The sequence below is a fragment of the Labrus mixtus genome, chromosome 4, assembly GCF_963584025.1.
Source record: "Labrus mixtus chromosome 4, fLabMix1.1, whole genome shotgun sequence".
Taxonomy (NCBI): Eukaryota; Metazoa; Chordata; class Actinopteri; order Labriformes; family Labridae; genus Labrus; species Labrus mixtus.
In genome coordinates, this window is record NC_083615.1 from 10,381,394 (window position 1) to 10,490,179 (window position 108,786).

General features: G+C 40.6%; 4 protein-coding genes across 6 annotated transcripts; 3 read left to right on the plus strand and 1 right to left on the minus strand.

The window, feature by feature from the left end:
- The first annotated feature begins 6,172 nt into the window (after positions 1-6,172).
- On the plus strand, positions 6,173-9,713 carry LOC132972750 (uncharacterized). Of its 2 annotated transcripts, none has more exons than XM_061035810.1 (7): positions 6,173-6,393; positions 6,559-6,651; positions 6,745-7,059; positions 7,196-7,483; positions 8,581-8,862; positions 8,980-9,079; positions 9,230-9,713. In XM_061035810.1, exons 1-7 carry the CDS (start codon positions 6,390-6,392, stop codon positions 9,336-9,338), a joined length of 1,191 nt encoding a protein of 396 aa, XP_060891793.1. In that variant the 5' UTR covers positions 6,173-6,389; the 3' UTR covers positions 9,339-9,713. The 2 variants fall into 2 exon arrangements, with proteins under 2 accessions (XP_060891793.1, XP_060891794.1); XM_061035811.1 differs by having other exon boundaries at positions 6,748-7,059.
- A 25,818-nt stretch (positions 9,714-35,531) lies between these two features.
- Positions 35,532-42,749, plus strand: irak4 (interleukin-1 receptor-associated kinase 4). The gene is made up of 11 exons (XM_061035812.1): positions 35,532-35,903; positions 36,155-36,300; positions 37,201-37,371; positions 37,884-38,044; positions 38,127-38,191; positions 39,160-39,274; positions 39,370-39,479; positions 40,075-40,261; positions 40,874-40,936; positions 41,221-41,385; positions 42,417-42,749. The coding sequence occupies exons 1-11, from the start codon at positions 35,743-35,745 to the stop codon at positions 42,477-42,479; spliced, it is 1,407 nt and encodes a 468-aa protein (XP_060891795.1). The 5' UTR covers positions 35,532-35,742; the 3' UTR covers positions 42,480-42,749.
- Position 42,750: 1 nt separating this feature from the next.
- On the minus strand, positions 42,751-55,438 carry twf1a (twinfilin actin-binding protein 1a). Its single transcript, XM_061035813.1, has 9 exons — positions 55,309-55,438; positions 53,692-53,772; positions 53,366-53,544; positions 52,102-52,197; positions 51,784-51,888; positions 47,025-47,150; positions 44,895-45,045; positions 44,635-44,756; positions 42,751-43,997 (listed from the first exon to the last, which is right to left on the minus strand). Exons 1-9 carry the CDS (start codon positions 55,331-55,333, stop codon positions 43,830-43,832), a joined length of 1,053 nt encoding a protein of 350 aa, XP_060891796.1. The 5' UTR covers positions 55,334-55,438; the 3' UTR covers positions 42,751-43,829.
- A 2,184-nt stretch (positions 55,439-57,622) lies between these two features.
- Positions 57,623-106,127, plus strand: tmem117 (transmembrane protein 117). Of its 2 annotated transcripts, none has more exons than XM_061035815.1 (8): positions 57,623-58,058; positions 59,889-60,196; positions 77,712-77,844; positions 90,216-90,315; positions 94,682-94,779; positions 97,346-97,505; positions 100,533-100,662; positions 102,603-106,127. In XM_061035815.1, exons 2-8 carry the CDS (start codon positions 59,917-59,919, stop codon positions 103,265-103,267), a joined length of 1,566 nt encoding a protein of 521 aa, XP_060891798.1. In that variant the 5' UTR covers positions 57,623-58,058; positions 59,889-59,916; the 3' UTR covers positions 103,268-106,127. The 2 variants fall into 2 exon arrangements, with proteins under 2 accessions (XP_060891798.1, XP_060891797.1); XM_061035814.1 differs by lacking the exon at positions 57,623-58,058 and adding an exon at positions 58,601-59,140.
- The last annotated feature ends 2,659 nt before the right edge of the window (positions 106,128-108,786 follow it).

The window sequence follows — 108,786 nt, forward strand, 5'->3', positions numbered from 1 at the left end:
TGTCAACCTCCTTCCTGCTCCCATTGAGTGAGGCATTGTCTGTCTTAGCCCTGCAGACAGCTGTTAGACAATGTCAAAGCAGCACTCTCTCACCACTCTCCAGAGCACCGTCCCATTGATGAATCATCATATTGTGGCAAAATAAAAAAGAGGTTGACAGAAAACAAGAAGATTCATGTTTGCTGTAAAAAAAGAAAACAATGAGCGTTTTGATTTTACATTGTGAGGGCTGTAGTGAAGAGAGTTGTGTAAATAAATGATGAGGTCTTGCTGCTTTCACAGATCACAGATCTTGTATTTTGACTTCCTCTCTTCATGGCAGAGTTACCGTTTATTATCGTACTGCTGAGGTCATTACATTTCAAGCAAAAGCTTGAGGAGTGACATATCTAAGAAGGCCTGTACAAGGGCATTATCAGTTACACTCTACAAGACAGAACAGTGTAGTTTGAGTACTAAGGAAGGAACAAGTGAAACATGCATGGGAACATAGATAAACTTATCATCTAGTCCTAAATAACTCCTCATTTCAGGACAGTATGATATTAAGTAAACTGAGAACACACATTGAAATGTTGGACATGTTTAATAAAAGATTATGTAATATTTAGATCCAAGAAATCTCAAGATCTACATGTTTGTCAGTTTCTTTATGAGTTCTTCTTGGCTGCTTTTCTTTTTCTGGTCAACTGACAAACGCATGTTCCAAAGTATTGTTGCTTTGGTTTTGATGTGATTGTTACTAAACTCTGGAAAATATATCTACATGTCTTCACCTTTACTTAGAAGTCTGACTTGACAGTAGGCAAGGCAAGGCAAGTTTATTTATATAGCACATTTCAACAACAAGGCAATTCAGAGTGCTTCACACAAGACATCAAAAGCATCATGACAGAGGAAAGAAAAGAAACATTAAAATAGAACATTTAAAAAAAATTTAAAAATTAAAAAAACAGTAAACGATGTTTTGCTGAGACTTGAATGAATGTGACAAGCACAAGTTCCAAGGTATTGTTGCTTTGGTTTCGACGTGGTTGTTACTAAACTCTGGAAAATACATCTACATTTCTTCACCTTTACTTAGAAGTCTGACTTGACAGTAAACGGTGTTTTGCTGAGACTTGAATGAATGTTAAATCTTGTGCATTTTGTCCAGAGAAAAGCAAGCAGAAATACCAGAAGCCAAACAGTCTACTTGATCCTGCCTGGGTTTTGCACTCTGAATGGGCACAAACTGTGTAATCTACTGTCTGTGGATTTTTCATATTGAAATGTAACTCAAAATACTGCAGTTACTGACTGATAGAAACCTAGGGCAAGGAGAAAAAAACAAAAACTTGTTGGGGGCAATTTAGTTTTAACCAGTGTTTAGTTTCCAAATTCATTTCTACGCACAGATTATGTAAAAAATAATGCAGAAAAATTAAGAATCTGTAGGTTAATACTAAATTATGAGTGTCCGTGTTTGGTATTTGGTATTCCATTTGCAGTCTAAGTATAGTTATCCATTATCGATTTTGCAGGCTTTGGTTATATACAGGAAAACCGCCCATGTACGATACGATACACTTTATTGTCCCCTTGGTGAAATTTGTCTTGGACTCAAAATGCTCCCAAAGATTCAGTTGCTTCCACTTGAATCAATAAATAAAATCAATAGAAAAACCACACCCGCACATAAACAAAAAGGCACATACCAATACAGAACAACACAACAGATATAGTAAATTACCCATATTGCACAACCAGTACAGAAAGCAGCACTTGAGTCCTGTGAAAGCCAAAGAAGCAGAACAAACCTGCTGTATTGGATCACATTAGACTCACAGACTATTTGGAAAATGGAAGTACATTTTCCTGCTTTGGTCATTAATGGTGGGTAGCACCCAGCTTAAAGGTGCATTTCCTCTTACAACACTCTTTTGAGTCCCCACCCACCAGTTGAGATGGACTTGGAGTATTTTCTACCATTTAAAAACAGTGTCACACTGGCTAACCACAGAGGTGTTAAATGGCCTCCTTTTGGCTCTCTTTTTCCGTGTCTTGCCAGCCAAGATTTACACCATATGTGAGCTCAGTCTCTCAATAATAGGTTTAACCTTGGAAGTAACAGCCTATTTTCCAAATATGCACCATTACAAATGTCATTATATTTACTTTGTGACTCCTCAGCTGACCCCCCCAATGGCCAAACACTTCCTTGGCTCTGTTTTCCATACCAAGAATTGTATATATTTCCACTCCTAATAGGGACCACAGGGATTCAGACTTGAGAGGTAAAGTACAGAATGGCCATACCGTGTGTAAGTTTTAGGTGAAGGTTGTGAAGAGGAAAGGTTTGGTGTCATAAAGACCACATTTAATACATCACATGATTGTATCAATTACACTGAAATACGTAGGCAAATAAAATATTCAGACGAAGTGAGATCATGTTTAATGCTACAACTGGCTTTTAAAAAGATCAACAGGAGGGGTGTCATAACCTTGAAAAAGCCATCACTCTCATAAACGCTACAGAGTGGACGATGATCTAAACAAGCTATGCAAAGATTGCAGCAAACGAGAATCCACTGATAACACGTCGCCTGCTACACAAGTCGTGTTACCATCTTTGTGTGATTAAGTTTCACTCAGAAATGTATTTCCTCACTGCAGTTGTCTGCACGCAATACATGCATCCATCCCTGTGATAGAAATAGTGGGTGCTGATTTCTTCTGACGTTTTTCTCACATTCCTCACCAGCAAGTGCTGATTTTTCCCCCATGAAGAATGCATGTGTCTTAACCAACAGTTGGAAATAGGTTTAAAAAAAAAATGTGCATGGCAATTCTCACTCAATGAAATTGATGCAGGCAGGGGTATGAATAATATAGGTCAGCTATTCTAATTGTTTGGGTTCACAAGAGTAAATTTTGCCATCAGATGCCTGGAACTTCCTGGCCGTAACATCCATTAATCTGTCCCCTGCTATGTTTCCATACATCAATTAAATGTAATCTCAAAGCAAAATCAGAAGGCAAAATGCTGTCCATTTCATTCTGCAGGGCTTTGCATTTCTTGTGTCACATACTGGACTAATCCGGTTGTGATAAGTGGCACAGGCGATGCCAGAGACAGCTGCCTAGTATTTTGGATATTAACAGCCATGAACTTTAAGCGGGGAGTGACTCATGAGATTTGATGACAGTCCAGTAGGGGGTCCTTGGATCTGTCTTCTGGTCCACTTTTAGTATAGTATACCCACAACACTGTGGAGACTGAACTATTCATGTGAGGTCATGGGTAAGGCTTGCCCTGGTCTAAGTCCATTTTTCTGTTTTATAAATTATATTACTGACTAGTGATGAATATATGTTTAACAAATACTGTATAGCTCTTTTTAAGTAGTGAGTGGTTTAAGAAATTTTGAATTTGAAATTCAGTGATAAGCTACTTTGCATTTACTCATCAGAGTATACTTTACCTGAATATATCAACATGTTGGCATTTGACTTGTTTTCTCTTTCTTGGAGTTAAATGAAGGGTTGTACATTTTGTCCCTCTCTGTTTAGTAGTCAGTCTGATTTGGGTCTGGGTTTTGTTATGTTGGTCCAGGAAACATGGATGGTGGTTAGCTTCTAAACAATGAGTAAAAAAAGCTAATTCCAAACTCTTTTTTAGCATGTTGCATTTTTTGAACTGCTTTGTTAACAGCTTTGTTCAGTGTTTGAACCCTGAAGTTTCTTAGTGAGTGTGACTTTGACACTCTGAGAGTAGCATACACAAGCTGTTCATTTAGTTTTGTTGGCTTTGTCCAGGAGCTATGGGTGCGGGGAGGGTGTCAGTAAGGAAATAATTAAAAAAAAGAATAACTTGCTTTTGTTGCGAGCACATAGCAAGCTGAACAGAATAGATCGAACCGGACAGGAAACTTACAGAGCATCCAGTCAATTTAAAAAAATAATAATCCAATGATAGCTGACATGACAGCTCCAAAAAAGTGAAGCCAAAATATTTAGCGCTCCCCCTGCTGACTAGCTGCAGTATTGGTCATAAACTCCTCCTCCTCTCTGTTAACAGATATGATATCGGTCAAGTTATAAAATCCAAATGCATCCAAACACACTATTTTGTGTTCAACTCATCTTCTTCTAAAACGGAACCATGATTGACAGCTCTGTTGGCGAATGCGGCTCCTGCGGCGCTGTGTGCACCAGATGAGCAGAGTTACCCTGCCCCATTAGCAGCCTACTCACATGAGGTTTGGCATCAACTACTGTGAGGGTCAGTTTTCATCTCTTCAAAACCTTAGTCTTCATGCAGATCACTTTTTTCTATATATACTCATTGAGGTTTGCATTTAGCCATAGATGCTCAGAAACATCATATAATGTAACAATTGCCCTTTGATTTCCATGAGTTTGAAGAGAAATTAAATAAATACAGGATAAGTGATTAATCCCCACAGACTCAACCGGGACAACTGCTGCACTATTTGTGACCAGCAACCAAATATAACAGCAAGGTTACATAGGGTCGGAAATAGATAACACAAGCCAATGAGAGGTTGGTGTGTGAGGGATCACTATTGTAGATACCTATAAGAAAAGCTTCACTGGAGAAAACTGGGGCTAACTGGGTCAGGCTGGTATTCAGGACACAGATTAATGGTTTTAGAATGAAATAGAGATTCTCAATTCAAACTAGCTTAATCTGGGCCTAGAAAGCATGATTACTTTATTTTAAGGTCACATGTTACGCAAAACACACTTCACCATGTTTTTCTAACACTAATATGTGTCTCTAGCCTGTCAACAAACCCTTAATTAGGAGAAAAGTCCATCCTCTCCGTCTTTTGCCTGCTCCACTTTTCAGAAAATGTGTGCTCAAACAGGCTGTTTGGAGATTTACCCTCTATGACATCACAAAGGGCAGTAACCCCTGGCCCCAGGTGGGTGACACCCCCACAGCTAGGTGTGTGTTCTGCCCTCTGAGTCTGCCTTTCCAATGTAAATAATGCGGCATGGTGCCAGAAAGCCCAAGCCGCCCAAGACCTTCCAGAGAGGGGCGTGGTCAGACACAGCTCATTTGCATTTAAAGCTACAGACACAGAAACCGCCTGTTCTGAGCAGGGCTGAAATACAGGGGTTTATAGGCGTGATAAAATACAGGATCAGAGTGTATTTTGTGCAAGGAACTTCAAAGACATGTTTTGGAGAGCTCTGAGACTTATTTGAACTTGTTGAAAAGGGGTAAAATATGTGACTGAGTACATTTTTACAGCATCTAACTTGCAAACTAAAAAGTTTTTCACGAACCAGATGAGATAATATCCAGTTTCAGCCCCATGACTTCAGCATGTGACTCAGAAAATTAGGATGTATCAAGAAAAAGGAAGCAAGTTTTTATAAAAGTGACATAGTTGGAGAAGTTACCAAGATTGCTGGGGGCAGAAAGAAGAATTTTCCATGTCTTGCATTAAATGCTACCACAATGGTTCAAGCTTCTTGGGTCCATCTTAACAGCTTAAAGGGATGAAGGAATATTTGTTATGTGAGAAACTAGCAATACAATGTGTCATTTTGTAGAATTCCCCTTAAGTTATTGCAAAATACTTCTTTTGTTTTTGGAGTACCTTATTTCCAGAATCCACAGATACAAAGCAAGCTCAAATACTACAAAACAGGATAATTATGAACTAAAAAATGGAATGAAAAATTAAACATGTATATTCCCCTTTGTTGAGTTTCAGTCCATGAAATGATTAAGATGTCAAAGCTGTCTCCGTATTATAAAATGTTAGTCCTACATCTAGCCAACTGACCTTATATCCTTTAATGATGTATCATTTCAATGTAATCATATTCAGATTATTGATTTAATTCTCCTCTTCTGAAGGTATTTCTTCTCAAATTATTTAGTGTAAAATTGGCTTTGACTTTGACATTGTTCCTCAGTTTTAGCTGCAGTATTCATGACGTCCATATTGTTATAAATTATATACATGGTCAAAGATTTTGTGTAACGTACAGTTTTTTCAGAAAGAATGTAGTAGTCAGGCAGGAATAGAGGCAGTCATTTTATTTACACCAGCCTCTCTAAAAGTCTATTTGTCATCATTTTGTGTGAGTGTACATATGTTGAAGGAACCACATAAAAACATTTCCTGCTAAAAACCCACTTCCTATTTCAGCACTGAAAAAAATGTAAGCTGGGCAGAGCAGCAGAAGATTTGTCAGTCAGATATTTATATATTTGCGAGCTTTTTGTTCCGGATTTAATAAAAAGAAAATAAGCTGCAAACTGCAAAACAAACTCACTAACATTTTATTTTAATGTGAGTTCTTTACTGCGAGTACTGGACATTGATGACCAAACAGGAACTAACAGCAGTGGCAGTAGATTGATGGGTGAGTCTGTGAATGGTAGACACTTATACCAATACTTAATATAATAGTTCACAAGTATGTTTAAACATTATGAGTGTAAGGAGTTAAAATGTGGGGAAAGTGGGGGACATATAAAGTGGTTGAGTTATTTAAAGGAATACTTCACATTGATACATTTTCTTTCAGGTTTTCCCCAAAACACAACGATGGCTTTGATCCACTCTGTGATTCTCTTCCTCTTTATGAACTTCAGACATTGCCAGCTTCAATGTGTCAAAGGTTTGGCTGTTTATTCATTTACAATAAATGTAAATAAATGTATCCCTCACTGAAATGATTTTGCACATTTGAATAATTTGGTTTTCTTATTAGAAGCTCTAAATGACAGAGAGTTTTCTATCAACGTGACAACACACATTCAAGTGGAATCTGGTGACTGCATTAGGATCCCCTATGAAATCAAAATGCCAGAAAACAAAGTGAAGGTGCCTCATCAAAGGATTTGGTTCAGAGGAGATCAACAAAATGCAGTTTCTTCGACAGCTGTTAGAAATACAGAAGCAGTGACAGAAGACCTCCTCATGCTAGGGGCTCTGCCACGTGGAGAGTATGAGTACGGCATCAAACTGGAATGGGACTGTAATCAGACGTACATTTTCCCAACACGGGTTCGTGTCTCTGTTTCTGGTGAGTTATAAATCTCAGGGTTCAATTTTGTTGAATGTTTTTTTTTACTAATATGTAAGAAGTAAAAAGAAAAAAAGATACCAGGCCAGATTGAATAATACAAAATGATCATGAATCTTAATTGTGTTTATTTCAGCTTTGACCCGAAAACCAGACTTGTTGGTTCCTATTATCGAGGAAGGACAGCCTGCGACACTGAGCTGTTTTGCTCCTCGTTTATGTTATGCCAACGCAATAACCAACTGGAAGCTGACAGGGACCGGTGGAACAAATCTACCAATGCGTCCAAAATATTTTGATTGGAATGATAGAGGGTCACTTACACTCAGACCCAAAGCCTATCACCACAACCTCAACATCACATGTGTGGCAGAGTATGAAAACAACATTGTTGCTGAGAAAACTGTCACCTTAAATGTGAAATGTAAGTGTGAAGCAAGGTTTGTTTTGAAAAATTAACACCTGACACGATCATCACAACTGGGTTTGACGTCAGAAGCATTGCGTGTATGTTGACATTTTACTGACAGGGGACACACTATCTGTGGTCACAACGCCCAGTTCACTCTGTGCTCTGGTGAAAAGCTGCACTAATGTGATATCTGATGGATTTCATGGAAAATTAGAACTGAGTATTTGTTTTGTGCACATGCCCACATCACAATCGCAATGGCTAAACCAGCCCTTTAAGTGATTTTGAATGCACTTAAAGGCTTTATATGCGATTTTTCACACTTAAATATAATATAAATCAAGTATCTCCTCTGAAAATAACTATGTGAGTCATGACTGTATACAATGGGTTTAACACCCGAGTCCCACTGTCTGTGATGTTTTTTTCTGTTTGTTTACATAGCCGGCCCGACGGCTGACTCCTCCCCTCGAGTATAAAAGTTGTTTAATTGAGGGACTAGAGAAAAGAAGAATAACATACTGTACTCACTGCTTAACTGCGTTTCTAGATCACGCTCATTTAGGGTAAATGTACATGCAGTGTGAAGATACGAGCATAATAAAGATCGCTAGCATTAGCATGCTAACCCACAATGCACCGTGAGTTGTTTTGGTTTCATGCTGGTGCTCAAGGGCGACATCTGCTGGATCAAAAAATCACATATAGAGCCTTTAAAGTTCCAATTTCTTATTTTATTTTTAATTCCACTGAGTTATATGAAATAGTTTGATGCACATATACCTGATAATTGAAGTAGCTAAGAGGGAGATATCTTGCTTCCTCCTTATCTCTTATCTCTTTGATTGGGGGGATATACTGTATTTCTACAGATGCACTGTATATAATGTGTTAAATATATGGTTCTGATCTTAAATTGACAGAAGACTCCTCAAATACAAGAGAAAGTGTGCAAGGGTTTTTTGTACAATGACAAGAATCAGTTCACAACTTGAGTTCATTTCACAGAAAGTCATCTGAACACTTCTGTAGGTTAACAAGCTGTACCCAAATGATAACAATGAATGAACTTTTCAGTGCTTTCTTTCTCCCCTTCTCTTTTCTTTTAGTTACTCCTAGAATTTTGGGTGCTTCCCAGTGCACGGTCAAAGGAAAGCAACTAGTCTGTGAGTGCATCAGCTGGGGGAATCCCATGTCACCCATCACCTGGCCTTTGGCGGCCTCTCTCACAGACTTCTCTGTTAGCAGTTACAGCACTGCCAAAACAGTGAACAGCATCATCACCATACCTGCTGCTGACTACAACAGCACCAAGGTCCAATGCATCAGCAGCAATGAACTGGGTCAAGTGGCGATTGGAATTCCAATTCAAAACACAGGGAACTTGAATTGTGAGTTGTCAGTCCGATCTGCTCAGTGTATGCTGCAAATATATCTCTTATTTAATTAGACTTTTAGATCGATTCTTTTGGTTGATTTTTTTTTTTTTTAAACATTAATGTCCGTAGCTAATCAGAGGCAGACATCTACTTCAATCCTTCTCTGGATAACAGCTGTGTCTGCATGTCTGAACCTGGTCTTCATCACCAGCCTCGGCATTTGCATATGGTAAACAAATGCCCAGAATTAGCAACCAACTAAACAAATAATTCCTTTTTATGTTTGTCATCTTAGGAAGACAAAATAATACAAATGATTCATGTCACATATCCAAACCAATTTAAGCTCATCAAATTGTTTTTGTTTTTTACTTTGCAGGGGCAAAAGGTCACAAAAGAAAGTCGGTGAAGAGATGAAAACCTACGCTTCCCTGAACAGGGATCAAGTTGAACCAGAGTACAGTGTTATTCCTCCTCGACTCACATAAAAAGAACTCTATCGTACATGTGTTAGCCTTTTGCTTACTAGGCATTGTTTAGGTTTTACAGAACAACTGGGTAAGAAAATTTTTGTTTTTTAATATACACATTGATGTAATTAGTATTTAAGTGTAATTGTATGTAACATACATAGCCTATATATATTTTTTTTCTGATAGTAGCAACCATATCATATCACACACATATTTTGGTTGAAGCACTTTAAGCTGTAAATGAAATCAGACCCTGGAGACTAAACACTTAAGGGTTAGACACAGTTGTGTGTCTTTTTAGTAAATATTGTATATGTCCACTCAGTGCTTAATTTCACACCCGGAATTACTTGTATTCTGCTTCTCGCCTTTCTTACAATAAATTACTACTATGAAATAATTTAAAGCAGCAATTTGTGACTCTGACACGTAGCGTTTAAAATGAGTACTGCAGTCCAATTTTTTGAAAACATATAAGAGAGCTGGTCGTGGAGCTTATTAGAAGAATGTCGGGTAGAATGAGTTATATTTGAACCAGTTCATTTGCCTGCGTCCATGGCTGCAACACCTGTTGGCAGAGGTGTAGTGGTGTCTAAAGAAGTGGGTATACTCTTAATTTCCCCCCCCCCAGGTGTTTTTTTATGATCCCTGTTCAGCAGAGGATAAATTGTGTCATGTAAGACTACTGTTGTATAATGGAGCACCCCACTGAATATTGTAAGTCAATCAATGGAATCAGAGGGGATTTGAAAGTGGGTATACTCTATGGAGACTGTAAAATAAGTCGTTATACTCTGTATACCGGCAGTACACCACTGCCTGTTAGTTTGCGGTTTACCACCTCCATGGACAGTATAGGTCCCCAATTTGGGAACCCCTTAATGGTATCAATCATTTGAAAACTGTTTAATTTGAACATGGCCCTAGCTTTTCAAGTATAACTCATCGTGGGGAAAGTAAGTAAACTATTAAATAAGACTTTCCTTTGTGACTTTTTAAGGTAATGTTTGGCGATAAAGAATAAAATGATTATTTTTGTACGTTAACAAAGAGCTGTGTTTTTCTCTAATGTGACTTTTCAGAAATAAATGTAATTTTATCTAACTGAAAAATATGCAGATTTTTCTTGAAGCCATTTTACAGTCTAGAGGAATTTGTCATTGTCATTGCAGTCACGTCAAAGCGGTTGAACTTGCATTCATTAGAGATCGTTTCTTATCTTGCGGTGAAAGAGTTAAAACTGAGGCATGATACAAATTGGATGTGTGAACTTGTGAATAACATCCTGTCAGATAACAGAGCACCAGGACTGTGCACAAATAAGTGTAAGCGGCTGTGGTTCAACAAAAACAGCTGGACAGTGAGTACAACATAATTCAGCCCTGCACCTCCTGTTCAGATTAAAGTTGTTTAATTGCTCATTCATTGGAAAAGCACCAACTACAGGAGCTTAAAATGTTTTACTACACACTAGTATAATTGGTGTTGCTTCTCGTGCCTTATTGTCTCTGAAGACGCTGACAACAACATCCATTTACTACCATTAATCCACAAACATGTAAAATATGATCCTCATGATTAGGTGAAAACTAAAGCGTACATCCTTAATCTACAGCTTGTGTAAAATAATAATTGGTGGTCAAATTGTCAACTACAACACAAGGTGATTTAACACTGCTCTATTCTTGGTTTAAATGATCTCTATTTAAGGATAACTAAAGCAGGAGTAAAAACAAATTCATCATTCATCTCTAAGGGATGTAATCTATCGAGGAGAACGCTCTGCAGACACCAGACAGCCCTCTGCTCCTCCTCACCCCCCTTAACCAACCTTTGAAAACGATACACCATACTGTACTTTACGGAGGACTTTACATCTACTTGGAGCTGGTGTAAGATTTAACTCGTGCCTACATTGAAACTAACAGCTGTTGCAACACCTTATATATAAGTAGTGCGTAAACTCTGTCCAAAACTATAAATGACATTCAAACTATAGGCGACATTTCAATTTACACATAGCTGGTGCAACCCGGTACTGGATTAAAGAAGGGTACCAGTTGTTTATGAGGCATGGCAGATCATCTGTAGGCTTTAACAGTGTCAGTCTGTGTAAAGAGGGCTCATCCTTTTACACACCCACTGAGCTCACTGCTCTTCCACACTCTCACAAAAGATGCTTCAGCTTTTCGCCTCATTTCATTCCCTTACAGCCGGATTAGGGCTATGAAGCACAATGGTGTTGTTTGTACCCACACACACACACACACACACACACACACACACACACACACACACACACACACACACACACACACACACACACAAATACACAGGTTTTGGAAAACAGCTTTTTGGCTTTCCTGTTGAGTGTCAGACTAGAAGACTACACATGCTTACTGTGTTGAATGTGACGCTCAACCAACGGTCAATTAGCTTCGTTTAGCTTAAAGACAACAAAATGACTGACCTATCCCGGTTAAATTCAGCCCTGAAGTTAATATCTGACATTGAAACAATTAAGAATGTATTTGATGTATAGTTAGTATAGTAACATGGACGTGAGCTCCTGTGAGGACCTTGTTTTGTGGTGATTTTGGCGCCCCCTGTGGACAAAGCAGTACCCCTCATCTCTTTGCTGATCTTGTCCTGTAAATTTGATATCAATGATTTCTGATGAAAATATCTCCTCCTGTTTTCTTTTAAAAGTCAATCATATCCCTCTCTGTGAATAGTCCCTTTGAAAATGTAAACAAAGGTTGTTTCTGCAGCATGCCGTAACAGGCATTGCAGAATTCGTAACAAGCATTACAAATAACTATGGAAATGATCAGTGTTGTCACTGATGGTCTTTTTTTGCTTCATTAAGTCACAAAGATAAAGTTAGAAATTCTTTGCTTTAAAGATAAATACACTCACATACACACTGTGTTCAATCTGCTTGAGCTCACTCTGTCAAAGAAGTGTGCAAAGGTGTCCCCTGATGAGGTCCTGGTTCTCCGACAGTGAAAGATGGCAGCTCAGGGAACTCTCAGCCGCAGATAACCAGGCCGCAGAGATACAGGGGCTTCTAAAATTAGTGTTGTCAGACTGCTCCCAGATAAGAAAGCTTAAGATTTCACACAGTATACTGGTGGTCACTTTGTTCAAGTTTCAGTTCTGCTGTGTGGGTACAGCGAGTGTCTGCAAGAGCGTGAGACACAACATAATGTGAGAACAAACTGCTAGAGGGTTTCAACTTTAAACTACAACACAAAGCATGCACAAGACAGCGTGCACACACATGAACGCTTCATTTACGCTTCAGACAGTACATGTCGTTAAGACATTTAAAAACTCAATGTCGCTTGCCCCATTGGCAGATTTTTTTTTATTACTAGCAATGCATGCCTTAATTTTTGCTTTTTATATTTTGAAATAAGTTTTTTTTTTTAAATCTGCACTTATCAAGTGAATGTGTTTAAAATAAGTGTAATGAGATATTTTAAAACTAGAAATAATACAAAAACACTTGTTCCTTTAGCCACCTGAATCAGCAGCTCAAAGACTGTTGAAGTGTGACCTTCTTTCAGTTTCCTCTCCTGAGACTACCTGCAGCCAGGAGGTAACAGGTACGACACCTGTAATCGCCTGTCCACCCTGACAGTATCATAAGATCAACATAGACATCCAATCTCTGTATTGTATTTATTCTTATTATCTCGACGTGTCTCTTTGTCTGTGTTTGTGCTTTTTTTGTGTGTGGGTTCGGTTTATGTTCAGTGCAACAAAGACAAACGTGACGGATCACGATTGTTTGAAGCAACTCCCAGTTTCCACAAATCTGAACCCTCAATTCTCAATGCGTTCATTTAGAGTTAAAATTGGATCAAGTGATGCCATGCTTTCTGAAACAGATAGGATTTTGCAAAAAAAAAACACACACAGAGATATGAATGTGAAACAAATGGGCCAAAGGAAGTAAATTCACATTTTTGTAATAAGAAACTCTGGTCCCTTTTATTGGACAAATGGTCCTGATCACAAAAACTTGATCCGAAACAGACACTGGGAGATTCAAAGTTGAAATGAAAACATGTTATGATGGTAAATCCATCACTCATAACAACCTGTGATAGGCCACACTGGTCTGCAGTATGAATGAGCTGTGACCTTCCACAAGTTCAGGGCATCAGGGACTCACAAGAAAAAAGTTCACGTCCTCTTTCCTCCTCACCACCTCCATCCAGAGAGAGGAAGAAAAAAAAAACTAAGAGGCCTGTCTCAGAGGCCTGTTTCAAATCCAAACCTGTGTAAATCCTGTGGCATGAGTCCATGACGCAGTCCTGGGGAGGTGGATAGTGTTTGGGGGATTAACCCCAGCCCAGGTGGTCTTCATTTAGGCCCCTACCCCCATCAAGTGGCTGTGAACTGCTGTAAGAGCTCAGCACGTGGTCATCACAGCTTCCACCGAGCACTGATCTCCCATCAATCCTCCTCGGCTCTACTTTTTATACTCCTTTCAGCAGCATCAAGCTGAGCATTGCAGCTAATAAAACCCTGTCGAACGTTTATTAAGGATGATCAAGTCTTTTTTTCCATCACAAAATATCAGATTTTTACAACAAATGTAGAATGATTGATGGAGAAAAGAAAAGCTGAAGAAGGGGGAAACATAAGTAGTGGCATGTAAACTGACTAGCAAGAGCATTATGTAGATACAAAGAGTACACCAAACAAGGAAAAGGAGTCATTAAAGAAAAGGCAAAGTCAAGACAGGAAGGGGAAAAAAAAGAACTGAAAGGTCAATCATGATGACAGGATTGATAATGATGAACTGGAGACTGAAGAGAACACACAGGGCAAGCTCATCCAAATATTGCCCTCCTCTGTACATTTCCCCCCGCTAAATGAGCGTTTCGTGTATTGTCCCTCTCCTTGTTAGAATGTAAAGTTGTGTAAACAGGTCTTAATGGCAGGGAAGCTGCTGAAGATCTGAGGGAACCTCTGATCAAAGGCATCTTTACATGGAGCCGGTGTCTGCACTCTCTCTCTCTCTCTCTCTCTCTCTCTCTCTCTCTCTTTCTCTGTCTCTCTCTCTCTGTCTGTATAGGTGTGTGTGAATGTGTGTGTGTTTTGGTTGAGTCCCACCAATGTGATGACAGACATAGCTCTGTCTGGTGATCCCTGTTGGATTTTGACAGTGTCTCTTTGCACAACACAAAACAGTGAAACGCACGCTGCACCTGCACACATGCAGTGTGTAAAATGAAGTGTAAAAAGAAGATCTAATGGTTACATTTAAAAGAAACACTACACCACAGATCAATAGGGACGGACAAATTGCTCTGCTTCAGCGAACTGGACAAGTGGCATGTGACTGATGGACAAATTCTCAGGTAGAGGCTTTGTGAGTTAAAGACACCTTTATCCCCGACACCTCTTGAGCAAACAAAGGCACGGAGAGAAAAGAAAGAGGGAGGGTGACAGAGAGAAAAGCTGAGGGGGTTGAGTTCAAGACAGCTTCCCTACTCAGAAAAGAGCTGCCCTTTGAAAATCCCCTTTAACAAAAAGAAACGGGGCAAAGTAAATGTCTTTCCAGGAAGTCCAAACTCTGGAGCGTTTGTGCCGATTATTGTTCGAGGTGACATTGCATGAGAGCTCTTTTGGCTGGGCGGCTTCCATGCAGTCCAATCCAGAGGTAAATGGACCACCCATTAGCCTTGCCTGAAGAAATGCCTATTCAGTCTCGGAGCCTATTCACAGACCTGCCTGTCTCTCTGGGCTCGCTCCTGGCTGGGGATTGGGGGGAGTGGCAGGGTTCCTAAAAGCAGAGATCTGGGGAATGAAGTTTGGTTGCCGAGGGCTGCTGAACGGGCTACAGCAAGCCAGAGTCGAAGGGGGTCCCCTGCTGCGGGAGAGCAGGGCTTTGATTTGCCACTCAGCTCCACAGCCATGTCCCCGAACAATCGACAGCTAAAACCCCAGGGGACAAGCTTGGTGAGAGGAAAGGTTAGCAGTAGGGTGGGCCCATGTTGTGCATGGTGGTGACAGTGACATTGACAATGATGGGGGGACAATGTGGCAGCAAGCAGCTGTGTGGGAGGTGACAGTGGGGTGAGGAAAGAGGTTGAGTCTCGAGGGGCTCTGCTAACAGACTCCTTGGACTGGAGTGTTGGATTGAAAGAGGCAGGTTTCACTTGTGGGCCAGACTTTACTTGTGCAGTTGAAAACTGGGTAACCATGGAGAATCTGTGTTGAAATTCTGGTGAATTGGAAAGGTTTAAGCTCTCTTTGCGTTCTTCAGGCTTCGGTACACCCTGTGCAAAATGCAGGAATCAAAAACCTAGGCTATTTTTGAGGCCGAACATGCAGTAGTGAATGTTTCCTGCTGGGATAATAGTCAATGTTAATGTCTGACTCTGTCGTTGTCTGTCATATAAGTTCTATAAGGTCGAAGGGCAGCCTTGAAAAAGCCCTCATGCCTCCGGCAGATGGGATTGGGCCCACCTGGAGTAAGCCTCACGTGTCTGCTTTGTATTACAGTTTCTAGCATCTGACAATGTGGCTCACATTAGGGGAAGCTGCATTTGAGAACAGACATTTGATGCAGATAGTGCGTGTTGGGAATGACCAAATTACTTGGCAATTCATCAGTTACAGCAACCTCCTCAAGAGCGACGTCACATAGACCCCCTTACTGTTTTATTTGACCTCTCAATAAGTTGTGTTTCCTGTGCCTCTCTTTCTAGATTGGAGCTAAAATTAGTGAAATGTAGTTGAGCAAAACGTTAAAGTATATCAACATGTCCCTGGGCAGGAAATACATTTCCTGCCTAAAAGGATATTTTGAAGTACAGATTTATTCTGACCTATATCTGCAAATGCTCATATTGTTTGACTTTGATGGTGGCATATGCACTCATTGACCTACAATAGATACACACCTGCACAAAGGTAGTGCAACACAAATATAGAATACAGGCTTAGTAACATTCTCATGAAGAACTTAATAATTACATGTAAGTTGCAGCAAAAAAAAGATGCCACAGAGAAGTTCTGAGATTTTGAGTGTTACCTCACAGACCTGCAGGGTCAGCAAGTGCTTGTAGGCGTCTATACCACTACATGCCAACCCAGCAGAAAAACTGTGTTTTAAAATAGCCAGTCTCATCCTAGAAGAGACTCCCTGCACAGAACACCTCCCTTCTCCTTGAGCTTGATGGGGCCCAGAGAAGGAACCCCGCAGAATGCTGATAACTCCCCCCACCATTCACCGGCGCTCTGGTTCATATTTTTGTGGAGGTCCATTGACTTTCTCCTTTTCAGTCTCCCTTTAATCCCTGGGTCTGTGTCCTCAGTGGCTCTCTACAGAGGGGCTATTATTCAGGACCTTATTACTGCGCCCCTCGCGGCTTATCTCCTTCCTGGTGACAGTCTTTTCAAGCCTCTCCCTAATGACCTGGGGAAGCTCACATGCTCAACTTCCCAGGGCTGCGGGGCCCCGCTGATGTCAGAGGGGGTGGCCCCCACGCAGGGGCTCCTGGTTCTGCCAATGAAAAAGAGAGGCACGAAAAGGTCCTGCCACAGCCACCGGTGCATCACACATTCACACTTTTCGTGCATCTGATGCCTCCTTCTTCTCGCTGTGCAGGTGGAAAAGAAAAAAAAACGTGCTGAGCGTGCAGTAGGACTTCTCCAAGGAGCTCAGAGAAACTTGGCCATATTTGTTTTGATTACAATTAGCTTTGACGCACTTCTTCAGATGTTGTCATCTTTGATATGGACTTGGAAGATGTACCATTGTTTTTGGTTTTGTCTGCCGTGATGACAGAATGAAATAAGGTTTTGCTGCATCAAATAACGTTTCAAGTGTAGAAGAAGCAGAAAACTTCAAGCAAAATGAAACAATAAAGGGATGCGGTTTCATTAGTTAAAAGTTCCAAACCTCATGTTGATCTTCCAGAGTGGTCTGCTGGCACACGCTGTGACACATTCTGTATCCTTAAGCCTTTATTAAAAGTCGGCTATAGCCAACCATTCGTCTTTGTCAAGACAAGTGAGGGGATTGAATTGCATTTACATGAGTGAAAGCTTTTCATTCCACTTACATGGAAATACTTGTCCCACTAAATCAAAAGAATGGATCCCCAGACGGGACCTCTGTTTCTATTCAATCATACTAGCGTGCCTCCAACTCCCCTCAATGTGCTGAAAACGCTGCATTACAGCATACAGCAAATATCATGCATATAGGGGCTTTTGACGCACAGACAACTCCAGCTGTTTGCAGCTTAGCTTGCTCATTCACATGCAATTTCAAATAACATGAATGCTATAGGGATCAGTGAGTAGGAATGAACTCTCTTTACGGTGACTGTCAGTGTCCTACTGGTGCACCCTCTAATTATCCTCCCCATCTCCCAGCTAAACCCTGTGGTGTCTTTGGAGAGATTCAAAAAGGACATGGCTGTCTATTATACTTGAATCTAAGATTGGGCCCACAGGGTACAATAAGCTGACTACAATTCAGTCATTAGAGCAGACACACTGCTGTCTGCTGTATTCAGAGATCATGGGAAATGTGACACAGGTGCCTTCCTTCTTTCTCACATGGCATACAGGCCTGCCGCCCTGAGGCCAGGGGGAACGACGGTGCTTAGTGTTTGTGTCTCTGAACCATAAACTACTTAAGACTTTGAGAAAACATGTTGAACTGGTCCAATTAAGAAAGTAATGACTTTAGTGAGGCTATTTACTGCCCAAAAATCTGGAGACATGCAGGGTAAGCCCTGGAGGAGGTCATGTAAACCCTCTGCTTGGGCCTGCTTTCGCCCGCCTCCTTGTTCTCTTACATCCTATATCACCATCTGGTCCATCTTTAGAGCTGTGAAGAATTGCACTGCATCCTGAATGTTTGACCTTTAAACGATATATAAAAAGAGGGAGATACTGATTTAATAAATGTGTATCCTGTTCTGGTTGTTTCGGTCATCATACCACTAAATTCAACGAGGCAAAAATACGTAAAAAAAAAAGTCAAAAGACTACTGTAAAAAGTTTACTGGAAACAATTTGCACGCACTGTTTTATTTGAAAGGATTATTGTGGACTTTTGGCTGCACTAACTCTGTGAAAAGCATTTTATATAATCCTGCAAAGGCTGTTTGTCTATTCACAACCTTTCTGATAATCTGACTGCTCGTGCTTCTTGCACTGTGGGCCTGAAATGGAGCAATATCGTTTTTCTTTTCATATCTCAGCAGTTACTTTGGTGCGTGCGCTCTTACCATGACCCTCAAAACGTCTGCCCAAACTGTGAAAATTATACCAAAGTTGCTGTTATTAATAAATCATATCTCCACGATGTCAACCTTTCTCCCTTTTCACCGTCTGAAGTGTTCTTGTCTGTGTAACTTGTTGACTCTGAAAAGCCTTTTGGAGCAGAGCCACTGATGCCCTTTAACCCTTCACTTTGTGTTTTTTTGGAAGTGCTTTTAGGAAAGCCTAAACCCACTTTTAATTACCCCAAAACACTCTCCCGCCCCCGTCTTCACCAACAAGGTTACTGAGGGGACAAAGAATGCACAGGCACAGAGGTGAAGTCAAACAGCAAATGCACCGAGAACTGAAAGGAAAGCAAAGAAGTTTAAACCTAATCAGGAGAGACTCACACCCAAAAGCTTAACAAAGCATCTCTGCACTGAAGAAAAGAGAAGGAATACACACATAGCGCTTAACGGGCAATCGAATCTGGTAGATAGAGTGATAGAGTCTTTGTAGTCCTGCAGAAAAAAAGGGCCTTCCCTTTGGAGCGTGTAAGTGTCCCATTTTTGTAAATGCTTTTACATCAGTGCTGTGCATCAGAGGTTGCATTAATGAGACTTTCATGAATGTAAAAAGCCAGTGACCTATTTTCTAGTCTTACTTCCAGTATTTACAATGACAGTTATTTAATGACATGACTGCCCTTGAAATAGTATTGTTTTACATAGAAAGATCAAGGAAATTATCCATCTTATATGAGCGTGTGCATAAAGAGGTTGTTTTTTTTCCTGATGCTATCATTCTTCTACATTAATCTTTGCTCGTATCTAAGTCAATGTATATATATGCAAAGATCTGTTTTCTGTAAACAGGAAACATCTTAGAACTGATGATAAATCAAAGTGAGATACAGCTGTGTTGTCCTAATCCTGACAAGTCAGCACTATATCCTGAGATCAGACACACAGTCATTCTGTCCCCTGGGACCGACTTAATCCCTGTGGTTACGGATCCTGACAACTCAGTTGAGCTAAAAAAGACCTGGAGTTTATGTTTCTGCATGGTAACAACTGGCATCAAAGGGAAACTTGGGGGAAAAGGGGGCTCTGATAATAATGGAAAGTGTTTTGACATCCAGGTTTAAGTAATTTTTGGATTTAGATAAGAGGGGAATTCCATCCGATGTGAGGTAAAACAAACAAAACAGAAGATTGCAAATTATTCCACCAACAGCAGAAGTCCCACTGTAGCCTCGGGGCAGGTGTAGCACATGACATCATGGGTGTAATCACACATGGAACAATGGAAAAATGCATGTTGGTACAGTGCTGTAGAGCCTTGTAGCCTCCCTGGGTCAGCATCAGGGCACAAGATTTTACTGCACAGAAGAAAAGTACAACTCTATACTTAAATAGATTTTTAATCCAATTAAATTGAGAATATTGAGCGTGAAGAGAAAAGCTTAAGTGAGTAAACTGAATCTATTTTTAAGTAAATTAAAATGCAGCCGCAAATGTCTCTGGTCCTGACACCGAACTAACTGTGACTCAACTTGTTCCACATCCTCTCCGTCTGTGTTTCTCTAATTAGAAATGTTACAACAAAATGTAACATATAATCATGGTCGAGGAGGTACTGCTCTTTTTTCCAGATGCAGGTGGAGACAAATACAAATTCTATTAAACCACACTCTGGGTTTGAACATGCAGACACAGAGGCTGCATTCATAGATGTCAGCAAAAACCAGTAATTGTGAGAATTACAAGATGTTGATATAGGACTACTGCATTGTGTTCAACTTTGTATTTAACCTTCTGATCTTCTTACCAATGAACAGAGTACCAAGAAGAACCCCCAACCCTCCCCCTTCAGACTCAGACATATATGTTTTATTTTAATGGTAACCACTTTTATATCCTGATCTTGTACTGATATCACTTTATAAATGACAACACAGCAAACATGTCAACTAAAAGTTGCTAGTCACCACATTCCAGCAGACATAAAGAAACACAAGCTTTCATCCTGACTTGTGTTTTAGGTCCCATGGACGATAGAAGTCTTGTTTTTCACTCTGCTTTAGCTCTCTCCGAAATAAATATCTTAGTGCTCCATCATGTTCATTAGCTGATCTTAAAATGTGTTTGCTTGCTGTGTGGATTAGGCTAGGTGCATTTGAGTGGGCTTATCAGATTTCTTTCTGGTGAAAACACTCCCCTACTGCATTTAAAATGATCCTGATGAGAGCTGTAAGAGAAATACAATCTACAAAGTGGCAGACTGAAACACTAAAACATTAAGCTTAGTGGAACTATCAAAGTAGGGTTTCTCCCGACTAGAAAGCCCTTATATAACTTTTTAAAACATTGTAAGTATAAGAATACTGATACAACAGCTCTAACTGTTTCCTAGAAGCTTTTAAAAACATGTTTGTGAATGATCAAAAAAGTAGCCTTAGTCTTGCTGTATTGTTCAGCTTAGGGCTAAAACAGCTGAGAGATGTGAGGTTTGGTCTGTGTTTTTTTTTTTTTGATGGTTTTTGTAGATCTGGATGACCTAAAACAGAGGACTATTAAGTGCACACCCTGCCCTATGACCTTGTGTTTACCGCCTAAAAGGACATTAGAGGTAATGACACCTCTTAAGACGTCAATAGAAACCGCTGCTCTGTTACCCACTGACATTATTACTCACATACCAAACAGCCCTCAAACTCATCCCCATTCACCTCGCTTCAGAAACACAAAGACGGTAAACATGCTTCCATCACACTAAAAATATATGACCCATAAAAACCATGAAGAGTGAGTTTGTCTCTCTTAAGGCAACTGCCTGAAACTCCTCAATTTGTCTTCTTTATCCCTAAGGACCTGTGTTATGGGAAGAATATAGCTTTACAACTGCCAGTACGCATTCTCCAGTTTAGTGGTGCACATCAACCACTTAACCAAATATGTTTCCTAACATAGCTGTAGATTGTAAGATTTACTTTTCCCAACACAACATTTCATAATTTCTTAACTGACTGTTTGTTAATCGTCAAATTAGATTGTTGTTTCTGTTGACAAACTGATGGTTGACCATTCTTAGAAGGTGCGTTGGTATGTTCACTTTTTACATGTTGTGTTTTTAGCTGTTATAGAACAATAACAGAATATTTGTTCCTCAAGTTTCAGAGACAAACAGCTTTTCTACTTTGAGGTAGGCTACTTAAGTTTCATGAATTGCTAACCCTTAAAGACGGCAAAGTCTCATTGTCCATTGAATTCTACAGATTACGCTGAAAGACAAAGAGACTTAGTATGCGAGATGTACATCTACTTATTTCAATAGACATATTGTAAATCCCGGTGCCTAGAGTAAATCCCAAAAAAAAATCTGCTGGGTTGTCTGCTTTACTGTACTTCAAATGTTAGCATGTCTGGCTCACTAGCTAGCTAAAAGTAGTGATTTTATAAGGGTAACATTTTATCTCCAAGGCCAAGAAACAGATTTTAAACTGGTGTCAACATTTTTTAGCGAGAAACTAATTGTTAGAAAAAGCCCCATTCAAAAGTGACTGATTTGCTGTGTAGTGGCCCATAGGCTACCCTGGTTTTTTGGGTAAATAGTGGACGCCAATTAGCATTTGAAATAATAAGTTCGACACATCACGTCTCTGTCATTTACATGTCTTCTTAATGCACCACCAACCTGAAGAAGCTAGCTGCAGATTTAGACTCAGCACTTTGGTTTGACTTAATGTAGCTATATATCATGTACATATTCAAGGCCTTTTTTCATGGCTATCTTGCTTGAAACAAGACAACTTTTCTGCTCAATAAGCCTTGACGAGCTAGCTAGCCAAAGCTAACCTGCAATTTCCGCTAACTCCAGCTGTCATTTAACACAGCAATGAACCTGCATGAAACACCAAGTTTATTACCTTTTTATCCATTGTTTAAAATATTACAATTTCAACAATCTACAATCAACCACAAGTCTTACTGGAAAAATATATGTGCAGAACTTTTACTGAAAGCTTGTCAGGCCGAGACAGTTAAGAAGAGGGCAGCGATGTTTAGCCAACGCCAATTATCTTAGTAGACCAGGAGGTTTTCCTCAGACCTATAGCCAGATCTGACTCTGCCGCCTTCGCCTGCTCCTCTTTTCAGAGATAAGTTAAGTAGATGACCAGTGCACTACAGAGAGCAAACAGTGTTATCCAGCCCCCTCCCCAGACATGGCGGCATGCGTCCATGATAGGATCTGTACTCTATCAATGACAGACAGGGTGTGGCGGGGCCGATTCGAGGGGTTTTGCAGTGTGTCCTACATGTGTGTATGTCTTGATGGATGTGAAGCAGTTTGCATTGGATGGGGGAGGAGACCTGGACAAATACTCCAAGGTGAGCTGTCAGGAATGGTATGGAAATGACTGGCCATAACCTCAGTTCACCTTTACTTTGGAGTTTTTGTGAATGGGACCAGTGTCGCTCTTTGAGAGCGCATGTTGAAACAACTCCTGCAATTAACTGGAAAACCCCTTACCACTGACTTTTTTTATAAAAACCCTTTTAAGTCTTGTTGTCATAACATGTAATTGAACAGTTTATGTAATTAAATATTCGTAAATTACATTATTTGTTTACAGTAGCTTCCCTAGACACTAAATTGAGATTTTGAAGAGTTGAATGTCATTGCTGTTGGAGTTTTGTATTCGTTATTTATCAAACAAATATTAAGTGGCATGTAGAAGCAAATACAATCGTGTTGACGGATAAAGAGCAGAGAAGATTTAGGGGACATTTTGGAGATAAAAATACAAATCAAATGAATACATTTTAATAGTTATGGTATTGGTAACGGAGGTTGGCAATGTGGAATTGACACCCAATGGAGTTGCATTCAAAAGGAGAAAAAAAGATGTAGAGAATAAGAATGAAAAAAACTATAAAACTACAAGATATTTTTAAGATCTCTAAAAGAAGTAAGATGTAAGACTGTGCTTCTCTGGACCTCTCGACGCCAACTCACACAACTATAGTCATCAGTCATAATCAGTACACTTAAATTATCATAACTGTTCTTTTTATTGCTAAAATTGTTCATGTTTCTGATATTATATTCACATCTACTATTAGTCTGTATTATCTGTTGTCACTTTTGTTGCTGTATGTCTTTATCCATCTCTCTTTCCACCTCTCCCTCTATCCCACTTTCTTGTTCCAATAGGTCACACCTATTGGAACAAGCTGCCCACCAATGATCTGCTTCACCTCAGGGATTCTGCCTGTTTAAAGGAAGTATCTCACTGACACTGCTTCTAACTGCTGGCTCTTTTGAGTTTTCAATAATGGGTCTCTATACATAATTTAATAAACACTGTCTTGACGTGTTTATGTGAAGTGTCATGAGATAAATTTCTTCTGTGATAAACACATTCAAAATTTAATTCAGCTGTCCTAAAAATGTGATTGCTATCTCATCACTGCTACTATCAATTCACCCACCAAAGCAAATGATTTAGTGATCTCTGTATTGTTAAAGTCATTTGAAGACCAGTCTTTTCTGTCAGGATTTTTCTCTCAAGCAGCTATTGTTGTAATGATAATCCCTGACCTGTAATCTGTAGGACCGAACAGTGCCATAGTTTGTACTTGCAGCTCCCTCCGTGGACTCGCGCTGACACTCGTATTCAGCGAGCACTTCTGCCTCGGCGTTTGATCTACTCTTCAATTACACCATGTAGCAATCATCTCCACATCCCAAAGATGGTGATTGAAGTTAAAAGGATTCACACTGATAATTTACCGACACACTCGGCTATGTTAGACAGCCACGTTTTGGGAAAGCTGAGTTTTAAGGGAGTTTACGTCTTTGTCAGTTTTGGTCCTTTAATCTATAATTGTAGATGTTTATTTTTCCATGGATCCCATGCCCTACAGTAGTACTTGTGCTTGCCTACACACTGTACCAAACAGTGCACACTACTATACTGTGTGTTTTGGTTTATGATGACACCCTCAGATATACATGACAGCTAAGTACTCGGAAATGGGGCCCCTGTTCTGAACATCCACATACCTTCCTTTATGTGACAGGTTTTTCCAAAGGTGCAAAGGTGAGACATGAGTGACTTAAACTCTATTGAAAAGTCAGACCTCTTCTTGAAGGAAACAAGAGAGTTTAACAAACAGACACCTATAACACAGGACGGGATTAGCACCTTCGTGGGTGTTGCATGAGGATTATGAAACGTGATCATTCTAGTGTTTCCACTGTTCAACTATAAAGGTTAAGTCTATTTTATTACTACAAAGGTAGTATTTTAGGTGAAGAAATGGTTTCATTTTTGGGGCTAAATTGTTGAGATTGGGCGCCGTGACTTTCCTTGAAACTTTTTTTGCCCAGTTGTCAGGGATATTTAGATTGTCAGTTGTCAGATACTCTGCAGCCCCAGGTCTGACCCCTAGGAAGCCCACATTACAAAAGAAAATAAATACTACAAACTTTCCAAGGCCCACTTTCGATAGGGACAGAATCAAGCATCTCATAAATCACTGAAAAACATCTTAATGTCTGATACTACAGACTCACTGTATGCTCATGATGGGGGGCCGCAACAACAAAAGAGGCATTTATTGCCTTAACCTCTTACACACATGGCACATCCTGTCCACCATTGTTGTGCTGTTTAATCCATAGACTAAATCTGTTGTGGATGTGCTCAATCCTCCATATCATCCACGTTCTCCATTATTCTCAGCTCTTCTTATTTATAGTCCACTAAACATTACCACCAACAGTCCTCACTATGGATAAAGGATAAATCCATGGATTAGGATGAGTCAGCATTTTCAGTGCTTTGTAAGAGCTAGCCGGGCGTAAACTCCAAGTATAATCAGTGTACAAGACAAAACAGCTTTGGTTTTAGAGTTTGGGAAGGGATGAATCACATGATAAAGACTCACAATCTTGGAAATAATAAATGGAAACTCAATGTTTGTGCTCCTGAGGGAAGATTAAGATGTCTTGTTTGCACGCACAGAGAAAACAATTTGGAGCGGCTGAAGGAGCTGTGTCTTGGATATTAATATTATGTATCTCTGATTATGATGGATTAAGCGAGTTTCAACAGAAACTAAGTGAAATGGAGCATGTTATTGACATGTCTGGATAATTTCCACATAAATCATCAAAACACTCTTTTGTATTTGTGTCAGATATTAATCCAGTCACTGGGGCAGGACTCAGACAAACCGTTCCCAAAAGGTGATTCTGTAAAACAATGTATCAACCTTTTTTTTTTTTCTTTCTTTACTTTTGTCAGCGTAGCAATACAACTCAATCCATCAACATGTCCAATGGGTTTTCAAGAAACAGTAAAAAGAAATAAGGTGTAGAATTGTTTAATAGTTTGAAGAATAAACCACCTGTGGCGGTCTTTGTCATGAGAGCAGAGAAAGTTCTCAAGGCCTCACAGCTGACGTCTAGACCTTCTTTGAAGTCCCAGAGGAGCTCATTGTGAGAGATGGGAGCAACCACTCCAATACGCCTAAGGTTATTTATCCAACCAAAGACTGGTATTTTCAAGAGTATTACAGGATGACAATGCAAGGGAAAACGCCTAAGAAAGAGAGATCAAAAAAACTTAAACAAATTAGGAATTTGTAAACCATTAAAAAAAAATCTACTTTTGTGTGTCGGGGCTCCGGCAGATTAGTGTCCAGGCCCACCTGGGGTTTAGACCCTCTTCACATCCTTAAACTTCCCAAAAAAGTTCCTTGGCATTCCTGTTGGACGGCACAAGAAAGAATGGAACGAGCAGAGACCAACTCAGATGTCAGTGACTTGGCCTATGACCTCCCACTGGCTGTGGGCAGCCAATCAGATACTGCCATTCTCAAAAAGGAAACCAATCAGTGTTTGTCTTTGAATAGAAACATTCATTAATTATAAGCCTATTTGTTTTCTTCCACTCATCCCTGTACTAAGGATGTACATGGTTTTGAATGTTAGGGGAATGTTAGCATTAGCAGCACATGTGTCTCTGGTCTCTTTGTGCCTGTGAAGCTATGGATTAGCACAGACGAGCGTTGGATTACAGGGTCCCTGCCGGGATGTCAAAGGGCCACGCTGGCTCCTTTCACCTCCGCCCTCAGTAGAGCAAAGCATCAGTGGCAGGGGTTACCTACCATCAATGATTTGCTTCAAGAAGATCAGAAGGCCTTTTCAGCATTCAGGGTCCCTATTGACCTGCAGCAGCAGCATGAATTACGCCCCAGTTATATCTTGGCAAGCCCACACAAAAGGATCCCCCGTGGAAATCTGGATCCAAACAATGGACTTAAAAGGCTAGACGAGAACCAACGAGTGCAGTTTAGAGCTCTGACCACAGGGAAGTGAGGCATTGTGTACAAACAATACAAAGAGACAGCCCTTGCTATGGCACAGATTCAACTCTTTAGCACAAAGACCAAAACTTAAAAAGAGTAACTACCAAAAACTTTAAGACAAATGTTGATTAGAGTGCAGAACTTGGGTTAACTTGGGTTAATTTTGGTTTGTGTCAATTATGGCATCCTCCTGTGGACTAAGTGGGACCTCTGATCTCTTTGCTGACCTTGTCCTGCACAAGTGTAAGTTGAGTTTTGCTGACAAAGAAACTCATCCTGCTGTATTTTAACAATCAAATGTATCACTCACGTTGACTGTTTGCTGCTGAATGTCACCGAAGTCAGTGTCTTCAGCGTGATCTCTCCGTCTGACACCTATACGCTGCTGCAGCATGTGCAGACATTAAAAATTACTAAATTTAAATAAGCAACCTTCTGTCAAATGGTCTTGTTTGTGCTGTAAGCTTTTAAAGAGACATCAGTATTAATATCAGTCTGTTTTTTTAACCAGATAAAACTCATTATAGGAGTTTAATATGAAAAAGCACACATAACTGAAGGGAAAACCAATACCTGGTTAAAAGATGTCAACTACAATCCAAAGTACCATTCATTACAATTTACACTTTTTTTAACAACTGTGTAGGCATTTGGATAAAATCTAAAGACAATTTCAAAATGGAATAGCTGACACAAAAACTGTTGAACATTAGGGTGTAAGTATTAATCGTGGTCATGCAACAGGCCAATGCTGGACAGCCTGGACAGATTGCTCTTTAACTTACAAAAAAACCTCATATCTGAATGTGAATTGTTCCATAACACATCAACTTGACAAAACAGTTCATCAAATGGAAATCTTGCTTTCACCTAAAGTATAACATGACTTACTCAATTGCAATCCACTGGAACCTCCAAACAAAAGGAAGCACTAAAAACTTAAACGGAATATTTGGTAAATCATTTCTCAATAACTGAGTTGAACAGGTTTAACTGGAGAAAAAAATTATTAGACCGAACCCATGACTTGTTTGTAGAGAAAGGCTTGAAGACCATTTCTGGGCGCATACCGTTTCCATCCATAAAGTCGTCCATCATTACAACTCCACTCTTAGTTTCCAACTCAATGTCTGATTTTTTTATGATACGTGCACTGGCCCATGTGTCCTAATACACAACGCCCTACAATCACCACAGCTGTCTGATTTTATACACCTCTAGACTTGATACATTTTCAAAACCAGTAGAATAGGGTCTGCATCTGTAATTGAGCAGCAGTACGGCCTTGAGGAGCTTGCAGCCAGCCAAACTGAAAGTGGAAACAGATTACTAAAAGGCTTCAGTTGTGGATTTTGACTGACACTCTGGTTTGTAGCACATGTTATGTTATAACCAGAGCTATGTCATCATCCAAGTGAAGTCACAGGCTGTGAAAGAGCCCTGCTTTTAATTTCCAGTCCAAGTATTTCATGTCTTTATCAAGTCAAAGGAGAAAACAGGAGTAAGTGTGTGGTTTCCAATCAATTGAATCAACTCTGTTTTAATATGAAATCTTTAAGAATGAATAAGGACATGCTCATATAAAAGTGGAGTAAATATGTACCTATGGTGTGTGTCTACAGTACGTGTCTTGCTGTGTTAAATTCAGGTGCTTGCGTGCATACCTTTGCATTGCATGACTCATGGCTTTTTGCCAGATGTCCCAGAATACACCCGGATAACAAGGAGTCTTCAAGCAGAGGAGATCTTTTTTTTTTTTTTCTCATGCTGGTGCGCTCGGCTGGACAGATCATTTTGGGATTGTAGCCAGAGATTTTTGAGGGAATATGAGAGGGCAACCTCCTGCAATCAGGCAGTGTCGGTGACCAGTCGAGTGCAACGCAACGGCGAGCTGCCACTCAAGATGCCGCCAGATCTTCCTTTAGAAGTCGACTCCTGATGAGCTGTTACTGTGTGTGTATTTTTTTTTGCAAAGGCCCAGGGGAAAGACTAGACAAGTAACCAGCTGCAACAGATATTTTTGCTGGATGTGCCAACCCACAGGAGAGGAATAAGGAGGCAATTAGAAAAATGTTCAAAAGTAAGTGCTTTAAAACATCAAAATAACTTGACAGGGGTCATATCTGCTCACTTCATTTTTAACATCTGTACAATTTGTTTTCTATAAATGTCCCCTGCACCTTTTTTGGGGGGGGGGTGATTGCATGTTTTATCCATACTCAGTTGACTGCATGTTTGAGCATGTGTTAATGTTGACCACATTGGCCAATAATAAGAAGTTGCAAGCCACTACTGCCCTCTATATGTTGCATTTATAACTGCAGTCTCTTTTAAACCCAATCAGCAAACCTTACATGCTGCAGTGTTGTGGGGCTCTCAGCGTAAATGCAGCAATAAATGTTCTGAATTCATTGCAATGGAACACATTTCTAAATAAAAGATAATGAAATGCTGCTCAGAGGGGGGTGTATTTTGAGAAATGCATGAAACTGGCTCAACAGTGTTCCCGTTTAAAGGAAGACTCCCTGCAGTGAGCTCTCAATGTCCGTTGGTATCACACAGCTAAAGGCCCTGTATGGACAGGCAGTGGGCATGCAGACATACATTGAAGCTCTTCTATTGGGCCGTGATGCTGTGCCCATACCCCCTGTTGCTCCTCTCTGTCCCCCCAAGCGGGTCCTCCCATTCATTTGGCTCATTTGAATTCCAACATGGGAGACCTCTGATGAGCCGGGTGAACTGTTACACTACCCGACAAGACTGCTAATTAATCACAAGAGACTGTACACATCGCCTCTGTTGTGTTGACTTGTGATCATAAATCTGCCAGTTTGCACCTAATGAGTTGGATGCACCTGTCTGCAGCCAGTAATCACCCACAGCCAGGCATGCAGACATACATCAGAGGGTGTTTGCTTTGCCTGGGCCATTAGTTTAAAGTAGTATGCACAGAGAAGAGACGATAATAAGCAGTAAAAAAAACAAAATCAGTTTATGGAAGAGTGGTTTAAGCAAACAACAGCTTTACCCCAGTTTGTGCTTAATGGTTAATCATCACAGTTGATTCAAGGATCTAAGTGTACTTTTTTTATTAAACCTTGCCTGTTAACTTTTACAATGTGGTCATTTATTTTACTAGTTTAAAGCACGCTGTGTTAACATCTTAAAGAGATTCAATTAAAGGTTACATCTGTTTCTGAGAGATAAATGTGTTGCTGTTATTAAAAAAAACCCGGGAAGTTGTTCAAAGATAAAAAAAAAAACAATTCTGGATGTTTTCCAAAATCCTGAATGAACTGAAAAAATGTCAGCTGCTGAAAAAAAAAAAAAATTTCAACCTATGTCTTAAATTAAGTCAGATTTCTTAGTCAATAGCCTTTATAGTTACATATTTATATATCAAATTTAACATATCCAATCTGGAATTGGAGAACACTACCACATTTTGAATGGCTGTTTAATTGAAAAATATGCATAATTGGGGCGCATTGGCCTAGTGGTTAGTGTGCACGCCCCATGTATGGAGGCTATGGTCCTCCAAGCAGGTGACCCAGGATCGAATCCCACCTGTGGCTCCTTTCCTGCATGTCATTCCCTACTCTCTCTCTCCCTGATTTCCGACTCTATCCACTGTCCTATCTCTCCATTAAAGGCACAAAAAGAAAAAAATATATATATATATGCATTGTTATCTACATTTTCATGCATAAGAAATATGTATCTATATGTTTTTTGTCTTTTCTTTTTTTTCTTAACTTGTTGTATGTTGTATTTTTTTCATTGGTATGTGCATCTCTGTTTACCTGTGGATTGTCCTTTGCTTCTATTGTTTTGTATATAAATATTGATATAACTGTGGAAGCAGCTAAATTTGTTCCGTTCTGTATCGCATCGCAACGTAATGTATTGTATCTTATTGTATCGTACCTTATTTTAAGCTGTCTCATCTTATCTTACCTTTAGTATTGTATTGTATCAAATATGTAAAACCTGATACTTGGCAGCTAGAAAAAAACAGAAAGAATCAGTATCCTTGGATGACCTTAGTTTTTGAAAGACTGCCAGAAAACCCGACTCAGCTCTGTACATGAAAATAAATCAGATAGATTAAATCCCAAACAACCTACCAATCGCCCCTCCTGTGCCGTGTACCAGCTCCTTGTTTAACCATGATGGAGGTTTCCTAGACCTCATATGACTTCCTCTGATCACTTCCTCCACCTGCAGAGTTTTCTCCCTGGTGATTTAAGCCACTCTGGCACTTCTCCCGCCTCTGCCCTTGTTCCTAAACAGCAGGGGGGGGGGACTCTCTTTCTCCTCTCCCTCGCAATCTTCCTCCCTCCATCACTTCTTTCATTTCTGTCTTTCCTCTTCTCTCTTTTTCTCTTTGTGCCTTCTAATGGTTTAACTTTTTCTGCTCTTTTTCTCTTTCTCTCACTGCCTCCTTCAAAGCAGCTCCCTCCGTCTCCCAGATCACCACAGGAGAGCTCGCAGTTTGGCCTCGCTCCCTGTCTCTCTGCGTGTGAACTGTGTGCGCGCTGTTTGGATTCTACCGCCGAGGTAAGAGGAAGCATGCAGGAGACGATAAGTAACATCAAAGAAATCACCTCTTCACAGATGTGAGGGTTATCCCACAGCAGCTGATGCAGTGACACACACACACACACACACAGTATTTATCTGAGTGTGACAGCTTGTGGTTGCAGTTCCCCATCAAATATAGAGCTGCTTTGAAGGTCCATCAGGCTCCATAAATATGACAAATATTACACCCAGCTGCTCATATACCCTGTGGCAAGTGTTTACACCCCGATGTATCACACATACACACACTCTGAAATAAGGCACACACTACAACAAAGGGGCCGATACATGCAAATGCACTCATACCTACAATTACATGAATCAAACACACATGAAAAGGAATATGTTTAAAGATAAACAACCACTGACGGGCACCCATTAAACTCATAAATTCAGGATTATGTGTTGGTGGAAGAGGGTACCAAAACTTCAGGAATAAGGAGGACACACACTCCACCACAATTGCACTAATGGCTCCAATTTTGCCGTTCCATACAAAATAGCTTGATTGCAGTTTGTTTACACATGTGGTGAAGACTCCTTTTCATGTAATTCAAACCATGTGCACGCATTATCAGAAGATATAAAAAGTACATTAGGGGGGAGTTTATGAGTCACTACAGCGTAACAAATGAGGCTTTATAATGAAGAGGTACATGCATTGGTGTTAGCATACGTAGCCTGTAAACACAATAAACAGGCCCGAGTGTTTATTAGCTTAGATCTTGGCTCGTATGTTGTTTCACAAGCATAAACTGAAATGATGCTCAGCTGTGAAATTCATACAAAAGTCGACTTTCTTCGTAGGGACTCATCAAGATTTTACCCAGAATCAAATATGACACGCAGGATTGTTTTTGCAGGTTTTATGAGCAGCTTGTTGATGCTCCATTATTGACAGCCATGTGCTTTTGGTCAGTTTCCACAAACTTACTGCTTGCCATGAAAGAATCAACAATGAAAAACATAACAATATTATTGACATGTCTTTGTTTTTAATTAAAATTCCTTTGAACTCAAAAAATGTGTTTTTCTTTCTTTTCTGTTAAAATGTTCTTTAAAAAAATGTCTGACTTTAATTATACTGACATGTAGGCCTATCTTTGCAAAGTTTGTCAATTTAGAGATGTTTTTTTTATTTTTCAGAAGGGGGAGGCATGCACTTGATGGGTTCATAATATGCAATAGTACGGACAAACTTGAAAACCCATAGTTCAAATGAGAGAAGTCTTGTCATTTAAGCTAACAATGAGCATTAGCATAGTGAAAGTTTCAACAGTGTATACCTACATTATAGAGTGTGCAGTTTCTGGATATAAATCTTTATTCAACAATCTACAAAAACAGTAACCAACAACTGTCCCTTTGTAACAGATAGCAGACCAACATCTACGAGTGCGTCAACAACAGGGTACAAGCTAACAAGCTAACAAACAACAGAAACAGAGAGGCTAACGTTAGGTCTGTTAGTGGCTCATTTTGGTTTAGATTCCTAATCTTAGTCTTGGTCTAATTCATCAAAAGGGAACTTAAAAAACTGACGTTGTGTTTCCCTCATTTTTTTTTACTTTTTCAGTTTTCTTTGGCGCTTTTAAATTGAGTTTAAGCTATGTTTTTGAAGAGCTAAATGCCGTAAGCTATGGTAGTGTAAGGAAGTTTGACCGTTGTGACCCAAATTATATTTTTATGCAAAAAGCAAAATAAGAACTTAAAAGTTTGTGTTTTGTGGATCATCGTTATCATGCTAGCTGTGATGCTTTATCAATGACAGTCAGCCTACTACTTTTGAACAGATTCAAATATCTCTGCACGACAACATGAGGCTATAAGAAGTGTTGTCATGACTGGCATGTCGCCTGAGTCTTTATGATTTTGTTCATGCCCTGAATTCTTGTCAGCATCATCCTCAATAGAATTGACCCCTTAATTCCTGCAAAACTAACGACATCCAATCAGCTGCAGCTAGCACGCTATCACATCAACACAGGTTAGGAAACATAATAAACACTATACCTGCTAAACATTAGCATGTTAGCATTATCTCTGTGCTTTGATGAGCTTCATGGTAGAATGCAAACATAAACATTCATCTTAAGCTGTGTTTATGTACAGCCTCACAGATCCACTGGCTTGGCTGTAGACTCTTTCTGTCTGCTTTGTTTTAATTTCAGCTGTGATTTCACTCAAATAAAATGTATTGTCATGCACAGTATTTATGTAATATGTTCTTTCAGACACTCACATGTGCCTCTCCCTTCACCCAAACAGCTAGACAGCCCAACCCTTTGGGTCCACATGGAACTCATAACGATTCAACACACACAATGTAACTCTAATACACCACAAACAGATCAAGTTTAAGTAGTGCAAATTAAAAAAATGTAATCCAAGGACTGGAGAGAAAACGCTTCCATTTGTTTGCTTACTTGCCATCAGTATTTGGCACAGGACGGTGAGATGAAGTTGTTCATTCAAGGCAACTTGTTTCTGGAAGGAGGAGAGATATAACACCGAGTAGTTTTTCTCCCGTGATGTGTTTTGTGTACTGTTCCAGTATGGTTTTAGATTAGCCAAATGACCTTATCAGCAGGTAAACATACAGCGTTGTTCATTTCTTACCTGCTTATTTTCAGCCAATGATACGTCTCATGAATCCACATCCATGGGGTGTAAAGACAGATCAAGATTGGCAGACTGAAAGAGAGAAAAGGAGTAAGGTATAGAATCAAACTGTTGACTGAAGTTACATAATAAAACAAGGCAGAATACAACTGTTGTAAAATTAACATTTTAGCTTAATTATATATAATCCTTTATTCTATTAAATCAGATGGTTTCTAAAAACAGCCCAGGACAGTGTGTCTGTATGGAGCACAGAAGCAGTGGTAGTCCTTTTTCAAAGTGTCATCAAAGAGGTTTTCATGTACATGCAGACAGGTATGAAGTGGTCTTAAAAACAACTTTTAACTCTGTATATGTGTACCTGTTGCATTGTACCTTCCCAAAAAAAACGTAATTAATATAGTTTTGAAAAGAAAATTCTACCCAAGTAATGTACTTATGTAGAATTTGAGGAACTGTATTCAAATATTTGATCACTTTATAAAATACAGTGCATTGTGATAGGGTTATGTGTGCATAATAATAATCTAATAATGCAGAGTAAACGGCATGCCCTCAAAGACGGTCAAGACTTAACATTCAAGTTCATCATGCAAGAAAACAAAATACAAAGCATCTCCCTGAGCAGCAAAGTGCAAATGCATAAGAATAGTGTATTTATAGATTTTATAAAAAAAAAAAAAACATTATTTACAGAGTAAAAAACTGTATAATCAGACTCAATGAGACACAAAAACAAATTGTACTGAAAAAGCTAGAAAATCAAATCTAACATATGAAGTGGCTTAAAATGTTGACACAAAGTTTAAAGTACAGAGGTTGTTATCTGCATTTCACTGACCAGTGTCACATATCTGCAGCTGATCTGGCTCATTGACCTGTAGTGCAACGTTGGTCACATCATTCAGTTTCATGATTTACTTTTGGACACTTTCACCCACTTTAAGCCATCTTTAATGTTGCATCTTTAACATCTCAGTATTTCCCCCAAGACTGAAAACAAGGATTATCATCTTTAGTCAGTGTGGCACTGTAGTGGTGTGGCCCTTTTGTGAATACCTTTTTTTCCTCTATTAAAAATAGACTGGCATTTTTCGATTAAGACTTTACTATATACACACAATTCAATGTCAAATTTGTCTGAAAGAGATTTCTCTTTTTTTGTCCACTAGAGGGCACCGTTACACTACAAGCATGGAGGCAATGAGGATCCCTGTCTCTCTCTTTATTTCTGCTTTTCAAGCTTATTCTGTAACGTAAATATAGACCTAAACCCAAAAAATAGTTCCGTGAATATACTTCTCTCTTTTCGACAACAAAAAGCAACTTTTACACTATTTCAACTCGCAGGCTATTTCCGCATTGAAGGTGGAGACTTTACAGTGGGTGTGTTGTGTTTAGGAAGTTGCTCAATCTCGGAAAAGACACATATTACTGCACTGTTTACAGTCCGTTTTCTACTCTTCTGCTTTTATGGGTGCACTCAGTGGAGGTGAGGACAATAATCAACCAAAGCAGCCCTGTGGTTTGTAGTCTACATCATGTCGGTATGACTGTCAGATAAAGGCGAGTCAGTACGTTCACTTACAATGAACAATTCAGTAACTTCCTGTACTTACATCCGCAACCTCAGCTATAGTTTACGTCTCAAGGTGTCAGACTTTCTGGACCCTCAAAACAGGTGGAAAGATGTTATTATTTCAATACGGAAGCCGAGTGGGGAGTTTCGATATTCCCAGCTTCATGTGAAGTACGTAAATAGGCTATCCATCTATCTATCTATCTATCTGTCTGTCTGTCTGTTTGTCTGTCTGTCTATCTATCTGTCTGTCTGTCTGCATGTCTGTATGTCTGTCTGTCTATCTATCTGTCTCTCTATCTGTCTGTCTGCATGTCTGTCTGTCTGTCTGTCTGTCTATCTATCTGTCTGTCTGTCTGTCTGTCTGTCTGTCTGTCTGTCTATCTAATCTATGATAATATAATATAATCTGTGATTTCCAGGAGATTTGAAGGCCTCATACTTCAGGGTAAAAGTCCAACAATGGAGCTGCTGGCTGACTGGGGAACCACCAACAGTACAGTGGGTGAACTTGTGGACATCCTGAAGAGTAACAAGTTACTGGCTGCTGCTTGTCTGTTACTACCTGGTATGATTTGTATATATTAAACATATATATTATGGGCTTAAAACTCAACTAACAATACAATCAATGATGATGGTCTGTGTTATTGCCTCATAACTTCACTTTGTCTATGTCATATGAGATGCAAAACGATGGTAGCAAAGAGTACTTAGTAACAAAAACGTGACCCCGGGCAGCAAATTAAAAAAATTCAAGAGATTTTATGTCATACTATGTACAAAGTATCAGTGGAAGGTTGCCCCAGGAAGACCTTAATGTAAGTACAAAAAAATGCAAAAGGTAGCTTTAAACAACACACACATTAACACTTTTCTCAAAATATACAAAAGTGTAAATTACATTTAAACTGTAATGCATTGTTCAAAAAGTCAATAGGCCAAAAATGGCACGTTATTTAAATGCAGTTAGAGCAAGGTTTAGTCAAATGTAGACTGCATAAAGGAATGTCCATCAGTGTGTTGTTCTTAAATCTAAAAGCTTCATAAATGCCATAAATTATTCAAAATAATTGAATCAAATAGAATACAGTGTTTAAAGAGTGACTCTTGAGTCTTTAATATGGGATTACCTGATGTCATACAATAGTACCACACACGACAAATGACTTGCGGACAAATGACATTCATGACCAAAGTATAATCCAATAATGCCGCACAACACACTTTGCCTTTTATAAACAGAAATGTAAATCAGAATGATTTCTATGTAACACTATCTTGTGTTTGCATGTAGTCTAGTTAATGAGATGTAGAACAAATTTCCAACTTGTGAAATCTTTTGAATAACTTCACACGAAAAAATGTAATTTCTTTCTTAAGAAATGAAGACCATGCTTTTCCCTCATGTACCATATATTAACAAAATAACTTGTTTTGATGTTTTTTTTTTCTTCTTTCTGTCCAGACACGGTTGACGACTCAGTCCCCATAGTGACACAGCCGGCTTCTGGATCTGTACAAACATACAGCTCCCGTCCTACCAGAGTACTGGAAGAGAGAGATCCACAGCCACCACCTGTCACCTCTGTGCTGCAAACACAGACTCTACTGGAGAACTCCGATCCAGACCAACCAGGTGAATATATCATAGTTCAGTCATTTGGAGAGAGAGGGTAGAATGAGGAGGATGGAGTTTTCTAGACTGGTTTGGGTCACATGAGTGTTAGAAAACCATGATAAAGTGTATTTTGCATAATATATGACCTTTTATGACATTGCTGAATACTTTAACAATATATCACTTTGACTAAACTACTACTACTAGGTTTTTTTTCTGTAAAATCATAATGAAGGAAATTAGATTGTACTGTAGCTGTCTGTACTGAACTGTAAGACTTTAAGGTTAAAACATTTCCCTATGATTGTTCGTGAAGTTATGATGTCATGTTCCAAAAAACTTTAAATAGTTTACATTTTGACAGCATGTGAGTAAATGTAATATACAGACATTTTGATTTCCACAGAGGAGCATTGTACAAGGATGCTGCTTTATATGAAAAGTGATTTTATAGAATTTGGCCAGCAGGTGGCAGAAACTAAAACCCTTTCACATGACAAGTACCTGTGCTGTCTCCCCTCTTTCATTAGGTTTGTCTAGTTTCTTGTACAATGAGCTGATGACCATCACAGGTAACTTCGATGATCGCCCTATATCAGACGGCGGCAGCAGACTGGGAGAGGGAGGTTTTGGCACAGTATACAAAGGTCTCCTGAATGACAAGCCTGTAGCAGTTAAAAAACTCAATCCAGTGAGTGAAAATATGTTCATGTCAATCGTAGTACACGTTTATCAAGCTTGTGACTCACAGCACAGAATGTGGTCTCTTTCAGATGGAGGACGTCTCCATCGATGAGCTGCGGGTTCAGTTCGAACAGGAGATCCAAACTCTGAGAGCGTATGTGTCGTCGTTTGTCTTGATCCTTGTTAATCTGCCTGCTTTTGAGTGACTCACAACCACTTCATAAAAGTCATAAAAAACTGTCATTAGTTTTTTGCAGTCCCATCTGTTTTTTTAAGGACGACTCTTCCATCGAAGTGATCAAACTTAAGAGAGTGAGCGCATTCAAGGAGTCTTTGTTAAAGCGGTCTGTAACTGCAGATTTTTAGATTATCTTTTTGTGCAACAATGAAGCACTCGAGGGGATTTCTGTGTGGGGATTTATCAAGAGGACTAAACATTGTTTACAGGATTACAGGATTAGTTTGAGATTTTGTTTGAAACAAAAACTTGTCCATCGGTTTCAAGCAAGACAAAAACAGTTACAATCAATTCTTCTATCTGAAGAAGAAAAGATTTGAATTCATTCCCCCCAAAAATGCACCATGAAATTCAGTGTAACTTTTGACAGATATTGGCTTCTGTTCAACACAACTTTGGAGGGTAACAGCTAGCCTAGCATTGCCTTATGTACACAAGGTGAAAGGTCTGTCTACCTGTAGGCTACTACTGAAGTTTGAAGTTTTTTGCAGTGACTTCACAAATTAAGTGTTAGTTAATTGTTTTGCTGGTGACAGAGTGTGTGAGCTTTCTTATGCTAAGCTTAGCTACCATCACCTAGCTGTAATTTCTATCTGTTATTTTGAAAAGCCTCCCATGGACAGGTGTTGCTAATTAGCATTTTGCTAAAAAAAACAGTAAGAGCAGTGCATCTGGGAATTGTGCATGGTTAAACGTTAAAGCACCAATGTTACTGTATTGTCCATGTCAAATAAACAAATAAATAACTTCATTTAGCTCACAGTCATCAGAGTGGTTTTCATCTTCTCTGTGAGTTTCCCCAGCTCCACCAAGATTGGTTAACATTATGATTTATATACTTATAAAAATACAGATCTGGTTTGATGAGACTGTCTCTTCTACAGGTTGAAACATGACAACTTAGTCGACATGGTCGGATTTTCCTGTGATGGACAACACCCGTGTTTGGTGTATGCCCTCATGGCCAATGGCTCTTTGCTAGATCGACTAGCTTGCTTGGTAAAAACCAACACTTGCCCTACATTCTATCTTTTAAAATGTACTACTTTTCCTGTCACAAAATGCATTTATTCCTATGCTTGTTGTTCTTCTAGGATGAAAGCCCTCCACTGTCCTGGCTGCAGAGGTGCACAGTCGCTGAAGGGACAGCAAGAGGCTTGGAGTATCTGCACAACAACCATCATGTCCACAGAGATGTGAAAAGGTAAATAGAGGAGGCACGTTTGTCATTTTATGAACGCACCGAAAATGATCTACTCTTAAAGGAAAAGTTTTGCATTTTGGAGAATACGCTTGTTCACTTATTTTGCTGAGAGTCTGAGGGAAAAAATTGAACCCACTCTTAGAACCCATTAACATGTAATCACATCATGCATCTTCTGCAGATCAGATAGATGTGATCTCAAAAAGCTCTCAGGACAGAGTAAGTGCAGCCAAGAAGGATTCGAGATGGATTGAAATAAGATTTCTCAAACCATCTCTCAAACATGATAGATACAAATGAAGCTAGAGCAAAGGAAGACTGATGTTGTTGTTGTCCGTTGTAGTTTTGATCTTCTGCTTTTGGACTGGAAAAAATGTTTGTCAGTGAGCATTAGAGGGACTTTGTGGATGTTGTTAGCTCCGAGCAGAGCCAGGCTAAATAAATGTTGCTGCTTCGCTCTCCTCTGACTTTCAGGAAGAAAGTGAATGTGAGATTATTCCCCAAAATGTGCGACTGTTCCTTTGACATTTGTTGCGAGCTCTCAATTTGTGAATCAGAAAGGCCTTTCTCACGACATTTAATTTCTTCCCGTTAGTGCAAATATCCTGTTGGATGAAAAACTAGTGGCAAAGATCTCCGACTTTGGGCTGACGAGAGCATCCCCGAAGCGCACGTCGACAACCATGATGACGGAGAGGATCGTGGGTACCCGTGCATACATGGCACCCGAGGCTCTGAGAGGCGAGATCACGGCAAAATCAGACGTCTTCAGCTTTGGAGTGGTAGGCTCTCTGCAGACACGCACATCTAGAGACATGCACTCACACTCACACACACACACACACACACACACACACACACACACACACACACACACACACACACACACACACACACATAGGGGTATAATGTCAGGAAGGAGAAAGTGCGGCGGTAATGCGAAATATTGACCCCGACTCAGCAGTTTACTTGAGTGCAAGGTTCTCCTAAAGTACTGACACGTACATAATTGCGGGATGCAAACATTAGTGTATAGATTTCTCCCCATTTGTGAAACTAGAGCTCTGTTTTATGTATCAACTGTCATTATTCCCTGCAACAAAAAAAAATCTGAATCAGTTAAGGGTGCACAGCTGCATTGTGTCAGTCTCTATAAATGTCAAACGTATTATCCCATGTATGACATTGGACGAATGATTGACAGGGTCAGCAGCACTGTATGAAGCTGCCCGTCCTTCCTTACAGCTCAGTATGTACAGGTTATATGTGTGTTATAGGACAGCTGTGGAAACACTACAGCGTCTGTAATCCTGCCGGGCTCATGGATGGGTAATAAAGGTTTTCTGTCTACCTTAAAGCCACGTGATTAACCCCACATTCTCTGCTATCTACAGGTGTTGTTGGAAATATTGTCTGGACTCCCGCCAGCCGCTGAAAACCGTGAGCCACAGTTCCTGGTAAGCTGCACAAAAGCGGCTTTGACTGCAGGATCTATCAAGCATCAGTTTACGATTACAGCTTATTACAGACTTAGCGTTTAATTAAGTAAGGCGCGTGTTATCAGCTAGTAGTCATTAGGGAGTAATTAAGACAGGTTTCTTGTTGTGCTGATCAGTGTTCACATGGTTTTATATGCGGTATATAAATCCAAATTTGGAGGTCATGGCAAATAAAAATGCACCCTCAAAATCAAGTTCCTCCAGTATGACACAAGCACTTATCAATATAAACACTCCCACAGATGGAGATAAGGTACGACATAGACGATGAAGACGAGGATCTGACCTTGGAGGACTTCCTGGACAAAAAGATGGGCGACTGGGAGCTGAGCCAGGCGGAGAGTATGTACTCTTTGGCCTGTAACTGTCTCCTCGAGAGGAAAAACAGACGGCCCGTCATCAAGCAGGTACAGTCAGAGGAGACAGGTATCAAGATTTATAGTTTGAGCCGACTGTGCCGGAGTCATCATGCTCGTGTGATGAGCTCCAGGAGCAGCAATGAAAACTAACAACCTCCATTCAAAACGACAGAAATAACGACGTCGGAGTCAGTCTATTAAGATCTCTGATCTGACTGCCATATCCTGTGGCTCTGAACTACATCCCATTGAATTGTTCTGGATGCCTCAACTTTATTTATTTATTGATTTCAACAGGAATAAAGGGGGGTTCTGTCCTTCCTCCTTACGCCCTTTTCAAACAGAAAGATGTTTTAAAATACTGACAGTATGCTGTTAGAGCTGTTTGTTGTGCTTGCCTATAAACAGCATTTAATTTTGAATTTCTAAGATGATCAAAATAAATCAATAAAAGGGGGGGGGGGGGGGAGAGGCATATAAAATTAAACATGAGTATAAAGTGCACTCATTTTCATCTGCAGATTTGATGCATAAGTAAGAATTCAACTTGTAATAGACTAAAGAGTCAGTCTGGCCTATATGGTGTTTTAGTTTTGGGGGGATTAATGTCAGTTTATGAAACAGAGGTATATTTGATTACGTATATCAGGCTTTAGCTTCACAGACAATACCTTTTAATGGGAGCAATTCAGCTGTTTTAGTTTTTCAAATTGATTTTTTTTTTTCACACAGACAGATTCCTTCTCAGAAATCTTTTCCTTTAGTAGATATGTTTCATGCACCTGAGGAATCTGGTTCTCTAATGAAGCACTAAAGTAAAAGACATCTTGCCTTCAAGTTATGTTATTTGAGCTTGTGTTGTTATGTGAGGTTAGGTTATGTCTCGCACACATTCATCCATATTGAAGCCAGTAGATTCTCCCCAAGCTTTACTGAATGTGGCAGAGGCAGGGACACAATGAAATCATCAAAGTTAGGCGTGAATCAAACTATGATCAACTGGAGACAAATAACTATAATGTTTGATATGCTTCAGCTTGTATGCCTGTGTCTGATGTACAGCGTTACCTTCTCCACAGGTCCTGATGGAGGTGAAAGGAGTGGTCAAAAACATTTCACTGGATCATAAGGTCCAGAAGTGAAACAAGAGACGAGAAGACAAAAGATTTCTGAGCCTGCTGAAGTAACAGTGCACCTGCTTCTCACCAGAGGAGAATGAGAAATCAATGTTGCTTGTTTACCATGACTGACAAATACGTATTTTTTTTCCATGAATATTGTCTTTTAAATGATTCAGTATATTTTTTATAAGAGCGTATGTATTCTTGTTTTGTCTTTTCATGTCTTGCAGAGGTTGGAAACAATCATCCTCACCGGTTTGTGACGACAAAAGAATAAAATTCATGACAACACTTCTGATTTAAATATTTTATTTTCTTCTTTAAAAGAAAGATTTGTAAGAAAACAAATAAGACTGAACATGATTCTTTTTTTTTTCTATTATACTGACACTATGAATAGAAAGGGCTTTTCCCTTTAACCATGAGGTGAGCTTAGTAGTTTGTCTAATATTAATCAGTAGAACAGTGGATGTGGCAACATATCATCAAGGATCTTTTTGAGTATTCCCTTTCCTCTCAGGTTGACTCGGCCTCCCCCGTGGTGTGGGAACCCGGCAACGTGTGAGGAGCTTCCTCTCAGTGAAATATGAGATGTATTGATGTAATATTTCTGGAAGCCCCGGTTCTTTCCGCTATGATCCTCACCGACACCGAACAATCACCAGAACAGACTGTTTCTTAATCATAGAGCATCACACAGCTACAATATGTACATTTACAGCACTTGCATAGAAAAATAAGTTTCTCAGCAGATGATTTGTTTTCATGTAAACCACAGTTATATCAAAAAAGAAGTCAATTTGTCCAATATAAAATGCACTGTTAAAATGAATCAATAGACACAAGTGGGGTCATTCTATGTTTTCTTTTCGGCTTTGGAGCACCTCATTGTGCAAACAGTAGGAGACCAATCTGGAACACATTAGACACAGAAACATTAATTGACACAGACTTAAGGAATGCAGGTTAAGAACTGGAGGATGTGAACTCAAAATGGGTTTTTTTTTTCTTTCATATTGGCGCAAGTTCACATTTCTGGCAACAATGTAAAAACTCAAGGTTGACTTTTTTTTTTTTTTTCTCTCTTCCCGAGCCGATTTGAATCCCTGTTAATTCATTATGGTGACTGTGCTAAACACACATTAATACGCTTCCATTTGGCAAGCTACAAATGGAGACTCTGCCGTGTGTCATTGCTCAGTTGTCCTTGGCGTGCATAGTTGGATCTCTAGGTGAACTTTGCGGGAATTTTGAGTGTTGTCTTATTCTTTTAAACAAGCGTGACAATATGATCCCCCCCCCCCATCACAGGAATGCTCCACTGTGGAACGTGCTCGGAGTGGAGGTGGTGGCCTGGCTGCTGAGGTCTGTTTAATCTTCCTCCTCTCCCTCTGCGGGTGGTCGGGTGAGGCGGCGGTATCCCCTCTTCCCCGCGGGCCCTTTGGGCTTGGCGAAGGCCTGCTTGTGTGCATGCTGCTTGGGATGCACCTCCTCATACAGGAAATCACTGGTCAGCTCGTCCCCGTCGTCGATCTCCAACTGCGACACAGACACACAAAAAGGCTCCATCTTTAACAAACCTGATTTCACATTCTGTATGATCCATACTGCACACATCACCTCATGCACTCACGTATCAGAATACATTCCCAATCAACTGTCTGCCTCAGCTTCAACAGGTTGGAATGGTCTTTGATTATTTCACATTAGAGTTTTTTTTTATTGTCTGTGTTTACTCAGATTACATAGAGCAATGATACGCTGAAAACAAGTAAAGCGAAGATTGACTGTTAGTGTTGCGTGTGTTTTGTTTTCCGTCGTGCCTCTTTCACTCCCAGAATGAAAGCGTGTCTTGTACAGCAATACAAGATGAGGTAAAATAGCCTTCGTTGATCCACCACAGGAGAAATCAACTTGTCATGGCAGCTCACAAAAAAAACAAACACGATATTTTCAGGCATTTTTTTGGTCCAGTGTACGTAAACGAAGCCAGCATACGGTGCAGCTCTTTATAAAAGGGATCTCTTGCTTGTTTTATTTGACCATCAGTTCAAAATAAAAGGGATAATGTTGCAGCTCTCAAACAAACAACAGTCTTCTGAATAGATTACACCTCATGATTGTATATGTAAAACGTGTTTTTTTTTTTGTGTGTGTTACTTTTGCAGTGTCGTACCTTTTTCTCAATCTCAATCTGGAGATTTCTTTCCACCATGTCGACCAGGGGATTTTTGCAACTGGAATACAGCATCCTCTCTTTGATGCTACACTTGTACCCGGGCATAGAATAAATGAAGACTGTGCAGTGGGGAGAAGAAAACAAAAAAAAAAAACAATGAGAGGAGCGGACACAGAGCAACATGGAGAAAAAGGAGCAGTGTAGAATAATAGCGGGTGTGTCTAATGCTTTAACATAAGTTGAGAGAAAGTGTTCACCTGTGGACTCCAAGTAGTCGCCTTCATGGGAATGTTTGTAGAGGAAGAAGTGGTAACGTGGTGATACTTTGGAGATTCTCAACGGCAGGTCTTTCAACTCTGTTGGCTCAGTGTTGCACAGCCGAATCAGCTCCTGTTCAGCGTCCACTTCCTGTTGAAGGGAGAAAATAAATGTATCTCAAGGTTGGTGGAACGAGGAATCCCTGCTTGAATTCTAGACCGACTGCTGTAATATTTTCTAAGATATGAATCCTGCATAGTCCTTAGAGCAAAGCAGGATATTGACTTTTTCCCTGACTATTATTCTTACTAAACCTCTTCGTCTAGACCTTCTGTCTATAGTATCTCTTTTTCTTTGCCTTGTCTGTTCTTGGTGGAGAGTTTAGAATGATGAACTATACGATCATGTAAGTATTGTTGGTGTATCTTGTTTTAGTGTTGTAGTCAAGACATTTAGGGATCAGGACCGAGACAAGACCAAGACATTTAGGGCACAGTCACACTGGCCATCCATACCGTGCCCAAGCACGCTTCAACGCTAAAGTCCAGTTCGTTTGACCAGTGTGACCGTTCCGTATCGTGCTCAGGCACGGTACACTTCCTTGGCTTTGGCACACTTCGGAGAGGTGTGCTTCGGCACGGTACACTTCATGCACGAGCACAAGCACGCGGGTACACAATGCTGACAGCCTTCATTATGGAGAAATCCAGAGTTTCATGGCTGTGTCTGACTAAAATTACACAATATAAGACACAAAGTAGCTGTCATGTTCTCTGTGTTGTTCCCTGATGTGAGGGCGTCCGCGCGGACTCGGCCGCGCATCTATTTTATTTTTTAATTTATTTATGGCTGTGTCTGATTAAAATGGCTTAAAATGAGCTGTAAAGTCAGTAAAGTCGCTGTCATGCTCTGTGTTGTTCTCTGATGTGCAGACGCGGACTCGACTGCGCGTCTCTCTCTCTCTCTCATCCGCCTGTTTGTAAACATGTGTTGTATTAAGACGTTATGTACAAGAGGTAATCGTGCTTAGGCACGGATAGTCCTGTGTAGTGTGACCGCGGGCCGTGCCGGCCAGCATGGGAATGGCGCAGCGGGGGGGGGGGGGGGGGGGGGGGGGGGGGCAATCATGCTTGGGTACAGCATGGTACAGATGACCAGTGTGACCACGCCCTTAGGGATCAGGACAGAGACAAGACCAAGACATTTGGGGATTAAGGATCGAGTCCAAGTCAAGACAAAGACCATAAATATCACTGAAAAATCATCATCTTGTGTGCCGAGGGGCGTGTCACTAACTTAGACCATAACACCGGGAAGGTTTTGGACATCACAGAAGAATAAAAATCTTATTATGAATGAAGTTATTTGTTCTTTTAGAAAGGGGGATTTGTCCAGGCCTGTTAGTGGTGGTCTTGATTTAAAATCTGGAGTCCGCCCAGTCTGAGACCGAGACAACGGGAGTAAAAATGCTTTCTATTCTGAGACGAGACCTACAAAAGACTGGTCCAGAGACTAGTCTTGAGACCACAACAGAGTACCACAACACTGTTGTTTATCTTCACCTGAGTCTGTTTACAATGAGCTCGAGGCAGGATACTCTTAGGTACAATCAAAATGTTACTTCCAACATAAAAATTAATCTGTGAGGAGAGTGAATGACGAGCGTCTCCCTCTCAGGTGCGTCTGAGTGAAACATTTGCTGTTCTGCTGCTCAGCAGATTAATAGAACTAAACACGCCGCTTCCTTACAGCTTTTAGGATCACAAACGAAAAAGGAACCGAGACAAAGCTGCAGCAGTGGCACAAATACGCCTTTGTACTTCGCACAGATGTGATCTTGTGACACTGACCCTTTGAATTTCAATGAGAGGAACAAAGGCTTTTTGGGCAAAAAGAGTGACTCATTGTGTTTGTGTGCCAACAACAACCCCCCCCCCCCACACACCCACACACCCACACACCCACACACACACACACACACACACACACACACACACACACACACACACACACACACACACACCTCTCTCTCAGAACAATGTACAGAGACAAACAAGAATTTGCTTGTTCCCAGTATTGATCTACCAAAGGGTCACCTGCTCTCTAATGATTGCCTGTTAAAGACTCACCAGTTGTACGTAGTTGTGTTTTCCGTCCCTATAGCGTTGGAGTGCTGCGACAGCGTCTTTATGGATGGGGAAAGCCACTCCCTGCAGAGTCGCGTGTTTGGTGTCCACACCGATGTCTGTCTGCACCTGAACACACAAACACACAAAATTAACAACGTCGCACTTCAGCTTTTTGTTGGCAAGCCGTGGTTACAATGGCCGTCTAAATTAGAGCAAATATAGTCATGTTAATGAGGGCACTAATAGGGACAATTGGAGCTTTATTATTATAATAGGTCGTCCGTTTTTATTAAAAAAATAAGACCTTATTTAAAAGCAACATGAATGCAAAAACTTCGAAAAAGACAGGGTGTTAGTTTGTGATTTGCAACACGGTCTTATTGTGCTCAAAGTACGTATGAGTCTACATACACAAACACAGGAATCCAGATGACACATGACCACATGATGTTGACCTGCTCGTAAGTAACATTATGGAATCATACAGAGAAGCACAAGTTAAAGAGGAAAAAAAAGGTTTCTCCATCACCTCTTTCCACTGCTTCAGGTCACATTTATTTCATTGCCTTAAAACAACCTGTTCTTGTTTTTGATTTCTGTTTGTTTATAACTTTCAGTTGGCCAAAGGACAAAGTGCGCTATTGTTGCTCTTAATACTGTTGTTCTCCATTTTTGAACCAGGTCTTGTTCAACAGCCGAGAGAGCTTGGGGGGGGGGGGGGGGGGGGGTTGGGAGAGCACTCTGTATTTGTGTAACTACCGGTATGTGTTTTAGGGCCCGACAAATATGGGATTTTTGGGGCCGATATCAATATTAGGGAGAAGAAAAATCTGATAACGATATATCGGCCGATATCTTTCTTCTTCTATCTATGTTTGATCTGTAGAGATAGAAAGACATACATTTTAAGACCACATTTATTACGTTTATCCCTCAAACACAGTTATCAAATACTCGTGGAAAAGATGTACAGTACAACATAGACAAGACGGGCACTCGACTGAAAAGTAAGTCACCGCTTTACACTCCGTAGAGTGATAATGCTTGTTGTAATCCATATGGCACCCTGCTGGTGAAAGCCAGAAAGAGAACTGCTAGTGTAATTCAACAATACTCACGTTAAATGCTATTTGACTGGTAAATAAATCGAGTAATATCGGCTCATATCTGCGTTAAAATTATCCGATACTGCTAGTCATTTGATTTGCTAATATCGGCTGATATCATCGGCTGGCTGATAAATCAGTCGAGCTCTAGTATGTCTGTCTGATAAGTGATGCTGTTTTGTATGCTTGTGTATATGCTTGTATGAGATGATACGTCTCAGGGGGCGATCCTTTAATAAATTCCAAATCAATACATTCAATTTCCAAATCAATTTCTGTTCGGTTATTAAATTCAATCATACGTTTAAACACTGAGGAACACACACAGGTTCCCACTACTTACTTTGGTGCCTTTAAGTCTTGTGTATGAGTGAGATAGAATAATTATGCTTCTTCCTGTTGATCAGAAAGTCTGAATGTTTACAAGAGCAACAAGCAGCTCGCATTCTGGGGCACTCGATGATTACATATGAGCGGCTCGTATTGGAAGTGACAAAGCTCCTGTACGTAATCACACATAAAACGAGAAATGCTGAGGAGGGATTACACTGATGGATTGCGTCTATTTTTAGAGCCCCTGTTCCCACAAAATGAAATGCCGTGCAAACCGATGGAGCCTCCGACGTAGCTACCTCGCACACACACAGAAAAAAAAAAGGATTGCGGCTCTTTTATCCATCTGCTTAGTAAAAAAAAAGGCCGGCAGTCTACAAGGCACAGCAATGATAAATATTTTAAAGCCTCTTTTTTTCCTCCCCATCTAGGCTGTACAGATTAATGGTATATTATCTTCCTTCAACAGCTGGTCAAGAGGGACCAGCACAAAACTGCAGCTTCTAATTGAGCATACTCTAAAGAGGGACTGCACTGCTCACAGCACGCCCATATATGGTAAGAAAGACAGTTCTTGTTTATGTTGCAAACTGAAAGAGCAGCGATTAGATCATGTTGTTTCTCAATAAAGAAGAGCCGTTCATTCAGGTTCTTTCGAGGGCTGGATCTCGATTCCCACCAATATCAGGGACTTGCACAATCCTCAGTATTTATTTCAAACAAAACTTCAACATGACTCAGGACAAACCAATGATGTAATCACTGATTCATTAAACCTTTGTATGGAACCGTCTTCCAACATCAAGAGAAGGTCACATCCGTTTTATTTTTAGGTTACTGACTCTGAAATCTGTTTGTAATTGCTTTGTAATTGTTTGTATTATAATGCATGCTTCTTCTTTTTTTCAGATCTTTTCTTCCCTCGGGCCACAGATGTGAATTCGCTTTATAACTAACTCTGGCCCAACAGATTCAAAATCCAAAGTCTTGATTGTCACTGAGCAAAAACAATGAAACAGGGAAGCCTCCTCATGAGCTATGCAGGGCAAAAAAAGATACAAACAGTATTCATACACATAGCAGTTTTAACAGATGAACGGTATTACAGGGTAACTAGAGCCCGACTGATTTATCAGCCAGCGGATAACATCGGCCGATATAACATACCCAGTGACTATCGGTATTAGGGGTGCAAACGAGTACTCGGGTACCCGATTAAATAATAATCGGTTACAAAAAAATTTAATCAATAATCGTTTTGTAGTCCACATTTTTGTAAATGTTTCTTGTTGCATTGTGGGTTCTAGGATAGGCCTAATTCAAAACAGAAAAAAAGGAGCACGAGCGCAAAAAGAAAATAGATGACAAACAAAGCGCTGATGAAGGCTCTGTGCTGAAACGCGTCCGTTTTTGATCCGTACGCTGCTACCCTAACAAAAATATCCCTTTAATTAACCCCCCTATGAATTCGCAATGAACAAAAAGTCCCAAACAAACGAAATATGCCATATGATCTACGGAAGTTCAGTTCAAATTGTCTTTTTAGTCCACAGAAAAAGAAGGACTTTCACTTTGCGATTACCGCTTTACTCCGCTAAACCAATGACGTTTGATCATCCAGGACAGAGCAGCATAACTAGATGTTTTCCTATATTTTGGAATTTTAGATGATTATTCTTTTAATAACTACAAAAAGGAACAACCTTATAGGGAGAAATGGCTCATAGTGGACGGACGAGCGAGATTGAGCGAGTGTCATTACGCACAGAGGAGAAAGATGAAACAGACAGACACTTCACCTGTTCTATTGTAACTTCATTTACCAGAGTAAAGTGTACTCTACACTGCAGACTGTAGTCTTTGTTAACACAATGTTGCTGTCAAAACAGCTTCAACGTGCGATGAGTGTGAATTGATGTCTGCACGTCCGCTCACCACACTCACTGCTCTAATTATAATGAAGTGTTAAAGCGGTCATAACACGTCTGTGTGAATTTTTATTTGAGGTTTGCTGTGTGTTGAAGTGAGAAATGTCATATTTGAATGTTAATACAAAGGCCTCTTACTAACAATTATTAAAATCCCGAAGATTCAAATTAATCAATAGATACAGTCGGCATCGCGTCATAGTTGGGGGCGGGGCCTCCCGTGGGGGAAAAGAATCACAGAAAAAAAAAAGAACTACAAAACGACTACTCGAGTACTCGCTTTAACAATGGGAAGAGTAATCGATTTGAGAAAGTTTTGCATTTCTGCACCCCTAATCGGTATCGGCTAATTTTATTGCAGATATTCGCCGAAACTACTCGATTTATTCACCAGACAAATAGCGTTTCATTTGAGTATGGTTGTATTGAACTAGCAGTTCTCTTTATGGCTGTCACCAGCAGCTTACGACATGGATTACAACAAGAATCATCACCCTCCTTCCCACAAGTGTTTGATAACTGCATTTTAGGGATCAACCCAATAAATGTGTCTATATCCATCTCTAAAGGTCAAACATAGGGCCCTTTAACCAACTAACTCAAACAAAATTGCAAAAGTGCAAGGCCTCTGTCAAATGAACGAAACGAGGTGAAATCTGAAAGTTAAACTTCACCGAGCAAAGAGTAAAAACAGCAGCTGTTAAATGACCCACAGCCGAAAAGCCTTCCACAACAGCAGCATAAACGCAGCTGACGTACTCATCCTAACACTGCAAATAACAAAAACACAACAGTGCACCTCACCTGTGCTCTATGCAGGAACTCTACCAAGGACTTTAATCTGTATCTCACATGTGCTTGAAACTTAAAAAGACCTGGACCCCAACAAGGAGCTCTTCTTTAAACATTCCGCTGCCCCGGCTTCATGGGGTTTTTGACTTTAAATAACTTTTATGGAGCTATGGGTGTGAGCTGTGCAAGCCTTATACATCCGTCTGTGCCAACATCCTGCTGTTCTAATGCATCAGCATCTTTGCAGAGTGTTGATACTGCCAGGCAAGCATATGCAGACTTGCACCGTTGCTGACCTTGTGCTGTTTGGAAGGATGCATCGCTGGCCTTCATTGATACTCAACGCAGTTCTGCAGGGATTTAAATCTCACATACAGGAGGTGTGATGAGGAGGAATACTGCTGAGAGCGGAAATAAGCTAGTTTCTCTTCCTCAACCGCAGCCACAACTGTCAGGATGACGTAGTGAAACAGACAACAAGCCCACATCTTTGTCAAAGTGAAGTGCATTATATCCTCTAAGCTGGACTCAAACTGAAAGGATGATTAAGAAATGTGTGTGTGTGCGTGTGTGTGTGTGTGTGTGTGTGTGTGCGTGTACCTCATTCAGTTTAATCTGCCTCAGTTCCTCCTCTGCAGCAGTGAGAGGTAGGGGAGCAGCCAGCGAGGTCAGATGTTTCCTGTATCCGCTGAGAGTCAACTCCTCCTGGGGGCCCAAAAGAAAAAGAAGCACAATGCCACATCATACAGCAAAAAGACTGACTCACGGATACATCACTGCTAATTTCAGTCGCCATTTAAGGAAAACGAATAAAGCTAGACTTGTTTTACGCCGACTTCGGGAAGGTTTTAAACCCAAGCCTCAACGCTTCACGGAGCGTCACACGTCACCTTCAAGTGTCGCTGCAAGGGGACTAACCTTTGCGGTAGCGAAGATCTCGTCCTTGATGTGTCCGCCTCCGAACTCTTTCTTCAGTGTGGCTCTAGTAGCAGCGTATAACATCTTATGTCGCACCTGTTGAGGAGAAGAGTGAAAGTTTTAAGGATCTTTCTGTTGAGAAAACGTGTTATGATGCATGAGAAAGTTGCAGCTTCTGACCTGTAGTATTATTTATTCTTGTGTTTTTCAACCGTTTTATTTAGAGAAATATACAAAGACTACAGGATGCAAAAAGAGCTATGCACATGTGCATTGTGTATTTATTCAGTCTCAATCCCCAAAAACACAATGACTGTATCAGTCAGGGCTAACAAAAGGGACCAATTCTATGATTTCTCACTCAAAAATGTTTTATAAAATCATTTTAAACCAGGATTTTTTTCATCAATATTTTGTAAATCAAATAACGAATAAGACCTAGACAAGAAAATATAGTTCCTAAGTATGACTAGTACTGAAAACTCGCCCTAAAAAAAAAAGAGTGATTTCAGGCTCTACAAATGAACTTGACTTGTCATGCCTCTTCAGAGAAATCAAAACACACTCACACCACTTTAGTCAGGGCAGCATGAACATGTGTTGCTTGTGAAACTGTTTTGCCTCGTCCAGACAAGCCTCAACGTGCACAGTACTTCCAGCCACAGGGCAGGAATGTTCAGCTCATGTCTCGCAGAAAGGGAAATTTGGGTTCAATTCCACCATGCACTTAAAGAAGTGCTACAAATATCCTGCACCGGCACTTCAATGTGGCACCGGCCTCTCCTTGTAACATTCCTCTCCCCACTGCTATACAATCAACATTTGTGTGTCTACTAGTCATGTTTATTTAAAATCACGGTGACTCTGTTCCATGGAGTGGTTCATCGAGTTTGAGTGGAACAAAGTGACTCAGGTGACACTGGACAAGTTTAAAACAAAGCAAATGCAAAAACACACATTTGCATTACAGGGAACCAGCGCAGGAAGAGAAACTCGTATCAACAAAAAGCCCTGAGAGGGGTGGACTCTAATTTAGAGATTGGATGTTTAGACTAAGCACCAGGTTATACCGCAGCAACATAATATCCCCATGTTTAGATTTCAAGAGGTCTGGTCCACATTCAGCCACATTTTCAACAAGGCCTACTGCCTTGATGTGGTGACCCCACCCATTGGATACTCTAGCCAGAAGAGAGGAGTACACATGCCTCGTAGCAGTATGGAAAGCTAGTCATTAAATCTGGTCTGGGCTTGGTTTCCTTACAGATGAGTGGTCTGGTGACCAGGCCAGGAAGATCCACTCGTAGCCCTGGTTGTTAGTGGAGTCCAGCCGGTACAGAATATAGCAGGGCATGTCTTCCTCAAGGAGGGCCAGCACTAAGCTATCATACTCCTGGTCCCACGTCTTTGATGCTTTCCTGGTGGAGCCTAGGGTCAGCTGCTCTGGAAAGCAGATGTGTGCAAGAAAAAAAACACGTCAGCCGTGTTTGGATTTCTTGTAACAGACAGTTTGTTCAAAGTAACGAAACGTTTTCTTTGCAGGAGAATCTGCAAAGAAAAACAAAAAAAAAAAACGCAGGACTGACTTACCATCCTCAATCACGATCTTTAGGGCTCGATATTGGTGCCCACTCTTGGCACTGGCGAAGATATCCTTCACATCGTTTCCCGCTGAGGAGAGACAGAGAGAGGGGTCAAGTCTTCAGCTTTATTAAACACACACTTGCTAACGTGGCCTTTTTTTAGCCCTGGATTGCACGTTTCCATCTAAAGGCAAGGGCATTTTATTTATACCCCAGCCCATTTCAAACTCAAAAGGCTTCACTTCACTAAATACACGGGCGTTCGCACATTAATATGAAGTATCTACGAGATCTGTGAGTCAGAATCAAATCTGAAACAAACAGATGTCAACACATGATATCAGGATTACAAAACGATCTTCTCATATAGATAGTGTTGATACATAACGCAGTACAAAGTAGTACTCATTTTTGCACATAAACTCCTTAGCAAAGCAAAAAACTATACTTTCTGTCTTTTTTCATGATATTCAGAAGGTCATTAGGCGTCATTTGGGAACACCTATGCAGTGCAGAGAGGATTAAGTACCGACCGCTGTTGACCTGAAACACAGTCGCAATAAAAGAAGTCTCCAATCAGCATCCACACAAAAGGTCTTAAAGGTTTAAGCTGGAATGACTCTGCTGTTTTCCTAATGCCCCTGCCAGAAAATGGGAACGGGTCCAACTCCAGAGACCTAGTCGTAAGAGTGTCAGCGGAGAACGATTGCTTGTTTTAGAAAAATCAAGCAGGGCCGAAGTCATAAAACAATTACGAGTTCACTTTTAATAATAAACTTGTCATGCAGTATTTGCACAGGGTTTCTGTGTGGTCAAAACAATCGAACACAGTCTAACAAAGGGATTCACTTTAAGGCATGATTAAGTCATCTACAGAAAGGTTCTTCATGAAGAAATGGAGGTATGCTTTACTAATAGCAGCCACATACTTTTTGAGTTTTGAGGGACACAACATTTTCAGTCTGTTGAAGAATCAGCAGGTTAAAACAAAAACACACGTACATTACAAAGACGCAACTGATCCTGCATTCAAATGTCAGACACTTTAAATAAAACAACCCTGAAGAGGAACAAAAGTGACATTCACAGTGTCTGTCTATTATTAACACGTCTAAATGTGCAGACGGACTGTTCAGACTCCTGCGGTGCTGCTGCCATATACAAGAGGACTGAAGTGATTTATTATCATTACAAAGTGCAGGTTAAGTCAGTGCTATTCACATGTTTATGGGAGCAGCGGCTGCTCTGCCAGGCCAGCAGTGAGTTTAAATGAAGGCGTCGCCCATCCATTCAAAACTAACGTTACCGGGTTTTAAGCTTTCTGCAGACAAGCTACTAAAATAAAAGGCTTTTTTGTATTACTGCGGAAATAAAGCATAGTGGAACTGTGATTCACGTAGCCCAACAATCTGTCTAAAAGCTCAGGGATTATGATTCACAGTACCTAAAAGTGCTCAAACAGGGCACCATCGGTCACACACATCACGGAAGCCTCAGAGCTAGCTAGGAGTGGCTAGCTAACTTGACGCTCCTGCAGGTTCGTAACGCCAACACGGGAACACGCCGCACACGTAAAGGAAAACATTCACGAAGAGAAACGATCAAAGCAGAGAAACGCGTCTACCTTGAATGCCCGTTTGATGTGACATTGTGTCTTCGTCGGATGGCAGGGCTGATGCAGCTGATCGGGCGAAACCAGGGCAGAGAAACAGGAAGTGGACTACACCGACGAGAGCACGCCCCCGAGACCGACGTCATCACTACAAAGTCACGTGGTGTTTTCTTTATTATTTCCTCTTATCTTATTATTTACGTTACTGCAAATTATGGAAGCCCATTTCCGCCAGTTAAAAAAATAAAAATGAAAATAATAAAGTCATAATTATGAGATAAAAAGTCGAAATTATGAGATAAAAAGTCATAATAATGAGATAAAAAGTCATAATGAGATAAAAAAAAGTCAAAATTATGAGATATAAAGTCAAAATTATGAGATATAAAGTCGAAATTATGAGATATAAAGTTGAAATTATGAGACTTTATTATTTTCATTTTTATTTTTTTTACTGGCGGAAATGGGCTTCCATAGCAAATACTAATTAAAGCTTAGCAGAAATGTAGACGGTGGGGGGGGAAATGTTTAAAGCTATAATAAAAATCGGAAAAATAACAGTTCAATCAAAACCACCAAAGTATTTCAATACCTTCATGAACAAGGTATTTACTTATAAATAGTATAGTACATATTTACTTTGTATTTAATATTATATTGTTTTTTAGATTTGCTAACATTGTGTTTTTTACTCATATTGTGTGTTTGGATAACTTGGCTGCTGTAACGCCACAATTTCCCAGTTTGGGATCAATAAAGTAATTCTATTCTATTCTATTGAACTTGTAATTTTGGCTGAACCCAGTTCGAGCAGGTAAAAGCTCTAGATATGCAGCAAATCATCCGTATCAGGCAAGACCAGCAAGTGAATTCATGTCTGCTGAGAATGTAACAGTGTTAGATACCCAATCCAAGTACCTATTTAAATACAATTTTTATTTTCAGTTCTTAGTGATTGATGTAATTGCTCTTTATTTCTTTCTTTTTTTTCCTTATCTTATAGGCCTTCTTTTAGGCTATTTGATATTTCAATGTCTTTGATCCTCAATGTGATGTTTTTGCTTTTTAATTTATAGGCTACTTGTTCATTTTTTAACTCTGAAAAGCACTTGTGTATTTGAATGTCGAAACACTTAAATGCTGATGTGCAACGACAATAATGCACTAAAGTAAAATGCATTTGAGTTATGGGAACTTTTTTTGAATGATATTGTTTTAGTATCAAATGTTTTTAAATGTGTTGTCATGTGTGATCACTGACAGGTCTCCTTTGTCGCTATGTATCAGCTAAACAAAATATAGCAGGCTGGATCCTTATTAAGCTTTAACATAGGCTCTGTTCGTGCACGATTACAAGTCGTGTAATCTCCATCTTCATATTTGATATAGGTCCTTGATCTGTCATAACGGGGAGATTTCTGCCTCTCTTGGCAGCAGATCTCAGTTGTCGTGAAATCCTGTAACATCTGGAAGCCACCGGGCTTCCTGTCCCTCCTACTCCTCGTTTAATAAATAAATAAATGAATAAATAGATTTTACAGCAGCAGAATCATCCAGTCACCAGAGGGAATCTCTGTGTCGTGTAAAAGCAGACACAACTACGGTCACACCGGAAGCAGCAGGAACTCGTCTTTAACATAAAGGTTGATTTTGTTCAAATCATATAACACGGAATATGATATAATATAAATAATAAGATATAATTATGCACTGAAACGTATTAGTCATAGATTATGTGGATTAGGCTACATATGAAGGAAATAATTTAACATCATACTTTCAAAGCACCTGTCATTATAAATACTTCAGTGAGCATAAAACACATTAAAAACCAATCCCAATAGGCTACTCCTCCTATTTATAGTTTAGTAAAACAGTAGGGATTGAGAGAGATTGAGAGAGAGAGAGAGAGAGAGAGAGAGAGAGAGAGAGAGAGAAGCCTATTCAGATTCCTCTGTTATACAGATAAAGGTCTTAAAACCTTCGTATTTATTATTATTATTATTTTTTGTACTTTATTTTCCAAAAGTAAATCACCAATGTAACAAAACGAAAAGACATACGTAAAGCATACTATAAAAACAAAAACAAAACAATCAAACAAACCAGTAACATCAAAACACCAGTCCAAATTCATATGTCATGGGTATGTAAACCATCCCACTTAAAAAAAAAAATAACATTAGTATATAAATAAGCAACAACAAATAAAACAAACAAACAAACAAACAAACACACAAGACAAAACAAAACCTTCGTATTTACAAGTTTTATTGAGAAAAGTCAGACCGGAAATCAATTGTTACCGACTCTACCTTGACGCTTATGAATGAACCAAATGAACGTGTTTGGCTACATTGCGTTGCGCGTTTGCTATGCGTGCTGTGTGGACTCATCCATCTCCATCAGCTCTCCAGCAGCAGCAGCAGCAGCAGCAGCATCAGTGTCCCGTCCACAGCCCAGAAACTACACTGTCCCTCCGGCGGGAACCCGCTGACGAAGCACCGCCCGGCTGACCTAGCCCACCCGGCGCATGGACGCTCCAGCACAATGGCAGAGGATTTGGGGGTGCCTCTGTTGTGTATCGACAACAGGTCGCATGGATAATTCCTCCACAATCCTCCGGTATCATCTCTTGTTTGGGATGAATAGAGAGCCGCTGTCGACTTGATGTGGCAGGAGAGCCGTGCAGGAGCGGGGCTGCTCGTCCTGGCTGTCGACTGAGGGGGTTGGGGGGGTGGTGGAGAAACGGCGTGGAGCAGGTGCGTTGATGGGTGCTGTTTCACCAAATAATACCGAGGTGCAGCCAGGTAGGTCGTGCGCGACTCTCAGCCGTCCCAGATATCACTGGGCGCATCGACATTTAAGTTGTGTAATCGGATAGTTCCAGTCAAGCATGCTGTGTTATCTCCGAGATGCGTGGGGTCGGTGCTGTGACATTTGGCGTCATAACTGTCGTGACATTAGGGGGGGGGGGAGGATGTGTGTGTGTGTGTGTGTGTGTGTGGTCACACACTGCTCTTATCATGGTGGTCCATTCAGAAGATGAAACTAGTAGGGCCATGCAATGCATTACTGACCATTGTGGTATAGTTTTGATAGTAGAGGCCAGACATTGAGTGTGTCCAAATATGGCAGATTATGTAGATTCAAGTAGTGTTCAGTTCACTTGAATCATAATACAGTCCACTTGCATGTTCCACGCTGTATATTTGAGACTAGTGTTTTCATGTTTTTTGTTGGATTTCCTATGGGTGGTCTGGCTGTGGGAGTCACTGGGATTACAGCACCTGCACAAATTGGGGGCAGGTCCCCTGTCATTCAGCAAGACTGAATGGTTAGAAAGGAACAAAGACATACAACTAATCCTGCATTTTACCTCCTTTTAATAATGGCACCATCACTAGCTTAGCATCCAGTCAAGGTGGAAAATAATGGTAAGCAAACGTGATGATGCTGGTGAAATTCAACACCCATGTGGGGGGTTTTTTTTTCTCGACTGTGGCCGCTCTATTCCTGAGTCTGATTTCCCACTGAGGGGTTATTTTAGGAAACTGTGTCACATTGGGGAACTGGTTTGGGAAGTTCAGTCCAGCAAAGTCAGAACAGTTACAGCAAAGGAGTTCAGGCTGAGTGGAGCTCATGGATGAATGAATCTAGTCTGGGTTTTTTTTTTTTTTTTTTTTAAAAAGACAGAGGGACGGACTGTCGGGAAGTTACTCAAGCGCTGCTTTTCAGGTGTTTCCAGGCAAAGTGTCAACGCAATGCTGCCACATTTCTGAGAGGGGAGCACAGGACAGAGAGGCTGTGAGGAAAAGACTTTGAATAGTCAGCACTTATCAAGGTATGACAACAACACATCGGCTAGTTTCACTGACTGAAGACGAATCTTTAAAGCTTAAACTTGAGTGTTTTGGAGGGCAGCTTCTCGTTTCATTTTTTTGCACAGTTACACCTAAACTCTCCTCTAGTTTTGCATGTTTTCTTGCAGATATTTTTTTTGTGTGCTGTTGCAACACAGATCAAGCCCTCTCTTGCCATGTTTGTGTGGTTATCTAAGAGCTGATGGGGAAAAGCCATTTTAGGGCTTACATGTCTCGGTGTATTATTGTCACTTATTTAGGCTAGACACTAACAACTCAGCTTGTTTCACACACTGATGAAGAACTAAGTCCATGAATCTTAAACATCTGTCTTTTGAAGAGCTGCTTCTTGATAAGGCTTAGTGAGCCACGCTCTACCTTAATTCTTCTCCGGTTTGACCTCTTTCTTGCAGATGTTGTTTGGTTTGTTGGCGTCACTAACGGGACACATCAAGACCTCTCTCGTCATGCTTCCGTGATGATCTTAGCGTCTCAGCGCTTTGGTATCTCTGTAGGTGTATTTCTGGCACTGCCGCTGAATGATCCCAGTTGTCTGAATTTAGCATAATCCCACCCGTTACCAAACCTCAGTTATATTCCTATCACTAATCTCAGCATGAGGGAAGCTTTTACTCTAATCTGCCCTGCTGATATACGAGTAATGTAATCTGACTGAAGGAAGCACTTTGACTCTCTCTCTCTCTCTCTCTCTCTCTCTCTGACTCCCAGGTGTCGTGTGGCCGGGGGGCTCAGCAGGATGGAAATACACACCTGTTTTCGGTACTATTTCCAGCACCCGTGGTCGCGTCTCATCGTGGCCTACCTCGTCACCTTCTTCAACTTCCTCATCTTCGCGGAGGACCCCATCTCTCACAGTCAGACAGAGGCCCACATGATTGTAGTTGGCAACTGCTTCTCCTTCCTGTTCAACAAGTACCCCGGCCTCGGATGGAACATCCTGAAAGTAGTGTGCTGGATCCTCGCCATCATCTTTGGCCTGCTAGCCGGGAAGTTTATATTCCACCGCCAGCTATTTGGTAAGTCATGCGCACAGTAATAGAGAGGAATGTGCAGAGTAATGGCTGCTGCTGAGGGGAGGGGAACTCTTCATCCTGATGTATTTTAGTTTTGGCTGTTCATCAGAGAAAAACACGTCACATTCATACTCCACCTTTTTAAAAAAAAAATAGTTTATCATGAAAAAATGATCAAGCTGTAACAGTCAGCTGCTATCTTTCCATGTATTCTCCAGGATCAAACCTTCTGGTTAAATGAATCTTTTTATCAAACCTGGGTCAATATTTGCAAATCGTTCAACCAAAACCTTTAAGAATTTAGTCACAGATACTGGGAAATGTAGTCTTTCTCAGAAATGACTCATAGATGCTTAAAATTGATATAAAAGGACTTTGTTTCAAATCTTTCTAACTCAGAAATCACTCGTTTTTTTGTATCTCAACTTGCAGGCAGCCCCAAGAAAGCATAAAATGTTATCTGCATCATAATCTAGGTGTTTCACTTCGACCCGTACTGCAATTAAAGGACGTTTGAGACAACTTTACATATCTTGCACAACCCCGTCTTAATTTTCCAAAAAGCTTTAAAAAAATCACAAATGTATTAGTACTCACTAAGACCTAAAAAAACAACCGTTGAAGTGGTTTGATAAAGGCCGCCATCCATTTATGTGGGTCAGTTTTAGAGTAACAGTTCTGTGCGTGCTGACTAATAAGAACACTTAAACAAAGATTAAGATAATGAATGATAGTGCAACTAAAAATACTTGCATCCATGACGGTTCTGTGGTTGAAATTGATGCCCTCAAAAGAGCTCTTGAAGGCAGGATGAGTTATAGTTAAGATCTTTTATTTAGAAATGCAAAGATCTGTGTATTGTCTGCAGAGAAAACCAACATTTAGCCAACAAGTTCATCATTCGGTAAACGGTAAATGGACTTGTTTAGCTCTTTAATAATCTGCTGAACAATCACTACATTTCACACTTACCAATAAACGGTTTACACCACATTCACGCACTGATGGCTGAGGCTGCTGCTATATGCAAAGTACCCAACTGTTCCTTTCCCACGCCGCTGGTGAAGCAGGGGGAGAAACTCGGGCTTCAGTGTCTCGCTCAAGGGCACTTTTACATGTGACTGCAGCAGCTGGGTTTCAAACCCCCCCCCAACACCCGGTTGAGAATGGGCTTACACTACCACTAAGCCACAGCCGCCAATTATGTAGCTTTTCTGTTTCTATGATGAGGAACCACCTCCCAACGCCATCAATTACCCTGTTTTTTAAAATCTATTCTTGAAAACCTTCTGATTATTACACATTCATTTGAAGGCTAAACTAGTATCTTTACTAACGCTTCCTGTTTGTGTACATCATATGGACACTTCTTTTTTTTTTTTAAGATTTATTTTTTGGCTTTTTCTGCCTTTAATGGAGAGATAGGACAGTGGATAGAATCGGAAATCAGGGAGAGAGAGAGAGAGGGAAATGACATGCAGGAAAGGAGCCACACCCTGGATTCGAACCCGGGCTGCCCGCTTGAAAGACTACAGCCTCCATACATGGGGCGTGCGCACTAACCACAGCGCCACCAGCGTCCCATCATATTTACACTTCTGACCTGAGAGTTCTGGGGTTTTCCCAGTCATGACTTCTATTAGCTCTGAAACACAACATCCATCCTGCTACATGTTTTTTTTTAGTAATTATTATCTCACTTCCATCCCCTCTCACACCTCCATGAGATATTTCCTCTTCTGTTTCACCCACTCGCCATCTTTCTCACCTCTTCTTTCCACCTGTCTCTCTTCGCTCTCTTGACAGCCCGACTCTTTCCAGTACTCTCTCCTCTCATAAGGCTGTGACTCCAATCTCATCAGCCCTTCATTTGTTTATACTGTGCAGCAGTTCACTGCCTTTTTTTTTTTTTTTTATATTCAACTCACGCATTTCATTTCCTACTCACTTCACAACTCACTTAGCCCTGGATATGATTGGCCACCCTGGCTTATCTCCTTGGGATGAACCATTAATGACTGTAATTGGAGGGCACAGAAAGAGAGAGGGAGCTGGAGAAGGGGGGGGGGGGTTGATTTTGAGCGATCATCTCCTCAGAGCATAAATAGAAAGAGTGCACGATGATATAATAATTTTTGCAAATATAGAATCCTCACTTAGAGGGGAAGTAGAAAATAGCCTAACGGATCGAGTTTTTCCTCTGTGGATACCAGCTGTTCTGTTTTTCTCAAGTTACAATCGTTTCATTCAATGTTTCCTTAATTAGGATATGTGACAAAGTCTATCTTCCTCTCGGCCAGGAACCCACAGAGGTGACTTGATACTGCATACTTATACTTGGAAGATACTTGGGGATCTCTAAGACGGAAATAACAAAGTCAAACTGAAAAAACGCTGATATAAATACATTTCTATCTTCTTTTGTTATGTATAAATATTGGCCCTTTCCCATCATACAATGTACAGGAAAACAACCTACATTTTCAGCATCATGAGAGTTTAGGTTGTAACATTGTGTCATCCACCAGACAGTGTGTTCTACAGGAACACTAATCAATGACGATGAATGTAAACTGTAAGAGTTGGTTTACCCAGCTTGGACAATCTTTGTGTTGTAAGTGCTGTTTGTTTGAGAGACCTGTTGGGCTGGAAATCGGGCACCTACATGACCCCTTCTTCTGGTTGGCTCGTTCTTAAAGTCCCTCGAGCTTTTGCTGAACTCGGTTAAAACGGCATTTTCTTTTGATGCCCCAGTTTCATGGCACGCCCTCCAGCAAACTCTAAAGATGAGAGCTCTTCCCTCTCTTGCAGAGCTTAAGAATTGGATTTCTAATTGTAACTGTTTGTAATGGAGCTCAGTGCTTTTTGTAATTGGTTTAATGTGTGGTTGTTGTTTTTGCTTGTTTTACTGTGCGTGTAATCTCGACGGCATTGGAAATGAGGGAAACCTTAACGTCCTTTCTAGAATGAATAAAGGTTTGATTGATTGGTTGGTTGAGTTTAGAAGACAAGCTGAGAGTCAGGTGACCACTTTGATACCACACTAGTACTTGTGTGTTAAATACGACTTTACAAACAGGAAGTGGTTTGCTTAGCTTAGCATAAATGCTGGGAGAGGTGGAGAAATGCTAGCCAGACTACAGCATGGTAGCGTTTCCTGAATTGACTTAAAAAACTTTGTGTCTTATTTCTCTACTCAGCGCAGAAGTGTGGAAACAACAGACTCTGGTGTGATTGTGAATTAGCTGCAGGCAGCGACTTGTCGATGACTCTCCTGATTGGCTGGCTACATCATTAGGGCAACGAAAGTAACCGACAGAAAGCTAATATGAGCAAGGTTAATTATTACAATCATGAGAATGATATTAATATTCTCATCTAGATATTGGCAACATAATGGAGATGTGATTGTTCTCTCTGCCCTCCAGGATCTTTGCCTCCACTAATGTACAAGAAGGAGAAATTGAATTGTAATAGCGTTTTCTTTTTGGACATCATGTCCCTTTCCAGGATGAAAGCCTGGATAATCTGATAAACATGGTGATTCGAGGGACTACTTGTAGAAAGTGGTTCAGATGACAACTTTTTATCGTATGTGGATTATCCAAAGGAACAGGGATGCTGTTCCTGGAAAGATAAGTTGTAATGCAGAAATCCCTGAGTAAATTTTAGGTTTAGGTTAACTGTGTTTATGTTTTTGTACACCAGTTTCACTCCAAATTTTTCACAAACAGACAGCTCCCCTGGCATTTTCTTATTTGCATGAGTCATAAATAGTAAATAAAAAAAGCTCTCTCCATGCCCACTGTACTGTATGTGGATCAGGGTCTATACGTTTTAGGGTAAAGAAGACAAATATAGTACTGCTCATCATTCCAGGTAATATGCTTCAACAAGCCTCACATGGTTTGTGTGTTTTGTAATTGTTAGGCAGTGACATGTGTTTAGTGTATGTGTGGGTGAAAAGGCCCCGTCTGTGTTAGAGAGGGGAAAAAAAGGTTGATGTGGAGAGCTGGGGAGGCTCAATGTGTCCTGAACAACATTTCAGTAAAGCGGTTATGTAATCACGACCCAGGTAGGGCATAAGAGCTCTGCGATAGAAGCAGGCCCACTGTAAAATGTATCATGTCACACAGGCCCACATGGCCCACCTACTGCACATCATAACGTCTGCACTAAAAACCCCCTGCTGCTGATCTGAGGCCGCTCTGTGATATGTGGGCGTGCAGTGGGAACACTTCTGGATACAAACACAGTCCATGCAAAGGTTCAAGTACCTGAACAAAAAAAAAAAAAAAAAAAAAGATGTTGTTGGTCAGTGTTGTCTGCAGTAACATTTGAGAATGTCTTTTCTGACGCTATTCTGATATATTATTATATGTTGCATAACTTGAATCCTTTTTAAGCTTAGGCCGTCTGCAGCGAAGCTTAAATCAGTTTGTCACAAACCTGGAACAAACACCGTGTGTGAAAGCTAGAACATTAGCCGTGTCGTTTGTCATTTATGATGGCCTAGAAAATCAGAACATTTGACAGTAATTACACCTCATCCTCCCTCTAGGGCTTTAATGTTTTCATTTGTTTGCCACAATATGAGATTTCCCCCCCTCAGAAACCCACACAAACATTAATCCAGTTGTCGCTTAACAGTTTGCTTTGCTCTCCGTTTCTGTTCTCCACTCATGTTCCTGTTGAGAGTGGTCAGAAGGTGCACACTGCATTGTTCTCTGTTAGCCTCAGATGGAGAGAGAGGAAAAAAAAGAAATCGGAATAAACCCTGGGTGATGAATAGCTTGTGACAGATTATGTGATTTAAGACTACATTTGAGGTTCAAGAAACAACCTATGCTGTTCTATTCAGCCTCTCAAGGCTATGTGTGCTCTCTAATGGAGTGGGCGCTAGCCAATGACTTCTGGTCATTCAGAGGACGACTGGCTGTCGTTATGCATTTGTATTAAATGTTAGGTCACGCAGGGTTTGTGAGTTGTCTATTCCATTTTAAGATGGGTTTCACATTTCTTTTGATTAATGCACCTTTTTAAATTTTGAGAAAAGATTTGTGACCGAGTACTTTGCTGTAGCCTGCAGCTTATCTCACTTAGATATATGAACTTACCAAAAATAATTAGAAAAGTTGTTTTATTGTGAAACTTTACTGAAAGTGAAATACAAAAACAATTTGATTCCTCATAGGCATCATAGCAAAATGTCCTATGGTATTTTTTGTTTTTTTAATTAATAGACTCTTTAATTTGGCTTTATTTGAGTCTGAAAATTGGCTTTAAAACAAATAGATTTTTCAAAACAAAAGCTCCCTCTTTCTCTCACACATGCATATACAAAGGTCACACAGACTCCAAGACTAAACGACAGAGATAGATTTAAAAAAAAAAAAAAGTCATAGATTCAAGCTGGCACATGTCAGTCTGTTGTTATGTCTTGAGGAAGTGACAGCAACAGATGCTTTAACTTGACATGAGATCAACCAGATAAGAGCTCATACAAGTCGAATGATGTGGAAAGATAAGATGTAACATCTAATCCGAGGTTGAGTCCATTCTCCTATCAGACCTTTTAAATATTGAGCTACTTCTAGCTAATTCTACTGTCAGGAGATGGTGTCTTTGATTATTTAAAGACCTAATAATGAAACTTATCCGGACACTTCTGAAAGGTTATAAATCATCTTTTTTTAGAAGACACATGAACTCACATATGAAGAAGAATCTCTGGACATACAATAATGAAGAGATGTCAGAGTGAGGGGGCTGCACTCGGAAGAGCACTTGGGGTTTGGTGCCTTGCTCAAGGGGCGCCTTGGCAGAGCCCTGCACGTGAACAAACACCTCTTCAGCAACCAGTCCCAAATTCCATAATTTGGTTCATACTTAGACTTAAACTGGTGGCGACCCTCTGGTTCCCATCCCAAGTCCCCAAAACACTGTACTACTGCGGCCTCCAACAATAGCACTTGATAAAATATTAGTTTAACAAAAGCAAAAACAAAGACACTAATGTGGGGAACAAATAAGAATCCAGGCCTAAATCCCATGTCAAAAGACACTTTAAAAAAACGTTAATATTTCATTTTTTTGTATATTGAAAGAAAACAAAAGGAAAATATGTTATGTGGTGAAAGTTAAGTGGTGCTTCTGTATTTATTTTAACATTTGAAAAAAGCTAACTGATTGCTAATTTTAGCGTCACAATTAATGGACAGATATGAATATGAAGACATAAAGGTATCATTTATCTAAGTATTGGCAAGAAAGTAAATAAGAACTTTCCTCCTAAATGACTTTACTATTCCTCCCCATTCAAATATTATAAAAATAAAGCAATAATACATTTGTTTTTGTTTTCATAAGATTTGTTTTGACATTTTTGCTAATGGGAGACTTTGATTAAATACTGTGGTGGTGATGCCGTGCTGTCTCTAGTGATCTCTGAGTGTGTCCATGGAGATTAACTGATGATCTTTCAGCACAGAATTGATCCGTCAGGTTTTCTAAAAATAACAGATTTAGAGTGAATTATATAATATCACACACCTCACGACTTGTTTTTCTCTGTTCAGTGGTGCAGCAGAACAGAGCCTCAGCAACTAAAGCTTCACAGCATGCCTCTACCTTTTGCAGTAAATCACCATCTCACAGCAAAATCTGTGTTAAAAAAAAAAAAAAAAGTGACTTAGCTCGTGTTGCCTCGGACGGACATTACCATAATATATTCACCTGTATCTCTCTCCCAGGCTTTGACACTTCTAAAAGGTAACTGAAAGGGTAATTCAGAGTCATGTGGAGCGGCGTCCTAACTGGATTAAATCCTGCTTTGCATAATATCACCGACACTTACATTCAATCAAACTCTGAACGCTCATCTCCGCTCAGATGATTTATTTGACGCTTCAGAAAAGTGTGAAGAGACCAAGAGAAGGTGACAGAAATGAAAATGGAAAACCTGTTTCTGTTAAACACAGAGCTGTGTGTGTGTGTGTGTGTGTGTGTGTGTGTGTGTGTGTGTGTGTGTGTGTGTGTGTGTGTGTGTGTGTGTGTGTGTGTGTGTGTGTGTGTGTGTGTGTGTGTGTGTGTGTGTGTGTGTGTGTGTGTGTGTGTGTGTGTGTGTGTGTGTGTGTGTGTGTGTGTGTGTGTGTGTGTGTGTGTGTGTGTGTGTGTGTGTGTGTGTGTGTGTGTGTGTGTGTGTGTGTGTGTGTGTGTGTGTGTGTGTGTGTGTGTGTGTGTGTGTGTGTGTGTGTGTGTGTGTGTGTGTGTGTGTGTGTGTGTGTGTGTGTGTGTGTGTGTGTGTGTGTGTGTGTGTGTGTGTGTGTGTGTGTGTGTGTGTGTGTGTGTGTGTGTGTGTGTGTGTGTGTGTGTGTGTGTGTGTGTGTGTGTGTGTCTAGTTGGAGTCCCTGCCTTTTGTCCTGTTTCCCCAAACTTGATGATTGTACCCTGCAGGATGCCATCTGGGTTCTGTCATATGTTGTTACTGTGCCACGCAAAGGCTGAGATGGCTTATGTACAGCTCTGTGTGGCTGCGGGTCAACGTGGAGTCACTGTGTGTGTGTGTGTGTGTGTGTAGAGGACTGTATGGGTGGGTGGGTGGAAGGAGAGCGACTCTGCTTAGCTCTTGTGTGTGCATGGCTGCAGGCTTTTTTGTTGTCAGTCTGTGTGTCTCTGAGATAATGTGTCACTGTCGAGAGTAAATTAAAGCTCTATCTCTTCATGCTAGTGTCAAATTAATTAGTCGTTTCATTTATCATCGGGCAATTATTACAGCAACAGTTATGATAATGTTCTGATCGTTTGAGTCATTGATCAAGCAAAAAGAAAAAAAAAAGCGGCTGCTTGTAACGGCTTCTCTGTTTCTGTTAAATATCTTTGTGATTAAGATATGCTCTGGTTTCCAAATGCTAGTTTGACAAAGACATCTCAAAATCTGTCTAGTCTCTCATCTCTGGCAGCATGGGTTGTCGTCTCAATACCAGAATTCTAAGCTTTAATGCGATTGTCGCTTTTGCCGGTGATGGTCTTGTTTTTACTTGTAAAGGTCATGTAGAGACATCAGTGTTACTTTCACTCTGTTTTTTAAAAAGTTAAAACCTCCACCAGGAGCTTTAAAGAGTAAGGAAGCAATTGTCGATCAGTTCAACACTGGCTGATGTTTTTATTCTATTTTGATAATTTATCATTGAGTCTCTGAATTTGTGAAAGTTCAGGTGAGAATGCAAAAAAGATGACAGAAGAAAGACAGAGGGAGATTTTTTTCTTTTTGTTGGTTTTGAACGTTGTGGGCAAAATGAGTGTTTTTACAAGAACCGAAAAAAAATCAGGAAGCTCACATTAATGTAGCATTAACTCATTTCAGAGTTAAAATGAGGGATGCTTTCTCGTCTGTCTATAGGTCAGAATGTTGAGTTAGGTGTTTTTATTTTAGCATTGTAAAGTGTCGCTGGTAACCAACAGACAGCACTGTGACCCGGGCTGATCTAAACGTCTTATCTGCATATTTCAGCCTCATCAATATTCAGCCTTCACCGGCCTCATGCTGCCCTGTAGAGCTATTTTATGTTTTACACTCTCCTTCAGTTCAGGCCGGTCTGTATTAGCTGGCCTTTGAGGTTCGCCCCCTTCATCTGTGAATTATGTATGATGGCTCTGGAGTCAGAGCACCGCTGTGCCCCTGCAGCCTGGAATTTTGACTCTCCTTTTTTGCACGAGGCTGCAGTCCCAGGGATGTGGATGTGTTCGATTCGTGCCTCGTGCTGTGTGCGTTTATGTGTGGTTTTATTAATCTCTGGGAAAGAGAGGAAATTGAAACTTTATTCACAAGGTGTCAAAGAAGTAGACTCATTTCTGTTGGTGCTTCCTGTCTGCTAGATGAGTAAGTAGGAACATTGATGCTGTCTGACATGTTCACCAAATGAAAAAGATGATGATGCATCAAAAGTTCTGCTTCACTTCTGTTGTCATGTGAATAAGAAGCCAGCTTTTGAAATGTTGCAAAAGGAATAGGTATTTGGCACATATCCGTCAACTAGTTGGTATGGATTGGAAAACATAGCAAGTGTTCTGTGTGCAGCGTTTTATCTTTCCATTTGGTCCCTCTTTTTTCCAAAACACGGGGTCACATTTCTGTAACCCCTGCTCAGTTTTCAGTGTCACATCAGCATTATTGATGTTCTTTCTTTGTGGCATGAGCTCTCTGTACCTGTGCTTACAGTCCAGGCTTAAACACAATCGTGTTTGCCCAGCTGACAGGGAGACAAAGACACTGCAATTATGATGAGAGCTAGAAAAAAAAAAAGGAAACCAGCCGAAATGAAGCTGCTTGTTTACCTAAGATATATGACGCCTTTGGTCTGGAGCCAGGCTATAAATAACAAAATATAAAAAGATCTGACAGGCCTCTTTCTGAGCAGATACAGCGGTACGATGGCCCTGTAGCCAGCTCTCTCTGTGTCTCGGCTTTACTGGCCGCAGTCTCCCTGAAGAGGGAGTTCTGTTGTCACTGCCTCAGCGCTGATTTATTATCCGGACACTTAGTTACAGAGGAATTCAGCTCTGGGGAGGCTTGTGGCCGTAGTCATGGCTATTCCCCAAACCCCTGTGTTGATGCAGCAGTCCAGTAAATGTGTGATAAATGGGGATGCAAGTGAGTATGTAGCTAAGATCCTGACTGAGCTAACGCTAAGGCTCACTGCACCCTGAGTTTGTCTTTGAGGGAGAATGTTCAGGATCCCTAAGGAGGGCAGGAGTGTTGTTCTGTTGCTTTAAAACAGGAGAGCTGCTAATTGAAGCCTAAAATAGTTTAAAAACAGTGAGGCTGACTTTTAAATAGCATAAAATGTGTTTGAATTGAAGACCGAAAGCAGTGATTGAGATCGTAAGATGCATAATGTCTCTATAACCATTATGCATACAAGTTTCATTTCCTGTCTGACCCACTATAAGTCATTGATGTGTTTTTTTAAGCCTTGTGCTCAGGTGTTATTGTTATCATCTAATTTTGATTATTTTTCCTCATCTCTCATTTAACATTAAAGCGCATTGTTGTTAGAAAAGGATCAAATCAACAGGGCAGTGTTTGTTCCTCGAACATGGGGATCAGGGGAGTAACAGTATAATGAAATCTAATAATGAAAGTGGTAATGCCGTATCCACAAGGGCAAAGGTAAATCGAGTCTGTTCATGAGGTTGTCTCAACAGAAATATTATGTTATTGCTTTTTAAGGAAACACAGAGACAATCAGACCCGGCAGGAACATTCAGCTCGGCCTGTTTTAAAAGTTCTTGACCGATAAGAAAAACATTTTTGCAGTTATGAAACGATATGGGTCTCTTTCACCAGCAGCAGTGGCAGGAAGTGTCCATTGGATTGATGAAGAAAAGGTCGATATATTTCCTAAGAAATTGGCTGACAATTTCCCTGAAGAAGTTGAGTTCCATCTTACGTCTGCACTTCACATAAGACAGGTAGATGCTCCTGATTGTTCAGGCTATTAACTTTCTTTTAAGCTGTCTATAATGTCATTTTCTCACTCCAGCTCCCGCAGAGCCTCGGTAGGCTTTTTACAACTGTTTTGATAGACGTCGTAGAAGTACACTGACTTTTTAATTAACCTCAACGTGGAGGAAAAGATGGCGGGCCTCCTGAGACAAAAATGGCTTTTTAAAATGTTCCGAATATTTCTCTCAATTAACCTGAACTGTCACATAGGGACCGTTTGAAAAGTACAGTTCCTGTGACTCGACAGGCAAGTTGTCAGTCACAGAAAATTATGCAAAGTTCAGTCGTGAAAACTCTGAAGAAATTGTCCTTAAATTACTCAGTTCTCGTACAAAACAAGGCGGCTATTCAGGTATTCTCAGCTATTCTTGTATTTTAGTTAAAAAATTATACACGACATAGCCTGACCGATTTTGTTGACCAGCCGATAATATTGGCCGATCTGTTAGTATTTCCAGTAATTATGGGTATTGGCAGATTTGAACGCCGATATTTGACTGGATATACTAGATAATCTAGATTTATTCAGCAGTCAAATAGCGTTTTATTTGAGTACCATTGTATTACACTAGCTGTGCTATATGGATTACAACAAGCATTATCAATCATTATTAAGCCTGTATGATGCTCGTACATGCACAGTTACTCCAGTTCAGGGACCATCTTGTCTTCATTATATCATTTGTGTGTGTTTGATCAACACAATTAAAGTGTATATCTATATCTAGAAAGATAACGGCCAATATATCGCTGTCTGATATTTTTTTTATACCTAATAATCGATATCGGTCCCAAAAATCCAATATCGTTCAGGTTATGTAGAAGCAGGTCTTGAAAAGATCTGCCACGTCTTTAAACCATGTGTTTTCTGAGATTTCAGCTCGATGAAACGCTATAGTCTATATTTTATGAGACTCTATATTTTAGGAGTTAAATGACCTCAAGAACAATGTCTCTAAAAGTCCATATATCGTCTCTGCCTGGAAGTCTGTGCTCTCAGACTGTGCTCAGAGTAAGATGTGTTCGCTGTCTCTCTCTCTCTCTCTCTCTCTCTCTCTCTCAGGGCCTCTCTGTATTTACAGCAGCTGTCTCTATCGCCTCTGAGCATCAGGGAAGTAAAAGCGTGACAGTCTGACTCTGCAGTGAACAATGAAGCATAGATGATAGTTGATTTATTGCTTCCAACATGTCAGTCTCTGTTTGCACTTAATCAGATTTAATACATTCATGTTGTTCAGGTGAGCGTAACCTAACAATTTACTCTCTGCACATTAAAGCGAACATCACGTCTTACCTGTCAGCTGATTTGATATCCCTTTTTTGTAATAAAGATAAAATAACAAATAATTTTTTGTCCAAAACACTAAACCACATGAAATAATTTTAAAAAAGTACAAGGATACAATAAAATCATTATTCTGAGAGGTTGTAGCTTATCAGAACAGCAGCTTTCCAACTGAAAGCCAACATGATGAAAGGGGAACCCTTAAAGCCATTTCCTCTGCCACAAAAGAGACAATTTACTACAAGTCAGCGTGGTCCTTTCTTTGGAGGACCCCCAGTTTATGACAGTATCTTTTCAGGGTCCTGATTCTTATGACAATGTGATGCTGATGTGCCAAAAGATGAAGTATTTCACTTATTTGCGAAAACTATACTAAAGTATATCTTCACAAGATGCTCCACGGTCCTCATTTTCAGACCGGCTGCTGCTGCTCTTCTGATATAGCTATATACTAAAATAATGACTTTATTCTAAAAAATGTATGACTTTATTCTCGTAAATTTTAAGGCTTTAATCTTGTTAATGTATGACTTTATTCTTAATCTTAATGTGACCCTAAAACTCGTTTGTAGGATAATATTCAGTGTATAAAATATTGGTATTATTCTCAAGACATGAATTTAGAAAAGCTTATTGCAGTTTGTAAGTTCATTATTGCATCATACATTATTCTTATTTTTTTGCTAAATATTGATGTCCTTTTTTTATTATTTCAATTAACATTAGAAGTGAAGGTAAAAAAGGTGAAAGTGAAGCTTCAGGTTATCTTGACTTTGAGCCGTGTCAGTTGGAGAGTGTGAGCATGATGAATGAGTTGTTTGATCACATCTCAGGTCCCCTTCAATCCTCCTCCACCAGCTGTGAGCTTCTCATCCATCAGAGACTGTATGTGCTCCCCCATACCTTTGTCCCCTATGTTTGTGTGTGTGTGTTTGTGTGTGGGCGCATGTGTATATAATACAGTTAAACAAAACTGGCCTCACAAAAACTGAGATCCATAATTGGCTTTCACGTGCAGCAGGTGTGAGTGTTGAATGCTATTCGCTCGGCTAGTTTTTACGGTAACATCTGTGTGTCTGGCTCCGGTGCGTCAGTGTGTCCTGAGAGTGGATTAGGTCTATAAATCTGGACACCCATAACATGAGCACTTCGCTAAATTATACACGCAATCTTATTATCTTTTTTAATGAAGGGAGCATCACAAGGGGACTCATAACACCGGCCGTTTGAAGCTCCTTGATTGCCTGAGTGAGAATCGGGCAATTAAAAAATCTCTTTCAAAGAGATTTGTTGCTGGTCCATGGTACCATAGGCAGATCACTGCATGGGCAACCTGGGCAAGTGTCCAGGGCGCTGCAAGTACTCAGGGCCCAGCAAATGGGAGTCTTGCCCTAAGATTTATTATTTTATATATTTTTTATGTATTTTTGCTTTTTGTGGTTTTTCAGGGAAGGGACAGTCAACGAGACATTCCATCATTTAGCTATGTTCTGTGAAGATCCCAGACAGGCTTGTAGTTTTATTAAACAATAAATGACAGTATTTAAAAGGAATACGTGCTGTGTGGTTGTGAGTTGCCCTGTGCTATTGTGCAACTAAACTCTGCTTGGAGAGGACTAACTCAGTCCGTTCTGTACGTAGTGATCGAAAGGCTAGTTTGTGACCAGGGTCTGTGGTTATGATAAACCCTCCATGCATGGTGCACGTGTCTTAAAGTAAGGCAGTTCAAAGGTTTCTATCACTGGGTTATGTTGTGCTTGGTCATGAAAAATTTACAGCGTAAGCCTGTACTGTATGTGTGTCATACCTGTGGACTTAGTGGAAAAAAGAAAGATGAATCCTGTTAGATGCTTGAAAGGTTGAAGCCAGCCTCTCTGCAGGAGGCTTAGTGTCGACTAATACCTGAATACACTCTTGTCATACTGCACAGCAGATAATACAACAACAAATTTACAAACTTGTTTTTTAAGTTGTAGTGGAAATATTGCGTTAAACTTACACAATTTGAAACATAACAGTTATGAGACGTTGCACAAAATGCAGACAAAGACTTAAAATGTGATATTATCTTGATACAAATGAATCAAAAAGAGATAATTTAACCCCATTACACAGCGTTAGCCAGTTGTCTACAAAATAAGCACTTAATGGATTCTTCCCAAAGACTGAGAATCGATAGGGGACGCTCCAAATATGATCTTTTTTTTTTTTTGAGATGGAGCTTTATGGTGTTAGCAAACTTTATTAATATAAGAATATAGTCATTTGGTTGTAGAATAGGATTCTGTGTTCTAATGTCTTCTAGTCAGCTCTCTCTGGTGTGTTTCAGTTTCTCACCACTAGATGGAGACACAACCATGTGTTTCAGTTTCATTTTCAACCAGGTGGTGATCTCATCCCATCCCATGCAGGACATTATAAATAGCATCAGAGGAATAGAACTGTCACAACTCACAGTCAGTATTCAAAATGACAGAGTTGGATTGATCTGAGGTTTTGTGTTTGTTATGAAGGTGGGTGAAATAAATAAAAAAAATGCATTACATTTGTCTTCCTCTGTCTCCTTTCTGTTTCTCTTTATTTTTTTATTCTGAGCCTTTGCCTCATCATGTGTGTTCTTGTTGTTGTTCTTGTTGTTGTGGCTGCTCCCTGCCAGGCTGAGCCTCGCAGCAGACAGCGCTCATGAATCACCCTTATCGGGGTCTTCTACTGTCAGGAGGTGCAGTGACTCAAACGGCTTGGCTGAACAGTCCTGAATCACCACCCTAGTTAAAAATCCTGCCTGTACAGGCTTGGGAGAGGACGGGCTGTGCTCGCTGGCGCGGCGTGCTGCTTTAAAAGTCAGATTCTGCCGATACACACTCTGCTCCTACATCTAAGTCAGGGCTCATTGGCACTGTGGGCAATTAAGTTCAGCCGTGCATGTCAATTCAATTATGCATCTGTGATGAGCCCTGAAATACCACAGAGCAAGACGTATGGTGTGGCCTAACACTAGACCACTTTGAATTTGCAGAAATCTTTTGGAAGGTTGATTTTTGTTATGAAAGGAATATTCAAGTTTAACATGTTCAGAAACGCTACCCAAAAGTCAAAAAGCACCATCATTGTAAATCTGTTGTTTACTAAAATGATACAACAGGAGGTTCATTAGTTCTAACTGCACTTGCACTCAACAAAGATCCACATCTCAACAGGACTCTCTGCATCTTTGTTTTTATTCCCGCTGCAGAGAAAAACTAAAAGCGAGCAAGCTGAGATAGAACAGCATGTAAAACTATCGCAGAATAAACCAGCCAGGCTGTAATGGAAAAATAAATGGAGCATTGCTGCGTTGCTGTCTAGCTGGCTGTGTGTATTGTGTACGTGCTTATTATTGTGTATGTGTCTGGAAACAAACACAATGAGCTCTCTGAGGAGCTGCAACTCAAAGGGATGCTGACTGAGCTACAGGAGAGAGAAAACAAAGTGTTGTTCCTGGGAAGATGGCCGCTCCTGGCACCGGATCACAGCTCGCAGAGCGGCAGAAGAGGGAGAGCGTGTGCGTGCGTGCGTGCGTGCGAGCATGCGCGTGTGTGTGCGCAAGTAAAATGTAAAGTAGTGGAATTGGAGGTGTACAGCAAATGGTACTCATAGAGGACTTCTGTATTGACTGTCATTTGAGTACCCTTGAATGTTCCTAGAAAGTTATTTTCTGGGTTCAGTTTGAATACTTGACACACCCGGTTAATACTGTGTCATATAGCCTACTTAGAAACGGAAATACTGTAAATGATTACAATTACTTATGAAGGACAATTTCCTTGTCATTGGGATTCAACCCAGCCTTAATATTATTGTTGAACATCATCCTCTGTTGTCAAGGACGAGCAAATTAGCTTGTTACATCATATTGACGTCATCACTGTTGGTTTTGAAACAACAAAGTATTTAAACTGGAGGGTATGGAGATAGAAAGCTGATTTTATTCCTATAGCTTCAGACAGGCCATGAAAATGAGCCATAAAAAGGAGGGTCAGCTAGCTAGCACTCTTGCTAGCATTTGTACTGCTAGCTAAACAAATGTATTTTGTGCACAAGCTATAGGCCTATATATGTTGTTTTCTTCACACACACAGAATCATATTTGTTGTCATGTGATTATATTAACACTGACATGTTATCTTGTATTTCTGATGTTTCTCTTTGTTACAGTCATAACAGAACTGTTGGAGTTCTTTAGCTTAGCGACGGTCGAAGAATTTGAAGGAAATTAATTCCCCAAAAGAACTAAAGAACTGTTAGACATTGAAAATGAATAGATCGTTCAGTGCGGTTTTACTAGATAAAGGAATTTTTATTAGCATTAGTTTAGCTTATCTCAAGTCTGTTTCTTTAATGAACGCAGTTTTTTTTTAATGTTTTAATTGTTCCCTAAGTCATCTTACATTTTGTTGAGGATTGATTTGTTGAAGAAATGTTGCAGGTTGTTTTGACTAAAGACAAAATTCAGGATGATTTAAAGAAGCCTGTCTTGTTTTCTCTTTGCTGTAACTCTGTTTTCACCATTTTCTTACGTCCACAGCACAAGTAATCGAGCTATGAAAAGGAGGACACAAAAAAAAGTCCCAATTTAGCCTTTAAACATCACAGTCAGAGCGTCACCCCGATTTTTTTAGGTCATTGCAGTCCATCAAGAAGATCCTAAAAATGTTGATCATATGGGAAATGAATGATCTAGATGTTTTTTTTTGTTTGTTTGTTGTTTACATGTCTGACTTTGTATTTATTTATCTGTTTGCTGTGAGGCCTTCGACTACACCAAATTGCTATGCTGAATCTCAGGAGAAGCCCATCGATGTAATCTGAGAAACCTTTTCTTAACCCAGATCTGAACAATATCAGTAGTAACAATCTTCTCTCTGTTACATGACCAATGTGGGAGCAAGATCAAGGACTCTGAGAGTGGTTGTGCAATTACATTATGCACACCTAATTGCATCGCGCATGTTCATGTTTTCACATCTCTCGGTAATTGATACTGTACTTATGTAATGCTTTTTCATCCCACAGGAAAAATGTGAACTCTCGAATTATATGTCTAAATATTTTCTTGTTTGTCATCAGGAGCAGATTTAAAAATACAGTACATTAAACCTTGTCGTACTCGTCAGTCGTGCTCAACATCTCTAGCAGAGGACAAGCCTGTGTGTTTGGTGTAGAAGACTGAGAATCCAATCTCATGCTCTGCCAGAGAGATGTTTCTCCGTAATTTGATTTTAAGCCAGGACTGTATTAAAAAAAAAAAACACCACAGGTCACAAATGTTTGAATAATTTCTCTAATCATGCAGAGCTCAGGTCAAGAAACACAAAAGAGCGTCAATCTGCTGACAGAATGTCACACAGAAGCATGAAATAATGTGTGTGTGTCTGTGTTTGTGTGTGTGTGTGTGTGTGTGTGTGTGTGAAAGATTATTCTTCAGGGATTGATGATGAAACAGAGACGGTCAGGAAAAGACAATCACTCCCAGGCGTTAGAAGTGACACCTCAAAGTGCTCTTTAATCTTAATTCCGTTGCCTAAAGGCCACATGTCTGACAGAGTTGGGCATTATTGATCCACTTGATTCATTAATTTACTTTCATCTCCTTGTTGTCGTGCTGCTCATACATGTTTAGCAGTTTTGATATGCTGTTTGATAACCAGCACACTGACAGCAGTGTCCTTGTCGTGCTCCCCCTTTAGGTCGATACCTGCGCCTGAAAATGTTCCGCGAGGATCATGGCTCCTGGATGACCATGTTCTTCAGCATCATCCTCTTCCTCTTCATCTTCTCACACATCTACAACCTTATCCTGCTGATCGCTGGGAGCATGGAGTAAGCCATTCAATCTCTCTCTCTCTTCTTTTTTTTTTTTTTCCTGCCCCCTTTTTTTTTTTCCCCCTCCCTCATTCTCTCCGCTTCCCATTTGTTAGCGACTGGACGCTCCCCTTTGGCTGCTGTGATTGATCTAAACGTCTCGCCTGAACACAGACTCGATAGCCGTCCGATTAATAAGGCTGGACGCTAAATCACAGGTAGAAGCAGGGAAAAGGAGGGCGGTTAATCCTGAAAGATCACCTTTAGCAACCACACTCATTCACCCCTGATCTTGACTTGTTTTTTTTAAACCTCTCCAGAAAACTAAACATTCTTAAATGCATAGTAGGCTATGCCAATTCCGCCACCAGGGGGCTCTCAATCAAAACAGTAACAAAATATGACAATCGAGGTTGCAAAAAAAAGGTTGAAAAAAAAAAACCTCAGAGTTGACTAAACTGGCAAAACAGACCTGAGGAAGAGACAATGTTTACTGTATAATTTACATAACGTTTTTGTCACCGCCGCTCATACAGCAACAGTACGCCTTATGCAGCAGTCTTTGACGTAACAGCCGGTGTTTCCATGGTAACAACATGTTGCGTCTGTCATGGCGGCTCTGTCATGGCGGCCACACAGGGTGTTACAACTTTAAAATTAAGGATTCCTCTGGCTTTGATAACTGTTATGAATATTAGAGGTAATGTAAGTACTCAACAAGAAAATATATATAACAGAGGTTTAGTCCATTATTAATGAATTTAGATATTTGAGTGTAAAAATTCCACATATTACGCCTTTAAGCCCTTTTTACACATACACCACAAAACCTCTGAAGCTGCATATGTGAACATGAATGGCTGAATTTTCAGAGGGTGTTGATGATGACTTGTATTACACCACGTGTGTGCTCTCCATGCACATAATGAAGCTGCTTAATTTTGTTCTTCTGCTTTCCAGCATGTTCTTCTCTTTCATTTAAACTGTGAATTTGTCCGATAAGACGCAGCATTGATGTAAAGTCAAAAACTGACTTGATGGTGTCGGACTCTGTTGCTCATCCACCAGATTGCTGCGTTCATTTTATTTTGCCTCATGAGACCCCCACCCAACCGTGTCTGACAGGGAAACCTTTCTGCTATGAGGGGCATGTGTGAACCAGAAATTTAGGAAGATATCAGGGGCACGCTGTCTGAAATTTTCCGGAGTGTGTGTGTGTGTGTATGTGTGTGAAAACAGCTTCAGATTGAGCCCTGGTTGTACCTGCTGAGAAACCACTGTGCACAGCAGAGCCTGACACCCACACATCAAACCGGTGACAGGAATCCGTTTATGCATTTGCAATGTGTCCGTCTCCTGGAAGGAAAACATGCCCTTGAAGCCATGCAGCCAGATACGAGGTCGCCCCAAGGTGATTTACCGTTTTCGTTTGTTTGGGGCTGTTAAAAAAAAAAAAAACAAGCATGGCAGGTGTCCATACAGGTACAGCCTGTCAGCAGGGCTGTAATGGGACCTGTCCATACAACGCTGCTTTCCTTACAAACAAGCATAGACTATCCATAAGGTGCAAGGAGATGAAGGGCCATTAGCTCGCAGGCAAGGTGTTGTGTTTTTCTACGGCCAGAGGGATGAGTTTGTATAATCAGCCCATCTGTCACTCCAGCCAGCGCGGTGACACCGGCATCCATCTTGTCCGCGCTCTCTGGTTGGCCGAGAAAAGGAAAAGAGGAAGCGGGGAGGCTGAGTGGAGAGGGGGCAGGTCCGCTGAGACGATGAATGTTGCTTGCTCAGGGAAAAGTTACATTTTGCAGTCGCTCCGAGTGCTTCTGTCACAAAGCAGATCCCTACTCTTTTACAGCCTTGAAATGTCAAGAAAAGGGCGCTTTTTAGTCTGTCAGTGCACTTTTCCTCCTGTCGGAAGTGTTCCACCAGATGACATCCGGATAATACTGCAGGGAAAATAATGAGTTACTCAGACATTTTTAGGGTTGTGATATATAATTTATATCCATCTTTCTCGGGCAAGTCACATCTTCAGCTGTATCAGTTGTCAAGATGTAAAAAAAACATGAACTATAGAAGCCTCTTTAATAATTAAAACAGCTGACCTCTTACTTGAAACAGTTTAAGAGAATTCTGCAGGAAAAATAACGACTTATTTAGACAATTTGAATGACACACTGCATAATTTACATCCATCTTACATGGGCATTCTCTCGCATCTTAGTGAAGTCCAGTTATAAAAAATATCACACATGGCGTTCTATTTGACAATTAAAGTGGCTGACACAACACTCAAACACATCCTTGATTTGTATCTTTGTCAATAAGCAAAATGAGTTATTAAATGTTGTAAAGCTCTCCTCCCAAAGATAGAGGGTGCTGTTGTAAAGCGAGTGAGCCCACTGCTGCCAATACACCTTGTCTTTTTTAATATGCCCGTCCCATCCCGACCCCCCCCTTTCCCCTGTCCCTCTTTCATGCTTGTTTTCTTTCTGCTCCACCAGTGAGCCCACAGAGGACCTGGGCTCTGCCAAAAACCATTAGTGTTCACATCTCTGTTCAAGACCGACATGTAAGAACAATGTTCACACTCTGCCAGGATGCCCCTCAGAAGACGACGCTTCAGGGCTGTTGTTGTAGAGAGAGCAAAAAAGAAAAAAAAAAAGGTGACAGAGTGGGTAGAAGTCTCCTGGCCTTGATGGAGCGGGGAAACTTTCGTCTTTTGATCCAACCCCTATTTTGCATCCGCCACTCCTACTGTTCGCTCACCCCACATGCTTTAGTTCTTTTAAGAGAAGCACAATATCCCTTTGTGGCTGCAGCTGCCCCTCTGTGGAAATGAATGGTGTTTCTCCTTTTCATTTGCCCTAAAAGAACAAGCCGCCGTGGGTTATTATTACTGCTGAGGGGTTTTAAAGGGTATGTGTTTTGGCACGGGTTAGCCAGCTTTGACATCCAGCGATGATGGTGCGCTGCAGGGGGTGCACCTCTGATGTCAACACACACACCAACAAAGCACACATTGTTCACATCGCACACCTCGGTCAAGTTTTGTGTGTGTGTGTGTCAGTTTGTGTATAGCTAGCTGGTGGGTTGGTATCTGTCTCCCTGACCCGATGCTGTATGCTGCCCTCGCCCGCCGCTTATTAATATGCTTTAATTTCCTTTGACCTTTCAGTCGGTCTTGAGCTTGATTTAATTAAAAAGCCAGCGATACATTCACAACGACAGGAGATAAACTGCACAAACACGGCGGTAAACAGTCACAAGATAAGAAATGATATGTATCTTCTTGGATGACAAGCATTTATTCATGATTAGTCATGTAAAAATGGATTCATCAAAGCCATTATCTCCCAGCTCGGGGAGATTTGCAGACTGTGTAATCTTACTAATGTCCAACAGTGTGTCGGCTAATATTTAAACAGCCTCCTCTAGGTCAACAGCTATCAACCTGTTACCAGGCTCATATCGGGGGGGGGGGAAGAGAAAACCCCTGTCCATCACGGCGTCCTGGGAGCTGTAATCCACACTTGTTACCAAACCCTCACATCTGGCTATTTGCATTTTAATGTAACTGTCAGATTAGGGGAGGGGAGAATGGAGGGAGGAGGGGGGGGGGGCTGTTTGTGTGAAACCAGGGGAGTGTGACCGCCCAGGGAGTTTGACGGACTTTTTTGAATGTTCTGTCACGCCGCACAATCCCATTCCACCATCTCACGGCGGCCATTACCAGCCGAAATCAGACCCTAATTAGGTGGTGTTATTTAATTAAGACGGCCCGGCGCGAGGCGTACACATTAATCACGGCTAATTTAGAGGAAGAGGGTGGTAAAGTAGGCAAAGGTGGAGAGAAAGAGAAAGACTTGGGGGATCTGTAATGGGACATTAAAGCTGAGAAATGAGCTCTACACTTCTGTTTTTTTTACCCGTTTAAGTAAAGGATGGATGGATGGATGTCAGGATTTGGGGGGGGGGGAGAGGGGTAAGCCGAGCATTAAAGGGGTTGAGGAGGAGGAGGGGGCAGAATTTGTTGGATGTGTTTGATGAGCAGCAGGGAGGGATGCATGTGGCATTTGACTAAAGTGATACACTGAGCGGGATTAGACCCCATCATTGTCTCTGTTTACCATGATCCTTTGTGCTGCGTGCATGCTAGTCCCCCTCGTCTCTCTGTTTGCCTGTCTGGCACTAAACTGGGGTAATACCACGCACAAGTGGATTTCAGAGGCTGAATAAATAGCATGTTGTGGTATGTTGATGCCTCCTGTTGCATGTTATCCCCCATGTGACCCGCTGCTGCCTACATTTCAGCGGCGTTCTTGATTCTATGATATCATCTTTACCTACAACTGAAATTCAAAAGGAGCTGCTGGTTTTCAAAGAGATGAATATGAGAGAGAGAGAAAGAGACAGTATAATCACAGAAACTGATTTATACTTTTACAGTACGGATAGATGTTTTTTCAGTTGCTAATAATGTAAGGTTTTAACATAGATTTAAACTTTAGATTCAGTTTTTACAATCCATTACTGATCCAGTAACTCTTAAATTTCACATTTGGACGTGTTCATTTTTATATTCTCCATTATTCTATGTTCTAGGGACATGTATGAAAATAAGTTTAGACCTGGAAAATGTTATAAATAGATTCGGTAATTTCTAGAATATTGGCCAAAAATGAAATCACTTTAGAAAATAATGATCACTTTCATTTGTATTAGAAATATATTCTAGGGCGTGACCAATGTGGGATTTTTGGGGCCGAAACCAATATCGATATTGGTAAGAAAAAAATCATCCGATACCGATATATCGGCCGATATCTTTCTCTGAACTACGTTTTATCTTTAGAGATACACACATTTATTGCGTTGATCCCTCAAATGCAGATTTCAAACACTTATACTAAGATATATAATGAAGACAAGATGGTCTCTCAACTGGAAAGTAACTGCACACAAATCAAAACAACAGTGCTCACATGAATAGCTTCTGACTGGTTTATTGTTTGATCATGCTGCCTTTGCTCTACGGTTCTATTTATTTATTCTCTTTTTATTGTTTTCTCTGTTTATCGCTTTTCTCCCTATCTTAATTGTTTTCTTTTCAAAAGCCTCCTGTGGACAGGTGTTGAAACAACAACATGCACTTAAACAATGCATCTGGTTCGTCCAATGTATCTGTGATGTCCATGCCAAATAAAGTCTATTATTATTGTGTACATGCATCACCGCTTGACATGCTGGAGAGTGATAATGCTTGGTTGTCATCCATGTAGCGCACTCTGCTGGTGAAAAAGAGCTGCTAGTGTAATTCAAAGATTCTCAAATGAATTGCTGTTTGACTGCTGAATAAATCTAGTAATATGAGTGATAAAATTAGCCGATACCGATAGTCATTTGATAAGCTAATATCGGCCGATATCATCAACTGGCTAATTAATCGGTTGGGCTCTAATATGTTCTTGGGAATTGGTCCGTTTTTTCTCCAACATAATGATTGGTACAATACCAAAACACCATGCTAGACTTTCCCAGAGACAGTGTCACTATGAAGACTCTATTTAGAAACCTGTTGCTGTTGCTAAATGTTTCTTGCAGTTTCAATTAATTGACCTTTCTTTGCCTCCTTCTCTGTCTCACTCGTGCTCACACACACCCACACTGACTTTCTAAACTTATCTCCTGCCGTCTTCCACACTCCTACACATGCACATTACGGCGCTATCTGATAAATTACTCATTACGTATTTAAGTAGTGTACAAGTTGCGTAAAGCTTTCCCTCTTCAAGTCATTTTGCCCCCTCTCTCTCAGAATATCTCTGAAACAGACTGTGTGCTATATGTAGCAGTGAACTCGGTCATTTCCTCTCTGATTATATTATCCTGCCAGTTTCTGGGACAGAGGGGAGGGGGCGTCTGTGGAGGCTGCAGCCGACACATACGTCACTGTCACGTAAAAGAGAAACAGCCACAGTTGTAAACAACAAACTATCATAACCTCGACGACGGCAGAGGGTCTCCACTGGGAATACAATATATAGATGAGCGTAAGGGTGTGTGGAGAAAGGGTGGGGAGGAATATTGTAGCAGGACTGATTGATTGTACATGCATGTTAGTATGTAGTTCAGCTCAGCAGATTCCCATCTACTCATGTCCTCTCTTTCATAATGAATATCTGATGTTATGCTTTTATATAGTATTTTATAGTAACATTTTCATGTCTTTCTTCAGATTGCATTTCCCTATTTGGCGTTCTGTGGCCAATTTTTTAATTAAAACCAAATCATAAAGCATATTCTGACATTTCCAAACACAGTTCAGAAAAAAGAACAGAAAAATAAACATTAACAGACACTTTGGAGCAATTTGCATTATAAATATTTTTTGAAATCTGTTTTATGAAAGCGTTCATTTATAGGTCAAAGTGTAAAGAATCAATAAAAACATATTGCATTGTCACACAACCATTTACAGGCTGAAATTATTATTTTTTTCTCCAAAGCTTGATTTTTTATTTTTTTTGCTAAGGTTTCCACCATACTGTGATATGTGGACAAAAATGTAATCCGAGTTATAATCCTGATAATCTGTCAGTGTAAGTGTGTCATGATTCTGCCACATCCAGTAACTTCCTGTTCTAATAGAAAACCACAGCAATGTTTTACCTCACTGTGGCTTCTTGGTGTATTGACTCTGCTGCAAATATACTGTACAGTATGCCTCGTCCTTTCCCCGATATGGTTTCTTCCTCCTGTATTGCAATTTAATTCATTTTAGCGTCTAGCCCCCCTTTACATCGTCACTCTCTTTTTTTTTTGCTATCTTTAAATGTAGGCTACATGAATACAGAAAACCCCTGCAAATTGATTCAGCGATCATATGAAACCAAAATACGTCATATATTTGCAAAACTAAGACACTTAAAAAAACACTAAAGTAGCTCTAGATCTTGGGGTTGCTGTGTGGCTCAGTGGTAGAGTCGGTCATCACTCAACCGGAAGGTTTGGGGTTCGATCTCTGGCTCCTTCAGCCACATGTCGAGCTGCCCTGTCAGCAGCATGTGAACGTTTATGATTAGGATTAGTTAATACTAATGGACACTTCATGTAGTCTGTGTGTGAATGGGTAGGTGTAAAAGAGTAGCCAGAAGACTAGAAAAGACGGCGTTGCAGAAGCAGCGGGAGCTTCACCGAAAACACTGTAGGACATGCACACAAGCACAGCACTGCGCCGCCCCCTGCTGGCTACACTGAAACCATTTCACCTCGGAAGACGGTACAGAGGGGGATCACTTCGCCCACACATTACGCCTCTGCAACATTCACATTGAAGGTGAACCATCACAGGGGTGTAAATATCACGGCTTGTAACAGCAGTCTGAAAAAGGCTAATGTTTGCAACGTGTCTGTGCATTCACACATGTACTTCAATCTGTTAATTAGTCATCAGATCACCAAAGGTGTATGTTGGTCCTTGGTTAGTGTGTATTTGTTGGGAGTATAATCTCTAGACTTTGAGCCAGGTGGATGATAAGAACTAAAAGACTCAATCTACTGCCAGTTTAACACAATACAGGAGCGGATTCTGTGTGATGAACTGAGATTGAAGTTGCCTTGGGAGATTGTGTAGTGATAGTGAAGAGAGTGTGTATTGACAGCTTTATGCTCCCGGGTAACTACTGCTGCTCAGCGTTGTATGCTGTAAATACGGCGTTTGGAACTGTAGTGCACGGTGGGTAGACAGGCGAGGCATTTCAATGTGCAGCCGACCAAGGTCGCAATTTAATGTTGTGAATGAGTCCACGCCTTTACAGGGCAGGAGAGGTCACACAGGAGCCAGGGTCACTAAATCAGAGGCTGTCTGAGAGCGAAAACAAGTTTATAAAACGCAGCAGGAAGACGTACAGGTCAAAGAGGACAGTGGAAACATTAATGGAAAGCAGTGATGACTCACTCTTGGCATGGCGTTTTATAACCTTTTTCTTTAAATGGATGACCATCGTGTATGGAGTTGAAGAAACTGCTTGGTTTAGTAAAGTTTGATATTATTGAAGTGTTTTTTTGAGCAGTGGGTTGGACTGAAAATCAAAAGCTTTTATAACTTAAGATGTTTTTTAAATGTCGAAAACAGGTAAAACAGAGTGAATAAAATGAAAAGATCACTATCTAAGTTTGAATGAGATTTTATTTCAGATTTTGATTTCATAACTACAAAAAGTGTAAAGATACAGAAGATGAAATTGGAAATTTCTTGACTTTTTATTAACATTGAGAAAACTAAAAAAATATTTGTAAATAAAAATGCAAACAAACTTGAGTTTCAGCTTTCTCTTTATATTTTGTAATATTAGCTCTTGGTCAGTCAAAGAAACTATAAGACAACACATAAGGCGAGAGTAAATTATTTTTTTTTTTGTGCCTTTTTTAAATGTTCTTTCAAAGTAATCAATAGATGTTTTCACATATGAACTCCTGAAGATAATCCTGAGGCGTTCTCACATCAGCCCACTCGGACTTGCATCAAAAAAAATACCAGGGGTCTGGAAGGAGAAACTCCGGGTGAAGTCCGAGCGAAAAATGTGGCTGTTTGCGTTCACACATACAGCTCCTCAGGGAAATATTTCCCTGAGGAGCTGTATGTTTTTTTCAGGAAATTTCTGCAAGTGTGAAAGCCCTTAATAAGGATTAGAAACCATTATAATAAAAGATTTGTTAGGTGCAGAATAGGTCATGAATGGATTAAGACGGTTACATGAGTAATGATAGCTAAACAATCACTTTAAAGAAGTGCCATCTGAGACCTGGCCTTTTTAGAATATAACACAATGAGATAAGTAAAGTACATTCTACAGTATTAGACAGAGTAATCTCCAAACCATCACAAGGACTTTTTAGCTTCATGTATCGTACTAAAATAAAAAAAAGGAATGACCTTTCAGTTGATGACTTTAAAGCAGTAGTTAAAGTGAACTTTTCCTCTGCTTAATGTCAAACTGGGGTTTCATCCAAACTCATAACTTTTATAACTCCGTACCCTCTGCAGCGACAAATCGTCATTTCTCGCTTGTGATGGAACAAGACTTTGAAAGGCATTGTGATGTCCTTCAACATTATGTCTGAACAAGTGTGTGTGAAACCTGATAACATCCCACAGAGGGTCAGAGCTGGCTGAGCCGGGCCGCGCTGGCACCGACACCGCCACTGGCTCTGCGATTAAGCCACGGGAGCCATTTTGGGGCTGATTATTCATGGTGCTATACTGTACTGATGTTCCACTACACTGAGTTCTCTCATTAGGTCATCCGGCTCGAAAGGGCCATTAAATTTTCAGTCAGCATGAATAAGTCAGAGAGTTCTGCCTCCGATCATGCAGTGCGAAGAGTCCCCAAACTCATCATAGGTGCTCTTAAAAAAAAAAAAAAAAAAAAAAAAATTTTAACTTCCAGCACAGGGGGAAACATTTACTCAATTAAATATGGGAGAAGAGCAGGGGTTGGCAGTAGGGTAGTATTTTTTTAGATTTAAAGCCTAGCATGTGGTGCCAGACAGCATTTCCAGAAGTATCGATCAGAGTTTCGCTGTGGGTAAATGACTCCCAATGGGATCTCCATGGTAACAGGAGCAGTGCCAAACAGCCAAGTGTCTAACTGACTTAATGCAGATATAAATCGCCATTCCAATCAAGGCCGTTTTATTTGCGGGCTGGAGCGAGGCAATACGTCACCCGCGGTACTGCGCCTTTCCGTCAATAAAATCCTGTCAAATCCGCTGAATGCGTGCTGCATTGAAGACATATGATTTATAATGTTTACTTCCAGGGAAGGGTATTTCTAGCACAATGGGGAGCAAACAAAAAGTTGATAACAGTCAACATTTCAGGTCACAGGCTTCTTACAAATATTGATTTTTTTTTTTTAATGTATTGCCAATGTGCTTTAATTATGATTAGCTTGCGGATGGCGGGTTGTGTGAGTGACAAACAAGTATGCAGGATTTTGATTTCTGAGAACAAGACTACGTTGACAATTAACACGTCATGTTGGATTTTAGCTCAGGTTACTCGAGTCCCTTCGAGTTTCCAAGTCAGAATTCTGACTTCAGGAAACACTCCTGATCATGTACAGACTGGCAACTCAGAATTTCCGAGATCTAAAGTAACACACTCCTATAGTGTCACCTTGAGTCAGGGGAAAACAATTTCCCTTGTTGTAGCTGGTCCTGGATGTTTAAAAGGTTTAATCTTCTAAGAATACTGGATACGAACAACATCATGTCCATTTACAGGCTTTTATAGATGACCAAATCGGGATTACCATCAGAGCTCTAAATGCCACAACATAATACATACTCTATCTACAGGAGGCGCCCAATTCCACACAAACCTAAATGTCCTGACAGTTTCTTTTAATGAAATATTGTGTGTCAATGATTAACAACTGCTTGGTGAAATATATTACAGCAATGTAAGTGCACAATATAAAACATGTCTAGAGTATCCACATCATTGTAAAATCTGCTTTGTTCCTGTAATTTAGCTTGAATTCAGCCCTCTGCTGGGTTCAGCATAGCCAATCCTATTGAAATGTTATGAACACAAACCGGAAATTATATCCACACATAAAAGCCAAGATCCAATCTGATAGTTTTCATTCAGTCAGATGACATTTGGTGCCCTGGAGTGAAATGAGACTCAATTATGTTTAAACAAAATAATACTGAACTCAATTTAGCTTGTTAAGAGATCAAATAAAAAAGATAGTGTTAGGGAAATCAATAAATGAAACATTTATTTTTCTTGGACTTTACACAACAGGAACATTTTTAAAGGGTGAATTTCTCCAAAATATCAAATCATACAAACAGTGAGTGAGAGTAATGTGTGTTTTCCTCATTGTTTACGTGTCATCTATAACTTGAGTTGAATAACAATTTGGAAATGGAGAACGGAAGGCTCCATGACAAAAGGGTATATCTCAAACCAGTGGGAATAAACAGGAAGTTGGAAACGGTTGACTTTTAGGGTCTCTAGTTTCTAAATGTTGTTCTTTATAGCTGATAAAAAAGTATTATGCTTCTCAGCCCTCCATCCATGTATAAGGTAAAGTGGTATATTCAATTAACATGGATGAAAAATGAACACCTGTTAGAGCTTCGATATATGCCTTCAATAGATTACAACCCAATGCTTTCCAGCAGATTGTTTAGATTAGTCTAAGAGTGACGTATTAAACTAAGTGAAAAGCATGCCAAATGAACCTCCTAATGCAATCAGCTAAATACTTCAAATTGAACCATCAAGAGGAAATATATGTAGGAGAAGGAAATGATCTCGACAGCAGCGTGTTTGTCGGTAGGTTGAGCCCTGTATGCAATAGAAAAACATTTTTATTGGTGTTTCGCTGGCGGCCGGAAAATGACCCGGGAAAACAAAGACGAATGGAGCCATTGACTTCAAATACGACCCCTTGAAAGCAACAGCCAGAGCCCTCTCCAATCGCCATCTATTATATTCATGAGTGTATGACCTGCAGGGGGCTCGAGGGGGAGGTGAAAGGCGCCCACCTGCTCCACTCAGCATCTAAGACACTGGCTGCCAGTAGATCAAACAGGCCTCCTCGCTCCCCTCTGTTCTCCTCCTCTCTCCCCGGTACAAGTCCCATATAGGAGATGACTGACCCACTTTTCCTCGCTCCCTCTGCTATTACCTGGAGAAAATAGACTGATATGATGTGTGTGTATGTGTGTGTGTGTGCGTGCGAGTGTGTTGGGAGAACAAAAGCTTCTCATCTTCACTTACTGTACAGAGATGAAGGCATAACTAGGACTCCAAAGAAAGCATGTCATTTCTTATCAAGTGCTCTTGCATGTGAGATTGTCTCTCTAATGGCGTGTCACGGCCTAGTCAGTGTTTTGCTCGTGTGCTGCAGCAGTCGGTGTTAACTGAGCAGACTCGCACGCAGGGCATTAACAAGGGGGATCTCATCGGGAGGGCAGCGTTGATTCGAAACCAACTAGACACGAGACAAATTTGCCAAACAAATGGATAATTTGCCAAACACTGCAGGCCCAAATGAAAGCAGAGGTACTGCATAAATTCCAGCGTGCTGGTTTAAATTGTTTACAATCCTCGGGGCTTTATGGAAGGTAGAGCCATCGCTCATTGTTTTCACAGGATTAGATTGATATTGATTGACTCTGACAGCCAGCATCATGATACTTAGTGGGAGTGACCATTTCTCGTTCACCCTGCTTTGGCTTTTCCTCCGTTGGCTCTTTTTGTCAGACGTCTTGCCGCCTGCCCTTTCTCCCTGCCTTATATTACCCTTATAACATGTTCCAATTTTGATGTTCCCTTAACTCTCGGCCTCCTTCCCTTGCAGACCTCACATGGTGACAGAGTACATGGGCATCAGGAATGAAAGCTTCATGAAGATTGCTGCAGTGGGAACCTGGATGGGAGACTTCGTCACTGCTTGGATGGTGAGATTACAGCTCTTGTGTGTCCTTACCATTAAACAGTCTAATTGGCATAAATGAGATGAAGAGAGATTCAGTTATGCTGCGCTAAAGCCACACATTTGATTTTGAATTCTTCCTTAATGGAAAAACATACTTCCAACTTTTAAGGCATGCTGGCTCGATGGTAACTTGCAGATTTTCATGGTTCGTTTTAAGATGACGTTTTATAAAAAAAAAAAAAATTCCTCACATTTAACAATTCCACGTTCCACCATGATGAATGAATTTTGTGGTACTGAATGAAATCTTTTTCTTTCCTGTTAGATATATAACTTTTTTTTTTATTTCAAAGAGGGACAGATTATTGGATGTTAAATATTGTCCTAATGCAAACAGCCATTCAGGAACTTGGACTGTGATTAGGAGAGTTATTGGTTGAATCAACAAATATGGGAGAATATTTATAAGGGGCGCTGGTGGCCGAGTGGTTAGGGCGCGCAGCCCATGTACAGAGGCTGTAGTCCTCGAAGTGGTCAGTCCGGGTTCAAATCCAACCAACGGCTCCTTTCCCGCAAGTCATTTCCCACTCCCCTTATTTCCAACTCTATCCACTATACTATCTCTTCATTAAAGGCATAAAAAGCCCCCCAAAAATCTTTAAAAATGTATATATTATTAAGATTACAACTGTAAACTGTAAATAACAGTTAATGTACTAGCTGTGATGTCACTGATGGCTTTATGATCTAGCAGTTTAAAGACTCAGGTTTGGCTTTTAGTTTTGTTTTTTTGGAGCTAGAGGTGACCATTACTGGACCGGGGGTTGATACACATTGATACACCTCAATACAGATTACTAAATCGCACTTTACGGTACTGACAAATCGTAAGAAAGCCACATCCTTAACCAAAAAACACACCTTGCTTTCCTTTTCTTTTTCTTTGTATTTAACAAGAAGCAACAATAAGTTGCTTATAGCTGGTTGTTAAAAGAACAGAGGGCTTTAAAAGCACTAATGCATTTGATTTCTCTTTTAAACTTGAGGATGAGTCCATTTTTAAAATATATATGATGGCATGACCAGACAGTGATAGTTTGATCTCTTTTCACCCATGTGAGTTAAAGAGAGTTGCAAACTTGCCAAACACTTGCATGCTAATGGACTGAAAGATTTATGACACACCTTAGCATGTAAAGATCCAATTAATGTGTCATTGTTAGCACATAAGCATGCTAAATTAAGTTCAATTTTTTATGGCATTCAAATAATGTATGGCAGCATCACATAATGGCAACATAAATGAATAGTGTACATTTCTGAACAGGCTTCTTTTTTGCATGCACTAAAGACTTATAGGACTACAAACATGGCTACTTTAAGCCATGTTTTCAGCTCAAAAGTCCTTACCCTTTGTCTATTAGAATCATAGAAGATACAAAGTGTAGCCATTCTTCACACATCCCTTATTTCTAGGTCAGGCGTATCCTCAAAACCTTATAAGACGGACTCTTAAAGCCATCTGTGTCCATCCAGTGCAATCTGCTACCAGACCCCAAGAGTACCATGCAGTTTGATCTATGAAGGGTCAGAGGAAACAATGAATGCACAGGGAGGAACCGAGTGTGTTGGAGGAGAAACCTTCCTCTGTTCATTTGTCAACACAAAGTGCGGAGGAGAGCTCCAGCGGGAGTGGACTACCTGTGGTGGGAGGAGTGGGGCTCTGACACCGGCATGTACACGGCTGAGACAACTTGACAAGCTCCTTCACCGGTCACATTAGTATTCTACAGTACACACTGCAGAGAAAGAGAGCGGCTGGAAGGAGAAGCAGGATTGAGGAAGGGGGGAGGAGGATGAGGAAGGGGGGTAAGGAACAGAGGTGAAGGGGAAATGTGGAAGTCTGGTGGGAAGGGAGACGTGGTATGGAGTGGGGGAGAAAAAGGTAAATCAGGGAGACGAAGGCGTGTGTGTTGGAGAGAGAGGGAAACTCGGCCATGGCAAAGTGCTGATTCCAGAAATTACTCACAAGGTTTTTTTTTTTTTTTTTTGATTAATTCAACAAGGCTCTTTGAAGATGACCTCTGTGTCTCCTCCGCAGGACAGACTTACAGTGGGTCTTCACTCCATGAATGAACAGGATGTGTCTGTTTTTGAAATGCTGCATCACCAGAAACATCCTATAGATCGCCTCATTCAAATTCTTTCTCAACTCCAGCTACAGTATCTGCAGTGAGGCGCTTTATTGACAAACTGACCTTGCCTCTGCAGCAGCTTCACACATAACTGATAACTGTGTGTGGATTTTTATGCGCCGGCATAAAACGCCCCACTGATACAAGTCTGCACTAGTTAAGAAAATTGACCATTAATGACTATTAATGACATTTAGACTGACAGTGAGGGCGGGGAAACGACAGGAATGTTCAAAACATTCAAATGAAACAAAACAATATTTAATGTAGATACACACTCAATAGTAATCAATCACAAATGTATTTATTTATTTATTGTAGGGCTTTCAAACGATTAAATTTTTTAATCGTAACTAATCCCAAAACTTCGATAGTTAATCGTGATTAATCACATTTTTAATGGCATCTTTGAAATTCCATTACCCATTTAAAAATAAAATATGTTCTACTTTTATTTTGAATATTTTTACTGTCTTAAGATGAGACTACTTTGCTTTCAGTTTGAATTCAACCCTGCTTTTATTTTGAAATATAGTAAGGACCTCCTGGTAAATTTAATGTTACGACATTAACTTAACTACAGCAAAAGAAACTTGACGGATCAAAAACTAAATGAAAACAGCTAAAAGGAACAATGAAAGTGTAATGTGTGACGTCATAAGGTGGATATTACTTTTCACTCATCAACTGAGCTGTCTACAGTTTTTAAATTGAAATGAGACGTTCAAAGACCAGCAGTGTCGTTTCTTCCATCATTGTGACTACAGGGAGACGCTGGGGAGGCCTGCGCGATGAGTGTAAAGGGACAAAAAAAAGAATGTGATTAACTGCGATTGAAAAAATGAATGCATTAATTTCAGACCTTAATAAATTGTGATCTCAACCTCTTCTAAACACATATAGCTTCTCTTTTGAATTCCTACCAAACCCTAAGGCTTTCAAAGCGATACCAAAAAGGCCAAGAAGTAGTCCAGCATCCCCCCCTCCCCCAAAACCAAAAGTTGCAACTATTATGCTTTGCTTTTTTGCATTGATTAAACAAACAAGTCATAGTCTAGTGTAATTGAAAGTTGAGCTTCAGAGGTGCTGGTTGGAAAATGTTTGACTGACTTTTGTTCAGTAAACTAAGTTGTTTGCCCCTCTCCCCTCAGATTGAATGCCAAGGTAAGCTAAGGAATACTAAACCTTTTTTTATTTTACATACTTTAACATTCTGGTTTACACTCAGTTGTTGAGAGACATGCTTCTCACACACATAGGCCTGAAATACATGCACAAACAAGATCTGTGGACATGCATACATGGAGAGATGTCAGAAACCCTTTTCACACATACGGAAATCTCCTGAAAAACTCTGGAGATTTGGCTACCCGGAGGGGCTTTAGGCTATGTGTGAACGCAAACAGACGCATTTTTCGCACAGACTTTATCCAGAGTTTCTCCGGCCAGACCCCTAGTATTTTTTCCACAGAGAGTCAGAGTGAGCTGATCTCTGAACGCGGCCGAATATACTCCGGAGATTTCAACTCCAGCCAATGGGAAGAGAATGACGTTTATATACAGTGACTGCCTAAAGTGTCTGCACGCGACCACTACGATCTCCGTGCACGTAATTAAACGGCTGCATTGTGTTTTCTGTTCGTCAGTATGTTGTTCTCCGCTCTTTTGTTGATGTTGTGGAAGGCAAATAATGTCATTATAACGTCGTGTAGCGGACACAGTTGCTTCAGCCGCTACTTCCGCATTGTTTATTTACGTCTCGTCTTACCTCAGGAAATCCCCCGCCCCCACCCCCCTCTGACAGGGATAGTCCCCCGCTGTGAGGAGCATATGTGAACGGCTAGTTCAGGAGAATCTCCGGAGAAGTCCTCCTGTAAATATCTAGATATTATCCAGAGTGCATATGTGAAAACGGCTGGAGTGGGGCTGGTATACACTGCTATGCAGGGAGCGGACCACAGCTGTAGGGGGTTAAGTGCCTTGCTCAAGGGCACCTCGGTAGTACTTGGGAGGTGCCCTGGCACCGCTCCAACTACCAGACCAGCTTCCGTATTCTTTGGTTCCTCACCGGGACTTGAAACGGCAACTCTCTGGTTCCCAACCCCAAAGCCCTACAGACTGAGCTACTACTGCCCCCATTACATCCAGTCATAAGTCATTTAGTTTTTCTTTAAAGCATGTTCTTTTCTGCAGGTGACAGACATGATGCTCCAGGATCAACACTACCCAGACTGGGGCAAAGCAGCCAGAAGGTTCTGGAAACAAGGCAACAACAGGATCGTTCTCTTCTGGTACATTGTCACATAACATGTTTATCTTTTCCTGCATGTATACAATTCCATATCAATTTCTCTCCCCACCCCCCCACTAGCATCTATAATGCATTTTTATTTTCCTGCAATGCTCTGGAGACATGTGTGTGTGGTTGTGTGGTTGTGTGGTGCATGCATATGTGGTCTCTCTAGCCCAGTTGCAGCGTAACACGCAGTCAATAGCCGTGTTAATCTTCCCTCACTCAGTGTCAGCACCTTTAATTAGAGGAACAGGGTGAAAAATCAATGGACACAGCAAGGTCGCGGGGTAAAACCACGGCCCTGCCTTTTACTTCTCGTACCACACACTGTGACCCTTAAATAACTGCTAAACAAACGCTGCACACCATGTCTGATACGCCCATTACAAGAGGGCCAAGTTCCCTGTTTAGATGTGTTACACCACCACCGAATGATCCCAGTGGTACTTATTCACAAAACGTGCTGTCAGTCAGATACGACATGCAAAAGGCCTCTCTAGTGGTTCAGTCTAGGGTCACAGGAAGAGGTGAAGGACATGTGAAGAGGAGGATACGGTTGACGCATTTTGACATCTGTTTGATATGTGCACAGAGAGCTCAAGACACTGACATCTCCGACTTCAAAGACAGCATGTTTTTGCGGAACTGAATCACCTGCGATTAGAATGCAAGCAGGCAAATTATTCCACGACTTCTCTCTGCAGCCCTCCGAATTATTGATGGACGTCCTGACTCTGCACTGTCACAATCGATGCCCCGATTTGACGAGCGGCCGCTTGAAATTCAGAGCTTGGAATATGATTGTTTAATGTGTTGCTGGATGTGTTTCGTCAATATTCACTGAAGGGTCGTGGCAAATTGTAAAGGACAGCGGCAAAAAAAAGAGTCGTCCGTGCTGGAGGAAAAAGAATCCCACTGTGGAATAATAAAAACCCTAAAAAAAATGTGTCTCTGTAGCTGCTAGAGTGGGACACAAGCTGGCAGTCAGTGTCTGCAATGCAGCCAGCTGATGTGTGGAGTGAGAAAACGCACAACAGCGCAGTAATCACTGGGTGACATTGAGACAAACTAGCCTTTGTCAATGTGCCTCGCTTCAGACTGCTGAGAGTTCTTTCCCAGAAAACAGCAATGTGACCTCAAAGAGTGTTATTTAACGCAGAAAAAAATATAGCACTCATTGCATGCTGGTAAAAATGTTTTATTATATCTAAAATATATGGAAATACGTGGAAATATGCCGGCAGTATGGCTCTGAATTGCATTTTCTCTGCATCTACAAACTGACAGTTGTTTCTATATATTCATCTTCTGCAAAGCTTTATCTGCTGCCACTCAAAATCGTTGTTCAATACATTATTGAGTCCATGAAAAGGAGGAGCTGAAAAGCACTTGATTTATTCTTTCTTGCACTTCACATGGACGAGGAAGCAGAGCTGTTTGTCTTCCAGGATAGGCAAAATGAACTGCAGCTCATCCAGTCTGACATGATACAGCAGGAACATTAGATTTATATATAGTTCTTTAAAGGCTTTTACTTTTCTGTAATGTACGCAATCCACTTTCTTCTTTATCTCCTGTTCTCTCACCGCTTTTTACCTTCCTTTCTTCTCTTAATGTCCTCTGCTATAATTTCAATCCTTTTATCTCCTCCTGCCTTTCCTTTCCTTTATCCCCTACTTTCCATGCTTTTCTCCTCCCCTCCCCCACCCCTTCTTATTTCCCCCTCCTTGTCTCACCTGACCTTTCCTTACACCTTCTTCCATCTTCTCCTCTTTCCATTCTTTACCTTTCCTCCCTTCTCACTTCACTTTCTGCCCTCCTTTTATTCTCCATTACTTCGTTTTGACCTCTTTCCTACACTCCTTATTCCCACTTTTATTTCCTCTCTCTACTAATTCATGGCCACTGTCCTTATACACTTCCTTCCTTACTCTCCTTGTCTTTTTGTTTTTCTCTTATCCTCACCTCTCCTGCCCCTCCTTTTCTTATTTCCTGCCATCTTTCCTGCCCTCCTTTCTCTATTTTAATTTTCTCTCTTCGCCTCTCCTTCATTTTCTTTTCTTTTCTTTTCTTCTCCCTTTCTTTCTTCCTCCTTCCTTGCTTCATTTTCCTCTCTTTTTTATTCCTGCGTTCTTTCCTGTCTCCTTTCCTCTCTCGTCCCCTTTCTTTCCTTTTTTCTAATTAATTCCCACTCTTTACCTGCCCTTCAATTGTTTCATTTTCGTTCTTCCCATCTTCACTCCACCCATTTCCTTTCTGTCCTCTCTTTTTCTTCACTCTCTTCCCATTGTGTACATGCTAACTATTTCTTTCCTTCCCTGGATATTCTCTCCTTCATTCCCCTCTACCAATTTCACCCCGTGCTCTTCTCTCATCTTCTTCCTTATCCTCTCATTTCCTTGTTCTTCCTGCTCTTCTTTCCTCTATTCTCATTACCTTCCTTTTCTCTCACATTCCTACCCTTAATCCTACCTCCTTCTCCTCATTACCTCCCTTTTCCTCTTCTTCCTCACCTTCCATCCTCCTTGTCCTCCCGTCCGTTCTCTCCTGTCCCCTCCCTGCAGGACAGTGCTCATCTCTCTGACGTCGGTGGTGGTTCTGGTCATCAGCACGGACTGGATCAGCTGGGACAACCTGAACCGCGGCTTCCTGCCCAGTGACGAGGTCTCCCGAGCCTTCCTGGCCTCCTTCATCCTGGTCTTCGACCTTCTCATTGTCATGCAGGTAGGCCGCTCTCTTGTGGCCAATTAAAACCAGGGAGCTGGGACGCCTCTTGGCTTTCTCTGCTACCCATCATGCCAGCACCCCCCTCCCTCTTTATTCACCAATGGGGCACTGCGGCACAGAGCAGCGAGATTGGGGTGTTTGATCGCTGTCAGATGGCACGGACACAAACGTACGGACACACACACACACACACACACACACACACACACACACAAATACAAATATATAGTTAGAACAAACTGTTGTTTACTCCTTTACATCTTTTTTTAGTCCCTGCATCCCTCTTTTCCCAGACCTCAGCCCTGATCTTACCCCCCTCCCTCCCTCCCATCCCTCCCCTGTGAGCTTAGTTTATTTGCTTTAATGATGACTCATGAGATATTTTTTAAGAGTTTTCTCGCTGTCTCCCCCCACCTCCTCTCTCTTTTTTTTCTTTTTTCCCACCCAATGTCCTCCCTCCCACAGGAGAGCGTGCATCAATAAAGCCTGTGTCAGTGGCTCATGAATATGCAAATGTGTTTGTCTGGGCAAAAAAAGCACACAACTGAGAGAATGAGAGAGGGAGAAGGCTTTTTTCCTTTCCTTTTTTTTTTTTTATTTTTTTAACACCACTAGCCAGGAGCTAGAACCGCAGGCCAATCATGTATGTGGTTTGATTGCGAGCCTAATTCAACACAGCTCCTCCAAATACGTAACAAGCATATTTTGTTGGTGCGTATTAGAGGACACATTTGAAGCCTAATTCAGTATTTGGTTAAACTCTAAATATATGTTCCTCCTCCTCTAATTACAAAGAGCTCCAAATTGCATTCTCTAGTGTTACAAATGCACCAGACCACAGGAATCTCGCACGCACACCACTATATTTACCCTGGTAATGTATATTAGTACAACAGTAGCACGAGAAGTGATTCCTAGACTTACTTATTGAAACAATTCATTATTTTAAGCAGGGCCTCCAGCTGCTCTGGCCAGTAATTACTTCACTCTGTGCTGTTTTTCTCATTTATCTACCCAATTATTGCGATTATGCAGATATATAGAAAGAGCTCAGCCGACAGTGTGCGCACACTTCCTCACAAACATGCAGGTGTGTTTCTGAGACCAGCATTTTGTTTTCCCCTGCAAAAGCCTGAGACCTGATGTGACGCGAAGGGCACGCTCCCTGTTTTGACATCTCTGTTTTACTTCTTTCCGAGCCAGCCCGGACCCGCCGCTCCCTCTCCATTTAACTCAGCGGTATATCATTCGCTCTCACATTCGCATGGATCTGTTTACGACGGGCCTTTCTCATTTTCTGCCCAGTGTACAGCAAGCACGTTTTACTACAGTTATTTATGAGTGGAGTTCAGGCTGCATGGTGACACGGCCTGGACACTACCGGCCGTCGCCATGTTCCACCAGTCGATAAAAATGCACCCACTTCAGCCCACCCGACAGCTTCATCCCCCTCCATGTTGGAGCGCAGGGTGCCATAGCTAATCCCTCGCCTCCATGAGAAAAGATGGGTGTTGTTGTTCACAAACTAATTAATGCCCCAATTAATGACCTGTCTGGATTTGCCTTCAAGCTGGGTTTAACTTTTTTTCATAGTTTTTGGAATAATTGCTCTGCATTTTCCCAACTGAATGTCAGATTCCACTGTGTCCTTTGTGTAAATGCATATACACATTTACATACATGGATGATAAGCTGATGTAACCTGCCCATTTACCGTTCTTATGTTATGGAGACTCATTATTTTGTGGGAAGGGAGGTGCACGGCTTAAAATGTCATGCCTGTTAGCGCTACAGCAACAGATACTGCCGCCATGGAAGAGGAGTAGAGGACTTAATTAATATCCAGGGGGCCATCACCGAGCTGTTATGCTGTTCAGAGATACCGGCATGGGAGACTCCGGATCACATGAGGATATTGTGAATGCAGACATGCAGTAATGTGATGCAGCGAGTGCGAATAACAGAGAACCGAGGGAAAACGTAGCTAATCTAAAAATGAAAACGCTGAAATTGTGTGTGCCTTGTTTTCATTCCTGGAATAGAAATGACAAGTTAATTTGCAAGATGATTAAGTCAGCTCAATAGAAAGAAGTATTTTTAAAACCTCTTCTCCACCTGTCCCGGCATGTGCAATCATAATTACATCATATTGTTATATTAAGTTACTTTTTAGGTGTAGGACTTTTTTTTTTCCTCATTAGAGAGTATAAAGTCATTCTTAACAGGCCCCAGATGCAACTCAGTATTTCTCAGCAATTTAAGACGGTATATAATCTTTTGATTTTGTTTATTTGCTGTCACATTAATAATAGGAAGGGTTAACTGTTCCTTCATGGGTTGACTGTTCAAACCAAAACTCTTATTTTGTTTTGCTAAAAAACAAATTGTCAGGAAGCTGATCATAGAGTTTTTTTTCCAGCTCCTGAAAAGTTCATGTTTTGGCAGCACAGGGTGTTCACAGCATAAGAAAGAAAGATATGCAAATGAAGTTTCTCTTGCCAACTTAAAAAAAAAAAAAAAAAAACATTTCTTGAGTTCAATTTCTTAAACTATTTGCATGTCGAGCACATTAAGAGTTGTCGCTGCTTTCTGCTTAAAGTCACAACCCACAAAAATCCGACCACATAGATTCAGTAAAGAGCAAAGTGACAGCACAGGGCACGTTCGGCTTCTAAATGTCAGGTTCGGGGGGGCCTGTTGATGTGTTATGACATGTTTAAGTCCCTGTGCACATCAGTACACTCCACAGGCCTGTAAGCACACCGTGTAGTCTGCAGTCTACAGTCTGTCACCCTGTTTGACCTGCAGCTGGCTCGTGCAGAGACTCCACAGAGAATTAATATCAGCTAATATGAGAAAGTTCAGTGGAGTGTTCAACATCCACTACAGCATGATACGCGCTTGGCATTTGTCATGCTGATGTGGTAACTTAAATGTGTTCCATTTTCTACAGCTGAGGCTACATTATCAGAGTCAGTAGCTGAATCTAAGTGTATGTGGTCTGTGTGTGTGCGTGTGTTTCAGGACTGGGAGTTCCCTCACTTCATGGGCGACCTGGATATGAATCTACCAGGAATGTCAACGACGCATGTGAAGGTCAAGCTGCCTGTCTGCAAGAGTATCTTTAAAGAGGAGTACCACATCCACATCACAGGTACGGACTGACCCTTGAGCAGCAGCTGCAGACAGAGAAACAGGGACATGCCATTGTTTTATTAGGAGTCCTACTAACGTTTTCTCTAAAGTTCTTCACTGAGTAAACTTACACCCACATTCATAAACTGATTCGATAGCAGAAAGGAATCAAAATGTCCATGAGGCATGCGGAACTTTGACCTATTTCTGACTTGTTTCCACCAAGCCTCCCCTGCTCTAGTTTCCATTTCCCTCCATGTGGGAAACACGCTGATGGTTCAACCACAGCAAACATTTATAATACATGTGTAGCTCATGAGACACACAAGGTGGCTTCACCGTTCCTGGTGTTCCTCCCTGTCGTACCAGACATCATCTTTCACATCTCCGTGTCTGGATGTACTCCATGAGCGAGTACATTTCTCCCCAGTTCAAACCCCCCCCACCCCCCCATGTTTCTCCATTTTGTTCAGCCTGCGTGCACACGGCAACTCGCACCTATAAAGAGATGGCAAAACCAATATTCCGATGCTAAATGTTGAGCGGTTCAAACGCTCAGTGATTCGCAAAAGGTTGTTAACCCTAATGCATTGCATATCCATTAAGCATTATGGAAATGGCTCCGGTGTGACGTGATTGGTTTAACTAAAAGCTTATTAACGCCATATCTCTGCGAGAGGCAGGGGGAGCGGTGTCACGTATCCCCGCAGAGACATCTGCCTGCGATCAGTCAACCTGGGGAGATGCTTGTCTCATGGTAATGTAGTGATCTTGTTAGATGATACTATAAGGGAAGTAGCACCTGCAAATGGATCTATCTGTCTCCATGCATGAGCTGCATGTAAAATAACGGGGGCCCGCTGATAAATTAACTTGACGGCATAGTTGTCTGTCTGACTCCGCCTTCTGAGTGTTTTTTTGGAGTAGACTTTGGACGTTCATCACTCTGTCTGCCTATGTTTCATTATCTGTACAATAGAGTTGTTCTGATATATTTTTTTCCTTCCCAATAACCGTTATGAGATCTTGAATTGGATTGAAGTACTCCTCAATTATTGTTACGCGATGATTCACCTGAAGGCGATTTTTTTGTAAGGTAAAATTGATTTTAGTAACAGATCAGGTCATTGGCGGATATACTCACCCCATACCCCCATTTAAGGCAGTATCGGGTCCCATACGGATAATGGTATCCACATCACTGGACTGGAAAGCCAAAGCCGTCTTTAAGTAGGGCCTGAGCCGCCTCCACTTCCTGGGGAGGTTGAGATCCTGTAACATCTGCAATCTTTCCAAATTGAACCAGCACTCCACAAGGTTTATTTACTTAATAGTAAACCACGGTTCTTTAAATGTGCGACTGTGACCTAATGAGGGATTGAATCTGTTAAAGTATGGAGCCGCCATGCTGCTCCGCGTCACTTTGTGTCACAGCACGTTTTGTGCAGAGAAGCGACCGCTTGCGATACACAATGAATGGGGGCCAATTTTGAGGTCACCTGCAGTGATTGATAGTGGTGGCTGCACTTGAGTCATGACGGCACATGTCTCTGTATTTTATACTGGTATATTCGTCCCAGCAGTATAAAGGACACAGTCTACTTATAAGATGGAAAAAAAAAAGGTATGAACGGTGCACCTCATGGGGCGATGATGGTCTCTTGTGGTTGGTGTGTGCCCCATGTGCAGAGGCCGTGGTCATCCAGGTGGGCGGCCCGGGTTAGAGTCCGGCCGATGGTTCCTCTCCCGCATGTCGTTCCCCACTCTCTCTCCCTGATTTCTGACTCTATCCACTGTCCTGTCTCTGATTAAAGCCCAAAAATAAACCTTAAAAAATAAAAAGTGCACCTTATACACATGATTTTACTGTACATATGATACTGATATAAGCCCCAAATATTTGCTTATCTGTCAAAGACATGGTTTGCAATCTAATTGAAGCCTTGTGTTTGGTTACAGGTAAGTGGTTCAACTATGGAATCATCTTCCTTGTGCTGATTTTGGACCTCAACATGTGGAAGAACCAGATTTTCTACAAGCCCTACGAGTACGGTCAGTATGTCGGGCCCGGTGAGAAGATCTTCACAGTGGAGGAGCCAGAAACACTCGTCCTGTTCAACCACAGCACCCTCACCTACAGGTGGCGCTCCTCCACCATCAATCCCAGCACCAACCTGACCTACGTGGAGCGGGACATGTTCCTCCACAGCCGCTACGTCGGAGCCAGCCTGGACATCAAGTGCCTGGCCTTCATCCCAAGTCTGGCTGCATTCGTCCTCTTCGGCTTCTTCATCTGGTTGTTTGGGCGATTTCAGGACAGCGAGACCTTCACCGAAAACCAAGACAAGACGTACGAGAGGATAAAGAGGAAGTCGCCATCTGAGTACAGCAAGGAGATGGGCGTGACGCCAGAGGAGATGCATTTGACAATGTGTGACAGTCTCAAACGATCTGGAAACCCCATGCTTCTCTCAGTGGATGGACCACACTTCGGTGCGACGCCCTCTTCAAACTCCACCATTTCTATGGAAACCCAAGAGACACATCCGAGCATTGTGATTGACAGTGCACCACAGGAGGAGGAACCAGCAGTCTCTTATGATGTCAACAAGCTCTCTCCTTGAACCAAACGAACATCTGAACCTCAAAAAAAAAAAAAAACTGCACACAAGTTGAAGATGTCCAGATCTTAACGAGTGGCTTTTCCTCTGAAAACTGTTCTTGAGATTGAGGAAAGGGACAAACTGATCTGTCTCGATGCTCAAGCGAGGCCTGATGGCTTTTACAGTTGAATTTGTTTGAATATATTTTTGTAAAACTATATTTTCAAAAGCCTCTTCAACGGCACCAGTTCTAATAATTAACACATCTTTTGAGAACAGAATGCACACTTGTAATTGACATTGTGCTCGCTCTGATTTTGCATTTTCATATCTCAATTTTGTCATGGTAAACTATACAACTTTGGTGCATATATAGAGGAGTTTTTCTACAGTTGTGACACTGCGGTTTGGTGGTTTTTATCGTATCAAACCAGTGTGACAGCTACATGAGTGCCTTTGTTTTTCACATGTTCAGATACAGAACTGTCTATTATTATTATTATTATAGGCAACAACATGGAAGATGTCCTAGTCAGTGTTACCTGTAATAATGTCTTACAAAAGCTTTCATATCATGCAGACGGATATTACCTCATTTTATCCCCAGACTTTATGAATTTTGGTTTATTCTGTAGTTGCTTGAATTTTAATGCATAATTCCTCTCGCTTTGAAACGCCATAATTTCAAGATCAAATGCTGGCTGATGACCTACTGGTTTTCACCCACTTGATTTTCGTCGCGGAGATAATAAATGAAATCAGCAGTGGATCAAATAGCAAACCAACAAGCCACCTCGTGATTGCTCATGTGGCGGCTGCACCTGGACTGAATAGCAAACCGAGTCAGGAGGTTGGTTTTGCCCTTGGCATAAACATACCATTGAAGTGCAGGGGAGGCTCCCGCTCCAAAGCTCAGGGCTCCTTTGTGTCTAGATAAACCTTAAAAAAGTTTCAGACGCACTTTTGAAGTCATGGTAAATGCATGAAAAAAAATATTTATTTATTTAAAATGTTATCTACTGTTAAAAGAAACATGATTTCGGTTGCAACTGAAAACTGCAGCATTTATCTTTCCAATGGCTTTGAAGGTTTTCACTGCGTTTTTACATAATTCCATATGTTTGGCAGACTCTTCAAAAACAATATCTGAAGTTTTTAGTCCAAACTTGGATGACCTTCAGTTCTCTTTCACAGAGTGCAGATACTAACTTCAGTATATTTCTGCAGTACTAACAGTATTTTTTTCATATAAGTTTGTCATATGGAAGTGATTTGTTTGCATAGATATTTAACCAAAGATACCAAGTCATTCAGTGTTTTTCACTAAACAATATGCTACTTTTAGAACAGATATATTCACCACACAAAGACTTGAACAATATTATGCATCACTCTGTAATATAATGGACTGTAATCTACTGTATTAATGTCTTTGGAATCCCCCTCCCCCTCCCCACCTTCAAAAGTAACCTTTTTTTTTGTTCCCTGAATTCTAAAATTCTTGCAGATGTTTGTTTAACCCGATGTGCATTCAAAGTATTGTAGCCCAAGTTGTGCCAGTGTTGAGTTATAACCAAATTATGAATTGGTTAATTTTAAAATTAATTTTAAATACTGGAATTAAATTTTAAACATTTATATTTAAATACCGAAGTAAAATAATAACAGGTAAAAGATTATAAAATATGTTAATTAATGATTCACATCTTAATTCAGTCTTCTGAAGACACCATTAATTATAGAATTTAAACTTGAAGTGACTTTCATTTTATTCTTTTACATTTTATTCTGGAACATGTCCGCCTGTCATAATGCATCTCTCAGTTTTTTTGCTTCATTTTTTGTATATGCAGTTTTCATTTCATTTCATGAAGAGGTTTCTCTTCAACTTGTGTGAACATGTTTTTTTGTGTTGTAATAAAAACTGCAGCAGGTAGGCTTTTCATTGGCAAGCTGCTGTCTATTGTTTGGAGGCCTGGCCAATCAGATCTCCTGCCGCCTGTAGGTGGGATTACATTTTGAAGTGATTAATTGCCTAAATATCTCTAAATTAAAGAGAGATGTTTATATCCAAGCAAAAACGTAGTGTAAACATTAAATATTTAACAGAATACATAGTAAAAAGAATTTAGAAAAAAATACAAAAGAAATATTAATTGGTAATAATTTAATGAGTTTAAATGTAACTTTAGTCAATTCATAGTTGTTGTTTTTTAATGGAATAATTTATGATTATAATTTATGATTATAATATATGTGGCATTTCCATATTTAATATCCAGTTGCCCACTACTGACTCCTTACAGGATCTCCCTGTGTGTGTGTGTGTGTGTGTGTGTGTGTGCCATTGTGGAGGCAAAGGTATCCATTTGTGTCTACTGTATATATGAAGGATGTTTTATACCTACTGGTGCATGTTGTGTGTGTATAAATGTGTGTGTCTGCGTGCATGTGTCCACTGAAGGCTCGTGAAGTGTGTAGGTGTTTGCTGCCACATTTGTTTTTGACAAAGGCCATTCTGTGAAGAGGTCAATTTATTAAGCATAATAGCTTAGCAGCATTTTGTTCTGTAATGATCCTTTTATACAGTTTCGCTCCGAGGACATTTGATATTAGTGTCTCATAAAAGGGCAGTACCTCTTTGGACTTTAAAGGAGGTCTAATATGGTTGGAATTTATTGTGTTTGTGTCAAATTTGAGTGTTTCCTCTTTCTTGTTCATAATATTTGTATTTATTTCTGTCACAAGACAGACACTTTACTCCAGTTCCTGGGTGTTTGTGCTTTATTAAAGGAGAGTACATCTCCTGTCAGTGTATTCTCAGTGTATTGTATGTCTGTTTTACCTTCTTTTACCAATAAATTATTACATTTCTGATATACTCTTTTTTTGTTCTTACCATTTGTGATATTAATATCTGTTTGTTTTAACAAGCTCTCTCTTGTTATGTAATTTCCAGAGAGAAAAGTTCTGCTTTATGTTTTTTTCATACGCTTGGGAAATTGTTGCCAAGCAACAGCACAGGTCAAGCTTCTTGTAGCTACTGACCCAATTAATACAGGCAATATGAGAAATAATGATACAATGTTCACAAGGACACTTGGATATGTAGCCACCATAAATATGACACCTGGCTCAGATTAGTGTCTGCTGGTTGATTTATGCCAGTCTGCACTCTGCAAAAATTTAAATAGGCCTATGTGTGAATTTGTTATGTGTTTTGTTTCGAGGTAGGATTTTATGAGCGATACGTGTTATCCATAGTTAGGTGCGATGTGACGGTTTAAAAATTCCTAAAACAAGTACTTAATGATCACACAAAAGATGAAATAATAATTTATTAAAATTTAATTAATTGAAAAAAAAATGAAGCAGTTAAACAGGTTTGTTATAATAAGTCATTAGAATTAAATTAATCAAAGATATAAGGAGCGTAGAAACTGAACATTGCTTCTCCATGTTTGGTTCTGACTGGGGACAGAGAGCAGACCTGTCCCAGACGGCCTGAGTGGCCTGGATGGTTCTTAGTCAATCAGAGGTACACTAATGTATTTTGGTCCTAAACAATTAAGCTCTTAATAAACCAGCAGCAGTATTTTAAAATCTATTCTCTGACAGACTGGGGGCCAGTTTAAGACCTCAGAAATGAAGGTATGTCATCCATTTTCTTGGTCTTGGTGAGGACTTTAGCAGCAGCATTCTGAATCATGTAGTTATCAAACTGATGTTTTAGGCAGACCTGTAAAGACACTGTTACAGTAATCAAGTCAACTGAAGATAAAAGCATGGACAAGTTTTTCCAGGTCCTGCTGGGACATAAGTCCTCTAATTCTTGATATATTAATCAGGTGATAGTAGGCTGACTTTATAATTGTCTTAATGTGGCTTTTAAAATTTTGGCATGAGTCCATCACTACACCCAGATTTCTTGCCTGGTCGGTTTTCAATTTTACAGACTGAAGCTGCATCCTGACTCTTAATCGCTCCTACTTTGCTCAAAAACAACTCAGTTTTGTCTTTGTTTAACTACTGAAATTTTTCACACATCCACTCATTGATTTGTTCTATGATTTGTTCCGTGATTGTATGGGCCATTCTAATATAGATCAATGTGTCATCTGCGTAGTTATGATAATTTATTTGATTGTTTTCTATAATCTGAGCTTGAGGGAGCCTGTAGATGTTAAACAGAAGAGGCCCCAGGATGGAACCTGGTGGAACTCCACATGTATTTTTTTTGTTGCTAAGCTCTGAAGTTAGCTATTGGCACAAATAAGTCTTTGTAATTTAAGTAATGTTCAAACCAGTTCATTACTATGCCAGAAATTCACACCCTGTTTTCCAGAAGGTCAAGTAATATATTGTGGTCAACTGTGTTGAACGCAGTACGCTACTGAGTTCGAGAACAATTAAGACTGGGGTTCTGACACTATCCGTGTTTAAACGGATGTCATAAAACACCTTAACCAGAGCTGTCTCAGTGCTATGATTTTGATGAAAACCTGACTGGAAGACATCAAAACAGTTGTTCAGTGTTTACTGTTAAAAAGCAGCTTTATGTGGCGCTGGGGGCACAATGGTTAGTGCGCGCACCCCATGTATGGAGGCTATAGTCCTCAAAGCAGGCGGCCCAGGTTCGAATCCGGCCTGTGGCTCCTTTCCCGCATGTCATTCCCTACTCTCTCTCCCTGATTTCCAGCTCTATCCACTGTCCTATCTCTCCATTAAAGGGACAAAAAGCCAAAAGATAAATCTTTAAAAACAGCTTTATTGATTATTTTACTTGACAAAGGAAGATTTTATATAGGCCTGTAATTGTTCATTACTAACTTGTTTAGATTGCTCTTTTTTAATAGTGGCTTGATGACTTCTGTTTTCAGGGCCTGTGGGAAGACATCTGAGAGCTAGGAAGGACTGTTAACGGTTCAGCAGGTAAAAGAATAACCTGTGACCATAATACCACAGGTTTAATCTCTGCAGCAGTCCATCATCAGTTGCCATGTAGCCATTATCCTGTGATACGTTATTTGATCCACAATACTGAACCCAGCATTGAACAGTGTAGAAGCAGTGCGAACACCCAAGGTCTCACCGTTTCTTCTTGTTTGTCTGGGAGAAAATATATCTCATTGCCAGAGAGTATTAGCTGTTTGACTGAAGCCTCCTCTAAGTCTGCCATTGGGCTGAGAAATTAGATATTGATTTTTGGAGGACCATGCAGTAATTGAGAGACCACATCAAAACCAGAGTTACAAAAATGTTTGTGTGGTGCTGGAACCTGACAGCCATGTTGTGTTACCTGTGTATTGACTACTTCCTCCATTTAGTGGATACATTTGTGTTTTCATTTGTTGCTTTTGTGATTGATTGCATTTTGCTTTTAATCTAGTTTTTAACACACTTCTTTTTCCTTTTCTTTGCACTGTCTTAAGACTTTTTTTTACATTTCAGGTAATTTACTGTGTCAATATTCACATATCTTTTTGCCATATATAAAAAAAACTACAAACATGGCTTTGAAAAATATGAATTGCTGTTGC

What these genes read in the sequence shown, in the direction of transcription:
- LOC132972750 (XM_061035810.1), top strand. An exon ending in GGTTCGTGTCTCTGTTTCTG is followed by an intron (nt 7,060 to 7,195) that starts GTGAGTTATAAA and finishes TGTTTATTTCAG; the next exon opens with CTTTGACCCGAAAACCAGAC. An exon ending in AGCCTCGGCATTTGCATATG is followed by an intron (nt 9,080 to 9,229) that starts GTAAACAAATGC and finishes TTTACTTTGCAG; the next exon opens with GGGCAAAAGGTCACAAAAGA.
- irak4 (XM_061035812.1), top strand. Translation starts at nt 35,743, where the DNA reads ATGAACAATTCAGTAACTTCCTGTACTTACATCCGCAACCTCAGCTAT. An exon ending in GAGATCCAAACTCTGAGAGC is followed by an intron (nt 38,192 to 39,159) that starts GTATGTGTCGTC and finishes TCTCTTCTACAG; the next exon opens with GTTGAAACATGACAACTTAG. An exon ending in ACCGTGAGCCACAGTTCCTG is followed by an intron (nt 40,937 to 41,220) that starts GTAAGCTGCACA and finishes ACACTCCCACAG; the next exon opens with ATGGAGATAAGGTACGACAT.
- tmem117 (XM_061035815.1), top strand. Translation starts at nt 59,917, where the DNA reads ATGGAAATACACACCTGTTTTCGGTACTATTTCCAGCACCCGTGGTCG. An exon ending in ACCTTCTCATTGTCATGCAG is followed by an intron (nt 97,506 to 100,532) that starts GTAGGCCGCTCT and finishes CGTGTGTTTCAG; the next exon opens with GACTGGGAGTTCCCTCACTT. An exon ending in GTACCACATCCACATCACAG is followed by an intron (nt 100,663 to 102,602) that starts GTACGGACTGAC and finishes GTTTGGTTACAG; the next exon opens with GTAAGTGGTTCAACTATGGA.
- twf1a (XM_061035813.1), bottom strand. Translation starts at nt 55,333, where the DNA reads ATGTCACATCAAACGGGCATTCAAG. An exon ending in ACATCAAACGGGCATTCAAG is followed by an intron (nt 53,773 to 55,308) that starts GTAGACGCGTTT and finishes GTCTCTCCTCAG; the next exon opens with CGGGAAACGATGTGAAGGAT. An exon ending in GGTCACCAGACCACTCATCT is followed by an intron (nt 52,198 to 53,365) that starts GTAAGGAAACCA and finishes TCTCCTCAACAG; the next exon opens with GTGCGACATAAGATGTTATA.